Source organism: Myripristis murdjan, chromosome 4 (assembly GCF_902150065.1).
Source record: "Myripristis murdjan chromosome 4, fMyrMur1.1, whole genome shotgun sequence".
NCBI classification, from domain to species: Eukaryota; Metazoa; Chordata; class Actinopteri; order Holocentriformes; family Holocentridae; genus Myripristis; species Myripristis murdjan.
The window spans coordinates 8,039,134-8,144,984 of NC_043983.1; the positions used below are offsets into that span (position 1 = coordinate 8,039,134).

Below are 105,851 nucleotides of genomic sequence, written 5' to 3' on the forward strand. Positions count from 1 at the left end.
CAAGGAAAATGTCGCTAGCAACACAATCAGAGAAAGGGCTCAGAGAGGGAGTTAGAGCAGAAAATCCCTCCCTTTTTGGTCTGTGTGTGTGTCTACAATGTGTGTGTGAGTGAGTGAGTGTGTGTGAGTGAGTGTGTGTGTGTGTGTGTGTGTGTGTGTCTACATCTGCCACTGTGTGCAGTATCTATGAGGAGGCCTGTCTACAGCTCTGTCAGAGTACGTCTGCTCAGTGTGATTTGCTGCACACGTTCGTGCACGTGTGCATACATCTGTGTGTGTGTGTGTGTGTGTGTGTGACTTTGATGCACGCGTAAGGAAAAAAGCTCCAAGCAGTGGCCAGAGTCCAGATCCACAACAGAATCAGTCTCATATGTGGAGACTGGATGAGGTGGTGGTGGTGGAGTGTGTGTGTGTGTGTGTGTGTGTGTGTGTGTGTGTGTGTGTGTGTGTGTGTGTGTGTGTGTGTGGAGGGTGTGAGGCGGGGAGGGCGAGCTATAACCCAAGCCTGTTTATGCACCACACTCTGCCAGTGGGGAGGCCTTAAATTGGAGCCATGCTGCAGGGGATTAGACCTGCACTGCAAAATAAAGGCCCTTCTTAACTGAAATGTTTGGTCTTGTTTTCAGCCTTTAAATCAAATTCTCATTCAAAACTTTTTGCCAGCGGGGGTAAGCAACTTCCACTTGTTTCAGATACAGCATCACTTGCTCTACTAATACTCCAAAAACAAGTGAAGAGACTCTGGAAACAAGAAAGTGGCAGTTCACCGCATGTCAATCAGTGACATTTGATGGAGGGAAATCCTTGAAGCAAGATGGTTTGCACTGGAAACTTAATTTTAACTTAATTTAAATTTTTCATTGGTGACTTTTTTTTTTTCATAATTTTTGCAAATCACCAGTATACACAGAGGATCCGATCCAAAGTGAATGCATTGACCAAAAAAAAAAAAAAGGGTCTTCCAGGCTGCTCCTGGCGGTGTAATCTCATTTGCTAAAATCCATTTAGGATGAATCAAACCACCAATCACCTCAAGGAAGCTTCACTGCGTCAGTCCAATCACATCTTGCACGCATGTCCTGTGCACGCTCTGCCCTCACAAAACTCCAGCCTACCTTAGCACTGTGTCTTCAGCTTGGCTTACAGCGGTCACAGTCTTGTTTTGGCCTGTTTTCTGCATTACTGGCATCAGAGCCACATGCACGCGGGTGCATGACGGAGCTATTGATCTACGTTTGAGTTCAAATTTTTGAGAAAATCCGCCCGCTCTTAAACATGAGCTACCCCGGCGTAAACAAAAACAAGACTTCCAGACTTGGTACGGTGGCTTAGAAGGTAGAGGAGTGAAGACTATCACTGCAAAAACTCAAAATCTTACCAAGATTATTTGTCTTATTTCAAGTCAAAAATGTCTTATTACTAGTCAAAATATCTCATTACACTTAAAATAAGACATGATCACCTCAGAAGTAACTTGTTTTTGGACTATTGTCTCTTGTTTCAAGTGAAAATTTGCTTGTTTCATTGGCAAAATTTGTTTCTTGTTTCAAGCTAATTTTCACTTATTTCAAGTGAATTTTCACTTTTTCCACTGGCAAATTTTGCCAATGAAACAAGCAAATTTTCACTTTTTTCAAGTGAATTTTCACTTGAAACAAGAGAAAATTGTCTAAAAACAAGTTACTTCTGAGGTGATCATGTCTTGTTTTAAGTGTAATGAGATATTTTGACTGGAAATAAGACATTTTTGACTTGAAATAAGAAATAATCTTGGTAAGATTTTGCGTTTTTGCAGTGTGGAGGTCTTGGTTTGAATTCCCTCTGCTGTGGGAGGGGAAAGTGAATGAGCAACAATCTCTTCATCTCCCTTACCAGTTGTCGCTGAGATGCTCTTGAGCAAGGCACTGAACCTACTCAAGCAGAGCTGTTCTGTGACCAGGAGCAGAACGTGTGGTTTTACCAGGCAGCTTCCGCGTGAGAACGTCAGTAAAGCTGTGCGCAGGCGGTCAGAGGCAGCTTTACCTGGATGAACGAAGGTTAAAGGAAAGGAGCGGCTGGCGGGTCGGTTCGCTGTGACTCAAATTATATAATATATATTATATTATATACAAATTATCACTCACTCTCTTTATCCCCCTTATTTTCCTGCTTCTCCTCACTTAAGATGATAAAAATGATACAAATAGCCTACGTAACCTTTTTTTTTTGTGTGTGTGGGGGTTTTAAGAGACAGATAGGGTGGAAGGGTAGGTGAAGGTGTATGGGTCAGATGTGTGTCCTGGGAAACAGGCGGCCTGTCCCACAGCCGGCCAGGCGGCCAGGCAGGCAGCAGAGGCCAAGGAGGATCGGTGGCGCAGCCCTCCATGTGTGGCGGATGTTTTCCACAAGCGGAGCAGCCAGCTTGGCCGCAGCTGTCCAAACCGCAGGCCCTGGGAGAAGAGAGGGAGGAGGATGAGGACAGGAGGGAGAAGGAGAGGGAGGGGGGAATGAGGGAGGAGGAGGAGGAGGAGGGGGGGGGGCTTGGCAAAGGTCAGACAGGCTGAGGCGGCCGGGAGTGTGGGAACTGTCCGGGAAGGCATGTGCGAAATGCTCCGAGACGAGGTATCACTTTACAGCCAGACCGCCTGAGGGAGAGCAGTGCTGCGTGCCTGCATGTGTGTCTGTGTGTGTGTGTGTGTGTGTGTGTGCGCATACGGGCTAAATGATGCATGTGTGCGCTCTGTGCATATGTGTGTGCTTTCCGCATGCCTCTGCTTGTGCGGGGGCACGCGTATGTGGGTCGTGTGCATGTTTGTGCAGGTACGCTGTGTGCGTGTGGGTGTGTGTGTTTGCAAGTGAGAGTGTGTGTGTGTGTGGCTACCATGACTCAAGGGGAAAAGAGAGCAAGCATTCTGATATGAAAAGATAGTGAGTGAAGAAGGGAACTTGGACTGAATCACGGAGTGAAATAACTCTGCACCCCCTCCCGACCCACTCCTACACACACACACACACACACACACACACACACACACACACACACAACTGTGAAAATTCCTCCAGCTGAATAGGGTTGTCTTTGAGTGAAAGTCATGTCAGCGCTAAAGAGTGCATGCCGAGGTCCGCCGCACATGTGTGCAACACGATTTCATGTCAGGGGAGCGTCTGACTTGAAACGCCCTGTCGCAAAAGAAATTAGCCCGCTGCACCGTTAATATCGCTGCGGTCTGGCGTGTGCGTATGGCGTGTGCTGCTAAACGGCGTGCGTGTTCTAAATCGCCGCGGAGAGTCTCGGGGAGCTCTGCAAAGCTACATCCGTCACACGCCCTCACGACTCTGCGGAGAGCGAGCTTCATCTAATGATTCCTGTGTGCCACTTAGCGCACCGATGTTTTTAATGAAATGCAGACGCTCTCGGCTGAACTCCCACTGCCCTCCAAGGCGGGATAAGTAGTTTCCACACACACACACACACATACACACACACATGCAAACACTCAAAAACAAGCACCCTGGCAGCGCTGTAGCCTGTCAGGCCCGGCTTGGCTTGGCTGAGCATCAGTGGGCGATGCACCAGGCAGGTGAGGGTGATCTGTGATGTGAGCATGCAGGCCTCACACTGTCCCCATTCTCCCATCCCGAAAACATGCACGGCGCCGGCCACCCTCCTCGTGCACCTCTTAGATCCGCCCTCTTAGATAAACACAACAACAAGCCCAACGAACCCACACCTCCGCTCGGCGATCCCTCGCGGTGTGCGTGCGTGTGTCTCGCTCGCTTTGCTATCATAACAGAAAGAGGAGGGGCGCCGCGCTCATGTGTGTGTGTGTGTGTGTGTGTGTGTACGCGGCGGACTCCTTTCTTTGTTCCAGCTCCTTGCTCCCATCTTTCACCGGGACGGCCCTTTGAAGAAGCCTAATCCGGGATATTTGCTTTCCCATGCTTGTGTCATGTCCCGCTCTGAACCGACGGTGGAAAATACACTCCAGTCCATCGGCCTCTCCCCCATCCCGTATTTATCCAAATAGGATGTGGCCGATGGGCGTTTAGAAAGCTAAAGGCTGAATGGTGGGTAAATATGATCTCACCGCCGCTCTTTTTATCCGAGGCAACACTCTCGCTGTTGCTCAGAAAGCCTTTATGCCGCCTGACATCCATTCAGGCCGCGTTGCATTCAGCCGGCTCAATGAGAGGTCCCCGAGGAGCACCGCGCTCACAATGGGGCCCAATTCATTACAGTAAATAACAGTGGCAGCCATCGCATTGTTTCCGCCGCGCAAGTTGATTTAGCGCTCTTCAACGGGGTAATTGTTTTAAGGCCCAGCGGTGCTTCCTCCCCGGGCCAGGAAGCCGAACGCAGACCTGGTGCTTTTGCGGAGCGCTTTCACCCCTCTCCGCCCCGGTGGGAAGAGGAGGGTGGAGGAGAAAAGGAGGGAGGGAGGGAGGGAGGGAAGAGCACACAGCTGGAGGGATGAAGGTTTTAAGCTGTTTTGCAGGGGGGTAAGCTGAGGCCTGGTGTGGATTGCTGGGACGGAAGAGAAAGTTCTGCTGGGTTACGAGGGAGTAAGAGGCCTGTGTGTGTTCATATATGTGTGTGTGTGTGTGTGGGTGCACACAAATGCAGTGTATGTGTCCCTATACATTCTTTATATATGTACAGTGAATGTGAATTTGTGTCTGGGTGTGTGCATGCATATTTATGTCTGCATAAATGTCTCGATGTCACTGCATAAGTGTGTGTCTGTCTTACTGCAGCTCAACACAACCTTTCCCTTTATGTGTATGTGCATGTGTGTGTGTGTGTGCATGTGTTTGAGTGTGTGTTTCTGTTCTCTGGGTTTCTCTCACAAAAAAACTCAGTCAATCTTGCCCACTGTGGTTCCCCAGCGTTAAGCCCTAGTTGTCCTTCTCCCAGAGTCACGCGATGGCCGTCTGTGGTCGCCTTCCAGGGCCTCTGCGGCCTCCACAAAGCGGCCCGGCATTTTCCGTTCCCAGGGGCCCTTAGAGCTCCAGCCTGCCCTGCTCCAGCCTGGCCTCGGCGCACCGTGTTTATGTCCTGTGTAATTGCAGACCTCAGCCTGAGCAGGAGGCCAGCGTCTGTCAAAATAGCCGTGTGTTCCCCTCAGCAAGGCCCAAATCACATTAACTCCCGCAGTCAGACCGCGTTTCCCACAACCCCCTGCCTGCCTAGGCCAGGGCCCCAGGCCTGCTGATTGGATAGAGGGGAAATGACATGGAAATTCCACTATGAGCCTGGCGACCACCTCTCACCCACCCCAAACCATAACCACACCAGTCTAATAAGTCAGAACACACCCACTTTGACATGCAAGAACATACAGAAACACACACACACACACACACACACACACATAAACCAGCATACTTTCCCTAACTCCGTTCCGACCAGAACGCACTCGCACACTTACAACCGCACATTATGCACACACGTTATCCCTCTGTGATGGACCCTGACCGGCTTTGGTGGTGGGGGCCCATGCTCGGTCCCACACCTTGAGCAGGCAGCCGTGAAATGGGGCCCGGTGTGGGGAGCGCTGGCAGGCCTCCTGGAAACAGCAGCAGCGTGGTCCTCGTTAGCTCTGATGACACGAGCTGGCCCGCTGTCCCCGGGGAGCGCACGGTGGGGAGAGCATGGCTGCTGCTGCTACTGTGAGCACGCTGGGGAAGGAAAGGTGACGGGCTTGAAAAGGCTCAAGGAACATAAGTTTCTCTTTGGCCAAGAAGATTGTAGCCTGTTACAACGCTAAGTCGCCTAAATGCTCTGGTAAGGCAGTTACTGAATAGTCCAAAACAATCCCTGTCTTAATATTCAGTGTTAAAATCTTATTTTTCCTCCAACAGGTGAAAAAAATCTGCCATGGGGATAAGATACTCCCATTTGTTTCCAATGCTAATCAACTTGTTTCCACATTTTTCTTGAACCACTTGTTATTTTCTTGATAGCAGTGGGCTGATTTGCCCTCTTCTGCCTTGTTTCAACATATTTATACTTGTTCCCAGAGAAATTCCTAAAACAAGTGAAACGTTGGTCACCAAACATCCCGTTTTGTCCAGGACTGCCCAGTTTGTCCAGGACGTTTCCAGTTTCAAGCCGGGAGTCCCAACAAATATCAGGAAAACACTACAATGTCCCAGTTTTTAACATTTATTACCACTGAATCCCTGTTTTCACCATAATTAAAACAACAATTAGACTAATTTACTTGTTTTTATCATTTACATAGCATGTTCTGTCCTGCACTGCAAAAACGCAAAATCTTACCAAGATTATTTGTCTTATTTCAAGTCAAAAATGTCTTATTCCTAGTCAAAATATCTCATTACACTTAAAATAAGACATGATCACCTCAGAAGTAACTTGTTTTTAGACAATTTTCACTTCTTTCAAGTGAAAATTCACTTGAAACAAGTGAAAATTTGCTTGTTTCATTGGCAAAATTTGCCAGTGGAAAAAGTGAAAATTCACTTGAAATAAGTGAAAATCAGCTAGAAACAAGAAACAAATTTTGCCAATGAAACAAGCAAATTTTCACTTGTTTCAAGCAAATTTTCACTTGAAACAAGAGACAATTGTCTAAAAACAAGTTACTTCTGAGGTGATCATGTCTTATTTTAAGTGTAATGAGATATTTTGACTAGTAATAAGACATTTTTGACTTGAAACAAGACAAATAATCTTGGTAAGATTTTGAGTTTTTGCAGTGTGCTCATTATTACTCAACCCAGTATAAATCTGTATGCGTGTCAGTCTATCAATGTGTCACTGTCAGTGCTGTTAGCCTGACACTTGTGGCTCTTTCTGGCAGAAGCGATAGTTGTCACTTATCCGAATGGCTTCTGGGTACCATCTGTATTTTTGCAGGCCTGAAACTGATATAGGAAGTGAAGACATGATACGGTCCACTTTCCTCACATTTGGATTTGCTTTTAAGTCACTTAAATAAGTCCTTCTAGAAAACGACGTGAAGCCTAGCCAGCCGAACTAGCTGAGGTTATCCACCGACACATTGTTGATGTTTAACAATGTCTTGTTTGACTGGTCTCGTCAGCGTTACATCCATTCCATCATGGTTTTGAGCGTTACTAACAAATTAGTCATGCGAAGCGAGCACTGCAGTGTCCCGTCTCCGTGTTTGTTTCTTAGGGGAACACATTTTCATAAACGCTATGTCATGACAGCTTCTGGTTTTGTCTTGTGCTCAGATTTGAACAAGCTGCGATGCTCTCTCTGGAGCGTTCTGAGATTGCTGATCCGACCCCTGACAGCAACCAATTCTCTTGTTACAGTATCAGCTGCTATGACAGCATCCATCAACCTCTGGGTCACCGAGCCCGCTGACCTGCTCTGACCAGGGAAGCTTGACCACATGCTTCTGTTGACCTCCAGCACATTGCTCCCCTCCTACTCTCTGTTGGTGAGGTGGGGCAGATCAAGGGGTGGAAGGCAATGGGAAGGGGGGGGCGGGCATTCCTAAGCGCTTAAATCCCTTCACATCCACCCAGGAATCATGGAATCCAACTCGCACTCTGCCCACACAAACCCAGCCCCTGTGACACTTCTGGAATGCCGAAGCTCTTTTTTACACCAATTTAGGCAATTACTGCAGCGGTCACGGTGCTCAGAACAGAGACCATGACCCTGGGCGGTGCACAGTGACAGCCCATGGAGCTGGGACGCTTTGTGCTGCCGAAAACAGACCTGCCGACAAATTCATCACTGACCCCACCGCAACAGCCCATGTTTGGTGGTTATAAAGCCCGCTGACTGGTGTATTGTGTTACTCTGGGGATACACAACATTCCCATGAACTGTGATGGAATGTGGGCTTGTGTGCGTCGCACAGGGATGTGCGCACCATCCGCTGTTTATCGTGTGAAAGAAAAACACTTTGGCCAGCCAAACTGATTTATGTTTCCACTGACGTGCTAATCGCATAATGACTATCTTGCAGTGAGGGAAGTCTCCATCCTCGCACTCTTCACTTCTGTGCAGTAGCTGTCAGCATATCTTGTATAATCCACAGAAGATATAGTGGTAAATCCCCCCCTTGTTTGATGATATTCTGTTTAATTTTTTTTTTTTTTTTTGGCTTGTTTTGTTTTGTTTTTTTCCGCCCTCCAGGTATGAACCGCCATAGCAGTTGGTGCTATCTGTCACATCTTTGCTGTGTCATCAACCATAAGCAGACATCAGACGTTCCTGTTGTTCTTACGCAAGCAAACAAATTGTACCCAGTGAGAAAAGCACTATTTACATGAATGAACCAAATTCCCCAAAATGGTGTTTGTCCCGTCAAACACTCTTTACTCTTTTCAGTGGCATGACTACACAAGGCATGTAGCTCAGTATGTTAGTTGCGTAATGGATTTGTAGCTAAATTTGGGCGTGGGCATTAATAGACTGGGAGAAATTGGATGAGAAATTCACCAATTATGAACGAGAAAATGGATAAATGAATTCAGAGAGACAATCCTTTTGCCTCATGTAACTATGTCACCACAGCCACTTTGATAAAGCTCATAGCGTGGAGTTTGTAATGGGAATCTGTGGTGAGTTTAGGCCCGGTTGTTTGGCAGAACACAGCCACAGAGAAAGGCAGGCTTGAGCTGCACCCAGATACAGGCTATATTCGCTTGCCGTGGCACATGGCAGGGGTGTACGTTCTCTCCCTCAGAGGATTTAACACACTCCGGTATCACCCTTACATCTAGTGGAGCTGACGTAAACCTTATATTAGCCTTGACAACAGCCACCTATAATAATCTTCAAAGGGGTGGCATGTCTAGCTGCCTGCCCTGCAGACTCCAGCACACGCGTATGCCCTCAACCCCATGGCGAGTCCCGCGCCCCTCCGTCTGTGTGGGGTTCAGGTTGCACCGCATCCAGTAAAGATCCAGTTTCACTGCAGGTGTTCCATCAAAGTGCTGGCTGGTCCGCTGCTGGACTCAGACCCTGGGCCTGTTAAATGCCTGACTTGCTGCAAAGAGCCAGCCAATGATTAGACTGCATGTGTGTATCAGGGGGCACGACGAAGGGGCCCCCACTGTGGGATGTCTGAGCCTCGTGGCCTGAGGTGTCATCCAGAGGATTGACTCAGACTCCTCCAGGGCCCTCCGCCCCCTCCTGCTCCTCCTCCTTTTGGTACCCTACTGCCTGTAATTGAAAATGTATTTATTGCAGGGCCAGAGGCTGGACTGGGGAGAGGGAGGCTGCTGCAGCTTATGAAGATGTGGCTGAGGTGACAGCCGCAGGGTTTGGCTCCTCTTCAGCACCACCAACTCACTCACGCACTCAATTTTTTCTCTCCCTTTTTTTTTTTTTTTTGGCTGCTCTCTTTGTTTACTGCTCCCTCCCGTATTTTCTTCCTTCTCCCTCTTCCCTGTTTTCTCATCTTTTCTTTCAGTATCTTTCCTTTCATATTTGCCCTCCTGTCTTTTTCATCTTTTCTGGCTCTTTGTTATTCTTGATTGGGCGTGTATGGAGTCCATTTCAAATGCAAATGGCGGCACTCCGTTTGATACAAGTTCCACGCCGCCAGTAGCAATGTGTTGAAAGGGAAGCGTCGATCATTTTAAACCCAGAGTTTGTTTGGTCTCCTCTTTGCTCTTTGATGTACGTTCAAATGAAACACATTAACTCTGTGACAAAGGATTTTTCTGTCTTTCTATTGCATGATAGGACAGTAATTGAAAACAAAACAAATTTAGAGTATCAGTGTCTTTTATATGATGAGATATGTGATAAGCTTAGTTTAATTTCTGATCACTTCTATTGGTCAGATGATTGTACATTCTGTGTTGTGTTTTATTGGCATATAAACAACAGAAGAACAGCTGTATATTGTGAATGATACATGTTGTTTTTTAGGAAAATGAGAATCATACAAAAACTACCTCCAATCCAAAACAGGACAAAACGTGTACACCCATGCAAGAAAATGGAATGATTTAAATACTACATCTTTGCTTTTCCATGTTATCATTTTGAGAAACAATATAATATATGTGCCGATATATTCCTCAATTCTTAATGAACTAAGGGTTGCAGTAATATCTTAATCCCTCTCCTTGCAGCAAATAACTTATTACAGACCTCATTTCAAAAACGGAGCAAAAAAAAAAAAAAGGAGGGCTATTTAAAACCAATGTGGATCATTTAGGTTTTGTGGGTGAAGTGTGTTTTTTGTTTTCCAAAAGGCATTCGTGGCAGATCTTGAAAAAATTACTGGGCAAATTAAAACTGATTGATAGTTTGACAGACATGAAAATGGGAACATTTCGTCTGTTTATGGAGAATACCTTGGCCCTGGTCTCCCCCATATGACTGTATGACTACACTCAGATCACTAGTAGCTTGGGCCCTCTGGTCTCCTGCTCCCCATTAGACTGAAGCAAAACAGCTCCACAGAAATGGCCTTTCCCTTAGCAGACCTCTTGAGAGGCCCTCGTAAAACGTGATTATCTTTTACGAGTTTCCCCTCTCAATCTCATGTCTGGCCCATCAGGGAGAGCAGTGCAGCCACCGGGCCTCCTCGCTTTATCAGACCTATGGACAGGGAGGAAGAAGGGGAGCGAGAGGTGAGGAGAGGTGAATGAGGTGCTGGGAACCTTCTCACCCAAATCCTCTCTGTGTTTGTGCAGTCTGAAAGCACATAATGTGAACCACACATCACTTTCTTGGATGTTTGGTTCTCAAACTTTGTAGATTATGTCCATATCAGCCACCCAGAATTTTATTGGTGGCAGGGAGAAAAAGCCTCTAAAATAGCGTTTAAATCATGGGACTCTACAACACTCCATTGAACCCCATAGTGAGGAAACTGTTTTCATGGGGTTAGGAGCTTATGGCTGACTGACGCACCTCAACTATTCAATATGAGGGGAAACTCTGTCCAATAGATGCTGATTGCTGTAGTTCAGACAGCAAGTATATTTTTTCATTTAGAGGGCCATAACAGTTTGACCCATTTGCTACAATTATCTCATTTTACATTGCAACAAACCTTTTTGCAAATCATGCAGGGGTACTGAAGATACATAAACACATATCATCAAAATCCCTTAATTTTTAAACGCCGTATTTTTCCTTATTTTTTCTGGTTGAAACACCTACTTTACAATGTTCGGCTTTTGCAGCTAACAAAGTCGTCAACATTCATGAACCACAGAGCTGATCATTGGCTGTGGAAAGAAAAACCTTTTACTCAATTACCCAATTTCAAGTCATCAAAACACAACAGTGCTGCTGCTTTTAGGAAAACGAATGTGGATGACTTCATTAAGGTGATGGAATAGTGGTGTGAAGAAAGTTTGAAGTTCATTTTCATACTGTGGTGGAATGAATGGAAACCAGTGGCTGGATAGGAGGTAGGAAAAATTATGCTGGAGTTTAAAAATATGACTGCTTGCTTTTTGTCTGAAAAGTTGAGTATATAGATTTTGTCACTATTTTGTATTACAAACCAAATCACCGGTATGGTCCTTTAAGTGGGTATTGAATAGTGAAATAAGAAACTTTTGGAATGGTTGAATTTTCTTGTCTTTCTGACAGTGTCCTGGGCCAAACACAGTGGAACAACTTCAGTGCAGTCTCTAGACAACCTGGGTGACATACTAGCTGTCACCCAACCAGTTTCATCTTACATCCAAACTGGGTCTCACACAGGTGCTCTCCCTGAACACCACAATGAATAGTTTCATCAGATACTTCAGTTTTGAAAATGAAGACAGTTCTCTTGTGTGGTGGTCTTTGAGCAGGCACCAGCAGAGGCCACGGGGCATCTTCACTGCTCCCTATCACTCACTCTCTACTTTGCTCTCCCAACATCTGTCTCTGCTTTGACCCAATCTGTTTCTGAACCAGTGAAATTGATCTGCAGGGCGCTTAAGGCGCCGTCAGAATGTGATTTTTTCTCCCCTCTATTTAACAATGGTGTCGGGAAATCACTGGGGAAGGTTGCGAAATGTGTCCCTTTTGTGGAGAGGCTCTAGGAGGGCGGATGGCGCGGGATGGTGAGTGTGCCTTGAAATCACCCACAAAAGGATCCAAGGCACAGTAGTAGCCCTTGGCTGGGGATGGTTATCACTAGCATCCACTGCCACCGCCTCCAAAACACGTTGGCTAAAACGCCACCACTCCTGGAATCTATCAAACTGTCGGCTGCAAGAAGAAAAATAAAGAGGGGGGAGAGTTGGAGGGACGGTAAAGAGCCTTGAAAGCATGCTGGCTAACTGAGAAATCACCCCTGCAAATGGCAGCAGCATGACAATGGCGTTTCTGAGATAAGATAGAGAGCCTGGGCTGGGATGAAATGGTGGCCGCTAGCATTGTCTTGGAGGCGATTCTCTGACTTCCCTATGACGAATCCCAGTAACAGAGACACTTGGCAGACCAAAGTGGGCCACTCTGTGCTATAGAGGGCCCTTGCAGGAGAAGCCAAAGAGAACCTTTAAAAAAGAGGCACGATGTAATGCAGCTTTTTTATGCTCATTCTGGGCCTGTGATAGCTGCAGTGGCATGGATTTGTATCCCAGCTACACTGAAAGGGCCGCTGAATTGGATGGAGCTTTAAAGTGAAGCAAGAAAGCTCTGGAAAATCGGCCCTCAAAGGCACATTTCAGCTGGAACGCGTTTCTTTTAAGCTGTCACTCCTTGGTAGTTGACAATCCTATTATGGCACCAACTTATTGTAATTAAGAAGGAGAAGAGCTATATGGGCAAAAACACGTTCATCACACCATCTAAGACAGAAAGAAGTTTGTCATTGTTTTGTGTTTGGGAACAAACAAAGTGCTGAGCGGCTAAATCACCTGATTTGCATTGACATGTGAGTGATGTAAACTTATCCGGTAGCCAATTCTCTTTCGCTCGCTCTCTTTCTCCCTCCTTCCGTCACTTCACTTGTGGGCAGCGCTTTAAAGAGACGTAATGGAAAATAGGTTTTATGGCTTTTCTTCTCTCCCATTTTTGGGGGTCAGAGAAAGAGAGCCTTCAAAAGAAAATCCTTAGGAGGTAACGATCCTCCACCTCATCAACCCTCCTACTGAAGTCTGAATACGCTGAAATTGTGCCCAAAGCCCAATAAAAAGCAGCTCAGAAGGGATTGTGAGTGGCCAGTCCATATGCTGCTATTTATTTGCCTGATAATAAGAGGATTGCTTCTTTTGCTTCTTCCCTTTCTCCACATTTGGCTGCTTTTGAAGCAAGAACAGACGATAACCGGAGTCCTCGGGATTGGTCATTGTATTAACTGAGAGGAGACCTCAAATTAGGGAGCTGATGACAGTGTCCCTTGCATTGTGGGTAAGAAAAACTCACATGCCGCTGTCCTGCTAGGGCTTGCACTCCCAAGGGGCAAAGCCGCCTGACCTTTGAACCCTGTTTTTGCGGCCAGGCACCCAAAGATATGGTTTGTTAACCATATCACCATAAGCTAAGGGAGGCAAAGAAAATTTTCCGTGGCATTTTCATATTGTTCATTTTGCTTCTCCATGAACTTCCTGTGGCTCAAAAGGAACAGTGGAACAGCAATTTGTTTGGAATAACTAAAAGAGGCAGTGGTAGCGAGCATGAACAGCAGTAGCCACCTTGGCTGGACAGAAACTATTAAAACAATTAAATCCAGATCTAGTTTTTGTTCTTGCATGCCATGCACACTTCTTATTGAATGTATCTGTTCATCAGATACGCCCTTTAACCCTCTGAACTCCCTTCCGTGCTGTTTTCCTGGACACCTGTCTTATGGGAAACACAAGGTGCTGAGAGGATCAACATACGTACAAACACAGATACCCTCTGCACACCTCCGTGCTCCTCATCTGAAGTAACTTTAATTGTCACTCATCATCTGGAAACCAATCCATAAAGGCTCTGCATTTGCATCACAAATCTACAATCAGTACCATCATGGAAATCAAGTGGAAAATTGTCTTCATTAATGTTGTCACCAGCCTGGCGATTCTACTCAGATCCACTGTTTTTTGCCTTTGGTGAGAATTAATGGGATGTGTTTGATCCCATTTGCCAAATTTTCTCATCAAGCAGGTGAAATAATGTATCTAGAAATGACATGATGAAGTTGTTACATATTGTAACATTTTACTGAATTAGAAAAAAAAATGTTTTGCTAATAACCCTGGTACAGATGTTGCAGTATCCTTGCATCATGAAGCTGTGAAATGCTAGAATGCTGAGCTAGGTATGACTAACGATTTTATTTTATTTTTTTCATTGCAGCTTCAAAACCCAGCAGAATCCACCTCGACAAGTAAAAACTGCATATTAGAGAAATCCTTCCAAACAAAAATGGTTCGTGTTAGTGTTGAAGGTAGTTACATGCAACCATTTTACAGCGCTATTTGTTTTGATGTTGGACAGAAAAGAGATGAAACCTGGACTCCCTTTACCTGCGCTGGAAAATGATGTCATGATTGACACGGACGTTGGCTGTTAATATATAATGTTTAATTATACAACGAGGATATAAAGATTGTTGTGGAGTATAGGTCTACTGTTGTGGTAATGTTAATTCAGTAATGTTTTAAAGGGAAGGTGAACTAAAATACACAACTGTTGATGAAAACGTTATTATTGTTATCACTGTGTGTAGAAATCATGAATCTGAGAATCAGAGAGTCATCTGGTTTCTCCTGAGTCAAATGAATCATTTTGCTTCAGATTACAAGATTTCAGATTACACATAAGAATGGAGTGACCCAGTCAGACCACAATCCCAGTTTTATTCCTCCCAACCCTGTTTGACTGACTCTTCAGCTGCACCTGTTATCCTCCTCGGCAACTTAATTCATCAAAAGTGACAAAAAAAAAAAACTACAAAACTTGCAACTTTTTTCCCACATTAATGCAATTTCGTGGTAAGGTCCGTTCCACACCTCATGATCCTCCCATGCTAACCAGAGTGCAGTCCTCTGAGAGGGGGCCACGGTGTGTTGTTGCAGCTCTAGGAAGACCCATAGCTATCTCAGGTCCAATAAGTGGGATATTTTCACTTTGCTGGACGTTTGGTTGGTCTTACCAGGGTCCAGAAAATATTGTTACAGAGCTGGAAGGAATTATTCTCAATTATCGGGGCGTCTGGGCACCACCAGGGGTCCTTGAGGAGGTTCCAGGGGGTCCCCAGAATAAGAATGCATTCTGTTCATAGGTCTCACACTCCTCACTGTTAATCTGCCAATCTGCAGTATAGACAGTTATGGAATAACTAAATCCGATCAGATGGGAATCCCTTATATTGCATCTTAATACAGGCTCGCAGCCAGATGTGCATCAATCATATATCATCATGCTACATAAGAAAAATCCATTTTTAACTGGGTTTGCCATCCCATTAAGGAAACCTGAATAGTCTTAAGAAATGGTTTTGTGCCCAGATTTATGTTACAAAGTATCAGCTCAGCAAACCCAAACAAGGTCTTCATTAATTTCTTTATTAATGTGCAAATTAAATAAGACAGTTAGCTAACCAGATAGTTTGGTTAGTTCATTAGCTTATCCACGCATAAATCTATGAGATGTATTAGTGATGATTAGTGAACATCCCTACTAGGATTGTCAAAGGGTGCCTCGTGTCACCTGAAAGATCTGTGCAAGGGCCACACACACACACACACACACACACCCAGGTAGGATTTTTCAGGGGGCTGTGCTTGACTGACTTGTGCTCCCACACTCCCTTTAACTCACATAGAGACAGTACATGAAACACACACACACACACACACACACACACACAGGTAGGATTTCTCACCAGTAGGCCAGTTGGCCGGGCTCCCCCTCTGTGCCTGTGTGTTTGGGCTCGGTGATTTACATTGTGTGTGAAAGGGGACGGCTCACTCAGTCAGCCTTAATGCGAGGCAGCGCGAGGGAGGGAGAAGCAGCCCGTAATGAATTGGTGTTAATGAGCTGTTAACTCTGCTCCAGACCAGACCATCACAGAAACCCCTGCTGCCTGGCTTTCAAGACAGCACAAACATCATATTCACACTCACACACAAAAAAAAAATTTCACACTGGAACGCATACATTTGCAGGAAAAGATAAGCCCAAATACGAGCAGTTCAAGTGCACTCAGGAAGACATCACACCCAAGAAACACACACACGCATACACCAGCAATCCCAGCACACATACTCAGTCAGTCAGCCCTTCGCTCTCAGGCTAAATGGGCCCCTAGCTCAGAGGCAGTAAATCTTACTCAGGCTGACATGTGCTTGCAGATAGAGGGCGTGCAGCTGGGCTGTTGAGCAGATCAGAGTTGAGTAACATTTGCAAATAATTCTGAGCGTTTGTTTCTCGCTGCATGGAGAGCCAGAGAAGTGGGATTTATCACGTCAGGGCCGTAAAGTCAGGTAAGTTGTCACCCGCATATTTTGAAATCCTTCCCTGTGTGTCTGAAAACTGTCAGGCACTCATATTGCCCTCTGGTGTAAATCACTCTCATTTACCACCTAAATCCGCTCACATAAACCATGGAAAGTATTTGCGAATCCTGATGAATTCATATTTGCAAAGGATGCACTCCATTTAAGCACTTCCCTCCACTTTTTGGAAAGTCCACATTACAACTTGCAAACTTTGTTTCCTTCACAACCAGCACTCATGTCACCTATCTGAAACTCATTAGCCCAATGTGATTACTATTCATGATCACAGTAATATTACAACAATGCAACTTCCTCTGTTTTAATTCTGGTTGTTGCTCTCCTGTCTTCGTAGCATCGAATCTTGCCTGGCCCGTCAAGATTCAGTGCTGCAAAGGAACATCATCAGTTGGACTTTTATGAAACTTTGGTGACCGATGTGTGTCCCTGGTCATCTGTGGCCACAACATGTCACCAATCTGAAAAGCAGGATAGCACACACACACCGTTCCTCTCCTGTATGTCTCTCCAGCGCAATCCATGAAAGATTCCTGTACATTTGACTTGGCAAATAAATGCTTGTGATTGTGAGAGCAAGTGCTGTTGAGGCAGGATCACAGGCAACCCTCCATCAGGAGGACAAAGGCCCCCTCTCTTCACCGGCACAATGCTGACAATGAGTAAATCGACCTAGAGCTGATGCTGAGCCAGATAAGCCTGTTCTGCACTTCCTCAGACTGTCTCTCTCTCTCTCTCTCCCTCACACACACACACACACACACACACACACACACACACTCTGCGTGCTTCTACTGTGAGAAACCAAAAATGGAGAAAAAAAGGAGGAGATCTCTGTTTGTAGTGTTTGACTCACCTGAGGGTGTATAAGCATTTGTGGTTTGTTGTGTGTCTCAGTGCAGACATGTCTTACGTGTGTGTGTGTGTGTGCGTTTTGTGAGAGAACATTCCAGTTTCCTGAATGTTTATGCCGACATAGGAGTGTACACCTCCGCCTTAAGCCCATTGGAGGTAAGAGGCCAATTAATGGAGGATGCTGTAAAGCGATTTTAGAGGCTTCGCTGGAGATTTAAGGGGAGGAAGAAACGTGGCCACCAGCAAGGGGCTTTAATAGCCCCTGACAGCGCTAGTGCTTTACAGCCAGCAGCTGCTCCAGGTGTTAGCCTCTGCCTCAGCGCTCTCTCTCTCTCTCACACACACACACACACACACACACACACACATTGGTTTTACTTGTGGGGACATTGTATTGACTTACAGTCATTCTCCACAGCCTTTCCTTAATTTTAGTCATAACCAAATTATGCCCTAACCCTAACCCTTACCCTAACCTTAACCAATAAGCCAGAATTAGCTTTTCCCTTGATGAGGATCACCTGAAAATGTCCACACAACCCCAAATGTCCTCACAAGAATAGCAGCTGGTCCTCACATGTATACACACACACACACACACACACACCCTGCCTTCCTCATTAAGACCAGCCCCAACAGGAGGGTGCTTTGCGGTTAAAGAGCAAGAGTCTGATGCATTTGCAATATACATACTAAACTAGCCTGCTTGCCTCGAAGGGGCAAGAAACAAGGATGGAGGGAGAGATCGAGTCGTCAAGCCGAGGCATTTTGTCACCATTTGCTGTGGCATATAAAATGCCCCCAGAAACAACTGGCGCATTTATAGTTTCTCCTCCCAACACTAGACGGGGTTTTACAGTCCACCAGTTTACAGTCGTCACAACCGCCAAATTTGTGCTGTTGTGCAAGTGGCCTTTTTGTGTGCTGTCCTGTTTTTTTTTTTTTTTTTTTTTCCCTTTTCATCCTTTCTTCCCAAACCCGGGCGTATTACATTAGCATAGGCATTGGCCATGTTTTTACTATGTGGTGTTTAAAGCATACTGCGGTGTGTGGAAGGCCACGCCCAAGATTCCCCGGGTATTCCCTGGAGGGGGAGGTTGTGTCACGCAAAAGAAAGGGATTAGTGTCTTTTTCTCTTTGATTCTTTTGCATCGCAGAGGAAGACCGTGATTAAAAAAAAAAAAAAAAAAATACCACTGAGTCACTCTAATGAAAAGCAGCTGACACAGCATTATATTGATTAGATGTGTATGAGGGGCACTTTATCAGCTTCCCAGCAAAAGCCTATGATGGTGGGGGGGCTAGGAATTGACAGAGGTGTGTGTGTGTGTGTGTGTCCACTGCAATAATTGTAATTTGACGATAAGTAGCTTAACCAACCGGGGAAGAGAAGGGGGTGAGGTGTTGGAAATGAGGAGCGCCATGGGGGAAGGAATACAAGAGATTATCAGTTTGGAGGGCACCGCTTCACCCCCTCTTCTCATCCCACACTGTGCCACTGCCTCCCTCTCTCACTGAGGGCGACATTCGCCACAGGTCAGCCATATCTAATGTTTCTGGAGCTGTCCCAGTACAAGGGTGAGGAACAAAGGTGTACCCCCGCCTGGACCCCCCCACGCACCCCCCACTCTCCACAGGTTGGCTAATGAACATTACAAACTGGTTCACTGGCAAGCTAAGGATGCTTTCCGCTGGCATTCACTCCCCCCTGTGGGTTCCCAGGGGGACGACTCTCCACAGAAAGAGTGTTTTCTTTGACAAGCCTTTCACTTTTTAGAGTGTCCATCCTCTCATCACCCCATGTAACAGGAACAGGGATGTCCCAGGTTCTGCCTCAGCGGTGTTACCATGTCCGTCCATCTGTGAGTCCACCACATAACACAGATATGATGTTTTCTATTCAGTGTGAAGGGTAAAACGTAAAGAAGAGACAAGCAATTGTGTTTTAGAACTCGAAAATCATTTCTCCTGCCTTCTATCCAGCCACTGGTTTCCATTCATTCCACTATGATATGAAAATGAACTTTCAGAAGCTTCAAACTTTGCTTGAACCAGTATGTCTTCATACCAGTATGCCACTGTTTTGACGACTTGAAATTGTGAGTAAAATGGTCCCCCACCCCGTTGGAAAATAGTCCCTGGGGAACGATTTGCTTTCCACAGCCAATTACCAGTTCTGTGGTTTATGAATGCTGACGACTTTGTTAGTGGCAGAAGCAGAACAGCATAAGGTGGGTGTTCCAACCAAAAATTCATATCGAGGGAGATGATGGATGTTTTGTCAAGTCTTTTGCACCCCAGCATGATTTGCAAAAGGGTTTGTTGCAGTATAAAATGTGGGCAAATTGAAGTAAATGGGCCAAACATTCAAAATCAATATTGTGGTTTAGCATCAGTTTAAAATCGGAAATTGAGGCATGCAACTTGCTTGCAGCTCGCTTTCGAATGCTTAAATAGTATCAGCATAGCATACTAAAGTGTCAAATTTATGCCATTCGCCTGAGAAAACTGTCATCATTTTTTCAACCCATGACAGCTTACTGCAGCTTCTGTCCCTGACTTCAGGATGAGGTTCAAGTGCTTTAATGCAGACAAGACAGTGAATGCAGCATTGGCAGAGTATAAAATAGACTAATATCAGGATATTGACAGGACCCAACTTCTGCATGTGTCCTGAACAAGTCCTATCTGTGGGGATCACAGGTTTGTCATTTTTGTTTTGTGTCACGTCAGATCACTTTGAGTCTGAGGTTTCCACATTAGTGACGAGTCAGCAATCAGCAGCGTTTAGTCAGTTGTGCCTCGTCCTTGACTTGACTTGACTCGTCTTGTGTTGGCATATTTACAACTGAACTGGCAAACCTGTGAAATCCATCAGTTTGTAATGCAGTGTTTTTTGTTACTTGATTTGTTTTGTTGTTGTTTTTAAAATTGCCGAGCATTTTAAAAGCCTTCAAGTATATCTCCAGCCGAGGAAGTGTTCTAAAAAGAAAGATGTTGAGGATATAAACCAAACTTAAACTCTCTCCCTCTGCTTAGACAACCACAGGACTGTAGACTCGGGCTTTGATCTCAGCATGAATGTGTCTATTTGTGTCACTTCTCAAACCTCGAACAGGAAGCCCAGCCGGGGTTACATTTGTTGAGGCAGTGAGTCCCGGGATGTGGTTTTCTCTACGATCTAGATCTCAGATGATACCGTCAGCCACAGACCGTCTTTGTTTGTCATTAGCTCTATTTCTTTGATGGTTTTGGTCTGCTATATCTATTTTCATTCAAACATGAAACTGAATATGTGCCCTAGCCAAGCACAAAGCCATTCATGATATCACAATGTTATGATAATCTGACCAAGGACATACATTTCTATGGAAAAACAGCACAAGTACAACACTGCTGAGTCAATGTGCAGCGACATTACATTAACAGACAAAAGGCATTTCAACTCTTGTGCTACTGTACATTTTGGCTTGACAAAAGACAGTCTGACGCAGCCTCACCACAGGCATGTCTGACAATATGTATCTGTGTATGTGTCTGGGTGCACTATATATGGGGGGAGCATGCTTTGGTGAAGCTCTTGCAGACATGTAGGAACATGACACATAGTTCCTCCCGCGTATCCTCACAAACCACAACCAAGCAGCATTAATGATAAGCACCTGGATTCCCACAAGCTCTCAGTTAGGCCCAATTGGCGGTAACTGATAAATTGGGATGAGTGGGAGTCAGAATGCAAGGCCCAGTGAATGATCTCTTTTACATCAGGATGCAAAAGGAACCAAAGGCGAACCAAAAGAAATAATGAGATCCTTTATATTTGCTGTGTGTTCACATGAGAAGAGACCACACGTTTGACTGAGACAGACAGAGGAAGAGAGAGAGAGAGAGAGACAGGGAGACACAGATGCAGACAGAGAGAGAGAGAGAGGGACAGTGTCTTTCCCAGACAGCCCATGAGAATCCAATACACTCCCACGCGTCTGGGCTTGCGTGTGGCCACTGCACACACACGCTATACACACCATGTGTCCGTGTTCAGCCCCCCTTGCAACATGAATCCTTTACTCCCTCAATCCGGGCCACACTCCCCGCCAACTTTGATGCGTTTTTTACTCAATGTGTACGACAATAATCTTTTTCACCCCTCCAAAGGAGCGGGCCATGGGAAGAAAGGCCCGGCTCTTGAAGCTTTGCTTCATCTTTCGCCCCGGCTCTCCAGCGAGACAAAATCGCTTCACCGGCACCACAGTGCGGTTCAGCTGCCACTGAAAAGAGACGGGGACCAAATCCCTCTCCTACACAACAAAACAACACTGTAGCCTTTTCAGTTTGGCTGCCCACAAGGAAAGGGCCTTTTTTCTCCACGGTGGACACAGTGTCTATCTATCTATCTACTCCCCACAGATGTTGACACTGTTTGTTGCGGGTTAAGATGCCCTCTAAAGACCATTGTTCCCCTTGTATCTTCTCTGTTATTGAGTTTTTCCTCTCTTTCCAAGCGAAGGCCGGAGGGAGAGAGAGGAGAAAGCGGTGAAAGACCTCCGGATGGCAGTCGGAGCTCCAGGGGGTCTTTCTGCCCAGAGAGACCCAGCCAAAGGGCTTTATTGTGGGGAGCAGCAGGCAGCCACCAAGGGCTGTGTCCTAGCTGGATGGGCCCGAGTCCCTCTCCAGAACAGGGTCAAAGGTTAGCCCCCCTCTGGGCTGCTCCATACCTGCTCTGCTCTGTCCCCCCCCTGGCCTGCCGGGCCCTCCACTCTCACGGGCCCAGGCAGAGGCAGCTACAATGGAAACCAGTCAACACGCTATTAAGGAGGCTCTTAACATTGAGAGGTAGCAGAGCGGAGAGGCTAATTCGGTGCACTCTCCACTTTTCAATGAATAGGTAATTCAATTAATGGGCCCAGGAGGGGGAATAACGAGCAGCCAGGTCAGAGGCTCCTCTCTGCAGTTTACAAGGCTGCGTCTCAGCACTTCAGCCGGATAAAAATCTTATCATCGACCAAAAACAAAAACCTTTGATGCCATCTCAGCTATCGGCATTGTTGATGTGGGTGTTAGTCATGAGGTGGAGTGAGTGTGTGTATGTGTGTGTGTGCGTGTGCGTGTCTGTATGTACATGTTCTTCTGGAGGTTCAGGGCTGGTGTGTGTGCGGGGAGTGGCGGGAGGATTCTAGATGACGAGATGGTGAAAGACCGTGTCAAACATTGGGATGTGCGCTAAGCCAGATCCCACCCCTATCGCCTTATCTTGACACCCCTGTGCCTGCAGGGAATGCTCGCTCTCATGCCTCCATGCACTGTCAGCAAGAGAAACACAAACACACAGTTTCTCTGTGGCCGGATCCGTCTGTGAAATATGAAGTATGAAATTGGCGTCACTGTAAAATTTCCTCATAAACGCAATTTTCATGCTCAGATGTAACACTATTTTCGATCTATGTCTCAGAAAGAAAGAATAATTTCCTCATTGTTTTCTGTGTATAGTCAATTTATTATTTGTAACCAGGGTGGGAATTACACAATTTTAGGGGCAAGGCCATTTGGCCTTTGGTGTTGCAACTTTTTTTAGGGCATTAAGGCCACATGCCAGGGCACCAAGGCCATTGAGTAAAATGCGTGAACCTATACTATGAATAAACATCATGACTTCATACAATTAAACAAAAAAACATCACACAAAATTCATAAGTTTCACTTTCTAATATTAAATAGCTCATAGCAATACATTTCATTTGTTTAGCCAACCTTTTTAATACAATAAATATAGGCTTGTGTCTTGGTACCAGTAAATGTCTTAAATTTAAGTTATTGTAGGATAAAAAGAATTATTTGAGGCCATGCAAAACCAAAAACCTGAGCTATTCTGGGTAGATGATGGCCAGAAACTGAAATGGCTCTTTAATACTGAAGTATTTAAGACTGCAAATTTTATTTCTAAGGCCTGGAATAGAAGGCAGCATATTTTTGTTTAATTAATGCATAACGTGAGGGGCATATTTTGGAAGTGCCTGGATTTGGATTTGACTTTGTATTCCTGATTTATTCTGATGCATATTTTTGTGGTTGTTGTTGTTGTATGTTTGAGCATGGTTTGTAATGTGTACAGCAGTGTCTTATAAGTCCATACGGGCTGGGCTTCTGAAATTGAAGCATGACACTTAAATAAAAGAAAATCGATCAATCAATCATATTATGTTCGTAACCTAACGAGGAACTAGTAATGAAGCAGATTACCTAGCAGAACTGTCAAAATGACACATGTCTATGTGGTATTAAAGGAAGTCTTTGATTTGGTCAGGCTTATTTTGCCAACTATCCAACTAGCATGCTGTGGCATCAGTATTATTATTATTATTATGAAGTTGTTCAGTGTTTTTCTCAACTGTTTGGAAGTAAATTTGGGGAAATTCCTCACATGAGAAATAGATAGCTAGGATTAGCTCTATTTACTGTGTATTTGTATATTATGTTTACCCGCTAAAGTAGCTAATTTAACTAATAAGCTTGTAATTTATCAGTGAGTGCAAAATAAACTCCACCATCAAATTTTTTTCTTATTCCACATTTTTTGTCTGTTGAAGAAGATTTACCATGTCATTGCAGTTTTTTCCATAGTGCACCTTTAAGTTTCTGGCCAGTAAATTGGTACATATGATGTAATACATAATATTTATGGGGACAGACAAAAACAAACAAAAAAAACCTCCTTTGCAATTGATTTGACAATATCTTCCTGCTTTGGGACAAGTTAAGCTCATGCAGTGTATTGTACACTCTAATGATTCTCCTCTTGATCACATTTGTATGATTCCAGCATATTTCATTTCACTTCTCACCAATTCAAATGGTTCAATTGTCTCTTTGAAATGTTAATACACTCTAGTGCTCCAGCTGGACACAGGGAGCCATAAGATGGAGAAAATGTTCTTTTCCGGGCACAGAGTGCCATTTAGCTCCACAGTCCCAATGAGTTGAGTTTATGGCAGAGGATTGGTGCCGGTGGTCATCAGCGATTGGTGCTGTCAGTGGTGATGTATGAGTGTGAAGAGGCATCTCTGACCCCAGACTAACAGTACATTAACCTTCTTCCTAAGCAAGACAAGCATGCCTCTAAACCCCTGACCCCCTGTCCCCTCTCAGCACCACAGAGGGTCCCCACTCTCCCCTCCAAACGCTGCATGGACACCACATTGTGTTCCCCCTGGACCCATTGTATGGAGACCTACATAATGTCCCGCCTCAACCCCCTGGTTCTAACTTGCACAGATCTCCAGGGCTAGAGTCGAGGCTCGTGGTGCCCAGCGTGAGTCTCGTCCCCAGAGGGGAGCTTGACTGGAGGCTACAGGTACTTTTCATGGCCGCCTGGCAGGCTGGATCTCAGCCCCAGCATCCTGCTGCTAGAAATTTGTCGTCCTCCTCTGGGTGTCTTTCTGGGAATGTCAGCCGTGGGGCCCCTGATGGGAGATTTGTTGATATGATAACTCGATTAGGCCCCAGGATGGATGACACGGTGGCAGAGAGCCAGTCAGCAGCACCCAGGGAGGCGCTGACTCTCCTTAACCTCTCCTCGGGAGGCAACAATTAGTGATAGTAATTGGTTAATTAGCAGTTAGCTACATGTATCCCCTAGCTCACTCTTTCACTCTGTGGTTTGTGGATAGAGCAGAGGCAGCCAGGCAGCTGAAGGCTTCTGCAATTAACACCTTTTTTCAGTCAATAGTTCTTTCGCAGTATGTGCACTTCACACTGTTTCACAGCATCGTCTCTGCAACTATGTATGGCTAAAAAGATAAAGTGACTGTCCAAATATTTTGATGCTGCAGGGAAGGCTGGCCATGGTCGCTGCCTTTCCTATTTTCCACTGACTCCATTCTTCATGCGGCTCCACGCCTGCAGTTCACAAGAGATAATTCAATTAATGCAGCCAAGGCCTGCATTTCAAAACCTCGTCTTTTTGTCTAAGCGATTTGCATCATAAAACTCCAACTCTCTCCCGCACAGCTGAAGGTCCTCTCGCTTTTTATCCTTTTAAAATGTTAAGATAGCAAAATGAAATATACATTCACTTTCAAACAAGGCCGTTACCATAGCAACAGCATATCCCCCATTGTTTTGGCATGGAGATATTTCATAGCTGCACAATTTCTGTTTCTTACAAAATCCGATGGCAGACTCTATTGGGACTTTCAGACGTTTATATGTGTTTCCTTCTCCCTGAAATCACAGAGAATGATGACAGAAGAGGAGTGATACTTGAAAGGTCTGGTGAATACATAAAGACTGTTTCTCCATCTTTAAGGAACTCAGACATCAGACATCTGATGAAATGACAGATTTTGTCAAACTTCAAACACAAAAGTGACCCATTATACTGTCTTTTTTTTTTTTTTTTCCAAAATCAGTTTCAACAACCTTGATTATGCACACCTTCTCTCTTATAAACAGAAATGAATTTCAGAGGAATTTACTCAGTATTTCATTTTATTTACCTTTAGTTTAAGTTACTCACCTTGAAAATGACAAGTAAAACAATAACTTCATTGTAAATTTTAGAAAAGGCGATTGCAAAGCATTTTATCATCCCTATTTTTAATAATTTCAGGAAAGCTAACAGCAGTATATAAAGGGATGGTTTTGTTTTCCTGCAAATGACAGATCTCACTTATTAAAGAAAATTTGCTTGTCTCTGAGAAGGAGTAAAAGCAACCACTCATAGCATAATCAGTTAAAAGCAGGAGTAAATTCGCAAGCACAAGTATACATTTAAAACTTTTCAAACAGTCAAACTGAATCAAATACCATACAATCAACAGTTTTTACTCCCAGTGCATTTATTGTGTTATCAAGTGATTCTGATCACACCGTAATCCAGATGACTGACAGAAGCAGCTCCTCTCAGCTGGCTTTACTTCAAGGGTCGATTTTGCAAAGTCCATCAAGAAGTTACTGGTCCAAATAAATTGTTCAACTATCTCACATGAGCTTCCATTCAGCTCTGTGGAGCTTGTCGGCGCTGGCGACCTCTGACCTGGCCTGCACTGTGGATTTAGTCTGACGTATTCAAGGTGTTACCATCTGTGCCCCCCCAGCATCCCCTCCCCTTCCCTCTGCACAAGCCCCCTGTGTCCAGAGCCACTGGGCTGGAAAAGTTGCTTACTGTGGACTATTTGTTTGGTTTTGTAAATGTCTCAACCCTGAAGAAAGGAGGGAAAAGTGTAGAATAGCAGCCTGGAGCTTCCTGGAGGACACTCGTACACTTTTTTTTTTGTCCCTCTTGGTTTTCTGTACTTATAGAAGTTAACTTGTAACCTGATGACCTCTGACTCTGTGTGTCTAAACAGCCCAATAGTTGTTTCCAAACTTTACGTGTGTGCTTGTGTGTGTGTGTTTATACACTCTTGGTCATATGTGAACCATTAACCCTCAAGTGACCAAAATACATTGAAACACCAACATGAATTTCAAACACGAGCATAACAAAAAACCCAAGCAATTCAAATAGATTTTTTTTAAGTAAGTGCTGTTAGAAATACAGAACTTTTTTTTTTTTTTTTTTTTAAACCAAATAACCTACAAAATATGCAAAATGCTGTAATTAATCCACTATTATTAAGTTCTGCAATGCCTAGAGAATTTGTATGATGGAATCTCTTTTGGCTGGTCTTTTGGCTGGTCTGCATGTACAAAACACACTTCCTGTGCATCTTCAGGTTAGTTAGATTAAAAGTGAGAAAACACACAGAAGTGATGAAAACCACTGATGAAACGGTATCCTTAAAATGCAGAAAGAAGAGAAACAACATGGCAAACTGTAGATTTAGATTAAAAAAATAAAATAAAAAAAAAAAAAAACATTAATAGAATCAAAAGAAACAAACCATTAAAACATAAACCACCAAATTTGGAGATAAAACAGAAAAATGAATCTAAATGACAAAAGAACAGAATATACTGGGCAAACAAGATGCATAATAAATACTTGTTAACTGTTGCAAAGTAGTTTGAATCAGTGAGCATTTTTCACACGCAGTCGTCAGGTCAGTGTGTGTCATGGAAACAGTGTGTTTATGGTATTTTGTGTGTGTGTGCAGCCTCAGCTTGGGTGGGAGCCATTTTCCTGGAGCTGCCAGGGGTGCTGCTGGGGTGATGATGGGAGCTGGGGCGTTCAGGGGCCCCCCAAGCAGGAGGAGGCCCTTCAGAGAAATGAGGTGACACTGTACTAAGTTAGATGCATCAGGGTGGGAACATCTGGCGTGAGATTGTGTCAGAGGGCCAGGAATTCCCAGCAGCAGGCCCGACCAGTGACTGTACAAGTGTAAATCCACCGGACCCGTTTTCTATCCATCCACATGCCTGAAGTTTCCAGAGGTATTCGTGGCATTCGCCGCGTCGGCCTGTTGGCGTATGACCGACACATGGGACAGACCGTCAAACCGGGGAACATCCCTCCAAAAGGAATCTCAGTGACGTCCGTGTGGTTAAATTCGTTTGTGATGATCAATGCGCAAATCAACATCTTAAAACCGCACTGATGTTAACAGATGGCGGTGCGGTGACCGTACACACCCAACACATTCGCCGTGAGTGACATGTCATCATCCTGCAGTGATTACACCACAAATTAGGGGAGTTGGCTCAGAGACGGAGCGCACATCCGATTTATTCATATTCATCATCCCTAACCCCAGAGGAATTTGCTTTGTTTTGACATGGTGGTGATGAGAGACTATTTTGGCATTGATTGATTCCTAGCATGTGCTGTGGTGCTGGTGATGTGTTTAACAATACACAGCCCACGTTGTTTGCCTCCTGGGTGGCAAGACTGAGAACTTGGCAAAGCTATGCTCAGAGCGCTCCCACCACTCCACCCCCCAAAATAAAACTTAAAATTAAAAAAAAAAAAAAAAAAAAAAAAAAAATTGTAATAGGAAGACACTGCCATCTAGTGGGCAAGGTTCTCAAAACTTCACTTGCAAGTAAGCTTGTGACAGCCAAATATATTGAGAGAAATACAAGGCTTACCTTCAATTTCGAATTTTCCTCCTGGTAAACCCAATATATTTACCAGAAGATAAATTATCAAAATAATAAGTATAACTACAATAATACAGCATAGCTCTTACAGCTTAATTTCAGCTTGGTTGAAATATAAATATTTAAGGCTACAATTCACAAATTTGATACAACCCTGCCATCTAAAGGCTATTCTGTTCAAAATGTTCAAGACACTTATGGAAACCTTAGGGCAGCTGCTCTTTGGCTGGATAATATTTGCTTTACAGAAACATAATAACAGAGCCTGATAAAGTGCTGCACGTTGCATAAAGTTAGGGCAACCTTCGCCCAAGTCCCTAAAATGTACAAGGAATACGAGAATATTCTTATATTTCTTATTATAGAATCCCTAATATGTAAGAAATGCATATAAAATGTGTGAAAATACAATTTTCTGAGATATATACTTGCAAATACACTCAAATGTTGGACATCAGTGTTGCTGGGTAACATTATCAAAAGCATGAATTTACATCAAATAGCAAGAATATTATGTATATAAATAAAATATTTGTTTTATGATAAACACAATGTTTTCTACTCTCCTACTGCCAGTTATGGAAAAAATAACATAAACAGATAAACATAAAGTGTCATAAAAACTACAACCAAAACTAACATTTTTACCTTTGTTAAGCCATTCTGTCTTAACAATGAGTTCATTCATAGCACAATCTTTTAAATATTTAAAATGTGGAATCGCTACATTTTTGTTCCTGAACCTGCTAGATATATATTTTTCAAAAAGTAGGTATTAAGCCTTAAATGGAGCTGGAGCTTTTTTCTATCTGATGTATACATTAAAAAAAAAAAAAAAAAAAAAAAAGTAACTGCAACGTTACACTAAAATGATGCCATTCCAACTTACAAAAATCAACAATAACTAATTAGAGCTACAGCCCGCTAAGGTGTTGAAAGTATTGGATGTAGGGATTAACTTTGCCCTTTTACCTAAATATTTGTCACAAGTCAATTCAAGTCAATTCAATTCAACTTTATTAATCCTCAAGGGGAAATTCAGCTTTGTGTTTAGCATTTGGTGTTTCTCCATGACAAGAATCTGTGAATGCCCAAGACTTAAGGTGATATAACACCTGTTAATAACCATTTTATATTGGTTTTGTCCCATAAGGTGCAGTTAAAATATTATTCTATAATAATAATAATAATAATAAATGGATGAATTGCTTGTTTCATCTGATTGTTTGAGACATAGTAACACTGTAAAAACACTGTTAACACTGTAAAGAACAGTGAAAAGTTTGTTGTCTGACACCTCCTGTCAGATGTTTCAGTCAAGAAAACTGGTGAAGGCTGGAGTTCTGGTTAAAGACGGGCTTTCTGTCAGACAGCTGTTAGGTGCTGAGTTTACACACAGACTGCCGGTGTGCTCTGTATTCTCTCATACTTATACTGCCCTCTTGTGGAAGAGCTCCATACTTGCATACATGCTTTTTGAGACGACTCCACACAAAAACTGTGAAGTGACAGCAAGCCATTGTCAAAACTGGTGATGGTCACGTTCATGCTAGGCATTAAGCTGACACTCTCATCCTGGTCTGTATAAGTGAGGCGAGGATTAGAGCTGTGTCTTGCTCAAAGGCACTTTATGAAGAAAGTGAACCTAGTCGGCTAGAAGTGAGATGGCACAAAATTCTCAAGCCACACTCAAGCACCTGCTGGCTCTGCTTTGTTTCCCTGTGCCCACATGGTGCTGAGAGCCATGTCCTGAAGGTCCTTCAAAGTTTCCTCTTTCTTCAAATATTATATTAAAATCTTTCAATAAATAAATGAGTTGTTGTTTGTTGGCATTCATATATTTAGTATTAAAAACATGCATGATGACATATTGTTGACCAAACCTTACGCTGCCAACTACAGACAGATTAAATCAGCCTCTGACACTTTTTAGTGTCTCTCTCATTTATCAACTTTATGTTCTGTTGACTTTCTTCATCAGCAATGTGTTTTATAAACTCACCCCAAAAAAAAAAGCAACACACACCCTGGATTTTTTCATCCTCAATCGGAGTGAACACTAGAGAGAGAGATAGAGAGAGAGAGAGAGAGGGATAGAGAGAGAGAGAGAGAGAGAGAGAGAGAGAGAGAGAGAGAGAGAGAGAGAGAGACAGAGAGAGCACCGAGGTGGTCAAGTGAGCTAGACTATGAATGAGGTGAGGAAGCTGCAGTGTGAAAAGAGAGACAGAGTTGCAGCGGTCGAGCAAGCTAGATAGTGAATGAGGAGAGAGAGTGGAACCACAAGAGGTTCTTCATCATCCAGTCATAACTGTGCACAAAAATATAAGACACAGACAGACAGACAGACAGACACACACACACACACACACACACACACACACACATGATCCTCTTTAGGCTGGCAAAAAAAAAAAAATCAATAGGAAGGCACTGCCATCTAGTGGGTGAAACTGTCACAACCTTTCATGCAAGTAAGCTTGTGAGAGCAAAATTTGTTTAAAGAAATAAGATACTAGGAACCTAATGGGAAAATAAGAACCTGGATTTCTATTTTTACTTTTTAGAACTAAGTATGGATTATCAAAATAATATGTATAAGTGCAACTAGGATAATAAAACAGCTCTGACAGGTTAATTTGTCTTTGAGAAATCAGTGCAAACACATACTGATCTCATATAGTTTCACTGAACATAACGACACATACTGTTTGTAACAGGGCCAACAAACGCCCTGATGCAGAGATACAGGCTGATCTACTTGAAAACTGAATTAATATCTACTCCCCTGTGTTTCAGTGGAAAATCCACTGACGTTAAAGCAGGTTTATCTAAGTAGTTTCTGGTCCCAGAGCACTGTAGGATATGTATTTAAATCAGGATTATATGAGATCACACGGTTATTAATGGACTTTTCGACACACGGTGCATTCTTCAAGCCACTAAACACTTGGATTGTGCTGCACAAGCTGTTGGAAGAAATCTGATGGACATTTGATGGTTGTGGTGCTGTAAAATGATGGTCCTGTTAACTTCCATAGTTTGGGAGAAGGCTGAGATGGAACCAAGGGTGCTAAATTTGCTTTGTTTCTGTTTGTCTCACCCACTTCAGGCTGTTAAATTACCATTTTGGGTTGAACCAAATGTTCAAATAGATGTTCATTTTTTCCACCTTGTACAGCTCACAAGTTAAGCCTCATTGATGAATGTATTTATATGTATTTGTAGTTACTGGAAGAGCAAGAACAATTCCCAGCTACTGGTTTCCATGTAACTCACAAAATATGCAATATCCACTAGGCTGCGGGACAAAAAAAAAGTAAATTACAACATTCGACCCCAAAATAACTCTTGCAATGAAATGCACTTCATAGATGGATGATATGTGATAGTGAGAGTTTCTGGTGGTGGAATTTCCCTCTCCTCCTCTGGGCAGGGCCTGTATACATTTCCTCTCTGTAGGCGCTGATTTATGTCAAAGAAGAAGAGGAAGGAGAAGCAGGAGACAGGTTTTTTCACTAATGCCGCTACCATTTTCGACTGATTTAGTAAGACAAACACTTGCTACTTTGTGCCTTGTTGCCCTGTGTCTCGTGTTACTGAATGCTTAAGATGGTGGATGGTAAGAATTCAAAGGATTTTCCTCACATCTGAGATTTGCAGTCAGAAAAACATCAAAGTGTAATGAGAGTGGATAGACATGGTATGGCCTCCATGTCCGCCTGTTTCAATCCATCCCCCTACTTTATTCATTCATTTTCTTAACCTGCCTACAGTGCTGGAGTGGTCTATCCCAATTAATAGTATTGGAATATTAAAATGTGACTTTTTATTACTTTCTTTAGCTTCACTTTCCTCTTTTTGCATATAAAAACTCCAAAATGCATATACTCTAATTGTTCTTTTACAATGGGGATATTAGCATTTAAACTCTCTCATTTCTTGACTGCCATATCAAGAATCATTTCCCACAGCAGCGCTCACAAAGAACATGAATCAGGCTTTCATACAGCTTGTAATCTCCTGCTTTACTCCCATCCACCTGGCGTTAATCCGTCCTCTGTGTTTTTTCCCCCGAGTGTTGTCTGTAAGGCGATGCTGTTTCTAAGGCTAGGTTTAGGATTTGGAAGCGTTGCCTTACTGGAAACTTTCTGGGCTAAAAAATACCAAGGGCGCAGGAATCACCTTCACAGCAGGAATAACATCTGAGGAATATAATGAGCGAGGCTGCAGTCATGCTGCAAACACACCTGAACCAGAGTGAAACTTTGGCCATGGTTCACTTGTTCAGCAGATCATATAGCAACATTGTCTCCTCCTATACATCAGGGCTACAATGCAGGTGAACAAGTCCGAGACATATAGGAAAATGTGTTGACAGCACTTGAATGTGAACACTATACAGACACTATATTGTTATCTAACTAAATCTCCTCCCTAAATCACTTGAACATTGTTTGTGATGTACCTTGCATGTCTGGGCCCATTCATTTGTTGGGTGGTGGCAGGTATATGTTCAGCCACCTAAGAACCCGTGAGCAAGGGCTTTTTTTTTTTTTTTTTTTTTTTTTAGAGAGATGCCACTTTACACCAAGGTTTACCAACCAGAGATTTCAATCTCTTCAACAAAAAGTTACCTCAGTAGATCAGAATGCAATGCAGCTATAAGACTTGAGTAAGCTTTGTGATTGTTTTTTTGTTTGTTTTTTTGTTTGTTTGTTTGTTTGTTTGTTTTGGTTCCCAACAGCAGCACTCATATAAATTATGGTTGAATGCAACAATTTCAAACATGTTTTCTCAAAATTGTTAGAAAGCATTCTGGGAAACGTAAGAGTTCACAAACTCATGTAGAAAAAAAAACAGGGTTGTTTGCATGAGGTGGGTACACCCTGGAAGAGTGTTTGCAGTGTTTGGCACTTGGAATAGCTGCTAGTTAGGTCTACTCTACAATAAATGAAGCTCCAGTATGTTAAAGTTATCCCTCAAAAAATGTTAGGTGCGCTATAAGCTACATAGCAAAAGTAGTTTGTGATATTGAAGTTACTTTTTTTTCCCCCTTGAACCAACTTCATGTCAAATCAGTCAGTCAGTGTTGTCTGATGTCTGTGTGATTTTGGGCTGTCCCAGGCAAAAGATCACCAACGTAGAAAAATGTGGTGATATCATTGGTCGTAGCTCCAAAATGGCAGTCCTATGTTGCACTGTGAGAGGGGTTCAAAGATGGCTGTTGTCACGGTCTTGCGACCAAAAAATGGCTTGGCAAAAATTCTCACAGGGTCAGAAATTTAAGATAACCATCCCACAGTGTGACTGCTGCTACGACCTACGTCTACTAACCAACCAATAGGAACGCAGCATAAAATAATCACGACCCAGTGATGGAGGTAAAACAGGCAAAATGAAATGTTTCCAGCAAGGAAGAAAATGACTGGCTGCACATTCTCCTCTTCTTTGGATTTTTGTGGATTATGGTGAGGTTTTCTTGTATTCTGACTTGCATCGTAGCCTGTAAGATGCAATCATCCCACAGTCTACATACATCAAACCTGATGTTGTCACCAAGTTTATCATATCCATGTTGCACAGTGTGGCTTGCAATAAACAAAACCTCACAGTCTGTAGGCACCATTGGTGGTCAAGAAAATAAGTGTAAGAATAAAAAGGTCAGATAAATTGTTTATTATAAAACAAGTGGTGTCCTTGCCAGAAACTGCTCAAAAATGGTTACAATATAGAAAAGGTTTGATGGAGCTGCTGATGTCCCTGCCTGGTGATCAATGCCGATCAGAATTAGTCATTAGACAAGTTTGGCAGCAAAAATAAAAAACACTGTGATTTGAGACACTGTAACTATTTCATTCAGAAGTAGCGACACCACTGTGAAGCCACTGTGAAATGTAGTTAGTGCTGCTACTTGTGGCAACACTATTGCCAACACTGACTGTATGAGAGTAGATTTCCCCTTTAAATAATAAATCAGGTACAGCTCTTCATTTTGTCTGGAAGTAAAATCCAGAAAAAAAATGTCTGCACTCCCCAAAATTCTCTAAAAGAAAAAAACAAAGCAAGAGTAGATTATGCCCCTTTTTATATTATGGTCATATCAGGCAATGCTGACTTTGAAATCACAGCGTGTAACATGTTGGTTGTCTAGTAACAAGGTAAAACCAATAGCCTCTTTGTTCTGTTGATCATCATTTTACCAGTGAGTCAATACTTACTTAGAAAACTAGGCGGGTCATCACTCTTTGCATTAATCTCTCTGATTCCACCCATTTCTCTCGTTCTTTCTTATAAACACACAAACACACAGAGACACACACAAAACGATGGTTAGAATATCACTGACGTCTCTTTAATTTTGACTCATTTGGCAATTTTTCTGAACAAAATAGAGCATCAAGGATTTTTTTTTCCCCATTCTTTATGTCTTGGCCCTATTTGTGAAACGAGTGCAGCCTTTTATAAACCAGTCGGCCTGTTATGGGAAAACCCTTTGGGAAATTGTCTTTTTCAGTTTGTAATGAGTGCATGGTCAAAGCAGTTTTCCCTCCCTATACAAACCACACACACCTATGAGCTCTCATGCACTTGGGTTTTCCTGCGCAGGTATCACGTCAAGAGCGACATGACAACTCCCACTTCTCAACCAGTATAAATATACCTGACACCAGCTTCCTTTCAGTCAAGAAAACCGCTCTATTCTCTAGTTAATAACACTGGCTGAGCGCACAAAGGCATAGGGATGTATTCAGCTCACTTTTTTGTATTGTCTGGCTTGCTGTTGGGACTAACCACAAGGGGTAAGTTTTGATGGCCATGTCTTTCACATGTTTGCTGACTTCATTAGCAGCAATACTAAAAACATTTTCCAGCAAGCTGTTTCATTCTTGACCATGTAATCATTTGTCTTTTTAGAATTATTGAGAGTGAAAATTGTTGGCATCTGTTCTCATTTTGGCTATTTTTTTTTTAAATATTCATACACATTAGTTCAGTACATTTCTTTTCATTTACGTTTAAGGGTCTATTGGAGTGATTTCTGCTCAAGACACAAGTCCTGAGCCTGTCAATACAACGGCAGAATCGATGGATGCAACAACAGCGGCCTCAATATCTGCCTCAACGCTCAACTTGAGCTTCAAACTGAGAATGAAATACAACAAAACCCTGGAAAACACAACGTCATCGGAGTTCCTGACATTGGCAAATAAAGTTGTGTCAGAGGTAAGCCAAATAACCAGTTTTCTCACATTCAGCTATGAGCTCGTCTTTTGAATATTGCCTCTTCCACTGTACCCTCCAGATTCCCTGTGTACATGAATGAAACATCAGTGTGTTTACTGTGCATCCATGTGAGGGCCATAATATTTGCACCTCTGTGTTACTGTGTGATCTCCTTATGAAGAACTTGATAGCATGTCTTCAGCTGCTTGTGTATGCCTTCCACTTTTACAGCTGGAAATAATCTACGGTGAGGAATTTGAAGACTTATTCAATGGAGCTGTGGTGAATAGTTTCAGGTATGCAGCAAAGGATTTCGCTGTTACTGTTACTGTTCGCTGTTGGACTGACACTTAGGAATTTTGAAGCCATAATATGTGGCAAATATTTTACAGCAATGCAGTTGGGCAAGGTGTGCAACAACTGACCAACAATGTCTTCTGTGTTGCGCCTGTTGCTACTGAAACATCTTCACATTTTATCTTGCTGTGTAATCCAGTCTCTAACATTTCTTTGTGGAAGTGTTTACTAAACATAACTGGACTTGATGTCCCTCAACAATTAAATTCCTGCTGTCCTTTTGCTCAAGGTGCATATTTATAGTTTGATCACTTTCGTTTGCTACAGTGTATTAAATCAGGAATGAGATTATTTTCTTCATTTTAGCTTTAATTGTTTTTCTCAAATTGATTCCCGGTATTAAACGTCTAAAAAATGTTTTCCTAAAGACTGCAAATAGTCTGTCCTGTTAGTTTTGTTTCAGTCATAAAATACCTGAACATTATTTCCTTGGAAGTCAGTTTAGGATTTTTATACTTGCAGTGCTAAATGAAATCATGCCATTTTCTTCGCAGCTCAGAATCAGGATTAGTTGTGGTAAATGCTGATCTGGTATTCTATGAGGATATATCTCCAAGTGCTGTGTCAAAGACAATTGTGTCAGCAACGGACTTCAGCCTCCCTTTGATCACATCGTCTGTTGTGACACGTAAGGCATCTCCGTTTTCTCATCATACATGCGATACATGAACAGAGACATTGTGTGCCGGCTCTGTGTTTTACCATGTGTTTATTTCCATTCATAAACTGAATACCAACACAACCCATAGCAAACATTTGTACAGAAGCCCGGTTCAGATACATTAAAAAAAAAAAAAATCATTTACTAACCATCAAATGGTGACTATAGAGGACCTCAGTGTCATAAATGTGCTGGACCATTCAGTAGCTATGTCATTCTTGATTTCCATGGCTGTTACATGAGTCCGCATGGTGATGAAATATCCTCATTAGTTGCTCCGTGCTAATCAGGAATGCTGTATCTCTCCATTCACTTGTGGCAAAACAGCTCCCAAAACGTCACTTTCACTGCAGCACATAAATGAACATGAGCAAAGCAGATTATGTCAATATGGAAAACAACAATTTCCAGTCCCCTTTTTATTCACGTAATTACAATCACTTGTGAAAATATCAGGTTGTATCTTCCTGGCACAAGGAAGACACTTCTTACCGGATCTACTTTCCAATTCAAATAGGAAAATAACAAGAAAATACCACAAAAAATGAGCCACAGGAATGTTGCTTTTAATATTTGCAGAATCTGCTTTGTTTGTCTTCATTTGTGTGCTGAATGGTGTTATTTTTCAAATTTATTTTTCAAATGCCCCCCTTTATCATCCACTTCAGTGTGTTTGTTGGTCAGATTACGCCCGTCTCCTCAGGCAGTCTTCAGTAGAATACAAAAACAGTAAAGCCGGCTGGTCATATAGATAACTTATGCAGGTATTCTGACTTCACAGGGATTAAATCAACTCAAGATCTGTCAACTGTGGCACCACCAAATCAAGGTATGTTGTTTAATTATGCTCTTACTCACAAACACATATATGTGTGTGTGTGTGTGTGTGTGTGTGTGTGTGTGTGTGTATACATGTACATATCCATGAATTTAACATTGATTTTTCTCTCCCTCCTTCATTTTGCAGCAAACCTGACAACCTTTGCTCACAGCACGGTGAGGCTTTCCAGTTCAGTGGAGCTGGGGAGAGACGCCATCACCTTTTACATTGAAGAGGTCTGATCATCTTGTATTTGTCGTTCTTTTTGTTAGCACCGCAAGTCAGTTAATCAGTGGTCACAAAGTAATGGATGAAACGTATTAAATTTAAGAAAGGACTCTCCAATCTTTCTTGTTAAAAACAAGTTGGGTAACAATGGAGGATGAACTGTGTAGAAAAGGATTCAAACATCGTCTTTACTTTAATGAGTAACTAAACTATATTAAAGCCAGTCACTAATGTATAGACAGTGAGAGATACAACAATGGCATTTTACTTTGTCCCCTATAGTCCAGTAATTTTAGGCCAAAATTGGGGTCAACTTAGGACAAATTGCAAGAGAAGCAAACTCAACTGATTTTGTATCCTCAGTTTGTCCTGAGTGAAGGGAAAAAAGTCCCAAGAAATCCCATTGGTGGAAAGTTTTGAAAATCACCTATTTATGACCACATATTACCAAAAAACACTGTTTTTAACACACAGGGGAAAGGGGTTCAAAATTTATTTTCAGATATCACTATAAAAATTCACAAGGTGATTACACACACAAAGACAAGAAAAAAAGTCAATTACAAGTTCTTTGAATTATTCTGTTTACACATGCATATCACACATTATCTGATTTAATATGTGCTAATAAGGAATATAAGGAATAAATGCCAGAAGAGATATTTAAACAATGAATTAAAAGGTTGCTATATATATGGTAACCTTGAATTAAAACGTTACTATGTAACAGTGAATTAAAAGGTTACTGTATATATATAGTAACCTTTTAATTCACTGTTTAAATATCTGCTCTGGCATTTATTCCTTATATTCCTTATTAGCGCATATCATATCAGATAATGTGTGATATGCATGTGTAAACAGAATAATTCAAAGAACTTGTAATTGACTTTTTTTCTTGTCTTTGTGTGTGTAATCAACTTTTTATAGTTGATTTGTTATAGTTTTATCATTTTTATAGTGATATCTGAAAGTAAAATGTTGAACCCCTTTCCCCTGTGTGTTAAAAACAGTGTTTTTGGTAATATATGGTCATAAATAGGTGATTTTCAAAACTTTCCACCAATGGGATTTCCTGGGACTTTTTTTCCCCCTCACTCAGGACATAGTTTGCTTGCACGAGTTTGCTTCTCTTGCAATTTGTCCTAGGTTTTTTCATAAAATGACTGGACTACTATGCAGTTAGTGCAGGTTAGGCTAATAGTTTAATAGTATTAAGTTATTCAAACATTTCTTTTATTTCAGTTTTTCAGGAAGATAAATGCTGATGCCCTTGGACCATTGAAGATAACGGTGAAACGTGTGGCACGTGTGGACAGATGTAGTGGGACGCAGTGTGAGGATGTGGATGATGTTGAGCCTCCAACCTCCACCCTAGGTTTGCTCCCTGCCGGTGCTGACGATGAGATGAACGTATATTAAAGCATCATGAAAGGGATACTCACAAAATTACCGACAATAGTTTTGTTCTGAAGTTTGGAATAAACATTTCAAGATAATAACCCAGGTTTCTCAACATCCATCATTCTTGATGTTGTAATGGAATAGGGCCGTTAAATGATGGGCAGGTGCACTTGTTACAGCGCCACCTACTGTTGGACGTTTGAGCACTTTGGCTCATATGCTGAGACTGTGCACAGAAACACATAAATTAGAGTTTTGCAGTGAGTCTTTGGTGAAAAAAGCATTTTCTTGTCATGTAAGGCCAGAGGTTAAGTTTGCCATATTTGAGATTGATTGGATGGACATATTTGTTTCAGTGAAATGACTGTATTGGTCAAAAGTGTGCAAAAACTGATCCAGTTCAGCGGCTGAATCTGCTGATGTGAGGGTTGCTGTGAAATTGCTAATTATAGCACAATCAGTCAGCCAATTTACATGACTTCTGTTGTCTGAGTAGTAGGTCAGACCACAATTTCAATAGTAATATTTAATAATTAATAATATGAACAAAAACAATACAGTTCCCGGCACTTTGTGCTGTGATACCCTAATTGTTGTTGGATGTACAGAATAAAATAAATTGGGTGCCCTCCATAAAACAATATAATTTACATGAGGAAAATGCAGAAAAAACTGCAAAAAAGGCCATATTTTGTTTATACTGCGATCAGCTTCTTGTATAATCAGGCTTTTATATGAACATAGAAAATTGTCTTGCATGTACAACAAAATGTAAACATGGTAATCTTCGTATTAAAATAATTTTTGTCTGCCTTTTTTTTTTTTTTTTAGACAATTACTGAAATCAAGCAAAAGCATTTAAAAATATGGGAATGCCCTCCAAAAAAATTAATTAATAAATGTAAGATTTACCTTTCATTATTGTCATATGTGATGATTGTGATTGTAGCTGTGCAGGATGCCACATCGTCTACTTTTGGCCAGTTGGCAAGAAAAAGATAAAGAACAGAACCAAGAAATGCAAGGTGCATCACAAACAGCTGCTTTAAAAACAGCAGGTAAGAGTTTTAGGGTGGATTTTTCCTTTAAAACAACCATGGCCCGCTGAGTTCCCTGTGTTTGCGTATAGGAAAACACCTCATTCCCCTGTATTGAAGCAGGGTGGATATCAAAGTCTGCACACCCTTTCCAAACATTTAGTTTTTATTGGCTTGAGACCAGCCTTATTGAACTTTTATTTGAATTGCAACCAGCAAAATAAAGGTGGAAACAAACCTTCTAACAATTAAGAATGGAAAACTGAAAACATCTGGTTGCATAAGTGTGCACATCCTTGAAGTAGTGCTTGTAGCGGAGAAAATTTTGCTTTGATATCAGCAGTAAGCCTGTTTGGATTAGTCTCTCCCTGCCCAACACATATGGATGTAGGAATTTTCCCATTCTTCTTTGCAGAGGAGCTCATGCTCAGTCACATGGCAGGGGACTTCCTCTGTGCACGGGGGCTCCAGCCACAGATTTTCCTGAGGATGGAGCTCTGGGCCCTGGCCGTTCCCGTGTTGCCATTTTTCAATCATTCCTTGGTTAATTTGGCTGTGTACTTCAGAATGATGTTGAAAGATGTCATTCCTCAATAAAATTAATAGTGCACTATGCAAAATGAGGCCTGATTTAAGTACAGGCAAGTTGAATGGATAAAAAAGGTGGAATAAGCACATCATTTCTGAGTGAAACCCTTTAAGCAGCACATTTTCCTAAAACATATTGACGTATTATTCCCAAAAATTGCCACTTCTCTCTAAAATGTTGGCTAAAATGTAAGCTAAATGGATTAAATTTTATTTTCCCTTGCATTTTCTGTTTAACCTGTACCTGGTTCAGTTTGAACTGGGAATACCTTAAACCACAACACCAAAAGTAGAAAAGTGTCTGACCAAAACAGTTTTTATTTCAGGTATTAATAAAAATGAAAAGAATTAAACAGAGGTTTTTACAGGAACATTTTTTCCATTTGAATTGATCTTATGTTGATGACACTATTATATGACACTTATATAGGTAGATAGATGCATGTTTTTATACCATCCTACACACAATGCAGGTCTTCAGTTGTGCATAAACCACCAGATACATGTATAAATAATAAATACACGTGCGACCTCTGTGCATCCACACACGTATGCATGCAGCTTGTACAGTTTCCAGTTGGTAGCTGCAGTTGATACATGCTTGTACACAATAATCCTAATGCCTAAATTTAAATGCTAAATTCACTCATGGTATACATTACCTGCAGTGTACATACTAGATACAAACATGCACATCTATATATCTTACACACCGACATATCTATATATCTTAGGCCTATGTGTATACTTATATACAGTCACACACATGGTTACACCTCTGTGCAAACATACTGTACCACACAGGCACCCAAATACTAACACACACACACACACACACCCAAAGAGGACACTTGTGTCCTGAAGGAATCCCTAGTAGATCATAGTACGCTGTACATTGCATGTTTTATGTAAATGCAAATATCCCTTCAGCACTTTAATACAAATTTTAACGATCATCAACTGTCTAACTAACTAAGCTGACTTCATGGTTTTTCCCTTAGCGCCATGAGACTGTGCAACAGAGAGCTCTAGAGTCAAGGCATCTAATTGCACACATCACCAGTGGTCTACTGAGAGAGTATGTGGTGCTTTCCACCACCGTGCCAGAGTTTTCTTTGAGGCAGTCAGGCCAGAGAACCAAATCCTTTTTTCATGGACTGACATGGGCACCTGAGAACTATCATTTAACAAGCATAAAAGAATACTGCTGTCCTTATTTGGGATGTCCGATAGAGATTGTGTCACTCTGTAGCCACGAGGACAGTACATGAGGGCATTCCCAAAATGTATGAGTCAAGGTAGCTATAAGGCTTTGTCTGTTTTCCTCACAATGCCCACCCGACCTTCATATCAATGACCTGAATCTGATCTGTCCTAGCTGCTTGGATTACAGTTAAATGTATTGTTTGAAACGACTACAACAAATTGTACAACATATATCTGTGTTTACATGTAACCTAAATGGAATACTACATGGGTTTCACTATGCAAGAGGAAGGAGGATTCAAAGCTGTTTGTAATATTTTTGCTCATGTTTATAGACTTCTGGTTGTACTATCCATTTTCATTATTCCCACAGGTTTTGTTTGGATAGTGGGAATGGACCAGAAACATTGTTAGCCTTTCTGTGTGGTTTGTTTTCATGATTTTCTTTTCTAATTTTGTCCCACTGGGCCCACCTCTCCCCATGGTATGAGCCTTTGTGAGGCCTCCTCCAGTGCAGCCTCACAAAGAAACAAAAGATGGCTGAAATCTAATATCCATTATTCCAGCACTGGTCTACTGTGTTTTGTATGAGAGCGGTGCATAATAGTCTTCCTTCCCGCTCCAGAAAGCAAGTTTTGGAACAGTTTCCCCCTGGAAGGCAGCTGCTCCTCTCAGCTCACCATGGCAAAAAAGAAAGAGTGCTCTCGGGGTCTTCGGTCAAGAATCTGTGCCATCAATACTTTTTGGCTGCTGTTCTTCTTGTTGCTTTCCGGAACCTTCCTTTTTGGTAAGGAATTTGCACAATTTTGCATTAGATAAATAAATTTTTAAAAAATCATTGTGATGGATAGTGCTGTGTCTCAAGCAGCATTATAACAGTGCAGTTATTGTTCTTGAATCGTAAAATCATCTCCTCCAGGAATGTGATGTATGTTTGACATTAGGCGTACATGTGTGACAATGATGCAATATCAAAGCAACTTTAAACTGTGACGATCTGTAATGAAGAAAAAAGATCAGCACTTTAATACAACAGACCTTTTTCACATCAGGCGTTAGTTATGACATTAACTGACGCTTCATTCCTGCACAGCCTCAGACAAGATACAGTACCTGGTCAGCGAAGACAAACAAACAAACAAAAAATATTATAATCAATGAGGTCGCATTATAATCAATGACGTCACTCCCTCATCGGACATCCAGTGTCCACTCCATCGCCTGTATTCTGTGACTGCTCACCCATTTTGCCTTTGCCAAAGTCATACGGAGATGATTTCTTTAGCTTTTGATTTGACGCATGGAGTTGACGCTCGCAGTGCGGGCAGCTCAGCAGTCAAATATCTGGTAAACATCAGCTTTGGGTGTCATTTCTTCAGAATCGATGAGCAAAAGGTTTTTCACTTGTGTTCACTAGTTATAATGGCATACATTTCTGCTCTGACAATTGACCAGAATGCAATTCAATGCAATGTGATGCCAAAAAATCATAGATTGATCACTGACACACCCCAGTGTTCATGAACTTGCTGGCTGACTTGTTATAGTCTCATTTTTTCTAATTATATGCACACCCCTCCCCTGGTTCTTAAAGAGGTATGACTTAATGACTTAAGAAGATGACTTAATTACTGCTCCTTGTCACAAAATGATTCATTTAATGCAATCAAGATCACAAATTGATGACATGTTGCCGTGAAAGAGTGGCCAGTGCAGATATGTGTTGCTGTCTTGTATTTTGTTTTGTTTTGTTTATTTTCCCATCTAAAGTTTGAAATTTCCACTCATGTTTCAAAGATGTCATCTCCCCTCTGCAGCTGACAATGAAAACCCGAATAATAGGATTAGTGTTGCCTAGATATTGTTGTGGGGTCAGAGTTCACCAAGCCAAATGTCTCAGATTCTAAAGTGGCAGCCTCGCTGAAGGAAACTGGGTCAGAGAGAGAAACAGCCTCCAGGTCATGTGAGGTGCAGCCACTCTGCAGGTTATCAAGTCACCTGCAGAGGGCCACTGTTACTAACAATGTAGATGTCAGTGCATTTGAGCAGCACTAACACTGGTGTCTACATTAACTGGTGCATTAACTGTATTATAGTCTAATAATTATAATAATGAGACAGATGCAAACTCCAATAGGCCCTAAAATTCACCAAATCTATGTGATATTCTACCTTGGCATCTTTTTTTTTTATATCAATGCAATTATTTTATTATTCTATGTATTATTCTATATACATGTCATACTGATTCTTGTTGATGCTATGAATGCTTTGGCAACACAGCTAATTTTGTCATGTTAAAAAAAGCTATTCTGATTTAAACCAAAAATCTAAATAAAAATCCTATTATCTGTGTGATCTATCCACAGTCTCTTCCACACAACCACAGATTCACCATAACCCTAACACAACAGAAACTGACACCCAGAGGAGGAGAAGTGCCGAAACCAGCTCTGCCACCACACACTCCCTGCAAAATCAAGGCTCTGGCGCTAAATTGCCCTCAACGGTTTTAAATGCCTCTCACCTGCCTGCTCTCAGAGACCTGGTGTCAAACAAGACAGTCACAGGTTTTGCAATGTTTACACATCTTTAACTCATCATAGCCTGATGCAACCGGGAACTGTTATCTGTGAGCTCAAGATAAGTTAACCTGGGCCGAATAGCATTGGCAAATAGTGCATGTTGTTTGTTTTACGCTACTTTGGTGTCAGATGGATGCATGGCAAAATCCTCAAGGTGAATTTAGCTTTAATATTAGTCCACACCCACTAGAGTTAACTGAGCAGCTGCCCCAGAGATATATCAGCTGTATGAGTGGACAAACATTCTCCAGTCAGCAAATAAATAATAAATGTCATTAGAAAATCTACACAAAGACAGAAGCTGAGACAAACACTGAATCATATTTGAGATTTTTCAATTTTGTATATCTTTGTATGATTAACAAGTTACTTGAACTGTCCTGATTCAGTATATCATCTTGTACGCCCTGTAAGTTAAAAGAAATCCTACAAATTATCTGCAACTAAGGTTTAAAAAAGGTAGGCTTTTGAGGGCATGTGGAAGTATAGCTGCTGTTTTCCACCAATATTCGGTATGTTGAAATCTGAGCATATTTACGCCCCCCTTTGTGAGCAAATAACAACACAGCAGTGTTATCATTTACACATGTGCTGTTGATCAATACCAGTCAAACCACTGTTACCTTGATGGCTGCTGATATTACAAGCTCTCAAAATAGTCAAACCGGTTTGCACACATTGTTTGGTTTGGTTATGTTTTCGGGAAAATCACTCACACCCACTTGCATTGGACAGCCAAGTCGAGATTTTATTAATTCTGCTCTAGTGAAGCTCAGATCAAAATGAAAGCGGTTGTGTTTCATTCTCTGAAACAGAGTGCTCACTCTCGGATAAATCTGTTGTCTAAAGCAATGTTTTGGGATTTTTCTCACCATGAGATTGTTATTCCAGGTGGTTGAAGAGTGACGATGTCATGTTGTCTTCATTCAGCTGAAATCAACCACAAACCAGTACAAGCAGCACAAAGCAGCACAAAGCAGTCTAGCAGGCCAGTCATAGTTTTTGCAGTCTTGCGTTGCCTTTTCGGAGAAGTGCAAGTGATCTATCAGCATCAACCTCTGCAAGCTACACCTGACACACAGACGACATAGCTATGGTGCCATTTTGATACAGACGTATAAATTGACCTTCATTTTATACGTCTTCACCCCACACTTGTCCAGTCAGTTTGAAATAACATTATCATAGCAAAACTAACCACTTCCACAGAACTAATGGTGGGCTTTCACATCTCTTACTAACTTAGCTACCCTTAGCAAATGTTACTGCTTTCTTCCCCACTCTCATCCTTCTTAGTGATGCTAATAGCAGGTATTACAACTTGTTTAATAACATTGCCGCTAAGTGTGATAAATGAAATACAATTCATCTCATAACTCTCAACCATAATTCTGTATGCAGATGTGGACGCTCCTAGCCACTAGATGGTGTGAAAGCATCGTAAAATTACATAGTTAACCTAAAAAATAAGAATTTAGGCTACTTACAAAAAGCATTATCAAACAATTAAACTTAAAAAATGTGGAAAGAAAATAAAATTTCATTTTAGGTTTTTCAGGCAGTTTTTTTGTAGCTTTAAACAGGGAGGACACTGAATCCTACTGTTTGGCCCAGGTCTAACGATATATCCTTTGTTACTGTAGAATAATGGTGACGCCATAATGGCTTGCTTTTCATTATGATATTTAACAATTTATATGTGAACAACGCTTTTTTTTGCAGTTCGCTTGGGTCTCCGTGTCTCTCTCACCGGTCCACCAGAGCTCCTTGACCCTCAACTTCTCCTTTCCCTGCAGAGAGAGGTCAGTATGTCAACTCCATCAGATTATCAAAACTTAAGGGCCTCTCACCCCCCACTTAAACATTTTGAGAATGCAAAATGGCTGTGGAAATCTTGGTCATCTTGGTGGTAACTACTAACAGCAGGAGGAAGAGGGGAGTTGGTTGTAGGATCAGCTACATAATTAGAATCAATAAGGCTGAATATTAGAATAAAAATCAACAAAAACATAACTGGGGATACAAAATAAATGAAACTATTGGTGGAACAAAATAGACACAAGGGGAAAGCTCCCCTTTCAGTTTGAGTGCAGTGACACTCGGAAGCGGGAACACGGAGGTTCTGTTAAACGAAAAGCCAAACAACAACTTTCAGTTCTGTGAGTTTGTGAGTCACACCACCCTTACCAATCAGTGCACAGCCAGTCTAAAGGTCAAAGGCTGAACCGTCTCTATTAGTTTTGGTCAGACTCTCAGGTTTATCATTCATTCATCAGTAAACACTGAGGCAGTCCCACACACACACTTGCTACTCGGCTGCTTCTCGAAATTATGTGATTTCAGTCCAAGAAAACTCCCTGGAATGTCAGATCGACAGCACCATGAAATTAAGAAAAGGCAGGGGTGGATTAAAGGATTAGAGCCTCAGGGGCTTAACATACTGAGACGGTGGAGGTGGCAGCAGGTTTTAAGGGACCACTCTGATAGTACTGAAGCTAATTTAACAATCCTGCAACAGCGAGGTACACACAAGTAAAGACTCTGTGTTGTAAAAGCTGGTGTTTGTGACCGCCCTGATTTCTTTTTTGAGCAGCCAGGCCTCTACAACCTTGGCGAGGAGAGAGGACTCTTTTCAATGCAAATATTGGGAATGAAGAGAGTGAACTCTGCACCGTGAGATTTCATCATCCAGCCCATCCCATTCCAAGACTGATTATTTATGAAAAATTCATGAAGAGTGAAGATATAACAACGCTCTGTCTTCCTGGAGGCCATGTAACTATGACTGTGGTACTGTCATGTTCATGATCCAACATTTTCATTGATCATTTTGTATTTCCGTGGCATTATGTATTACATTAAATATTAACTTGATCACCTTGTAATGGGCCTGCAGTGTGTGTGTGTGTCAGTTTGTAGCCGTAGATGACCCCGCCTATCAAACAGAGTGACCAATAGAAATAAACACTGAGCCCTTATCCCCACCCTCCCTGCTGGTGTTTCCTTCCTCCAAACGTGGAGAAGTTTTTCTGCACGTCCACTCGCCGGGAAGGTGAGTGTGTGTGGATGGAGTTGTCATTCCGGACGGCTGCGTGTAAACAAAACTCTCCGTGAAGGTCCGACCCGCGCAGCTGCGACTGCGCCACGCGGGCACAATGGCAGGCCCGACGTGCCTGGAGGACACGCTGCCCGCAGAGGAGAAGGACTTCCAGGAGATTATCACCCAGATCGGAGGTAGAGACAAGATCTATTTAGTGAGTGAAGCCTGCAAAGCCGAGCATGAGGGGAAGAGTGACAACGACACATTACAGGAGTTCATCCGCGACATGTTTTACAGCAGCGGTCCTGCCGACCGATCCGTTCCTCCAAGTGATCACGGCGATGCTGCAAGTGAAAAACAGATCAGCATCGAGACGGAACCTGCTCCCTGTAATGAAATCCCTCTGCCAGGGAGGTCTAAAGATTTGGAATTGAGAGCCAAGCCGGCGGGGGGGAAGGAGGACAAGAGGCGGCGGCCGGGCAACGGAAACGCTCAAAGCACCGCCACGTCGAGCATGGACATTTCCAGCCCACGGCGAACAATAGACTCCCCTATCATCATATTCATCTTCAGACAGGAGTTTCTCAGCAGCAGTTCAAACGAAGTGTGTCTGAAGGAGATCCTGAAGGACGTGAGGGCGCGCACGAAACGCGCCAGGAGCAGCCGGCCCGCCCTGCTTGGATTAATACGCACCGCGGAGGAGAGCGCCGAGACGCGGCAGTGTGCGCAGCTCCTGGAGCGCCTGATCCGCGCGGTGTTTCGCAGACACTCACCGGAGGCGATCTGGGTCGGCAGTTTCATCCCAAAGACAGAGGCCAAGATGCTCGCCATCAAGAAAAACGCCTGCAGAGTCCTGTGCTCGTCTCAAACAACAGGTGTAATAACAATCCTCTTTCAAACCAGACCAACAAGAAACAGCACAGCATACCACTCGTGTACTGTGCTATAGTGTGAAACTCTAGAAATCAGTGTTTTGCTCATGGACACTTCAGCAGGGTGGATGTTTTAGACCAGGCCACCCTGCTGCCTTGGCAATGCACGACATAGTGGGTTACCATGAGGACAAAGAGCTAGAGTACTCCTATACAAAACTTTAGTAGGATGATATGTAAACTTAACAGCAACACAATAAGTCTTTATATCCATATGGATATTATCCTGCATAGGAAACAAATCTACTCTAAGTTGTGAATATGATTTAATTATTACTGAGAACAACAGACCATCAGACATATAAGTCTCTATCAGAGAGTTATAGTGACATAGAGAAAAATAAGGTGGATTTAGCTGTTTATTGAGTGCCACACAAATATAATAGGTATAACGCAAAATAATATTAGATTAGTATACAATTATAATAATGTGTTATTATACTGTTGTTCTTTCGTTAGGACAGTCCAATATTGTGTGCATCATCAAAGCTTAGTAGGGCTCATTATGTGGGTCAGTTCATGACACTCACAAGACCATTTATGCACACAAGTTTTTTTTTTTTTTCCCAGGCCGGCCTGGCTGTAGTGGCTCCTGAAACAAAAGGAGCATTCATGAAACAATCTGGCCCTTGGATAAGCTGCCAAATTGTTAAACGCTTATTATTGCCTTTTCAGATAATACCAGGGATAGAGGGAACCCGCGTTTCTGGCCATTCCAGTGTTTGCCCTGGCCTCCCAGAGGAGCAGCGCGAGGGCAGGCCGGCAGCTCTCCAGCCAGCAGGCAACGAGGTAGCAGCATCGTTCTAGCTCGCTCTGACTGAGCATGTGAACAATTCTCTTATTTAAATGCACCCCTCGCTTTTACAGGTATTTTGACATGCACTCAAAAGTCCGCTGTTTTTGTGCTGTGTAAGGTCACGCTATCAAAGAAAAAATCACCCCAATAAACAGATACTTGTGGCGTACCTTGTGCTTCTGGGCCCGTTTTGTTTTTTGGTGGTGTATTTTTTCTGTTTCTAAGGATTACTGGTCAAATGTAAATGGTGTGATGTCGCCTCAAGGTATTTATGGTGCATGTCTGGGTTATCTGAAACATTTGATTTGGTGTAACTCCCTTAAAATCCAAGTGGAAGGGTTTCTTTTCTCGAATGACCATTTTGCACCAACACTCAACAGTCATGCAGGGACAAATCCATCATACGAGAGCAAAAGACATCAGTTTCTCCACTGACTATCACTGGCACTCTCCACCTCCACCATGTGTAACATACAGTTAAACACAGAAACATTTTTCAAAAGCCTTTGCAATGGTAGCACATCTCTGTTAATAAATTCAAGGACAAATACTCACATTTCACATGTTTAATGTGCTGATGCGTTTCGGCAATCAGCCTTCATCATCACGCTCTGATGAAGGCTGATTGCCGAAACACGTCAGCGTGATTTGTTTGATGTGAGCCACATTAAACATGTGAAATGTGAGTATTTGTCCTTGAATTTATTAACAGAGATGTGCCACCATTGCAAAGGCTTTTGCAAACTTTTTCAATTCATATGAAGACTTTTGGTTTAGCACTCTCATCTGAAGAGCCTTTTTGTTGAAGCGCAACCTTTCTTCGTAAACACAGAAACATCTCAGCTGTTCTCTAAAGGCATTCTGGAAAATATACAAAGTAAATTACAACACAAAATAAAAAGGATGATGATGTAGAAAGTGTAAAACTGGCATTTTTTAGGACTAAAAAACTTTTGTCCCAGGGTATTAAGACCTGCTGCAGCCACACTGTATTGTCTTACTCTTTTTAATGGCAGCCATAAAGGGTGTGTAATAGTGCTCTGATTGTATTGGCAGGTGACACGGGAAGTATAGAGGAAGGGATTCCTCTGAAAACTAAACCTTTGTCCATTGGAGTGCATGTGGATGAAGAAGGAGCTGGAAGGGACAGCTGACATGATCATGAGACACGACCAGTGGCCTCGCCCCATCACTGTGAACAGTATTTTCACTGGTGCGTCTAAAACCTGGCCTTAAGCAACACCTGGTGCCGAGGATTTGCACTTGCTGCCATCACGCCGCTTCACAGTTTTGACTCTCATGCTGTTCAGTCAGCGTGAAACCTGTCCTTCAGGAACATCTGCTGCTAAAGACAGGCAGTGCAGTGTGTTGCTGACTGATGTGTCGTCTTATACAGCCCTTACGATCAGTTACAGGGGAATTTACTGAAGTCCATATAGAGCAAGTATCTCATTCACCAAATGTTGCCTGTAGTTTGGCATCTTCTCTCAGTGTAGCACCACATTTAATCAAAGTATCTCTTGATATAGGCAGTTAGACTCCTCCTTTCCTTTGAAAAATCTCACCTTGTCCATGAGGTTAGACCAGTATGCTTATTATAGAGACATATCATTTAAAAATATATATGGTGCAAAAGAGGGCAGCCTATGAATGTAAATATTGTGTGCCTTAGATGACCAGTGTTAATAATTGCACTAATAAACATACCTGTAATAGAAATGGAATACTTGTCTTTCTACTTGTATTTATGATTTTGTGTAGGTGACTACTGTACGTTAATATAAATATGGAAATAAACAGAACATGTTTAAGCTTGTTTGTTTGAGTGAATTGAAAAAGGGCTTATGGGAGGCTCACTAGTGTAAAAAAAAAAAAAAAAAAAAAAAAAAAAGCTTTTGTTATGTTCAGAGGGGAACTGTGTAGGAATCCTCCAAATAGTTAAACATGTGCTGCGGTTTGTTTGTTTAAATATATATCATTAACAGCCATGATCCTATGTGCTTTGCAGACCTATCCAAAAACCTAAAAGGCTGTTTTGTAATCCATGAAACTGACAATATAATGACATATATCCCATTTACACATACCCCTTACTTTTTGGATTGAGTGTATAAAACTATATGCTGCAGCTACAAGTCAGGTTTAAATCAGAAAATAAACTTAAATTTGTTATAATTAGTTTTTAATAACCCCTGCCTGGTTAAATAGTGCCAGGTCATTACAATGCATCCAGACCCCCGAGTGGAGTGAGCACAGGCAAAAGAACTGATTCACGGAAGACAGCCATTGGAGATGCCAGTTCATAAATGAGGTCGTTTATGTAATGTATCTCTATATTTTCTCTTAATAAAACATTAATTCCAATAAATATATTTAAAAGTGTGAAACATATGTTATTTTTTCAGGCAACGACATCGATATCGATAATAAAACGTAACTGGATTTTTTTTTTTCATCAGGCGCAAAGTAGGACGTCCAAATCGCAGGTCCTTTGGAAGGGGACTTACTTTATTGGACAAAAAGAGCTTAGCAGCGGCTGCGATTTGTATCACACTGGTAGCCTACATTTGTCAGTTCTGCCTTTCCCTCTAGTGTTCTCCTAAACCCCCACGGAATTACAAAGTGGAAACAGGACTGTGGTGTTGAGGAGGGAGTAAAGAGCCGACCATGATAACATCTGCCGGTAAGTCTGTAGAGAGTGACTGTAGCTTCCAGGTGTAGCGCTGCTAGCCGCCATTGATTTAGCTGAGTCACAGAGCTAGCGCTTGACAGTTAACAAAACACAGAACCTGTGAGAAACTCGTTAAAAACATCACATTGCTCTGTATTTTTGACCAAGATGGGTGTTAATTCCCCGTGCTGTCTGTTTTTCTGTCTGTGTATAACTGTAGTCTTCACTCTGCAGTGTCATGCCGCTCTGTTGTTGTGACGGCTCAGGAGGCTACAGGCTAGCTGAGCTGAATAGCGGCTCACAAATTTGATGCTACAACAAAATTAAAAGTTTAAACTGCTTAACCCTGAGAGAAAACCATTTGGTAATCTCTAAACGTCTCCGTCTTCTTCTTGTAGCTGGAATAATTTCTCTCCTTGACGAGGACGAGCCCCAGCTCAAGGTAAGACCCGGCTTGACAAGCGGTCTCGCGGTGTGGACGTGCCGTCCTCATGGAGCACCGCTACACAACGAATCCATTTGAAAATCTGATCGTTTGTGGAGGTTTCGCTTATTGGCAAACTTACGCAAAGCCTAAAACACAAAATGAGAAGTTATATGACTCGTAAGGAGGAAGTGATCAATTCGGCTCGCAAGTTATTCACCAAACAGCACTTCCCTGTGTTCAGTGTCAGCTTTAAGTGGTGGTTCATTTGTCACTCCCAATCTTAAAGTCTACAACGTCTATTTTTATTGATAGAATTGATGATTGATCTAGTGGACCTAAGTTTTCAGCAAGAGTGGCTTTTGTAAGCTTTAAAAGTTTCTAAGTTATGGTCCACAGGGTATGTAAATTTGTGCATAGGACATGTCAGATTTTTGAATGGGGTTTGGTGTGAGTTTTCTCCGCAGATGAGAGAATGTGATTTATTAGAGCTTGCAGACTCATTGATGGATCTCGCTCTGTCCCTCATGTGCATTTTGGTGCTCAGATTTTAAGTGCAGAACGGGTCATGGTATCAGCTGATGCCTGTATGCACATGGCTTTGATCGTGTTTCAGGAATGGCAGTGTTTTATGTTAACTATTGCAGCCAGTTCATCACAGTGTTAACGTGCAACTAAGCACCTTTAGGGCTTAGCATCTCATTCAAAGCTCAACTTTTACAAGTTTTTAGAAAACATGTTGTGATTACAGCCTATGACTGATGGGTTTTCCCACATTGATGAAATATGCCAGTAAAACTTTTAAAAAAGTATTATTTTAGAATAGAGACACTAAGTTTGTCATTTTTGATAATGTGAAAACAATATCTTCAAGAGAAATTTGAAAAAAGTGTGATCAAATGAATGCAATTCGACTGACTGACATTCTGACACAAAACAGGTTTTGAATGTCATATTGTAAAGGTTGTCAAATTTGGTATGAGAAGTTTTGGATGGAATTATGAGAGAAGTGTGGGAACGCTGGATAGATCTTGAGTAAACTGAGCCTTTTTTCAGGTAAAAACATGAACAGTGGACAGTTTTTGCCACAAAAATTACATGGTAACTCACTAAAAACCTTAATGGAGCATCTCTTTGTTTGTTTACAGGAGTTTGCACTGCACAAACTTGACTCCATTGTCAATGACTTCTGGGCTGAGATCTCGGGATCAGTAGACAAAATGTAAGTGCTTTTGATGAGCTTCTGTGGGGAGCTGAAGCTCAGAGTTGGGGCGTGAATTTTAGATCAAAATTCAGTGGTTGCTTAACAAATTTAATCTAGCATATACACTCAGTGGCCACTTTATTAGGTACGCTTGAACAATCTCATGCAATTCTATACTACAGCTCTGCTGTGAATTCTGCTTTTATGAAGTTTATTCTCTTCAGTTTTTGGTGACAGAATCAGAAATGTGTAAATTCAATTATGTTTACTACTGAGGTCATAGTAAAAGGTGATGTTGTACCGAACTGCATTACACTGAGACAGGCAGAAGATTAGAAACACTTCTGAATATATTGCATCTCAACAGCACCACCAACTATGACCTTGTTGCTAAAAAAAAAAAAAAAAATAGTTGAATCAACACCTCTATGACAAAATCCTTGTACATAATGGGCAACAAAGAAGTAAAATTTCTGCCTGAGGTGGTGTAATGGATTACATCAAATTGGACAGGTGCATCTAGTAAAGTAGCCATTGAGTGTAAGTGAAGAAACTTTAACAAAATGGGTAGTGAGTGTAGTTTGTAGTTCTTAACAGAGTTACATGACACTTCTGACATGGTAAAGTCACAGATGTGCAAAGTTGCAAGGGTTTGTTGAGCACAATAATCACCACTGGAAGGAAGCAGTTGCAGTGGCAGGCGGTGATGCTCCACAGCAGTTATATAGGGGCTAATATGTCAAAGTAGAGATTTTCATAACCAGGACACTCCTCGCCACCTTTAGGGTTTGCTGCTCTGTGTTTGAATGTGCACCACAGAATATCACAAAAAAATGTCTCTTACTGGTTTCATTTTGGGCAGTCTCATGTAACTAATTGCTGTCCTCTAACAGCGAGGTTTTGTATGAGGATGAGACGTTTCGGAGCAGAGAATTTGCTGCCCTGGTGGCCTCTAAGGTCTTCTACCACCTTGGAGCCTTTGAGGAATCCCTGAACTACGCTCTGGGTGCAGGAGATCTATTCAATGTCACAGATGACTCGGAGTATGTGGAGACTATTATTGGTGAGTGAGCAAACAAAGACGTCTAATCCATATCTACCTGACTTTTTGGTTTGTCAAGAACATATTTAGACATGATGTTTTATTGCTTGGACGCTGCTCTAGTAAATGGTTTTAATGTAAATAAGCTGTGTCTTCACTTCAGCCACTACTCAGTTGCTCAATTGGATAAAGAGTTGCTGAAATAAATCAAATTGACTGAAACCTCATCAAGACATTCATAACTTTTTTGTTCCCTCTGCCAGCCAAATGCATCGACCACTACACCAAGCTCCGGGTCGAGAACTCCGAGTTGCCGGAGGATGAGGAGAAGAAGAGCATCGACCCTCGCCTGGAGGGCATCGTCAACAAGATGTTTTTGCGTTGCCTAGACGACCACAAGTACAAGCAGGCCATTGGAATTGCCCTGGAAACCAGGCGGCTCGACATCTTTGAGAGGACCATCTTGGAATCGGTCAGTGGGCCTGTTTTTCTCTTCATGTTTGATTTGGGATTAGATTTAGAGGAATATTTACTACGAGCTTTCATACTCACCCAAAGCACAGTAAATATCTTATAGTTTGTCCTGATAACACAGAGACATATTGACAAATTATTTTCACATTAGATACTGGCAAAGATGTTACAAGAATAATAGGACTTCACATAAAGGGCATAGAGATAAACACAGTGGACACTCTGCATATCATCATATAAGTGCTGATCATTACAGCACTAGTGTAGTGCTAAATCTCAATCATTTTGAAATACTTTGCAATCATTGTGTATTTTTATAGAGTTGTTCTATGTCATAACACGCAGCATTTTATTTTTATCCTGTTGATGCAGAATGATGTGGGAGGCCTTCTTGCGTACAGCCTGAAGGTGTGCATGTCCCTGATGCAAAACAAGAAGTTCCGTAACGAGGTGCTCCGAGTGCTGGTCAAGCTCTACATGAACCTAGAGAAGCCTGATTTCATCAACGTCTGCCAGGTAACCATCACACTGCAAAGCAAACTTTTCCTCATTATTTCCCTGAGTGTTTTTTCCTTACCTAAGATTTCTCTGTTATACGTAATCTTGCAAGTGACAGATAATTGTATGAGTTCCGTAGTACTGGAAACAAGCAACAATTTTCTTTAAAGCAAAATCGAGCGGCACATTATGACTCCACATGGATACTGAAATATCCTCATTAGTTGCTGTGTGCTCCCCTGGGTTGCTAATCCACAACACTCTATTTCTATTGCTACATTCACTTCCATAGTGCAGCAAAACAGCTACCAAAATAACACTTTTAGTGCCAACAAAGCAGATCATTCCTATTTAAAAAAACAAGACCTGTGCTCATTTTTTGAGAAAATTAAATGTCTATTTTTGTATTGTTTTTCCATTTGAATTGGAAAGTAGATCTGAGTAGATCCGAAAGTAGATTCGGCAAGCCAACATATAGCTGCCACTCCATTTTTATCTCTTTTTCGGCGCACACTTGAACAAGCATAAATCATATGTATACAAAGAATATCTTATGGCCCACTGAAGGTACCAAAGTGTCGGTTCTTGTGACATCCCTACTAGAGACATAACAATTCAGTTATGCAGTTTAAATATAGACAAGATTGCATGCATCTTGATTTTGACCCCAGAACTTTTGCACACAGCACAATACTTTTCTTAGGACATCATGTGAAACATAATTTACCCCGCTCTTATAGAGTTTGATTTGTCAAAATTGTGTGGTAACTTAACTTCTCCTGCACCATCCCTCTTCTCTCCGCCCCTCTCCAGTGCTTGATTTTCCTGGACGACCCGCAGGCTGTGAGCGACATCCTGGAGAAGCTGGTGAAGGAGGACAACCTGCTTATGGCCTACCAGATCTGCTTCGACCTGTACGAGAGCGCTAGCCAGCAGTTCCTCTCATCTGTCATCCAGAACCTGCGCACCGTCGGCACACCCATCCCCGCAGTGCCCGGCTCCACCAACACAGGCACTGTGCCCACGGCAGACAAAGACAGGTGGGCAGGGAAGAGGGAGCCCAATGTCTGTTCTCTGTCTCACAGTCTTTTGGGGCACATTCACGCCAAATCCATAAAGGTGTAGGGCCGCAAAACCAGCCAGCGCTTAGAATTAAAAATGATCTTCACACAAATGTTTAGCATTTGATTTCCACAGCTGTTTTCATCTGCTTGATGAAAACAGATGTTAATTTCCATCTGGGCTTTTCACATGCGACTGTATTGTGGCTGTATCCAGGACAACATGTGAAGCGTCGCTCCCTTCCCCTCTTTATGCTGTTTCATGTCCTAAGGCAGTATGCTGCCTACGTTCTACAGTTTACATGACAAGAGAAGCTCAGACACAGACTGGGTTGTGGTCGTGATTTAGCACAAGGATGAAATTTTTTGGTCAATTTATAAATGATGGTTGTCATATAACCCCTATAGTATCACAAGTGCTTAAATCACTAAACTCTGATAGTCATAATCAAATCATACAGTGCTGGTTAACTATTACTGCTCACTGTTACACGCACATCTGTTTCTGCTTTAGTGAATTAAAACTAACCTGCAGCTAATTACACATTTTTTACACATTTTACCTTGTTTCAATTCATGACTTGGCATAAACATATGCTACTGTGTTGGAAGGTAGTTTTTTTTTTTTTTCATCCCAGCACCCAATGAATCTATAAAGATCTTTATAAAGTCTTAAAATTTAGATCATGAGTGATTTCTTGCCAACAGTATGATTGGTGTAATTCACTAACATGCTTTCAGTGTGTTGTAAACTACACTGACGAGAAGAGGCAGATTTCAATGCCAGCTGATTGTTTGAAAGCACAGCTCAAAATAAAACACCTGTTGATTGGGTGGTTGTTAATGTACTGGGGCTTTCTGCCTGAATACATTCGATATTATTGGTATCCAAGGGCTATTAACAATTCAGGCTTAATTGAGGTATTCATTGCTAAAGAAATGGTTTGGGGTTTTTTTGGTGTTGCAGTGATACAATGGAGACAGACGATAAGGCTGGCAGCTCCCCTGCTGGAAAACCTGCAGAAACGGTAAGCTCTTTCGGATAATTTGGACACTGCAGCACTTTTTTTCATACCAAGTGATGGTCAACTTTAAGTGTCTCAGTATTTCACGTGGCGCTTCTCAGACAATCATGTGGCTTCTCTGTGTTTTATGTAGAAGGACGAGCCCAAAGACCAGAACACCAAGATGATCAAAATACTCAGTGGGGAGATGGCGATTGAGCTGCACCTGCAGTTCCTCATCCGAAACAACAACACAGACCTAATGATTCTCAAAAACACAAAGGTAATAGAAGCAGACTCTCATGAGTAAGCCTTAATGGTAGCAACGGATTTTGAACAATTTATTCAGTACTGTGGGGGGAAAAAAATCTGAATGTGGAAAATCAGAAATTATGCAATAAATGGAAAGCAAATGCGTTTTTCAAATTAATAATATATCAAGGCTATATTTTTAATGTAGATGAAGCTGTTCAGTACATAAATCAAAAATGTTTTTGTAATAAGAGATTTTCCACCTAGATCACTGTTAAGGATCAGTCTGTGGTTACAGTGTAATGCCTTCTATTGAAACACCATCTATTGCCACACCTCTGGTTTTGTTCACATAGTGAGTTATAGGATTAAAGAAAGCATCTAAGCTTCTGTGGTGAAGTATAGTGGGTTAAGCATTTTCCAAACTGTTGAAGAACACACTGGGCGGATAAATTGCACATTGTGTTTTAATCAGTTCAAAAGAACCGTTTTTTTTGCTGTGAGAATTTCTGCCAGAGCCATTTTGTTGTTTGTCTCCGTCCAGGATGCAGTCCGAAATTCAGTGTGCCACACAGCCACGGTGATAGCCAACTCTTTCATGCACACAGGAACCACAAGTGACCAGTTTCTTAGGTAATTCAGCCATCACAAGGAAACACAACCACTGAGCATATTGCTTTGAAGAGAGAACAAGACAAATCTCCAGAAATGTAACTGATATTTATACCATTGACACTGATGTTTACTTACAGAGAAAACTTGGAGTGGCTAGCCAGAGCCACCAACTGGGCCAAGTTCACAGCCACAGCTAGTCTGGGTGTCATCCACAAGGTAAATTTGTGTCACTATGGAGAAAATACTGCGCAGTCCCAAAAAGGTACAGGAGTTTGTTTTCCAGATGGTCTATATTTAACTATGTGTATAAAACCTGGTGTTGTTCAGGGCCATGAGAAAGAGGCACTTCAGTTAATGGCCACCTACCTGCCCAAAGACACCTCTCCTGGCTCTGCCTACCAGGAGGGAGGAGGCCTCTATGCTCTGGGACTCATCCATGCCAACCATGGTGGCGACATCATCGACTACCTGCTTAGCCAGCTCAAGAATGCCAGCAATGATGTGAGTTGTTTAAAAATTTTCTTTTGAATGCTGCCTCACAGCTAAATATGAAGATGCCATTGCTGATATTGAAGCTAAAGAAAAGCTTGAATGAAGCTGGCTATTTTAAGATTTTGCTTATATATTCCTAATATCATTGAGTAAAGAAAAAATATATATATTTGAACTAATGAACAATAAAAATGTGTCTAAATAAATTAAAAAAAATGTTTTGAATGAAATGGTTGAACAAAAAGTCTGTCTTAGGCAATTTGTTTACCCTTCTGTTTCACAGATTGTCCGTCATGGTGGCGCCCTTGGCCTGGGGTTGGCTGCCCTGGGCACAGCCAGACAGGATGTTTATGACTTGCTCAAGTCCAACCTGTACCAGGATGATGCTGTTACTGGTGCGTAGGCTTTGGGGAAAAAAATGTTTCTTGAAATGACCCTAAGCGCATTCCCATACAGAAAAGTGTTCTCCTGAACTGCAGAGATATTATGCACAGCTTTTGCTCCTTACATTTGCTTTTTTGAAAAGCATGTTCAATGGTATAATAAAATTCTGAATATAAAGCATAATTAGAAGAACAATGCAGCTCAAATGCCAAACAAAAATATGCTTTTAATATATATGGTTTGTAAGGCTGTGTACAATAATACAGTATACTAAAGCATCTGTTGGTAATAAGCCTGACAAACCCTGTTGATGTGCCCTCCCAGGTGAAGCGGCAGGCCTGGCCCTCGGCCTGGTCATGCTGGGCTCCAAGTCGGCCCAAGCCATTGAGGACATGGTTGGCTACGCTCAGGAGACACAGCATGAGAAGATCCTGCGTGGCCTAGCAGTGGGCATTGCCATGGTCATGTACGGTCGCATGGAGGAGGCCGACGCCCTCATCGAGAGCCTGTGCAGAGACAAGGTGAGGCTGTCAGACCAACTTCAGTAAAAGAGCAACATGTGCAGTAACGGTTAAAGGGAGTGACGGCTGATGTACAATAGACAGTAGAACCCACTGTGTACTCTCACTTGATTAACTCAAAAGGAATAGGAAGTGGGGAAGAAATGAGATGTTTTACGAAGTGTATATTTTTCCAGCATGCTGCACTCTAAATCTTGCAGTTTACATGTGCAATTCCAGAGTTTGATGCATCGTGTCCTGTATGTTCTCCCAGTTGTGTGTGTATTCCACTTCAGATGTGAGCTTCTTCTGAACTCTGTGCCAAGAATCCTTATAAAAGAGCTAGATGTGGGAAATGACTCAAACTATGTTGATCGTACTTGTGCGTGCAGACACAAGGTCTCAAGACTCTGCTTTTCCTCACTGTCTACTGTAGGACCCCATCCTGCGGCGCTCTGGAATGTACACGGTGGGCATGGCCTACTGCGGCTCTGGAAACAACAAAGCCATCCGACGCCTGCTGCATGTCGCTGTGAGTGTTTCCTGTTTAGCCCCATTCACAAGACAGTGTTTTTCTGAGGAACGGACAAATTAATCATGGTATTAATGAAATACAACCCGTGGGAGTTTGAAGTACATGTGGAAGTGTTTTGTTGAATATTGTGATCACGATTGTTAGTCATCAGTCATTAGTTTTGCGTACTTGGAGAGCAGGTGCTGCATTCCCTATTGAGTGGGAGGCAAAATACTGCAAAACATGTTGCTGAGTAGAAAGGTTTGTCGTTCCAGCAACAAATACTTTTTGTTTGTTTGCTTGTTTTTTCCAAAATGATTTGATTTTGTGCTTTTTGTCTACATTTGCAAATGCAGCATATTCTGAGGTTTTGTATGTGGTTTATCTTGTTGCCCTGTAGATGGCAGTTTATGCAAGCTCAAGGTGATAGACACTGTCAGCAATAATCCTGCTTCCATGTAGGTAACTGCACGGTCTGGAGAGTCTGAACGTGAACTTAGGTTAAGTGATTGCTCTGTTTACCTCAAAGGTGAGCGATGTGAATGACGACGTCCGAAGGGCTGCTGTCGAGTCCATTGGCTTCATCATGTTCAGGTAAGATGCAGACCCAATTAGTTGAGTCTTGTACACCTTGTCTCTTGTCAAGCTCCTGTACAGCAGCCAAGGGCCCTTCTGCTTTGGTCCTCGAGGTCTTGGCCAACTTTCACTGATTGATCCCTAAACAAGCACTCAAGACTACATTCCACCCACAGCACAGGAATTTTGTTTTCTTTTAGAATTGGTTACAAGCATGAAGCACACGCTTGAGGTGTTATGGTAGACTTGTCTCTCTCCCCCAAGATGATCAGTTGTGCTACTTTTCACACTCCCTTTTCATGCTTAGTGTTGTCATAAGTCTTCACTACAGCACAGGTTGTACTATTTGATTCACAGTTGAGTGATTCACACTCTGCAAACCAAGACCCAACTAAACAAGTCTGATTGCTGGCTTTCTCAGTTTAATGTACATGGTGTGTTTGGCCTTCAACTGCATTCAGCAAATACTTCAGAATTTCAAGGTCTGTCGCATGTGCTATATAGACTGTAATTCTGTTGGACAGAAAATGGGATGCAGTGGCATTTTTCAGGATTATGATTCTATTTTGAATGCGGTGGAAGAGGCTCAGACTACCATTTGCAAACAGGCAAAGGGTTAAAATTGATCATAAGTCCAAACAGGGAGTCATTTGTAGTGTAGAGAAAATTGTAATTGTGAATTTTGCCTCAATTTCTAAAATTTAAGATCTTCTCATGTCTGCAAAAGAGCTGGAAAGCCATTATCACCCTTTGATCCACCTTTACTTTGATTTGTCTAGTGTTTATTCAGTAGTTATGTTGAATAATTATGTGCAGTTGGCAGTGAGGGATATATGATAGCCTACCTTAGAAACTGCTTTCCTTCTCACTGAATGTGCCACAGCTGAGGTACAAATTCCATGTGATCCCTAGGGCTGTGATTTTTTTTTTTTTTTTTTTTTTTTAAAGATAGCACACAGTGGCTTTGCAGTGAAACAGTTATGCATTTTTTTGTGTTCAGTTTTGTGCTGTTCAGGCATACCTATATGATAACTAATATAGCCAGTATAGCAATATAGTATTTTCTCAGTGGGTGTGACAGCAGAATTAAGATGCACCATTTCCAGAGATTTCACAATGACTTACTAGTGCTCCTGAATGGTTTCCCTCCGTCAAAAAAGCTGGACTGTCTTGTCATTCTCACTCACACATTTTTCTTTTCTTGCTGTTAATGGGGCTCATCACTCACACACTGACGTGAATTTATCTGTCAGGCAGCAGTGCAGCGTTAAACAGTGAGCCTGGCCAAGCGCAAGGACACCAGGCTGTCCATTTTAAGCCCAAAAAAGGCTATGTGTTATTCCGCGTGATCAATTGGCCGCTAGATAAACCTTGTATAAATCCTTCCTGTGTTTAGAGAGCCTTCTGAACGGCAACAATTCAGCGAGGCTCCTCTTGTCCCAGTTCCCACCCTAATAGCTCTGTGGACCCCCCATCCCAAACCCTAATGCACACTCACACACACATTCTAACCTGCAATTAGGCAGACGACTGTCTGTTTAGTGGGCTGGAGTTCAAATATCTGTTATTTTTGCTATTCCCTCTAAATCAAAAAAATGTCTGTTCATCAACAGTGAGTTGTGTTGAAATAGTTGCACTACTGCAGAAAGCTTCTCTCTTGGATATGTTGAGTATTTCAAAAGTCCTTTGAATCATTTATTTTTGTAACAGATACACATGGAGAAGTGTGGCTAATGCTGACCACATAGTTGTTTTGAAGTCATCATAACCTGATGAAGGTCCTGTATACGGATTGAGTTGTTGTTGTTGATAAAGACCTTCGCCAGTGTAAAACAAAGTGTGTGGAAGTTCTTCTTTTCTTCTACGCACCTGTTGCCTATCATCTAGGTGTGCAGAGGCTTAGTCGTCTCAGAAGTCACTGTTGACATGACATGAAGATACACCAGTGAGCATTATTCTCCTAGTGACACTGGTATGTGTTGCCACACCATTGTGGTAGACCACAGCATTGGCTCAAATATAGACATGTCATTTGCACATGATTGTGTGTGGGAGCTTTATAGGCTACGCGATATTTATTATTGTTGACATAGCCTGTGAAATGTACTATACCTGTAGTTTATTCTCTTGAAAAAACAAAGACACCGCTCGTATTTAAGTGCACTGGCTGAGCTCTGATGTGCTCTAATAAGTCACAATTTAGCTTTGGTCAGCAAAATGTATCATCGCAATGAAGAGACCTGCAGGCTCACCTGTGAACAAAAGGCAGAGGGATTATTTGTTTTCTCTGGGAATGACTCATTTTGCAAGGAATTTGATGTCACAGTGATGTAACTAATTTGTGGACCACTGGACCTTTTTCACAGCAGCTGTACTGACATGAAATAGCAGGGTAAACATAGGTGCTAATAACAGTAATTGGGGTTTCACTCCATAGACCTAAATGGAATGGAACCTTGAGTTAATGTTAACTGTGTTTTTCTGCTGTTGTCCTGTCCAAATGACTGCTGTGGAGAACGTTCTCTTGCTGATAGGCAGCAGTGCTCAGACTGGACAAGACAAACAACCGAGTTTGCATTGGAGGGCATCATGCTGCTCACTCCTCAAACTCAAACCATGGCAAATCATTACTGATAATATAATGTTAACAAGCAGCAAGAGATTTTAAACCATGGAGGAGAGTTCATTGTGTGCCCCCTTAACCCATGTATATCTACAGACCTAGATTTATTTTTATGACCCTTTCTGATATTAGCCATTAATTCAGTTCATGATGACATGTACTTATTCTGTTTTGTTGAGTTGTGGTTGAATTGTTTGTTGATTAATCTTCTGAGGCTGCCTTGTTTGAAGTGTGTTTATTTTGGCTCTCCAGTTTAATGTTGCCTGGTGACTTCTAGTTCATCGAAAAGACATTATGATGATTCACTAATCAAACTGAAGCAGCGGCACATTATATACAGGAAAATGAAAGGAAAATGACTCCAAATGATAGCAAAAGAGCCATATCAAGCATTTTGTGGGAACTATGTAATAGGAAGCATAAAATAACCATATTTAGTGCAGTTTTCTTTTTGCCAAGCCTAAAGTGCAGCAGCACAGAAATTTTTATTGAACATGTTTAGCTCACCATTTGCCCCAGATTTCATCTTTCTTGCATTGACAGTTTCTCACTTGAATACTGTAGTATTTTTTTTTTAAACTGACCTTTGACATTTCAGCATTCATGCTGTAATACACATATAAAAGCACTTCTCAAAAGTTGTGCAATTACAGTGGCTGTCGTTTTAAGAGTGCAATGCTTTGTGTGTGTTGCGGAAAAGATTAAAAGGTATTGTTTGTCCTAATGAAATGAAAGTAAAAGGCCTTAAATAGTCTGCGCTGTAGGAAGTTCAGATAGCCCAAGGTGACACAATTAGCATAGAAATATATGTTATATCCACGAGAGTTTCCAGATGGTCATATGTCTTCATTCCTTACATGTCTGTCATGTTGTCTTTTTAAGGACATTTTATTCTGATCGTTGCCAGTTTTGACCTTTCATTGAGGGTGTCATTCTGTGTTTCTGCCACAGTTGGACTTTTCCTCACAGTTAAATGTTTTAGGCAGTTTTAAAACTCGCATCTGGTCCTCGCAAGTCCCCTTACATTGGACTATCTCTAGATACACTAGGAACATACCGCTTGGACTCTTAGTTTCTTGATTCTTAACAGGCCATATTTACAATATAAATATGGCCTGCCTTAAAGAGATGTAAAATTTACACCATAAATATGACCTATTTTAAGATCTCCCTAACTGGGTTAAATTTCTATGTCAGAGCTACACATAACTAACATGCTCCTCCTGCTTACAGACTTCATTTTCAGTAAGGAGCAGTGTGTCTAGCATAACACTTCCGGTGGACTGCAGGGGTGCTTGCCGGCACCTCAGAGGGCTTTGGTAGCTCACTGTTCCAATGCCGTTCTTCATGCCCCGCTTCATGAACAGTTTTGAGTTCTCTGCCATGGTAGAGTGGAAAGAAATCCGTGTTAGACTCTGCCCTCCATTTGGTGCCCTTGAGTGTCTCCCTTGCCCGTGACTAGCACTGCAGTTGTAATTACAGGTGATATAACGTGTGAATGCCTGACGGAAGGTTTTGTTGAAAAGGGTGTAGACCAGTGGGTTGATACCTGATGACACATAACCCACCCAAACAAAGATTTCCATTAGACGGGCAATCACATTGACATCACATGTTGTGCACAGCACAGACGTGATATTGGTAATGAAGAAGGGGCACCACATGACTACAAACAGAAGGAAGACTATACCTAGCACCTTTGAGGCACGCTGTTCATTGCTGAGGTTTTGCATTGACTTCTTGCCCATGGTGGACATCCTGCGAAAGGGCCTGTCATCTCCCGTAAAAGGGTTCGTTGTGGCTGCATTTGGATTTCCTTGTGTCCTGGGAGATCTGCTATCCAGCGGTGTCAGTTTGTCTGGAGGTTGGTCTACAGTCTGTTCCCTTTGAAAGACTGTGGAGACTGTAGGGCAGGTGAAGCGTTGAGTCACCTTCGACCTGAGTAAATACACCTTTTTGCGTAATGCCTGGATGGTGAGCAGGTAGATGACCATCATGATGGTCAAAGGGATGAAGAATGCTGCCAAGGAGCCAAACATGATAAACTCCCGAAAGCTGTCTGTTTTCAGCAGGCAGGTATGATTGCTGTTGAAAGTGATGTTGTTGGGAAGATGATAATTCCTCAGACCCTTGATGGGAATTGGGATTGCTATACCTGTAAATGACAAGAACATTATTAATATGAGTAAATAGTAAGTCAACGGTTAGTTTAATTTTTAATTTTGATAAACTGAGCAATTTGGCCAGCCTCTATGAGAGGTTTAGTATCCTTTATGTAGGCCTTCTTCACAATAGCATGTCTTGGATTGTCAAGGACTTGACAAAGACAAGCCTATCTAGATCTTACCAGCCAACCATCAATCGCCAAACAAAATTATGAAATAAATTTGCACAAAACAAAATAAATCCCAAGGAACAAAACAGCAGAGGGAGGCATAACAGGCCTAACTAACCATACTACCATTTTACTCCTCCTACTCCTTTTTCCCATGTTCTAGTTTTTGCCTCTTACTGTTGCATGACTGTTGTGTTCTGTTTTCCATCTTTGGAGAACAAACACAAATCAAGTGTTTACTTTTTCCATTTTGTAGTTACAGTTGTAGTAGAAATTGAATAAAGATTTAAGCTTTTTTTTAACTTAAGGCTGCTGTGCACAGGGATGATGTCTTGAATAATAAGGCAAGCACTGATTGCAGGATTTCCTTTTTGTGTTTAAAATCATGTAATGTAATCATCCATGGCCCACCGTGATCCCTCTGAAAGTGAACAACATGCAGTCAGAGTTAAGGCCGGTTTGCTGAGAGCAGTGTTTAAATGCTGTTCCCTCATTTCCATCCAGTCTTCTGGTTTTTCTCAGGGAATGAAGCTGAAATGAAAGCAGATCAAACAAGCCCCAAACCAAGTCTGTGCTTTCCTTAGAGCGCTGAACACTGTACAGCTACCATTAATGCCAAAGTGAATTTGGCCAAAATTTCACACCACTGTGTTAAAAGTGTTGGCCAGAAAACACTCTGGGCTGATAAAGTTAACAAACTCAAGGGCCTCTTTGATTTAATTTTTTCTCTGGAAAAATGGTTTGCAGGTATTTAACAGTGAACCTCAATGCTAATACAAGGACTGTGCAGGATAAATCAGAAATACTTCATTGATCTCCAAGGGGAAATTGCAGTAAAGCTGCTAATTACAGCAGCTACCACTGTATTGTTTCCTCAGCAGGAAGTTAAACTAGCAGAAACACACCAACATATTCTGAAAAATTTATTCTGATTCCAGTAATTGATTGTGTATATAAACAAGACGCCAGGCCAGGACCATCTTTTTAACAGCAAAACACCTTTTTACCTTCCTTTTTACCTTCCAAACCCATTCTATTACTGTGTACTCTAAGGCTTCACAGTTTTGACATTGCGGATCATCTCTACTGCAAAGTAAAGAGTTGGATGGAGTTGGTTTGAGTCTTTTGTTTTGGTTTGTACTCATTCTCAATTTTATCTGTGAGGCCTCTAATGAAACAAGGTTATGTGATCCCTTAACAGCATTTTGAACCAATCATCAGTCACCAGTCACCAACCAAATGTTTCTGTGTTCCATCAGCTGGAGTTTCTGTATTTTGTACATCTAGTTACCGATCAAAATTGTGCATGAGTTCCCTGTACTCTGGTTCCTCAGGAACATTAACTGGGGACATCTTCAGTAACATATCTGCACTATTATGAATCCAGTGTGGTGCAAACCCACTCACAGTCATCCACTGTAGCTGGCAGCATTGGTGTTTATATAGTATTCAGTTTTATTGCATCCGGTTTGTACTTCTGACTCTATAAAGCAGGCCTGCCATGGATCTATGGTTACGAAATCAAACCACTTGTTACTGATTTAAATAAATCTTATCGGGCTTGCAATGTCAAACTTGAGAGCTATGGCAGACTAGCATGGAATAGTGATGAGCATGAAAGAGAGAATAGAAAATCTGTATTAATATGCTTACAAATTGATATGAACCACACCAGTGCTATCTTGATCATGGCTTTGGCCCTGGACTTGTACTGGCTGTGTTGGATAGGCTTCTTGATGGCAATGTAGCGGTCCAGTGAAATGGCACACAGGTGCATGATGGATGCAGTTGAGAACAGCACATCCAGGAAGAGCCAAATAGGGCAGAGGAACTCCGGAAGAGGCCACCCAGAATCTAAAGAGAAGACGAGAAGGGAAGTACTTCAGTGAGGCAGGGTAACAGTCTCATCATCACAGGACAATATTGTAAGAAATGTTCTTTGTAGTTCACTTATCTTTCATGGTGGAAATTCTATCATCAATTTCTTTTTTGCGTTTGTAATATTTTCTTTCCAAAAAGAATTAGCCTATGTCTTGAACACTACCAGTTATGGGATACATGCCACAATTGTTAGGGATTAGAAGTAGCACTCGTGTAAGGATCGCTGTTTGTTTATCTGGGTAAAGAATGAAAGCACTGGAAAAAGGTGGGTTCTCTGATGACTGTTTATGGAACTAAAAGCTCTTTATGTAGATGTGGTGGAGACTCTGCTCAACAGAAGTGTTTATTTTCAGTTCCAGGCATGAAATTGGCAAGTAATTGGTCTGGCTATTGTCCCATCACCCATTAACATTGCAAAAGACTGCTGTTTGAAATATTCTTTTACATAATTTGCTTTTGTTGAGCCACCCCCAATTTTTGTATTGCAGTGCCTTCTGTGGCACCGGTGCTGAACTGAAGTCTTTCAGTTTTAGTTTCAATCAAACCTTTATTAAGAAGTCATACTTTCAGTATTAAATGCTTGACAAATATTTAATTTTCCCTTAGCAGTTCACATTAATCCGATTTTTAGAAGTGATCACTTTAAAGGTGTTACTAAGTGAGTGAATATATCCATAAACACTGTAGCTTGCATGCTCTAAGATGATTCTACTTGCCATGTAGTTACCATCTTTTAGTCATCTTCACATGTTTTATTTCTTTTGCAAAATGATTTTGTCTTTGCATCAGTCTTGTGTTGGCATGCATGTATTTAAGAGTATACAAAGCAATATTTGCAAGTATTTCACATAGGATAATGTCTTTGTCAAATCGAATGTCTGTTTTAGTGATGTAGAATTTCAGATTGGACTTGGATTTGAAAAGACTGCCTCATTTAACTGCCCTGTTTTCAGTATTATTGCTAGTATAATTATCATTGTTATTGTTTACTTTAGAAAATGTCCTTGTTCCACCAAATGCTAGCCTATAAATCTTGTACCCAGTGATATGACACTGTTATCAACACTATGCCTTACATGGACATTGCTCTTCAAGTTCTGTTTTCCCATGATATTTATGTATTGTTTATGGATGACAAAGCTTTTCACCACTGCTGTTTAATTTGTTAGTTTCTCATTCATCGGGTAGTTGCTTCAGTGTGTTTTTGGAGCATGCCACGAATCTACTTAAAATTTCCATCCATGGAAATAGAACAATTATTGCCTTGGTGAGAGTTCACAAGCAGAAGATTAGGTGGATAACAGTCAAAATAGTTTTTTCTCAAGTTTAAAGATTTCGAGGGTTTGAAGGAAGCTTGGCTCTAATTGTGAGTTTTTTTTTAAATGGATGGGCTTAAATCATTAGCAAAAACAAAGGGTACTAATGCTCCTTGTACACCTATTGGTTGTGAGCACTGGAGAGGATGTTCCTCAGCTGAAACAATGCTAACCTTGGTATAGGTAGGTGGATTGATCAGTGCGCGATTTGTTGCACAGGGAAATCCCAGGTCATAGCCACAATAAATGACACAATAAACCACGTTACAAAATCTTGTGGTAAAGGCTAATAAAGAAATAAGATCACTGCAGTTTTAGCATATGGCACAGTAATAACAATGAACACTGCCTCCTTTCTTAGAAAATAGCTGGCAGAAAAAAATGTATACCTTTATGCCACGTTATATTCCCATTTGAAAAACAAAATGTTTCACTTGGTCTCCAGTATGCACAGTTTGTGAGCTGATGCTTCACAAATATGGCATTTTAATAAGCAATGTCATGCCCAAATCCTTTTAAACAACATTAGTCAATGGTTCTTTATCACCCAAGCCAGTGGTATATTTTAGGTTCATATCATAGATCGCCTTTTTAAACAGTGGGATAATTTAATTTTTCAAGGTGTTGCCAGCAAGCCTTGAATTCATCTGCTGAACAGATGTGAAAATTGACCTGAGGCGCTCATACTCCTTACAGATGTAATTGTTGTCCAGTTGCTCTCGCATCCTCCTTTTTGTGTACAATTTCCTTTGAAGCATTGTCTAAACAGGACAAGCTCACCTCTTCATGAATATTGACTTTTTGCAGCCTTGCAGTTAGCTCAAACTTCTTGGAAGGTGCACTTCTCTGCCAGCCTTGAACAGTTGTTGTTTTACTGGGTGCCAGAGAGCTGATTGTTAGCTTTTTAAATGAGTGATATACAGCCAGTGTTAATATTGCCACTGTATAATCTGTAAATTTGCGGTCGAGGCACTGATTCTCCATTTGGCTACGCGCGCTGTTGTTAGCTCTGCTGTGCTTTGCACCCGGCCCGAACAGGCCCACCCTGTGGCCTGTGTGAAGTACTATACTCTGTATATGTGTTTATGTCCCATTAACCTCTCCTTCCTCACCTCAGTGTTGAGGATGTAACCACAGCTGCTTGGAATCGAGCATTGAAGAGTTGCATTCCAAAATGAGAGATTCAGCAAACTATAATTATTATTGATATCACTGGCTATCACAAGATGTTTTATTTACTAGGTAGTTCCAAAAAAGTTTAAAAAGATGTAATCACATTGTAATGCAGTGTTGATTAACAAATTTCATAATTCCAGCCCCAGTTGCATTGCACATTGGTCAGAAGTCAAATGCATTTGTACATACACAGAAATGCTCTTTTCCTCATATTTAGGTTAAAACAATTTGCATGATTTTGTTTAGCCCTGTCAACACTTTGTCTAAATACTGTCTAGATACAGAACACACATGGGGTTATATGTATAGATCTTTTACCACATGACAGCATGATCTTGACTTGTTTATCCTCTCCCAGTCTCCACCCTTTGCTCTGACAGAATGTATTAAAATGCGACTGAAGGAAGTAGCCCCCACCCAGCAGCCCCCCCATGAGCAGTTTGTCAAGTCCATACCCTTTCTCATGATGCATATGGAAAGCTGTTTTGGTTGTTTCGTGGAAAACCAAGACTTAAGATCATGCTCCAACACAGAGGAGTAGAGTATAGCGTGTCACAGGGCCATTTGGTCTAATTCGCCTCAGTAGAAGTAATTAGGAATAATAGCTCGGCGTAGCTCCATATCAAAGGAGTTTCATGTTATAGGTGCCTCAGAACATGGAGATGAATGTCTGATACTGCTCTTACGCAGCTGTATTTACACAGCACTGTCTGTGAAGAAGTGTAGCCGCTGATATTTGGGGCTTTTTTCGTCGTCCTTAAAAGCCCAGAGATAATGGGTCAGGATTGTCAAGACCAACAGCTCGGGCGTAACCATACCACTGCTGCAATAACACTGCCAAATGCTGTGTATATTGTTCACTATCTCTTGTTTTATTTAATCTAATATCATTTGTTTATAGATATTTGAGATTGTATCCAGTGTCACTCACATCCTACTTTAGACTTGTAAAATGCAAGCCTGTTTTTGCTCTATGGATCAGTCAGACTAACAAAGGTTGAATACAGTTTTGCCATGGAATGAGGGGCCCCTTTTCTGTAAAATTTCACAAGTTGGTTTTTCCTAAAAAAAAAAAAAAAAAAAAGTATGGTCATTTGTCCTGAGCTTTTACTGGAAATAATGTTTCACAGGTCTTTGACTTGAAGCTATTCTGAATGTCCACTGGGCTGTAAAGGGTGATAAAGTGCCATTCAGACTTGATTGATTGCACACACAAGAGCAGCGTCCATTAGTTTGTTATCATGACACATTGAGTAGATGGATGCCTGCAAAGTACTCTGGGTAATGAGCAAGTCCCCTGCCATTCTTACCAGGAGAATCTTGTATTGTGCTACTGCTGTGTGTTGAACAGCTTTGTTTTAGTTGATAACAGAGGGCTAGGTACTCCGACATAAGGCCTTTTCCATACATAAACTTACTGTAGAGAACAGTGATTAGGGCGATGGGCATCACCAGTAGTCCTACCAGCAGATCGGCCACCGCCAGCGACATCAGGAAATAGTTGGTTGCATTCTGCAGCTTTCTCTCCAGGGACACTGCAAGGATGACCAGGATGTTTCCTCCAATAGTAGGGATGATGACCATGACAATGAGTAGGGCAGCCCATTGCAGCTGAATCCCAGACCCCTCCGTTGGCCACGAGCCGTTGGGCCCCAGTGGAGCCGCCACTGGCTGAGACATGCTGCTGCGGTGGTGACGGCTGGCCTTGGTGTGGGTCGGGGCTCTGCTCTGGCTGGCTCTGGAGGCTCGGTCAGCATTGTCACCGGGTCCCGTGGGTCAGGGCACGGGACAGGGCGAGACAACTTAGGGTTAGCGCGCAGGATGCCGCATCCCTGGTGCAGTGCACAAACCAAAAAGGCTGCTTTGTGGTAAGTAAAAGATTTTTAAAAAGTAATGATGCCAGGGCAGATGGGGCTGCCTCAAAAGCAGGGAAAAATCCAACCACAGTTATCCACGGTGAGACGTTCTTTTAACCAGGAGACGTCGCGCTCACAGAATACTACAGGCGGCCGATGTTCTTGTCATCCTGCGTGTCCACGGCTCCAACAGAGAACAGCTCTGTTAAAGAAACAATGATATCATGTTATCCCCTCGCTTTGATTTGTCAGAGTGCGTTGTGTTAATGATGCGAGACATTTATGGTAATAAATGAACACTGATGTTCCTGGCGAGTCATTAATTTGTTCTGCTGGTCAAGAAATTTACTGGAAGTGGATATTTGTCAGAACAGCTTGCAGTCTTTTTACATTTTATTTTCTATATTGTAACAGTTTTGAGGTACACTTTAGAGGCTTTGTAGAGGATATGTAGTCATTTAAAAAGTCAGTTACACCTCTAACACATACAACATTCAATGAAAAAAAATTTTTTTTGTTTGTAATCAAAACATATTTCTTTCTAGTTATGTTCAGTCATTTCAAATTGTAACAATTCCTCATTGTAAAATGTCAGATTTATGTATGTGTTTAATATTTGGCCTGTAAAATAAAAATAAAAAAGATTTAAAGGTCAAAAAATGTAAAACGTCAAAAAAAAAAAAAATACACCAATAGTTGTCGGATAAACATGAATTAAAAAAGGTTCTTAAATAAAGAAGTTAAAAAATGCTCATATTTGAACAAAATCTATAAATTTGTGTTCATGTGGAATAGACTACACTCAATTATACTTCCACACTGAAAAAAAAAAACATTTTTTTTTTAGTTAGTTTCTTACCTGCTCCTTAAGAACATTTGTTGTATGCTTCAGCGTTGCTCTTTCTCAGTTCAGCACTTGTAGTACTTTCAGAGCTGCTGCATCCTCACTCATAAAAAATAAAGCAATACTGAGCGCAGAGACATCATTGTCCGGTGTACTTCAGTCCTTGCCCACCTCTGAGAGCATTCTTGTTTTTATGTCCGTCACGTTTTTATATTTACACCCTCCCCAAATAAGCACGTTTTACAGAATGCCCTCCTTGGGAGCTAAAGTTTAAATTTGTCCGACTCTGATGCAGTCCATGATGTGGAATTTGTTTTGCTTTCCAGTGTTGGAAGAACCCCCAGTCTTGATTTGCATCAGCTACCGCGATCACAGGTTTAAAACTTTCAGATGTTCTCTCTCTCTTCTCCCTCTCCCATTCCCACTCGCTGGCTCTCGTTCACAGCCACTGATCAGCTTGCTGTATCGCCTGCGTTGCTCACACACTCTCTCTCTCTCTCCCTCTCTCTCCCCTCCCACATTTCTGCCTTGCCCATGAGTCAGGCTCTGGACAAAACAGATGAATGTCTTTGTGCTGGCAACATGCCAGTGGTTCTGGGAGGTAATTTCCTTCAACACAGCCGTACGACTGTTTATATTTGTCACTTTGTGTTCTCTCCTCCAGTTGAAGCGAGATGGTGGTGGGGTTGGAAATGTTGGGTAGGATGGGAGCCATATGCATTGCCAGGTGCTTGAAAAATGTCCTTGTGCCTCATTTACATGGGTTTTTCTTTTAAATTTTGTGTTCCATTTCATAAGCTCACATTTTCAAGCTGAGCAAGGCATTCAAATGCCAGTGGTTATGCTTGAAAACAGAGGCCATTTTTGTATTTATTGCTTTGCACTCCCAGCCTAATCGAAAGTTATAATTTGTGTACACTGCGCAGTCATGGAATTGCTTTTGAAAGCAGATACAAACTGTGGAATGAAGTAGGAATATGATGTTCTTGGAGTACACACTATGTAAATGATGTTTGATTCTTCTCTTAATTCGGAAATGTTAAAATTTCAGCCAGTAACACCAAATGTTTTAGCTGAAACAGGCTCCATAAACCACCTCAGGTTCCAGTATTCATCACATGTGAGAGAAGGCAAGTGTTTTTTTTCAGGGGGGTTGAATTTAGTATCTGAAGACCTTTGGTGGGTATGTCTCACAAATGTCTGACCAACAAAGTATTCAGCGCTGTTTGAATCTGTGAGAGCTGGTGCTAGGAGCCAGTCACTTCATCAAATCACTCAATCACCCAAATACATCACTTGAACAATATTAAGTCTGATAACTAAAAATCCAGCCTAATTTGTAAGATTCTGCACACTTTTTCCATGTCCCTGCAGCTCTACCATTGAGCAATTTTTTTAGGCTAGATTTTTTTTTTCCATTTCCCGAGCACCTGGTTCATGTTGGTTTTAATTTAATTTAATTTAATGTTAATGGTTTGTTAACAAATTAAGCAACACAACTTCTCTCCTTGTTTGATACAACATTGTCCAGGTACTTCTCATGGTGCATTTGGGCGTCTGGGTACAGTGGAAAGGAAGCAAGCTAATGAAATCTGCTCTCTTTCAGTGCTATTACATCAGTAACTGCCACAATCACATTTTCAGGTGGCAAAATACATGTATAATTTGTTTAGCTTTGCTGTACACCTGCTTCTTCCACTTACCTTTCTGTGTGTGTGTTGATTCCCAGGCCTGGACCCAAGGACCTGTATCTAAAGCAATGGTACATTTGAAGCATGTACACATATTTACCAATAGAGCAAACATGTTTCAGCTTTGTGCGTCATTTAGCACACTTGATCTGTGTTGGTGTAAAGAATTTGTACTTTATCATTCTTGCCTGACTCACCGTGACAAATGAAACGATTATATTTATTTCACAGAGGCTAGAGGGGGGATAGACAATACCTCTGCGCCACTTAAGGGTTCAGTGTCATGCAGAAAGAAAGTCTCTACCAAATGGGAAATGGATTTTGTGGAATTAAGATATGCATAGGAAGTCCTTAATTAGGAAGCCCTTGGGAATTTTCTTTTCTTTTCTTTTCTTTTCTTTTCTTTTTTTTGTTATCAACTTTTCAGTCCTTAAATATTAGGCCATATTTTTCTTTCTATACATTACCTTGCAGTGTGTCTCCTACTTTTTTATTCTAGTGGAAACACCTAAGATCAATTTTAAAAGTATTTTTGTTGTTTGCTTCTTTTCTCAGGTTTTCTCAGGTCACACTTTCAGGCGTTTTATATATTGCTTCAGTGACTTGTCAAATTAAAACAAATGCTGGATATCGATATTCCCTCTTCTTTCCATTGTGGCTCTTCCACTTTGCAGGTGGCTGAAGGTGATTATCTTTTACTGTCATGCTGAAAGGGGTTTAGAAGAAACTATGTGCATAAGTTTCTCTTGAGTCCTGTTTTTAGTTTTTAGTCTTTTAGAAAGCTTGTGAGTACCCATTTGTGTCTGTGTCACATCTTGGTTTTGCATATGTACTTTTTAGTGTTTTTATTGTCAAATGTTTTTGTCTTACTAACATGGACGCCCTTTGTTCTGTTTTGCTGCAAAACAAATCTACGTACGGGTACAAATAAAGTCACCTGAACCTGAACCTTATAAGTAACAGCAAAGGTTTCCTAAGCTTGTAAGCTATAGTGTGCAGTTGATCATAACACATCAACAATTAGGTGTTAATGTTTCACTATAACCAAAGCCTTAATTACTTTATACTGGTTCTTATTTTTTAGCCCCACCATGAATATATGATGCTTTTTTTTTTTTTTTTTTTTTTGCTGGAGAAGCAGATGTTTTACTAAACAGGAGACTTGACAGCTGCAATCCTCAACCTTCACAAGTTGGTCTTTATCCAAGAATGGATTGATGGGCATCATCCGACTCTCAGAATAGCATCCTCTGTCCTTGTAGGTGAAATTGAAAGGTGATCCATATCTCCCAGTGATTGCCATTTGTGACCAAGTAAGTCCTCGTGTGGTAGTTGAGCTGAGCTGCCAAATCCAAACAAGCTAGTAGAGATTAGGCTTCTGGAACGTGCCATCGCTTCAGTGTAAAAGACTGAAGGCGAGGCCTCGGCAGGCTTATCGAGTTATTTGGCTTTATTGAGGCTGAAAAAGAATTTGTCAGAGACCCCAAGGTTCTTGATTTAGTGTCTGATTACATCTATTGGTTGCACTCAGATGGTGGCTTCACCCAAATCCTTTTTATTTTCCCCTGGTTATTAGTTGTGGGTGGATAAGCAATAGAAGGACTGCATATCTAGCCCTATTCCCATACTTAAATGTAGTTTCACAGCAGTATTAATATACTCCTTACTCTTCATTAATGCATTAACTTGTTATCATACTTCTCATGCTGTGTTTTGTCACCATGTAGTTTGTTTCCCAGTCCAGGTGTATAATAAAAATTGTTTTTGTATCAGTCTGGCCAGTTATCTGTCTATCTAGATGTCTGGCTGTCTGATATCTGTCATCTATCTATAGACACACACACAAAAACAGTTTTAAAGGTATTTATGTTATTTGTCATGTATGTTTTTTTTTCTTTGATCCCTTTTTTAAATCGCTTCCCATTTGCAGTTTATCACTCCATACATAAACTAAAACTTGTTGGTGTAAAATCTGTGGCTGAAACACAGCCAGATTTTTACTGTTATACTGTTATTTTTTCCATGAGATCAATAAGAATTTATATTCACATAATAAACAAAGGCGTCCTCTTCAATTCTAGCGAAGCGTTTCGTTCTTAGGAGAGCTGGCACAACATGCCGTTTTTGTGGCAAGACGAAGAGGTTTATGCCTCTATGAAACTGGTTTCTGGTCTAGGAGTGTTTTTATTGGTGGATTTTTTTTTTTTTCTTGGATGACTTGCAATTACAACCTGACGGATACATTCCAAGTTACCATTTCAGACAGCCCAAGCCTTTCTGGGAAATTTGAAGGCGCTGAGTAATCTCAACAATCAGCTCATCAGTCAGACCCAGGCAGTGCTGGTCTTATCAACACCGCCTTTCAGAAGCGATAAAATGTCTAGTACAAGGCTGCTTACCGCACCCCATCAGGCCTTTTTCCCCCATGGTTTCAAATTAAATGTCTCTGTCACACTTTTCTTTTTATCAATGACAACACTCATGCAGTTAGAAGGTTTCAGCCATTATAATATTGCACATATATCAGTAAACAAGCAAGAACTGAACCCACTACCTGGGAAGGACTTCTTCTCTCCTCCACATACTCTCATATCTTATCATGTTCTTGTATCTGGCTTAGGAGTCATAATTTGTCTTGGAATCCTTACTTTTGATATTGCGCAAATCAAGATACCACCAGTAGCATGTTGGGTGTAAATCACAACATTAGGGTTAGATGTTAGGGTTACATGAGTCTACATTAGCCCTAGTCGACTTACATGTGCCTGTGTGTGACATGCATTGCAGAGTGAGCCATCTTGAATCAAAAGTGAACAACAAAGAAGCTTAGAGTCTTCTTTTGTCCCACTTCAGGCCTCATTCATACTCCATTAAGTTCTCTTGGAACCGTTCAAGGCTCAAGTGCATAATTGCCCATACCTTGGCAACCCTTAGACATGTAATTTCAGTGTAGTAGCTGGAGGGCTGAGTTTCTGTGGGGACTCAGGTCTGTCATACAGTCTGTGTGAAGCTCACCATATCCATAGCATAATCCCGCCCTTCTCTCTGTCCAGAAAAGAACGAGGTTGATGGAAGTCGAGGGCTGCTTAATGGTAGGAAAGGATGGGGCAACAGCCATGATCACCTTGTGTAAATTGTTTAAAGAAGCGTTCTTAACAAAACTGCCTGGGCTTGGTAGACTTTGTCAGAGGTATTTCAGTCATCATTCAGGAACATGATTTCTTACATCAAGATGATCCTGCTGAAGTCAGGAAAATGTAGTGGTGGGGAAGGAGGTTTAGCATTGGAAAAGGAAACCTGCTCAGTGCTGATATAAAACTGGAGGCGCCATCTCTGTCTACATGGAAACCTGGTGTGTGCGATTCAGTATAATGATCATTTTTATATACTAGCTGTTTTTCATCAGAATCACATTGTTTGCCAAGTGCAATAAATGCCCAGGAATTTGTCCTGGCAGGAATATGTCGATCACATACAGTGACAGAAGTAAATACAGAGAGGTACACATAGTGGAAGGACATCATTAGATCACGGTTGATGTAAAACAATGGAGGACATACAAATCCTCAACAGATACAACAAGCACTAACTGTATGTGCCTTCAGGTGGAATAATCTACCAGATATTACAACTGGTTTCACTACTGGTGGACATATTTCCTGCTTAAGTGGTGCAGTCATGTGTAGATATTACGTAGCTATTACATAACTACATGTCCACTTAGTGTCCATTGTTCTTCACTTATAGTCCAGCAATGTTGGTTTTTTGTCATAAATGCTTTAAAATGCTTAAAAACCAGTGCATATCTCCCCTGCTGTACATTGGCTTGGCTCAGTTTTCACTTCAGTTGGCAAAGCAATAACAATTTGCACCAGAGGTGAACTGAAATCACACAAAGCCACAACACTTTGCAATTATAGTTCTGGCCAAAGATTTCAGTCTAGAAAAATGGTTAGTCCTATGGTTTTCTCTTGTCCCTATTCCACAGCAGCACCCCTGGGGAAAAAATGCATAAAGACCTGGAGAGCTATAAATCACAGGCTTTTATTTCACACTCGCTTTTTTTCCTCTTCACTCTCTTTCAATCTCTGTCTCTTTCACACTATTTCTCATTTTTTAACACCATCTCACAAATTGCCCCTTTCACATGCATAGTGTCTTGGTGCTGTGCTGGTATTGTGCTGCCTTTTGAAGAAAAGGGAGCAAGACACTGAGCCCGCAGTGTAGTCTCAGGGTAGAAGCACCTGTGTCCTTAACAATAACGCTCTAGTGATGTGTAGCCCTGAAGCGATTGTACCAGGTGGAATAAGTTTCTGTTGAATCTCAACCAATACACTGAAACAAATCCCAGCTTCTTCAAAGATGGCATCCCCAGACAGGCACCTCTGCCTCATTGTCAGGTCAAGGAAACGACAATGATTATGGTTAATGGCTTGCACTCTTGTGGTGCTTTGCTTTAGGGCTTCAAAGCACTTTACATTATTGAGAACAAATCACCTCATCCATCACTTATGTGGGGCTTTCAGCCATTTGTGCTGGTGGGGACGAGGATCCTCATTTGTAAAAGACACACTGGACCCAGGACCTGGAATTGCACCAAGATCAACATGTTACATGTGTTTTTTCAAATTTCAATTATATATCAGTAGAAGAAACTACTGTCATAATCTAAAGTATGCGGGCTGGGTAATTTTGTTTTTGTTTTCAAATTATTTATGGTTGTAAGATGGATAAGATGAGGTCAGTATGCCCTGGTCCTCAACTCTCTAGTTTCACGGTGACATCTAGTGCCTCTCACTCTCTTTTTGTCTTTCTTGGTCTCTCTCTCCGTCTCTGTTCAGGACTCCAGAGCAGTGTCCCAGTGTTGTGTCCCTCCTCTCAGAGAGCTACAACCCCCATGTGCGCTGTGGAGCCGCTATGGCTCTTGGCATCTGCTGCGCTGGGACGGGCAACAAGGTAGGCACCTCCCCCAATTCCTTTGACTATAAAGAAGCAGTCATGTCTCATCTTTACACTTTTATTCCGCAGATTTTACACAACGCTGAGCTTTATCATCCAAACTGTATGGTCACTCTGTACAGCCATATGTATAACATCTGCGCTGTTTCAAGTGAATCAACCTGTGACAGTAGTATTTTGTTCTTTTTTTTGCCAGTGATCTAAGCTCTGAGATACTGTGAATAACAGAGTTCCTATGTAATGCATTGTTTTCACACAATATGACCCCTTATTCATAGCTGGAATTAATACTACTCATAGGGTTGTGTTTGGGAAAAGCTTAGATAGCATATGTTTTTCCAACCGCAATGACAACATTGGTCGTGCTGTCCTCATTTATCCTCTGCACAAGGTCTCTTGGGGTGATATGTGCGTCACTGATGCTAAGATGATCTGTGCCTCACACAAGGTTTCCTTAAGACAGCCAATTGATGTTTCTTCTGTAAAGCGTATCTTAGGTGAGCAAGAATAGATCCGCCTCCTGGAGCCTCCACAGAGGTTGCTGAGCAGCAGTTGTTGCTTTCTCTTGTCAAAACTAACAATGCTAGTGGAACAAATGCTATGTGGCGAAGCTTGTTTGTGAAACGGACATTCTGCCCCAGATCAATATTGCATGGGGCTTTTATATTATTATAGCATTAATAAAACAAAAAATAGGATCAACATGGGCAAGCTGAGCTAATTGTGGGGAAAGTCAGATGACATTTGCTAGTTAAATGGTCCAAATTAGCCCTACTCTGTCATCAAGGTGGGGCTTATTTCAGCCAAAGAAGAAAGTGAAGGAGACAGAAGTAGCAGATGCTGCCAAAGTTGTCTTAACTGTGGACTGATCACTCTCAGGTGGCACAGCTCAAGCAGAGTCAGGGCTCATTGCACCCTGAGCCTTGGCACACCAGAGAGAGAATTTTTTGGCCCCCGATCAGGCCAAGCCAGGCTCAGGAGGCGATCAGCTCCAAATCTCCACAGCACACTTTTCCACACCCAGACCACATTAGGCCCATCAGGGAGAGTGATGATGTTGTGGCGAGAGAAGTGGGTCACCTATTAGGAGCGCATTCCTCTGCCATCATTTATACACCTGGGATATATTTGTGAGACTGGTGCTCCTTCTCTGTTTTGTTGTATGCTTAAAGGAAAAAAAAAACTGCAGAGGATGGCTGTTTTGCTCCCACTACCACTTTGTTTTTCTGTGCTGATTTTGCACCATCATGAACATCGCCAAGTATAACTCCACCTTGTTTGGTGCACTGGATGGAAAATATGTTCGAGTCTTACTATTAAACAAACGATATGCGGCCTCATGTGAACCCTTTATTTATGTATCAAAACACTGTCAACTGATACAGTTTTACAAATATGTATTAAACTGGAAAATGGGGCATGTTAATGTGTCTTCTACCATTTTCCATTTGTTTATAGAAGGTTCTAGCCAGCCATTCTAAGAAGTGAATAACTCTAAATTGACATAGCACAAGCCCTCACAAACCCTCTCATCACCAGACATAAAGTAAGGATGTGTAGGGTACCCATAGCTAGCTCGAACCTGCCCTGCTGATTGGGTCTGACAGTAAATACCTTCAAGCAACCCCCCGGCAACCAATCAGGAACAGGATGTGGTTGACTGGTGTTGGCTTAGCGCTCAGACGTATCGCCCTGGTACACGGCTGCCTCGACCAACTTAGCCGAGAGCGCTGGTGAAACATGGTTTATTTTACCTCCCGTGTCATCATCCTTGTTTGTTTCTATTTCCTTGGCGGAGCTGATGCCTCCCTCTGCGGGCCTGGTGGTGTGGGTTACAGTCATTACTGCACAGCCGCCAAGAACAAAACGGAGCGGAGAAATTGGAAGAAGAGGAAAGAGGTGGTTCTCGCTCGCCTCACCATTCGCAGTGACCCTGGGAGCAAACTGAACACTGCTTGGCTCTGGAAGATAATTCTGCACATCCGACTAAACCAGAGAAGACAGCCCCGCGGTGGTGCCACTTTACACTTTGTAGGGACGGAGATCACTTACCCGCCCTCCTCTTACAAGTCTTTTTCCAACCGATGACCCATTGAGAGAACTTTTTTTGTACTGTGGATAAAGTCTGCCTGTTTTTCGTCTCGCTGCCTATTTAAATTGCTTCTTCAAGCCAGCATTGTTTCTCGCTAAGCACCTCCGATAAAGATCTGACACAACTGCATGCCCTGTGCTTCACCACTGACATGTCGGAGAACTCTGCCCAGTCTGCCTTGGAATCTAAATCTCGGTGCCAAGTGGCTAGCGTGACCCCCACCCACCTCTGCCAGTGCTTTAGTCCTAATTCCCAGCAAAGCTTTCATCTAAACACTGCAGAGAGTACTTTGAGCAGTCCTGAGAGAGTATTGTGTTTATCCCCCTCACCTTCAAGAGGCTTCTGCCCATCCTTCAAATTCATAGAGGGATAATCTGCTTAACTACTTAGTCCTTGCTTGCATCCAAGAGCTTACTTTTTCACTCCAAATAATTTGAATATAATGAGATATTCAGTTATTTAATTTGGCATTACATGTCCTTGTGAGCTTTGTAGATTACCATGTGAATACCCTTGTATGCAGCAACATTTTTAACTTGTCTCTCCACCTTCCCTCCACAGGAGGCCATCAACCTGCTGGAGCCTATGACCAACGACCCAGTGAACTATGTGAGACAGGGTGCCCTCATCGCCTCCGCCCTCATCATGATACAGCAAACTGAAGTCACCTGCCCTAAAGTAGGCACAGTGGTTATGTGACTCGTTTTATTTTCTTTTATTCATGTGGACCTTTTGTAAATGCTTGTGTGATTGCTCCTCATTTCTTATTCATGGCATCTCATTTATGGCAGTGAACTGGCTAGCTCAAAGTTTTGGGTCTAGATTCAACCTATAAAACAATGTAGGTATTTCCATTTAAATGTGAAGTAGCTTCTAAAGAGGTGTAGTGTCCGTTCCTGTAATAGCATGTGTTTTATCTTATAACAACATGAATCGTTGACTCTTGAAAAGGATGCCTCACCCCCCAGTGCATTAGCTCAGTAAAGATAAAAAGAGGAAAGAGAAGGCAAAGGGGCGGAAAACTTGACTGAAAGCAGAAAGCAGCCGAGAACTCTGAAGACATCATGAAAGAAATTCATGTCCTGGAGCAGAGGAGCATGACTAGAACAACTGCACACACTCCTCCTCAGCGCACCACACTCTGTCATTGACAGTTAAGAAATGCCAGACACATTATAAAAGATGTCTCATCTGCACAGCAGCAGTCCTGTAAGCTTAAAGCGGTATGTGAGATTGTGCAAGAGGCACTTTTTTCAAACAGTGGAACATCAAGAGGTATTACACCCATGACTGTGTTTATTTCAAAGCCCCAGTCTGTGTAATTTCCAGCTTGACCTTGTCAGTTGTACACAGCACTCTTAATGTAGGTGTTAATGAGAGTGGCATGGCCAAGACATGTACATGGCATTATGGGCACAAATTCCTGTTTGTTTACACATTGCTGCATTGCTGCCAACTGCGTGGCACCTGGACTTTTTCCTTTTTATTTTCATGTCATACACATGCAGCATGTGTATTTAAAATACATAAATATGTTTTTGCTTTTTTTTTTTTTTTGAGATTGAAAGAATGTCAGCTTGTAGCCATCTAACCATAGTTTTGATAACAGTATCATACATTTAATAATACATACACTGGCTTGTGTCAATAAAACAAGCTAATGCTAACTTCCCACTTTTAAGCAATCAGGCATTGTAAGCATAGCTGGCCAGGCTCCTGCACAGCCGCCCCGTGCTTGATCATCAGTAATATCTGTGATAGACAAAACTTAGTAACGTCTTCTCACCATTAAACCAATGTTTTCAACCTCTTTAGGTTAATAAAGAAAAATACAGATACCTCTAGCTTAATGTCATTTAAGTGCATGTCTTGATGAGTGTGTTACAGTGACTCAGAGTTAGCGTTTTCCTAATGTGTAAAAGAAAAAAAAAGCCAGGCACAGTTATGATAGATGTCCATGGAAAACATCCAGTTTTTGGTCTGCATGAAGCTTTTTGGTACATTTTGACACTTATGCATTGAATTCAAGATTCACTTGGCTAGATACAGAAGATTTAGCACACAGATTGTTGGCTGCATTTTACTGTAATTAATTTTTAACTTGTACACGTGGAAAGACGACAGTAGTGACTGAACGGTGTTCCATATCACGGATCATGACTCTTCTCTCCGTGCATTGTTCTAGGTGAACCAGTTCAGACAGCTTTACTCCAAGGTGATCAACGACAAACATGATGACGTCATGGCAAAGTTTGGCGCCATCCTGGCACAGGGCATCCTGGATGCAGGTCAGTTTCCAGACAGAGGAGGGAAAGACAGCTCATTACCTGTTTATACAGTAGCCTTGCATGGTGGTTAGAGATACATCCCATAACCGGAAACACAGCGCTTTGGCAGGATGGACCCGTTGCCTACTGAGGAGATCAAGGTGTCACTGGGCAAGACATCGATCCTTTAATTGTTCTCAGCTGCCACTCCTTCCTCTGCCTGCAAGTCTTTCTTTCCCAGGGTGAGGACACTGATTCCTAATTGCACAGAGTGTAGTGTAAGTGAGGGTCGGTGTCTCGGAGTGTTCCTTCAAATGATTTGAGTTCTTTTACACTCAAGCAAACACAAAGCACCTCTCTCCAGTTGGCCACCCGTGCACTGTGTCTCTGGAATAGATCATGCTAAGGTGCATTAGCGCCTGGCGGTCCTTGCTTGGCTCCGGCCCGCTCTCAGCCATATGGCTCAGTTGGCTTCCCCCCTGGTGATTACTGTTTGTCTGATAGCCTCTGTGTTTGTGTGTCTATGCTGGTGTTTGTGGACATGAGCATTCAGCGTGTTTTTGTGTGTGTGAGGTCCCATGGAGCTGCACATCATCACATGGGGAGCCACAAACACACACACACACACACACACACACACACACACACACACACACAGAAAGAGAGAGAGCGAAAAAATCACGCAAATGCACACGTATACACATTCCCTAAATGCAGGTGGAAGCAGAAACCCTTTCTCTCACACTAACATAGACGCCTGTGTGTGCAGCCAGAGAGAAACCAGCAATCCACTCTCGTCTGTTTACACTCTGCTGTCCAAATACACTATCAGGTGTTGCAATTTACCCAAAGTAGAACCTATAAAGTATTTGTACTTTTAACCAAATAAGTAAGGGTGTCTGCTTTTGGCATGTCGTGACCAATGAAAGCTTTTTTTTCCCCTCTCCCAGCCCCTCCCGCAGCGTGATATTTGTACGTAATTTGGCTCTGGACAGATCAGCCAGCTTGATGACAGCCGGGCTGTAAATCTGATATCGTATCCTATCGTTAACCCTGACAAGCTCCGGCCTAGATGCCAAGACAACCCGGCAACTCCTCATTGTGTATACTCAGACCCACACGCTCACACCCTACATCTTTTATTTCACCGTCCAGACAAGATCTGACCACCAGTTTCATGGAGCAGACCATGGGTTTCCCTCCCTCTCCCCCTCTCCTCCTCCTGTCCTCCAGCTCTCGAACACACACCGGGGTCCTGGTTGTCGGCTCCGTGTGGAGACGAGTTTTTCCTCTTTGAATGTCAGACATGAACATGCCCGCGCAGTGTAAATGTATTAGTGTTTGGGTTCTGCTAAGTGGTTACGGATTTTTGAGGTGCAGGGATAATTGTATTTAATGTGACAGGCGGAAACATTTAGAGCGCAGTTTCATGATCTCTGCTGCTCATTACCCAGGATTTCGACCCAGAAGTCAGCCCCTCTCTCTTTCTCTCTCTGTCACGCTCTTATTATCCATCTCTGTGTTTCTTTTTCTTCTACATGCTTGCTCCCCATTTCCAGTTAGACGTTCTCTCATTCATTCATATGCTGCATGAGTTAATTCTTTTTTTTTTCTGGAATATTTTTTCCCATAAAATTTTTCTATCAGTTGTTTCAAGAAAATGCTGCACTTTGCTTTGGTTCTACAGCGATTTGGTGCTTTCGTCTTTTTAAACCACCACAACAAGTGGGCTGGTTGTTAATGTAGTCACATAACACTTTAAAGGAATCCCTGATACATCTCCACCTCCGTCACCAATTCCATTGAGTGATAATGGCCTGCTAAACTAATTCCACTGCAACTGTGAACGTGTAAACGGCAAAGAGTAATGCTGCGCTTGGACAGTGCACAGGAGCACAGTGCATCGCTCCATCTGGTTACAAGGCACAAGTTGCTGTGAACTTGAACTTGAGCTGATATGTTTAAGGCCCTCTTTATCAGATCCTGACGATTTTGACTGTTTTTAGATTACACTGAAGTGGCATCGATAAGTGTAGTGTTTCAATATGATTTACCATAGGGCTCCCAAGCCAGAGAATGATGGGCATTACAATGGACCATTGCCTCAGTTGTTTGCCAGTGTGATCACCACCTAAGAGTTGGCAAAAACAGTTAGGGGGATAACCCACCAGTAAAGTGCTCTCAACCTCTTCTCAAGTTTTTAAGAGACTCCCAAGTACCCAGTTGTGGTGCAGCTAGCAGACTGCGTGACTCATCCTCGCCGTCAGTAAAGCCATTAGATTGGGATGGTTTAAATACTGGTTCAGATATCAAGATGAAGTATCAAATGATCCCCATTTATAAATCATTTCCCTGACCTCAGAATGGAAAAGTGGGTGCAAAGCTAGGAAATGACAAGTGATTTAACTGCTATTGTCTGTGCTGATTTGATGCTGGAATTGTTTCCTTAGGATTTAGACATTGCTCTTGCCTGGAAGGGCTACTCCCTAGTAATATGCTATTTTCATGAGATGCTTCTCTTTTTTTCCCCCCATAGAAATGTCAGATTTAACTTAGTTGCCTTCTCATCCCACTTCCTCTGCCCTCCCTCCTTTCTGCAGAGCCTCCCCTCTGTTGGTCCCAAAAAGGCTGGGGAAGCTCTGTTATTCTTTTGTACCACTCCAAAGCCCGCCCAGCCCTTGACCCAGATCTCCTCGCCCTCCCTTCAATCAGCCCCTCTGACACACAAACACACTGACACACATAAACTAACTTGCCATTTGCTGTATGTTTTTATCCAAACTGAGTTACAGTCAAACAAAGGCATATTTTAAGCATGTGTTGTTGAGTTTTCTGTCCTGTAGACTTGGTAAGCCACCAGATCACAAAGTAATAACTATAGCCTAGGACAATGATCTAATGATCTGTTTACCTCTAGCTCCCTGTTATTACTGTAAGAGGAATGATGACAGACAGATCTAAGCTGAGATAGTAGGCGGCTTCTCATGAAAATTTCTTTTGCATCCTATAGCTACAGCTCATCCATCAAATAAGATGGATGTGCTACATTTTACAACAAAAGAAGATTAATTCAGCATATTTATTTTTCCCCACTGATCAAGAATGCATTTGTCACCTAAAATCAAAGAAAGACATAAAAACATACAGCAAGTAAATCTGAAATTTCAGTCACGGTAACCACTCTGCTAACATTTTTGTAAGACTCTGCTCTCCAGGTGATTTGTTACCCACCAAAGTGCCTAGTGGAGTGGACAACCAATTAATTATTGGAAAAAGGCAATATGCTTTCTGTACCACTCCTGATTGATGATGATTAAACTATGGATGTAAATAAATACAATAAATGGGCAAATGTTGTTGCTTTCTTGGCCCACCAGCCCAAGAAGCAGCTAAGTTATAATTATCTCTATAACAGGCTCTGGGAGCAGCTGACATGTCATCAACAGATCAGTTGTTTAATCTCCTTTGTGTAGCTCACATCTAATTAATAGATTTTACTGTTTAATTATGGCTAAACGGAAAACAGGAAGCTGTAGACAATGGCTCCCTGTGTTTGACAGATGGCAGGCCAGCGAGTTGAATCCAGACCTTTGATAAAAAAGGAGATTGGACTGGTTTAGGCCAAGAGTGACCGTGTCAAGGTGGTGATCACCCTGGTTCCTACCCTCGTTCACCTCCCACTCCATCCATGACTCTCCCTCTTTAAGTTCATCTGAGTTTGATTAGCAGCTGTGTGCCCAGCTATTGTTTTAACTGTATGATTAGAGAAAGAGAGGATGTAGTGAGGAGGGAGTCCATCCCTAAACTGGAAGGCTCAGATTCAACTCCTATCAGTGAGCATCCACCCTGCTGAAGACATTAAATCCCTACCAGCTTCCTGCTCTGTAGCTGAGCCTGACAAGTGAGAGCAAGCCAAGGGAAAAGGGAGTTCTCCTCCGGTGATTAAGTATCACAGAGTACAGAAAGCACAGCCATCTTTTCCCGAGTCTGCAATTTTTTTTTGTGTCATTTTTCAGGTTAGTCCTATTAAATTATTTTATTATATGTGTTTGTAGCAGTGGTTTCTCCACCACTCATGTGACCCTAAATCATATGGCATACGGAGGAGCATGTTTTCTACTGATAGTGAAAGTGGCCTCCGCTGAGAAGCTGTACGTAGCTGTGAGGTTTGCTAAGCATGCGCGCTTCTTTTCAACTCTGCCGAGCTTCACATTCACACGGCGCCACACTGTCACACCTCGGAGCTGCTCAATACAAGCTGCTGCACCTCCACCAGACCAGTGCCTCAGTCTGGGAAACAGTAGCTGTAGCTCAGCAATAGATGTCGAGCTCAAGGGTTGTTCTGCTTGTCTGCAAAAATCAGGGAAAGTATTTGAAGAATTACCAGATTTTTGAAAAGTTTATTACTCAGTCTGAAAAAGTAAAATTGTTATTTGCCAAAATAAGTGATATATTTTTTATACCTATCCATTTTCTTTGGTAATGTAAAGGGATGAACAGGTTTAGCATTACCTTGTGATCTGTCCAGTTTCTTTTACAACGGATCAGATGCTTAACTGATGAAGTAACTTTAAGTAATAGATGGAAACATAGATTAAGATGCAGCCGCTTTGAATGTGGTGTAACAGGCAGCCAGTCAAGAGCCATGTTTTGCTTTCATTTGATTGGGTCCTGATGGGTCCAAATTTATAAAACAGGCATTAAAACTCAAATGTTAGCACCCTGTAGTGGGTAGCTTGTATCGACCCCATGTTTAAGTCCTTCGAAAAAAACATCTGTAAAAAGCCTGGACATTGAAAATGTGAAACAACGATATTGCACTGATGGCCTCTGACCAACATCGTGTGTCCCATAACAGTGAAACCTTCCCTGACCCCCTTTTTGCTCCTCTGTGGTCTAGGTGGACGCAACGTGACCATCTCTCTGCAGTCCAGGACGGGCCACACCCACATGCCCTCAGTGGTGGGCCTTCTGGTCTTCACCCAGTTCTGGTTCTGGTTCCCTCTCTCCCACTTCCTGTCGCTGGCCTTCACACCCACCGCCATAATCGGCCTCAACAAGGACCTCAAGGTACGGACACATCTGGACTGGACGTTGTCTCTCACAGCAAGGTTCTTACACAGGTCTAAGAACAAAATGTGACCAAAAAAAAAAAAATTCAGTCTTGATATACAGTACTACATACACACTGTTATAATTAATGTTGTGAAGTCTAATCTTCTGCTATAGTGTTTTGGCACAGTTGACAGCCACATTTATCCAGTTAATTTGGGATGCAGCAGCCTCTGAGGTTGTTGGTGGTTGTCTGCCTTGGTACCAAGTGTGTTGATAACAGTGAGCATGCCAGTCAAAACATTAATTGGGAATCAACTCTTTTTCTGCCCCCGAATCAGTAGCACCTGATACTAGGGGCACATACACACATTTTGCTGCATTATATATTCCCAGCCCTAAGTAACTGTAGGGATGATAACTGTGTAAAAACACTAAGGGACTGAGTGGAGAAGGGATGTTGCAGAGGGCTTTGGGACAGCAGTGCCTAAAGGAGGCATGGCCAGCCAACACCTGCTTCCACACACCGCCCCGACCTTCAGAGGCTACATCTTACCGCCAAAAAAGTCCTTTTTAGAAACAGACTAGCAGCTTCCAGGCAATTTTAAATGTCCAAGAGAAATCACTGCAACCAACGCAGCCAGTGAGCTGTTTCAGTGCCTTGCTGCTCTCTCAGTCCGCCTGTGTGCCGCAGTGAAACAGGTTGAGTTATGAGGTGATATAAATTGTAAAGGCCCTCGTGGTCATTTACTGTGTTGCAGTGCTGCTTTGTTTTACTGCTAGTTTCAGTGCACTGAAAAGAGAACACACTAAACAAAAAGCATCTTTTGCTGCTATAGCTGGCGATTTTTTTTTTAAACTTCTATCCAGGAAAACTTAACAGTGCACAGATGTTTTGTCAGCAAACACATTCTTCTAATATTTGCGACTGAGAAGTTTCTCTAGAGCAAGTTGCCACATTTTCAGTTTTCCTGACCTTCTACTTGGTTCTGGTCCAAATTGTCCTGAAAGTTTTTTTTTTTTTTTTTTTTTTTTTTTTTTTGCATCTTGTTGTGTCCTTGTCACACCTGTTCCGGTTAAGAACCACACTTCTCCATGCTAGCTCTGTTCAGGTAGATGGGCTCGTACTCCTTAAAGCCCTTAACTGGATCAGATATGCAAGAGTAGAGCTGGAACAAAATTCAGGCAGGAACAGGGTCACTTGAGGACTGGGCTGGCATAGAGAACTCTGTCTGATGTGAAAATCCCATGCGTCAGCTGCACATAGGTTTCATCAGGTCTCTGCAGAAGCTTTTTAATACCATTAAAATTCACACCAGTGCACATGACATCTTTGCCAGGTCAGTTTTAGTGACACAGTCAGCCTGATACATGCTGATCTCTTTTCTGTCTTTGTATGGGAGAGAATATCACCTTAAATATAGAAATTTGATATTGGCAGTTTGGCAGTACATACATATATAATAAAGGACACTGACCACTGGTTCTGTAATCTTGTGGCCTGCCTTGTGGCAAGCAACTTTTTAGTTGCCAAGAAAATCTTAAAAAAAAAAAAAAAAAAATAGCAGTTCATGGTTGTTTCTAATGGAATAATATATATCAGTAATCTAATAATATATATTCAAGGTTAGTACTGGCTTGGTCAGTCCCCTCAGAGCTGGACCAGACAAGCAGTTCAGACCCTATTTGAAGTAATTTGACATCCTCAGAGGAGTTACATGAACTGATGATATTTACTGATTGATTGATGTCTCTGTCTCCCCGCTCAGATGCCCAAGGTGCAGTATCGCTCCAACTGTAAGCCCTCCACTTTTGCCTACCCACCAGCCCTGGAGGTGCCCAAGGAGAAAGAGAAGGAGAAGGTGAGAACTGAGGCTCCGCACAGATCAACACACTGTTTTGATTTCCTTAATCTGCCTGTTTCAGGGAGTGGAAGCCGGCCTCTCCTCACACTGTTTTGGGAATAATGTGCAGTGGTCCATCCGAGGCTTTCATCTTGTTCTCACCCCTTGTGTTTATTATGTTAGCACCCTAGTTTATCTTCTCCACTGGTACATTTCACAATCCTCAGTGCACTCGGAGAATGTAATGAAGGAGCAAGCATTTGACCGTGGTTATTTTGTGGTTGACTACTTTTCATACACGTTAAGAAATGTTTTCAGAGGGCCCGAGTGCGTATGGTGTTGTTTTACATCATCATCTCTCTGTGTGTGGCAGGTATCCACTGCCGTTCTTTCAATCACAGCCAAAGCCAAGAAGAAGGAGAAGGAAAAGAAGGAGAAGGAGGAGGAGAAGATGGAAGTGGTGAGTGGAAATACCCAACATTCAAACATCCCTTTCTCATCGGACGATCCATTTTAATTTTTTGTGTGACATTGAATCCATATTAAAAGGTGTCTGAAATGCAACAATCATCGAGAGTGCATAAATAGATGTTTGAAGCATGAAAAGTTGATAGCAGAGAATTGAGTCGGAGGATGGTCTGATATTCATACTGACCAGTCGTTGCCACTCCATTAGCCTGTTCACTCTGAAACTGCCCTTATGTTGGTCATTTTCTGGTTCCCTCTTCCCACACACTCCTTCTTGCTACTCTGTTGCCATCACTCTTCCCTTTCCATTTACATGCAGGCAGCACATAGAGCCCTCTTCACTGTCTCAGACAGGCTGAGGGCAAGTGAGTACACCAAAGAAGTTAATTACAACACTTCATCACAAAATAACATCTGCAATGCATTGAGCATCACACACATCTAGATATGTCAGTGTACGAGTAGCCAGGGATTGATTTTTTTTTCTTTTAAAGACAAACACTCATAACTCAGTCACTCACAGTCTCTTGCTCTGAAACACACTCACTCACCCGCATACTCGCTTTCTTTCTCTCAATGTCTTTCTTAATCTCTCCGACTTACTCGTACACACACACACACACACGCTCCCTGTTTTGCCACACTAATACCCACTCTTCACCAACAGGCGCTGTCAGCCCGGGGTCAGCGTAGCTTAAGCTTTCAGTGGGTTTGTTGGAGGTGGTAGCAGCAGATTTGGCTCCACCGTGGCCGTGCCTCAGTGCCAGCGCTGAGAGATGAGCCTGGACGTGCCCGGCCTGCTGGGGGTCCATGAGTTCAGATCTCTCTGGTTGACGTTTTATAGCCAGCTTGGGCGACTTCAGACTTTGGTTTCACTGTAATTTGCAATAAGCGGTTTAGTTTGATTGTTTGATTTTGTCCTTAATCGTTCTTAAATAACAATGTGTGTGAGATACGGTGAACTTTAACCACCACTCTGGGGACTGCCAGCGTATCTACAGACCCAACAAGTCCAGCAATGAAGCGTCCCATAAAGAGGGATCTGGAGGAGAAAGGGAAGAGAGGATGGACAGCATGATAGTGCTTCAGACTCCAGACGATGATGTAGTTGGCTCTTTGTGGAACTCCAAAAACTTGTATTTCTTTACTACTGGCTCCCTTGGCGCCTCTTGTCCTTCAGCTCTTTTATTTATTGCCCATCGACTATCTCCAATGTCCACCCAATAGCCCAACAAATCACTTGCCACCAAGGGCAGGAAAGAGTGGGAAAGGAGTGTACAAAACAGGGAAGCAGTGTTTATTACTCGCAGTTTCTCAGGTTTACTTACCTACTTGAACATGTATACTACAAACGTTTTTGTTTTTTGTTTTTTTCTATTGTGATGTTAGACAAGTGAAATGTGAGTATTTTTTGCTCCTTGTCTTGACAATTTGGGGTATGTATACTTTTTCACATTTTTTTTGGATAGGCTCATTGGATTTTGGGTTGAGCACTCCATTCAGAATCCAGTTGCAGCATGAATCTCAAATTTTAATTGAAAAATACAAAAAATTTTTAAACAATAACAAAGACTGAGGAAGAGCAGTTAAAGATGAATTTGATCGCTGAAACCAAACGGAATCAAAAACACAAGTGTACGAATCGTGCTTAAATGACATGTACAGCACGTTCAGTGACTCAGAGCGGCCCTGATGCGCAAAATGCTGATTGTGTGTGTGTGTGTTTGTGTAATGTGTCAGGAGGTCCAGGAAGCTGAAAAGGAGAAGAAGGATGAGGAGAAGGACAAAGAGAAGAAGAAGGAGCCGGAGCCCAACTTCCAGCTCCTGGAGAACCCGGCCAGAGTGATGCCCGCCCAGCTCAAAGTGCTCACCATGCCAGAGACCTGCCGCTACCAGCCCTTCAAACCGGTACCAGCAGCCCCGTCTGTCTGTCTGTCTGTCTGTCTCTTAGGTCACAATCATTTATGCCGAGATCCTTCCAAATAAAATATTAGAGTGTTGTACGTAGTGACAAAACTGAAACAAAATTCATCTCAAATAATTAGATCAGAAAACCTGTTGCAGTTTGTGTATTTTGTGGATTGTGTGTACGTAAATACTTTTTTGCAGTGAGAGTTTTCTCAGAGTAATTTGGTCTCGGTGTGATTGTAATTAAAACAAAGTCAAAATATAAATGAGTAAGAGAAATACTAGAGCAAATTGAACAAATCAAACAATAATTGTATGGCAGTATAGCACTGTATAGCAGCTTCTTCATTCATTCATTCAAATGAAAAATTCCTAAAACACTTGGAAAAAAACAAACAAACAAAGGGAAGAAAAACTGTATAGGATGTATGTCTGGGTCCATTTTTAGTTTGTGCTGAAAATAACTGGCCAAACGCATGACGTCACACTGAAATTCAGCTAAATCTGTTCAGCTGTATATCTTAAACATGAACGGTAAACATCAGTTTTTGCTGTTTTAGACTCACCGTTACACAGTGACGTTCAGCAGTTGTTCAGGGAGAAATCCATCACTGAAGAGCAAGAAATGCCAATTTTTCCACCAGCAGTAGCCTCATTAGACCAGAATGCAATGCAGCCACAGACATGTAGCATTTTAAGGGCCTTGACTCACTTTTTCTCAACTGGGGGAAAAAAAAAAAAAAACTTTCACTGGTGCTTTTACAATCACGATTGCTTGAGCTCTCCTCCCCTACACATATAAGCCACAGCTGATTACAACAAGTTCAAGTGTTTCCTCTGAGTTTTATTGAAAGTCTCCATGGAACATTTTTATAGGAGATAATAGATGAGGCAGGATGAAGTAAACGGGGTTCCCCAAAAACCATCACAGATCGATAGTATCTTAACAGTGTAAGAGCTTGCAGGAGTGGATTTTTTTTCCCCTTTTAAGATAAAACTTGAAATCAGGATTCAGCGTCTTGGTTTGTTTTGGCCTCTGTCAGATCTACAGCTCCTCCTCTGTCAGTGCAGAAAGAGCCGCGCTCTGCAGGCCCATAAATCAGGCGACCCCTGTCCCGCTGTAAATGTCGACAGGTTTTACGCAGTAAATAGGAGGATGTGCAGTCACCCAATACGCAATGACTCCAGTCCTATAAAGAGCAGGCACTGCACGCTAAGTTTAGAGTATTGCATCTCACTGGATCAGGTACCAGTGTGATGTGCTTGCATCCTTATAATGAAGAGGGCTGGGAAAAATGTGAAGTTCCAACCTGTTATTCATTGGGACTAAAACCAGTTGCTTTACCTTCAATAAAAAAAAAAAAAAAAGTCTTTGTGGTTGTGACAAATCTCCCCTTGTCACTGTCATGCCTTGCTCGGCATTAAAATGCTCTCTTCCTTTTAGCGTGGTGTGTTGCCTCCTCTCCGCCTGGCCACTGTAGTTTAACCAGCCTTCACGCCTCCAAGAGCTCTGTTCAGTTTTTCCAGCGGTTGCATAAGCACCTCAAGCCCCACGTTGAGAGCGGAGAGAGCGAGATCTAAACGGTCGCCACTTGTTCCATCGACGCAGCCAGTCCCCTCAACGCTGTCGCTGATGATTGTCCCTGTCTGTCACCAGCTGCACACAGGCGGCATCATCATCATGAAGGACACCAGCGAGGAAGAGGAGGAGCTGGTGGAGCCCGTCTCAGCTCACGGCCCCAAGATCGAGGAGGAGGAGCAGGAGCCGGAGCCCCCCGAGCCCTTTGAGTACATTGATGAGTAGACACGCTTCCACCACTCAGGTACGTCAAGCCCCAACACCACAGACATCCATCCTAAGCCTTATTATGGGTTCACACTACAAACAACTGCAGAGACAAATGCCCAATAAAATGGCAGGCAGACTCGTATTCTGACAGGCGCAGGTGCTTTCCACTTGATTTTGATTTTCAGCTTCAGACAAGCTAACTGGCCTCCAGGTGGTGGGGTAATCACACCGGGTGGTACAGCGCACGTCTGCGATGTTGTTCCCGAGTCTAACCTAGTTTCAGGGGTCACCAGCCGAGGAATGTAAACACTCCTGCCATCTGCAAACAGCAGCTCGCAGGCCGAGCCTTCTCGCGGCTCTTGCCAGTGAGGCCGGGTGCTTAATGATTACTGGCCCGTTGTTGTTTGTCTTGGTTTGGCTGCCGCCCGCCCCGCGCGTGTGACGAGACAGATGAGGTGTCAACGGCCAAATTAGGGCTTCTTTACACAGTATGTCATCCCTTTATGAGGCTCAAGTGCGGGGCGACAAATTAAACGGCTTTAGCGATCGTTCCAAGTTTTTGATGAAATTCCACCCGCTCTGCAAAGTTACCTGCACGAGCTTTAAGGTCATGTTCACTACTGAAGAGTTAAGCGTCACAGAATTAACTCAGTGTGATGATTTCAGGATTTGCACTTGAAGACTTTTTCTTGATTTAAAATATCCTCTGTGTGTATGTGTGTTTTTTGCTTGTTGAGTCCTTCAGCTCTAACCAGCGTGTTCTTGCACTCCTCAGGTGGCGTCAGAAGAACTGAGAGCCCAGCATGTTTAACCCCCCGTGTGTCCCCTCTGTGTATCCATCCACCTCCCTCGATCACTTCCTCTTTTACACGTTCCTTCCCTGTCCTGGCCCCTCTTTTGTCAGACAGGGAATGTTTTACATTCTCTTGTTAAATGCTATAATTTTCTGTCCGTACAATAAAAAAAGATATATATATATATATTGGAGATCGGAGTGTGTGTTTATTTTAGTGGCTATATTTCACTAGGTGTGCGCAGAGGAATCTTTCTAATCCCATACATTTAGAGCAGTTTACATTTTCAGCACTTAGAGCAGCAGCTGTAGTCCACCCAGCACCTCTGAACAGTAGGTTATTTATACTACAAGTCTGCAGGGAAACACTGTACAACACTGGATGGATGGCAACTACCATCTGCCTTCAGCCAAACAGCCAGAACATCTTTTTTTTTTTTTTTTTTTTTTTTTTTTTTTTTTTTTTAAGAAGTCAGAAGTAGGGTTTAGATTTCATATCATGGAAAAAAATATGCCCATCAATTAATTCTCCTGAAATATACACAGTTCACCTCGGTACCAACAATCGTGTTACTGTGATAGAAGATAAAACCTGGAGGCGGTTTTTCACACTTTGACCAGTCGCGTGATTTAAAGAGAATGTTGGCGTGAGATTTTCGCCTTCCCTGTGCGTCTTGTGTCTGCCGTTTGGATTTGAAGACAACGGCGCCGATGTTGCTTTGGTCTTTTGATCCCCCGAGCGGCGCTCACTGACACTTGAGGCCGACAGCAGCCTCCTAATGAGAGGAGGCTGTCGCTAATTGAGGTTAAGTGGCGTCTTCTGTTTATACTTCCTTCCATTTGGTTTGGCTTTTATTTGGTTTCAAACTTGAACTTCTGCAGACTGCAAAAAAAGAAAAAAAAAAAAGAGAAACAGCAGTTGGGGGTGGAATTCAGGGCAATGTTTGATATTTATCACTAAGGTCAACCACTTTTAAGACCCGGTGGTTAGTGTATTGTGAGCACAGACTGTAAAAGAAAGATTGTGAGCAGCTGTTGTGGAAGTGTTCCCTCTGTTTTTTTATTAGCCGCCATCTGGGGAAAAGATGACATCCATGTGAAGTCTTGTCACGAAGAGGCAAAGCAACTGGCACATTTGGTGGCGTGCCAAATCGCAACAGATTTCTATGTTCAAATCAATTATGTCGACTGAAAAGACCAGTAGACCTCCAGTCGATTATCACAGAGCCAAAATCCACAGAAATCAACAAAAATCAGTTCTGTTGTGGGAACAGCTCTACATCAAATGATCTTCTCCAGAGCTCTAAAGTTTAATCTACCAGATTCCTCAACATCTTAAGCAACCAGCAGTACGCAATGCAACGGGTCAGGGCCACATTGCTCTGATAATACATCACAAAATATTCCTGTGACTCGGGAATGATTATATCAGAAGGAGAAGTTCCAGGAAAATGAAATGGAGCTGAGGAAAGAGCTTCTTGTGTTCTTTGTTTCCCATCAGTTTGCGTCAGTTTGTTCATTTCAAAAAAGGCAGATGATTAAATGATTTATTTACCCGCCACTGGATTTCTACCACTCATTTGGAAAAAATGCAAATATAGTAATACAGCCATAAAATCTAACACCATAACTAACATTAAAACTATTACTAGACAACAGGCGTCTCCACGCTGCACTAGCTTCATCGAATTTGATTGGACGTCTATGAGCCAGTTATCTAAAGTGGACTGCAGAGGAGCCACGCCCCCTGGTTCAGCAAGCATGGCCAGCTGTGCGGCATCAGGAAGGCACATTTTCATCTACTAATCATATTGTTGAAGTACATAATTTGTGTTTAAAGTAAACATGAGATGTTATATAACTTATACGTGTCAAAATATCATGAAATATTTATAGCTTATACCAAGGATTTTTTTTTTTCATCAAATATCCGTCTGCTGGAATGGACACAGGATCTGAACGTCATCACAAGGGAACTAGGGAAATACTGTTTTGATTTATTTCAACTGCTTTGATATAATTTTCTAAAGACACACCCACACATCTATAAAAATTGTATGTATGTTTGGCACATAATTAGGTTGTGAATGGGCTTCAGCCTGTCCTTAACCTCTCTTGGGTTAAGGACAGTTTAATCGTTCCATGGATGAGTGGATATGTGTCGTGTTGTCAGGGCATTTACTTTCTGTCTCTGGCACTCCACTGGTCACCTGAAGCCCAGGCAGAAGCACGTTGTACTGTGCCATAACCTCCGCCAAATGTCTCAAATCGAAATGTTCCTTTGTTGCATGTTTATGCCAGATAAGCTACTGACTTTTTAGGCAGATCTTGTATCGCAGTTTCCTAGTTATTGAAATGATTTCCTAACCCTCTGGTAAAGGTAAACTTCAATGCAACATGGGAATGTAGTCGGAGGAGACAGTGCACTCTTAACGTGTGAATGTAATTTTATAGAATGAGCCAATCTAAGAGAAATTGTTGGCTTGAATAATTTTACAGGACGTCCAAACGTCCATTACAAGTAATTCCAACCTCTCCAGCCTGTAGATACATTGAAGACTGCAGTGGCATTTATTGATTTTTTTTTTTTTTTTTTTTTTGTGGTTGTGGGCATTACCTCAAGAGTATGTTTATCATCTTCAAGCAACCAGGGCCTCCAGCCTAAGACGTATAATCATATTTTGTGAATGCAGCTTTATGTGGAAATAAATGTTTTTCTTAAGCCTCGGGGGAATGATAATGGCTGCAGGCAGTTGTTTTCTGCATGACATGCATTGGAATGTGTCTCACTTTATTTCTGATCCATGAAACTGGTGGAAAACCTCTGAGCTATGCTCGTCGAGGATGATTTATTTACTGTCGACTCCCATTAATGAAATAGTATGTAAATTTTGGCCAGACTTTGTAATCATCCCCTACCTTCACATTCCCAGATACTGAGTCATGGAGGCTGGTAGAACTTTTTTTTTTCTTTCCCTGAGAGAGAGAGAGAGAGAGGCTCCATGTAGTTGATCCAGTGAGGCCTAAGAGGCATCTGGTGTCCAATTAACGCAGTAATGGCCTGCTGCCGGCAGGTCAGCGTCTGATCCGACACATTCTAAATATAGTGACTGGTCGTGCTGGCCGGTGTCAACACTTCAGGGATGTACTTTGTATTACCCACATTCCTGAAGATGCGTAACACCATGATTTCCTCACTGGAGGGAATGCTTCGTTACGGTTGAGCCTCTCTTTCCCCTCATTCCATCCTCTTTCCCATTTTGTGGAAGCCTCCGCTTCCCGTATGTCCTGGTAAAGTGGGTGGGATGCAGTGTCGATCTTTAAATGCCTGTGTGGAAAATCTGCTTCTGTTTGCAGCCCACATCCCATAAGTGAGGAGACACATTCACAAGTCACCCTTAAACATTTTTCTGTCAGGTTCAGCAGCAGGTGGTGGACTTCCTCTTCTTCTTGGCAAACAAACGTGAAGCAAATCGGCCTCTTACCGTGGATTATTCACCCTCTTATAGCTTTCCATTTTTCTTGCCACAGAACTTTCTTTGACCCCAGAGCCAACAATACATAGTTTTGTAGCTCTGTCATCCATAAGTACCATGCTTAAATCCATTACCGCTATAATACTGTTCAAGATATTGCCTTGAACTCTAAGAGCAATACTCTTCAGTTAATATAGGCTTGGAGAAACGGTGTTCTTGTTTTTATAACTAAGAGCAGGTAGGGGGGCACTGTCTTGATAAAACACGTCTGAAACTGGATTTTGTCAGGATCAAGGCTTTGACCCTGTGGTTACTGGATGTTCTCTTTAACCACTGGGTCAGCTCCTATCTCTCTAATGGGTATGCCCACAAAGCGTCATACAAGGCAAAAGGATCCCTTGGTCGTGTCCAGTCAGGCCGGCCACGGTCTCCGGGGAGTAGTTACAGACAGGCAGCAGACCGGTGCCTCTAATGTCTGTCAGTGAACTGACAAACCACCCGTCCAGCATTGAGGGAGATGGCGGCGTGAAGAAAGGATGATGGTTGCCTGCGAGCAGACGCCACGCATGCCTTTGGCCATGTAGTCACCGTCTGCCGAGGCAGCGCTGGTGAGTAAGCCTTGACGAAAGGTTGGCGGGTCAGCAGTGCTGTTTAAGCAAACATGTGGACCCACCAGACTGCTATTGGCCAGCTGCTGAGCCGGGAGGCAGGAGGGAGTGTGTGGCTACAGGCCTGAGGATGGGGTCAAGATCCCAGAGAGTTTTGGCCGGACACGCACACCAGCGAGTGATGCGCCGGTGGTCCATGATAAAGCTCCGGGCAGAGCCGACTGTTTGGACTCCTCCACCTTTGGATGAAAGTTACCAGAGGCAGGATGATGTGGATTTTGGCCCAAGTGGCTTGTTCATCATAAAATTCCTGCTATCTCTCATGGCTGAAAGATGCAGGACCTCCCTTGAGCAACAAGCCATCTCTGAGATTGAGGAAGAGCATGATCTGATAATAATCACAGCCAGCTCTTATTGCATGAACACAATATACACACTATCAACTTTTTTTTTTGTTTGTTTTTTGACACTTCTTCATAGTTCCTCATGAGCCACGGAGTCCCTTGTAGAGCTCCACTGATGCTTCATCTTTGTCCAGAAAGGCTGGCACTCATCGTCTTCATCAGTTACTGTGACGCTCGGCTGTTGGCTTTCAGTGACCATCATGCTCACTGCCTCTGCACAGAGTGATGGCCACTCCGGCTCAATCAAAGATAAATACTGTGCAAGCAGAGCACATCCGGGTTTGCATCACATGAGGAATGCTCTCCTGCAGGCTCGTTTTCTCATGTTTAGCTGTCAGAGATTATGTCCGATTGCAACAGGAGAACCATCGCTGTCATTATTGAACCTCTTGCAGGTGGTTGTGTTTATCAGGAGCAGCCAAATTTGGTTGCAGTGCTCAGGTGATCACGTCCAGCGTGGGTGATGGGCGTGTTTCTGGAGGGCCGAGGTAGGTTGTGTAACGGCAAAGAAGTGTTGGTGGAAATTATGGGCGCGCACCAGGACGCACATCAAGTTCCCCGTCAGCACACGCGATGCCTGTTTACCCAACCCTGCCCTGCCCCAAAGACCAAAGTTTAGAGTGTGTTGACATACGCTTGGCCCCTCTGAGGCCAGATTGGACAACTGATGTCAAAACACAGCCTGAAGAGTTATATAATTCTCTCCATCGTCGCTGGCATCCATCAGTAGCAGCTGGGTGGACAAGTGGCAAGTCTAAGCACTGCATTTAGTCCCCGAGCAGCACTTTGTTGATTAATTCCCTTCTTGAAGCCTCTGAGCTCTGTGCTTAAATTCCACAACTGATGAGAATTGTGTTAAACCTCGCCGGCTGCTCGTTTGATTCCTCGGTTTTCTCTTGGCCAGAAACGGTCCCATAATAGAATGTCCAAGACTTTAATTCCTACGACAACAAAAATGTGTTTGTCAGTGTATTTTAAAGCCCTGATCCCTTACCTGCTCACTCGTAGGGGTGTCAGGGTGCCCCCACCACTACCCACCCCACCCCCCACCCACCACCAGCAGAACCACGTGGACACTGAAACGGAGAAGCTGGATTCAAGCTCTTGTGTTGACAAGCATCTGCCCAGCAGAAGTGTCCTTGAGCAAGACACGGAACCCCTAAACGCTCCAAGACTGAGAGTTTCCCTTCGGAGATCAGTGAGGTATCGCATTCCGATTATTTCAGCCTTCATGTAGCCAGGGAAAGTTGACTGAGCATGCTTTCTCTCTGCAGCAGCGCTCTGCTTCACCGTTACACACACTGATGCCTGAGAGTTGCCCGGTGTAACCGCAGTCTCAGCCCGAACCTCGACCATCCACATCAGGGGGCCCTTGGCAAAAAATCATTTGGGGCCCCTCCGTTTTACCAGGAGTAGATCCATGTATCTGGGTCCAAAAGATGAACAACGTCAAGGATTTTATTTAACTGAGCAAAATTGGCTTGAGTTCTTTCTATTTTTCATTTTTTGGGGGAACATTTTGGTGATTTTCTTTGACCTTTTTTGAAGAGAGGGGTAAATTTGAGGCATATTGCATTTCTTGCATTGTCATTTTTAATATAATTATAATAATTATAAATATACTTTTATGGTAAAGTGTTTACTAGTTGTGATAATTTTCTGTTTTTTTTTTTTTTTTTTTGCTAATTATCTTTTTTTCTCATTTATTTATATATTTATTTGCCAATTTTCAGAATAATTTTCTTGTAACTTCTTTTTTTAATGATCATTTTTCCGTCATTGTCTTGTAATTTCTTGGTTATTTTCAGGTCATTTCTTGCACATTTGCTCATCACTTTTTCCCATGTTTTTGAAAGAAATCAAGTATATTTACTGAGGTTTCAAAGGCTTAACTGGGCTGTAAAAAAAAAAAAAAAAATCTAATTGCCTGTGGGGGCCCTACATTGATATTACTAGTGGAGAGTTGGGACCTGAGGCCCTGCGCCTGATCTGACTGGAGGCTCTGACAGCTCTGATCCATGTTGTTGTAGGTCATACAAGCACCGGCTACATGTAAAGTGTAAACCCTCTCCGTCCAGACTGAGGGAGTTCAGTTCCCTGTGGCGCTCTGAGAGGGCGGCCCCGTCCTGGGGTCTCTGAACAGATGGACACCAGACCTGCTGGTGGTGGAGCAGCAGTCTCGTCTTTCCCCACAACCTGTTGGAAAAGCCGACCACTGGCTGCTCACCGCTGTGTGGAGGGCAGATCTCCGGGGAGCCCTCACTCACAAAAAGAATCACCTCCAAAAAAAAAAAAAAAAGGGCCTGCCCATTCTGGGAACCCAGGCTGGACACATAAACTAAACAAGCCCAGCTCCGGAGACTGAAGGAGAGATCTGGAGATGAAAGGGGCGGGTGGTGGTGGTGGATGGTAAAACACGTTACTGCACGTTGTCTAACACCTCAACCATCACCATCCTTTTTTCCCCTCGTCAGTGTGAGTGTGGTGGATACTGCGGTACCAAGGAATGCGTGCAACACTGCGCCTATTCATCCTCTCTGTCCATTCATCATCAGCATTTAGAGAATACAGGCAGGGCTGTTTGGATTCCCTGCGCAAGGCCAAGCTCCAGAGGATGAAATCCTAGCCATTGTGCACGGCGCGAACACGAGGAGAGCGAGCGTGAGCGCCGGCAGCCAGGAGTCTGAGGTCCTGCTGACGCTGTGTAGCAAGGCGCTCAGCGCTTACTGCCAGGGCCGGGGCTTTCATTAGCAGTTTTAGTTATACAAACATTTCTCCGAGGCAGAGGTGAATAATTGTGGGCATTTGGTTCAGTTACACCTCAATAAGAACGTTTTTTTTTTTCTTCTGGGAATAAAATGTAATGTTCAGCTGAGGCCCTGTGAAAAAGACCTTTTTCACCGCAGCCATGTTGACATGAATAACAGGTAAACACAAGTGCTGCTCATGATTTGAATTAAGGCTCAGTTTCAATTAAATCGAAAGAAACACCCATTCAAGATCACTGAGCCGACTTTTAAATATGGCATTTTAATAATTATAAAATAGGTTTCTTGTAATTAATTTGCCTGTAAATTTCTTATCGTTCCTAGCCTCTAATACGACCCGCTGGAGCTTTTTCTAAATTTAGATTTCACATAGCAGTGCCGCAATTTAATTTTCACTGAGGGTGCCAAGCGGGAAAGTGTGTGTGTTTTGGGTCAAAGGGCGCACATGCAGTTTGTGAAGTTTAAGGGAGGACAGGAGAGGCTCGTACATGTTGGACGACACCTCGGAGCCCAGCAGGACCGACAGTCGCTTCCTGTGCCGTAACCCAGCCCACACACCCCTCTGTTTATTTGAAATGAGTTATGACTCTGATCCTGTGACAGTTGGTTTTGTCTGTGCCCGATGAAAAATGACGGTCCTCAGCTTAAACGCAAACTTGGACATAAATTACTTCATTGTTCATCTTTATCTCAGGGAGAGAAAAAAAAACTGTCTCAAAACATTAAGATGGAAACTCCTGCGATTCATCATCAGTGTTTCCAGCACTTGGTAATACAGTATCAGGCAAAATGGACACACACACACCCTCACATCACCTCCCATACACACACACACACTCACAGTCTAGCCCTCAGAGAAACATTGCAAAAATACCCTTAAGAAGGTCAGTATTGAGTCACAGCTTTTTAAAACAAGTTAAACTTGGAATGAGACACATGGGCGCACATGTGATTTTACTTGTTTACAGGTTGTATCTGTTTCAAGAACTTTTATTTAAAAAAAAATTACTTTAATAATAGGGAAATCACTAAAGCAAAGTTAAAATTATGGCAGCTTGTGAAGCGATATGCATTGGAAACAAATGACATGATCTTACCAGACAGACAGATTTTTTTTTTTCTTTTCACATTTTCAGAAATGTAAGAGTTAAGTCTCGGCGCTCGCCTTGTTAACATGCTCTGTGCAGTTCAGTCCCTGGCAGGGTGAGCGCTCTACTGGCCGGGCAAGTGGCATTAATAGTGCTTGGCCCACTCAACATTTGTTCATATGGTGTTTTTATGGAGGGGAACGTTTCCAGCGGCGGCCCTCCGTTTCTCCACAGGGAGCAGACCGCAGACTTCCTGGAAAAGGCCTCGCAGCCAATCCAGGGTCTCGGTCCATTAAGACACAGTGGCTGGACAGGCCGGCTCTGATCAACTGACCCTATTCCCACAGCGGCAGTCTGAACTCACTTCACTCTGACGGAGAAACGCGCATGTTTATTAAACTCGTGCTAATTCAGCTAGCAAGTGAGGGCATCAGATAAAACCATGTCAGAACAATGGCTCCTTGATTTTAGCAGGCACACTGTCTAGCTTACAGGACTAGGACTAGAATCCAAATGCATATACTTCACTTTAAAATGTGAATTTTTTTTTTTTATCCTTCCATATTCTTCAGACCCATTTGTTCCATGTGTTTTTCAGTGAGGAATTTGTCAAATGATAAATGTTGGAGAAACAGCTGGAGGGAGCCTGGATGTACGTGCCTTTCACCGGGCCGTTTGCTACGCTTAAAGAGAAATTTGAAATGGCCATGAACGAACGCCGTGAACGAGTTTTGATGACTGTTACAGCCTCAGTCACACAGCTCACCGTTTTCTACACCGCCAGACCAATACTTTTTGAATTCTGATGTAAGTAAAGCACCACTCAAGCCACATCACCCCTCTCAGATCTCAGGTGATGCATGCGCCACAACAGTTGCAGCTGACAGTTCGGGATTTCCACTTTATTGTCTTGCTGTTGTCAAAAAGTGAGGACCAAGAGCTTGAGGCAGACTAAACATGCAGGAAGCTGTACACAAGGAGAGATGACTGTAAGTCTTCTGAAGTGGTGGGCACTGGCGGCCCGGATACCTTTCTAACAGAAATAAACAAGATGTTACTACTGAGGGAGGAACAGTGCTGAGGAAATATTCATGGTTGTGGGTTGAAAATTGACTCGGGTGAGTTTTACACCGGCTTCACTGGTTGAAAAATCTTGAAAAATCCCCATCGATTTAAAAACTCACTGGTCAGTTTTTCTATATTGCATAAGTGGATCTGAGTGAAATTACAGTTTGGGCTCTATGCGCTATGTTTATTTGCAGTGATGAGATAGATAAAGTGGGATGATGAACAGTGATAAATTATAACCAGAGCCACAATTCTGGTTAGGGTTATAACCAACTTTTCAGAGGAAAACTAGAAATTCAGTGTAGTGCAAGTGGCTGAATTGTGGCGTCATCATGGTAACTTCATGATAAATTCATAAAGCCAGCTCCATTTTTCATCCTGATTTGAGGGAATGACAGCACCCCTCCCTCTACTGGGCGGACTGACCAATCAGAGTATCCAAAGAGGCTTGAGAGGGACTCTGGGGTTGGAGGTGTGCAAGCAAAATGAAAACTGTGTAATATGACTTTTTCCTCCCTGACAAAAGAAAAACATTTACATTACCAAATGAGGGACATATGATGACAGAAGACTCCACTGGCAATATCTGTGAAATACTTCCCTAATGTGTACACCTACTGTGCAATACCTGCACAGGAAAACTGCATATTTTCTGAAACCATATTT

General features: G+C 42.3%; 3 protein-coding genes across 3 annotated transcripts; 2 read left to right on the forward strand and 1 right to left on the reverse strand.

Moving 5' to 3' along the window:
* The first annotated feature begins 47,399 nt into the window (after window positions 1–47,399).
* LOC115358381 (uncharacterized) lies at window positions 47,400–50,979 on the forward strand. Its single transcript, XM_030050335.1, has 3 exons — window positions 47,400–48,315; window positions 49,048–49,161; window positions 50,225–50,979. The coding sequence occupies exons 1-3, from the start codon at window positions 47,556–47,558 to the stop codon at window positions 50,320–50,322; spliced, it is 972 nt and encodes a 323-aa protein (XP_029906195.1). The 5' UTR covers window positions 47,400–47,555; the 3' UTR covers window positions 50,323–50,979.
* Window positions 50,980–51,676: 697 nt separating this feature from the next.
* psmd1 (proteasome 26S subunit, non-ATPase 1) lies at window positions 51,677–95,962 on the forward strand. The gene is made up of 25 exons (XM_030049285.1): window positions 51,677–51,851; window positions 52,238–52,281; window positions 53,412–53,485; window positions 54,361–54,530; window positions 54,773–54,981; window positions 55,356–55,499; window positions 56,295–56,521; window positions 57,510–57,570; window positions 57,701–57,829; window positions 58,343–58,431; window positions 58,551–58,629; window positions 58,741–58,914; window positions 59,189–59,300; window positions 59,614–59,810; window positions 60,226–60,321; window positions 60,833–60,897; window positions 79,443–79,557; window positions 82,214–82,330; window positions 83,838–83,940; window positions 88,820–88,989; window positions 90,741–90,833; window positions 91,189–91,275; window positions 93,024–93,191; window positions 94,849–95,014; window positions 95,756–95,962. Exons 1-24 carry the CDS (start codon window positions 51,836–51,838, stop codon window positions 94,993–94,995), a joined length of 2,886 nt encoding a protein of 961 aa, XP_029905145.1. The 5' UTR covers window positions 51,677–51,835; the 3' UTR covers window positions 94,996–95,014; window positions 95,756–95,962.
* Window positions 63,747–71,905, reverse strand: htr2b (5-hydroxytryptamine (serotonin) receptor 2B, G protein-coupled). The gene is made up of 3 exons (XM_030049286.1): window positions 71,629–71,905; window positions 67,491–67,691; window positions 63,747–65,657 (listed from the first exon to the last, which is right to left on the reverse strand). The coding sequence occupies exons 1-3, from the start codon at window positions 71,888–71,890 to the stop codon at window positions 64,702–64,704; spliced, it is 1,419 nt and encodes a 472-aa protein (XP_029905146.1). The 5' UTR covers window positions 71,891–71,905; the 3' UTR covers window positions 63,747–64,701.
* Window positions 95,963–105,851: the final 9,889 nt, after the last annotated feature.

Coding starts and splice junctions, on each gene's coding strand:
- htr2b (XM_030049286.1), bottom strand. CDS start 71,890: ATGTCTCAGCCAGTGGCGGCTCCACTGGGGCCCAACGGCTCGTGGCCA. Junction 67,692..71,628: donor CCTAATCACTGTTCTCTACA/GTAAGTTTATGT, acceptor TCTTCTCTTTAG/ATTCTGGGTGGCCTCTTCCG. Junction 65,658..67,490: donor GGTGTGGTTCATATCAATTT/GTAAGCATATTA, acceptor TGTCATTTACAG/GTATAGCAATCCCAATTCCC.
- psmd1 (XM_030049285.1), top strand. Junction 58,432..58,550: donor ACAAGTGACCAGTTTCTTAG/GTAATTCAGCCA, acceptor GTTTACTTACAG/AGAAAACTTGGAGTGGCTAG. Junction 91,276..93,023: donor AGGAGGAGAAGATGGAAGTG/GTGAGTGGAAAT, acceptor GTAATGTGTCAG/GAGGTCCAGGAAGCTGAAAA.
- LOC115358381 (XM_030050335.1), top strand. CDS start 47,556: ATGGCAGGCCCGACGTGCCTGGAGGACACGCTGCCCGCAGAGGAGAAG. Junction 48,316..49,047: donor GTGCTCGTCTCAAACAACAG/GTGTAATAACAA, acceptor TTGCCTTTTCAG/ATAATACCAGGGATAGAGGG. Junction 49,162..50,224: donor TCCAGCCAGCAGGCAACGAG/GTAGCAGCATCG, acceptor TTGTATTGGCAG/GTGACACGGGAAGTATAGAG.